This window comes from Musca autumnalis, unplaced genomic scaffold, assembly GCF_047663935.1.
Source record: "Musca autumnalis isolate F117 unplaced genomic scaffold, ASM4766393v1 scaffold_4, whole genome shotgun sequence".
NCBI lineage: Eukaryota > Metazoa > Arthropoda > Insecta > Diptera > Muscidae > Musca > Musca autumnalis.
In genome coordinates, this window is record NW_027411977.1 from 248,092,896 (window position 1) to 248,206,668 (window position 113,773).

General features: G+C 34.8%; 6 protein-coding genes across 18 annotated transcripts; 3 read left to right on the forward strand and 3 right to left on the reverse strand.

Moving 5' to 3' along the window:
• Positions 1-10,398: 10,398 nt before the first annotated feature.
• Hr78 (Hormone-receptor-like in 78) lies at positions 10,399-13,885 on the forward strand. Of its 2 annotated transcripts, none has more exons than XM_073980223.1 (4): positions 10,399-11,299; positions 11,435-11,749; positions 12,107-12,409; positions 12,478-13,885. In XM_073980223.1, the coding sequence occupies exons 1-4, from the start codon at positions 11,272-11,274 to the stop codon at positions 13,692-13,694; spliced, it is 1,863 nt and encodes a 620-aa protein (XP_073836324.1). In that variant the 5' UTR covers positions 10,399-11,271; the 3' UTR covers positions 13,695-13,885. The 2 variants fall into 2 exon arrangements, with proteins under 2 accessions (XP_073836324.1, XP_073836325.1); XM_073980224.1 differs by having other exon boundaries at positions 10,513-11,299; positions 11,435-11,743.
• A 6-nt stretch (positions 13,886-13,891) lies between these two features.
• AIMP2 (aaRS-interacting multifunctional protein 2) lies at positions 13,892-16,474 on the reverse strand. 2 transcript variants are annotated; one of them, XM_073980225.1, is made up of 5 exons: positions 16,251-16,474; positions 15,580-15,693; positions 14,742-14,909; positions 14,459-14,687; positions 13,892-14,388 (listed from the first exon to the last, which is right to left on the reverse strand). In XM_073980225.1, the coding sequence occupies exons 1-5, from the start codon at positions 16,374-16,376 to the stop codon at positions 14,012-14,014; spliced, it is 1,014 nt and encodes a 337-aa protein (XP_073836326.1). In that variant the 5' UTR covers positions 16,377-16,474; the 3' UTR covers positions 13,892-14,011. The 2 variants fall into 2 exon arrangements, with proteins under 2 accessions (XP_073836326.1, XP_073836327.1); XM_073980226.1 differs by lacking the exon at positions 15,580-15,693 and having other exon boundaries at positions 16,251-16,473.
• Positions 16,475-21,829: 5,355 nt separating this feature from the next.
• Positions 21,830-24,622, forward strand: LOC141402706 (U3 small nucleolar RNA-associated protein 14 homolog A). Its single transcript, XM_073984509.1, has 2 exons — positions 21,830-22,402; positions 22,460-24,622. The coding sequence occupies exons 1-2, from the start codon at positions 22,001-22,003 to the stop codon at positions 24,485-24,487; spliced, it is 2,430 nt and encodes an 809-aa protein (XP_073840610.1). The 5' UTR covers positions 21,830-22,000; the 3' UTR covers positions 24,488-24,622.
• LOC141402707 (uncharacterized) lies at positions 24,505-33,185 on the reverse strand. The gene is made up of 8 exons (XM_073984510.1): positions 31,962-33,185; positions 26,751-26,902; positions 26,522-26,672; positions 25,486-25,884; positions 25,294-25,422; positions 25,090-25,240; positions 24,933-25,039; positions 24,505-24,875 (listed from the first exon to the last, which is right to left on the reverse strand). The coding sequence occupies exons 1-8, from the start codon at positions 32,722-32,724 to the stop codon at positions 24,580-24,582; spliced, it is 2,148 nt and encodes a 715-aa protein (XP_073840611.1). The 5' UTR covers positions 32,725-33,185; the 3' UTR covers positions 24,505-24,579.
• Positions 33,186-36,510: 3,325 nt separating this feature from the next.
• On the forward strand, positions 36,511-38,662 carry LOC141402708 (phosducin-like protein). Its single transcript, XM_073984511.1, has 3 exons — positions 36,511-36,733; positions 37,476-38,316; positions 38,385-38,662. The coding sequence occupies exons 1-2, from the start codon at positions 36,670-36,672 to the stop codon at positions 38,255-38,257; spliced, it is 846 nt and encodes a 281-aa protein (XP_073840612.1). The 5' UTR covers positions 36,511-36,669; the 3' UTR covers positions 38,258-38,316; positions 38,385-38,662.
• Positions 38,663-42,652: 3,990 nt separating this feature from the next.
• RhoGAP71E (Rho GTPase activating protein at 71E) lies at positions 42,653-98,922 on the reverse strand. Of its 11 annotated transcripts, none has more exons than XM_073984517.1 (7): positions 97,112-98,922; positions 54,029-54,230; positions 53,768-53,951; positions 53,641-53,703; positions 51,899-52,791; positions 48,358-48,934; positions 45,106-45,650 (listed from the first exon to the last, which is right to left on the reverse strand). In XM_073984517.1, exons 1-7 carry the CDS (start codon positions 97,558-97,560, stop codon positions 45,286-45,288), a joined length of 2,733 nt encoding a protein of 910 aa, XP_073840618.1. In that variant the 5' UTR covers positions 97,561-98,922; the 3' UTR covers positions 45,106-45,285. The 11 variants fall into 11 exon arrangements, 10 of the variants coding, with proteins under 10 accessions (XP_073840622.1, XP_073840618.1, XP_073840616.1 ...); XM_073984515.1 differs by having other exon boundaries at positions 51,899-52,929; XM_073984513.1 differs by lacking the exon at positions 45,106-45,650 and adding an exon at positions 47,268-48,258 and having other exon boundaries at positions 51,899-52,929.
• Between the last annotated feature and the right edge of the window lie 14,851 nt (positions 98,923-113,773).

A 113,773-nucleotide genomic window follows, 5' to 3' on the forward strand; every position in this document is an offset into this window, starting at 1 on the left:
AACGCAGGAAATCACAACCAAAATTATAACGGACAAAATTACAATCAGCCTCAACAACTGGAACCAATGGAAGTAAATAATGTACAATATTTCCAACCAAACAATTATCAAAACCATGACCACAATCAACAAAATAATGGGAACAATGGACAAAACTGCAATCCACAAAGACAAGCAGAAGAAAACGGGACCAATATGAACAATGCCCAAAATTTTCAGCCGACAGCCTCAACGGAAACCTACCATATATAGTAATCAAAACCAAATTAGGACGTCTAAAATTTATTATTGACACTGGAGCAACACACTCTATAATTAATCCTGGGATTTGCAATCCTAAATGGAAAATACCTTGCGATGTAACGAACGTTAAGACTCTCCAGCATACTGTTACAATTTCTGAAAAAGTAGCAATTCCAGCTTTTAAGGAATTCGGCTTACTTACTGACACAAAATTAGAATTTTTAATTTGCCAATTTCACAATAAATATAATGGTATAATTGGTAATAATATATTAAGACAAATGAAAGCAATAGTAAACATGAAAGATAACTTGTTAAGAATTGAAGAAACTGACATCCCCATTCGATATACCAATGACGGTATTGAATACTATTTCGAAAAAAGAGGACTGCATCAAGTAATGTTACAAGTTGAACAAAAAGACGGACTAATATATAACCCACAATCCATACTAAACGATAAGAATATCGAAATAATGGAGGGAGTATATGAAGCGGAAAATTATAAAATTAGTGCTTTCGTTAAAGTAAATGGAAATTTACCACAACGAGTTATGTTAGAAACACAAGGAACAGATGAAGTTACATCTGAAAATTTTTATACATTTGATTTTGATGAAAAAACAGAAAAACCTATAATGGAACTAATTCGGTTAGATCATTTAAACGAAGAAGAACACAAGAAACTTATACCAATTATTAAAAAATATAAAGACATATTTTATACCGAAGAGAGTGATCTTACTTTTACCAATGCAATCAAACATGAGATAAGGACAGTTAATAATATACCTATTGCAGCAAAAACATACAGATATCCTTATATACATAAAGACGAAGTCAAAAAACAAATAAAAGAAATGTTAGACAAAAAAATAATAAGACCCAGTCATTCGCCTTATTCAGCACCAGTCTGGATAGTTCCAAAAAGGATGGATGCGAGTGGCAAAACTAAATGGAGACTTGTCGTAGATTATAGAAAACTCAATGAGGTAACAATAGACGACAAATACCCAATCCCAAACATTGATGAAATCCTGGAAAAACTAGGACGCTGTCAGTACTTTACAACACTCGATTTGGCGAAAGGATTCCACCAAATCGAAATCCACGAAAAGGATATTCCAAAGACAGCATTTAACGTGGAAGGTGGTCATTACGAATTTCTTCGTATGCCATTCGGACTGAAAACAGCTCCGGCCACTTTTCAGCATTTAATGAATAATGTTTTGGGCGATTTAATCAACAAAATTTGTTTAGTCTACTTAGATGACATAATCATATTCTCGACCTCTCTCCAAGAACACATAGAATCAATAATAAAAGTATTTCAGAGACTTAAAGAAGTCAATTTGAAAGTTCAGCTAGATAAAAGCGAATTCATGAAAAGGGAAACAAACTTCCTTGGACACGTAGTATCAGAGGAAGGTATTAGACCAAATCCCGATAAAATAATATGTGTACAAAAATTCCCTTTACCAAAGACTCAGAAAGAAATAAAACAATTTCTTGGATTATCCGGCTATTACCGTAAGTTCATGAAAGATTATTCTACCATAGCCAAACCAATGACAAGATATCTCAAGAAAGATTCCGTTATCGACGTTAATAATATAGAATATATCGAAGCATTTGAATCTCTTAAAAGACTCCTTACAAATTCTCCCGTTTTAGTATACCCAGATTTCAATCAAAAATTTGTTCTTCAAACCGATGCAAGTAATTTTGCTCTAGGAGCTGTTCTATCCCAGAATGGTCATCCTATTTGTTATGCTAGTCGAGGTCTAAATGGCTCAGAACAGAATTACACTGTGCAACACTGAAAATGCAAACAACTTCTAGTGGGCATTTTCTGAAAGTACATATTAAGACTACAATACCCCTAGTTGGGTTTCGTGTTTTTAGATCGGGCTTGGATTTTATGGCCTCATCTATACTGGGCTAAAATGACCCTTTTTTTAATTGATTCGTTCATTATCTCAGAAACTAATAAGAATTTTGCTTTGCGGTCTTCAGCAATATTGTAGTCCTAAATTAGTAGAACTATATGTCTGACATACGAACTACGAAAAACCGCATATAGGGTATCAAAATTGATAAAATATAGGAAAGATTACATAATTTCTGGAATTATAGTCAGTAACTGCCACACTATTGTGAGTTGAACCAAGTAGCCTGTCGCAAAAACTTTCCAAACAATGTCCTTAGCAATTCTTCAGAACATTCTGAAACTGTAAAACACTTATTTCATGTTGTTTAGGCGGTATTTCATATCATACTTTCTACAAAAAATATTTCAAACAACGTTCACACAGGCTGTTTGTTCTCATATCTGAAATTTCAATGTATTGTTGATATATTTATCAAATTGTCGTTGAATAATATGCTACAAACAACGCAATAGAGGCATTTTACAATAATAATATGTTCTGAAGAGTTGTGTATTACATTCCAGTGAATAATTTTCCCAAAGATAACATTAAGAAAAATTTTAATGTTTTGGAGATACGCTGCGAAATATATACAAATCACGGAAACTTTAGATATATTATAAACATTGAGGCAATAAATGAGGTTATTCGTGTTCATTATGTTTCCAAATACATTCTTCTTGTTCTTATCTACAAGTTTGCTGCGGATGTCATGGAAAGATTCGTATTGGTTTTAAAGATAGAGCCCCGATTTTCTTTAACAAGTCAATATTTAGGCATGTTTAGATAGGGCCATAAAATCCGAACCCGATCTAACAAAACAAAACCCAAAGAGGGCTTTTGTCTATTGCGTCTGTACTTTCATAAAAACCGCATATGAAATTGTTTGCACAAAATTACCTTGAAAATGTTGCACAGTGTTATAGTACGATAGAGAAAGAGCTTCTTGCTATAGTGTGGTCAACAAAATATTTTAGACCATATCTTTTTGGAAGACGATTTATAATTGAAACAGATCACAGACCTTTAGTTTGGTTATTTTCTATGAAGGAACCAAACTCAAGGCTAATTAGATGGAGACTTAGCCTACAAGAATATGATTTTGATATACAATATAAGAAAGGAATTATGAACGGTAATGCAGATGCACTATCTAGAGTAGAAATCAATTTCAATGAAGAAGAAGACTTACCTAATATTATTTCTGAAACAAATAATCCAATCAATTTTTATCGACGACAAATTGTAATACAAAAGACAGTGTCAGGATCACTGAAAATAAAAACTGAACAAATTTTCAAGAATAACAGGAAGACAATTTATGCTAAAAACTTTGATGAGAATACACTAATAACTCTTTTAAAAAATCATTTTAACCCTGATAAAACCAATGCAATTTTTATAAATGACGAGTCTGTTTTCATTGGACTGAAAAATGTTTTTGACAAATACTTTGCTGAGAACAAGGATTTCAAAATTATACGATGCAAATATCTTCTTAAAGATTTAACAGATGAAAATGAACTAACGGAAATAATAGAAAAAGAACATCTAAAAAATAATCATAGAGGAATTAACGAAAATTTCGCGCAACTTAAATTCGAATTTTACCACCCACAACTAAAACTACGTATAACGCAATTCATTAATAATTGTGATATATGTAATAAAGAAAAGTATGACAGAAAACCCATAAAACAACAATTCAAAATTACAGAAACACCCGATAAGCCCGGTGAGATTGTTCATGCTGACGTTTTTTATACTTTAGAAAAAACATTATTCTTAACATTTTTAGACAAATTTTCCAAACACGCTCAAGCTATAAGAATAAAAGATAGATCCTGGATCGAATTCAAAAAAGCACTTACCCAATACCTTTCAACAGTCGGAAATATAAAAAAGTTGATTATGGATAATGAACTAGGATTTAAAGCTTTACCCCTACGCGAATTTTTAAGAGAACAGGATATTGAAATACACTATACATCTAACAATAATCATACTTCAAATGCGGATGTCGAAAGACTCCACAATACAATCAATGAGCATATCCGAATTTTAAAACATGACCCTAACAAAGACACAGAAAGCGTCGAAGAGAAAATGTACCGAATAATAATGTATTATAATAATACAATACATTCGACAACTTCTAAGAAACCCATAGACTTTAAAAACGGAATAGTAAGCCAAGACGAGTATCCCTTGATTAAGGAAAAAATTGTTAAAGCAAAAGAAAAGATTATAAATAAATTAAATGAAACACGTGAGAACATAGATATTCAAACAGGGCCAATATATTTAACCCTCCGTTGGACACCAGAGTCTGGCCAGGCCTTTTTCATTTTATTTTGCATTTTAAACAGGGTTACGATAAAGCTATGAACCTGAGATTCCAGGTAGCTTCATGAAATTTTCTTACCTTTCAAATGAAGGAAACGTGAAGTCAAAAGGATCACCAGAAAAGGAGCTACAAGGATTTTTTGACATACATATCACATTCGTAACACATGAGTCTGGCCAGACCCTAACCATTTTTTATAGAAAATTTTCCGAAATTTTTCTTAAAATTTGATTTTTCCTACATTACTTGACAAAATGAATGCCCTTTTATGAAACTTGTAACATTTCACCCTACCATGTCTTCAAAATTGCACATAAAAAGGTCCCAAAGGCAGGATATGGGTTTGAAATCAGTGAATGTACCACAACCTAAAAAAATCCCTGGCAAATAGGGTTACACTTGTATTCTAGACAATTAAACACATAATGGACTAATAAAACCCATTACTTAGCTTGTCTGCTCTTTTTGTAGGGTGGATTGGTCCATATATAGGATTCTCCACATGAATTATAAGAAAATCCGTAGGATATATGCCTTTATTTACCTCTTGATGTCATAGTTATTTCACTGCAATAAGCTGTAAAGTTATAAAATAGACACTCTTCATTCTGAATAATAGGCCAAAACTAAAATATAGTGCTTCAAAATGAAATATACATAGGATTTTTGAGCATAGACACAAGAAAACTACGAATTTGTTACTTCGTAGGGATACGTCCTGTTTTACCAACTTGATAATATCATTTAAATTTATAGTTTTTCGGCATGTTTTTTGACAAATAAGGATTACTCATTAAAGATTAGGGTCCTTTAAACATATTTTACAAGTTTTAATATGAAAATGTTAATTAAGTTTACTAAAAAAATATAAATAATTGTATGGGTCTGGCCAGACTCATGTGTTACGAATATGACAAACAATATTGGTGTCCAACGAAGGGTTAAGAGATGAACGAGGAGGCAAAAACCATTCTAAATTTCGGAAAGTAGTAGTATCTCAATTAGACGATGATCATATAGTAACGGATCGGAATTTTAAGTACTATAAATCTCATATAAAAAGGAAAAAGAAATTTCAGAATACTGAGGAAAATCAAGCGTCAACATAACCTAACTAATATTATCCTTTTTAGATGCAACTTCAAATATGTATATTTCTGCTCATTTCAATGGTGAATATTGCTAAACCTCAATCGATGGAAATACAAGACTTAACAGATAATGAAGGCTACATCCCAATCAAGGATTGCGACATAAGGATCATAGATCACTACCGGAGACTTTATCACTTAATAAATTTGACACACTATCACAATACTATTGAAATTATTGACAACAATATTAACTTATTACATGGGTCTATATCAGACTTAATGCCATTACTTGACACAACTCTAAATAATTTTAATCTTTTAAAAATTAAATTAAATAATCTTTCACCGAATTTTAGAATTAAACGAGGATTAATAAATGGATTAGGTAAAGGAATCAAATTTATAACAGGAAATATGGACAGTGATGATGAACAAGAAATAAGATCGGTTATCAAGAATCTAACAACAATTACTAATACTAACTCAAACGATATTGGAAACATAGCTCGTATAAATAAAAGACTTTCGATACAAATTCAAAATATTACGACTCATATCAACAGACAACAACATATAGTAAAGACATATATTAATAAATTTCGCAGTGAGATTCAGAATAAAATATCTACATTAGAAGATGAAGTGTCCTTTCTAAGACATATTTACCAAATTAATAACGACATACATTTACTTAAAAACCATATTGACGATATTGCAGGAGTTATATTTACAAGCAAACTAGGTATAATACCAACAGACTTACTCGATGAACAAGAAATTGACATAATCAATGACTTTGAACAATATACTAAGACAAAAGTTTCCGTTTCCTTTGAAAAAGACCAAATTATCATTATCCTTTCCATTCCCCAATTCTCCAATATATCATTTGCACAAATAATTTTTGAGCCAATACCTAATAAACTTAATAAATCATTATTTTTAAAAGAAAACAAAATTTTAATGGATGAAAATCAAAACGTATATTTTCCAAATATATCTAGTCTATATAGAAATTTAAGACCATTTGTTGACCCATGCATAGTAAACATTGTTAAAAATCAGACAGCTAGTTGCACACTTAAACAATATAAAAACACTGAAGTTAAAGAAATAAAAGAAGGAATTATAATATTTAAAAACTTTTTTAATAACTTTACAAATAATTGTAATTATGAAGGAAACCTTACTAATATAAGCCACAATTTTATAATAAAATACGAAAATTGTGAAATCAATGTCGGAAATTTAACGTTTAAAAATGAGAAATTAATAATAAAAGAAAAAGTAATCCAAACCTCACTTTTAAAGGAAATAAAAGAAAACGGAACAATACCTGAAATTAATTTAGAAGACCTATATATCCAACAGATCAAATATGAAGACAATTTTACAACTTTGAATAGAAAACAAAAAATAAACAAAATAATTAATATTACTGCAAGTAGCACTACAATTTCTATAATAATTATTTTATTAATTCTGATTCCTATATTTTTTAAAAGAAAAGCAACTATTCTTCATATTTCGTCGGAGCCTCAATCTAACGGAGGGGGAGTTACGATATCACCCCACCGTGTACTAATTTAACATTACATTTCTCGATATTGATTTCTGCAAACATTGCACACACGTTTCCTGTTTCAACATTGCAACCTTATTTTTTATTTTACCATTTCCTGTTTTGCAGACAAAATTATGGAAAACATAATTTTTCTTAAACACACTTTTGCTAACCAATAATTCTATGAATTAAACCATAATGTTGCAAAGAAACAGAAAACGATTAATAAGCTATTTTAATTTTCAATTCTGTTATTTACTATTAATAAGCTATTTTATTGTATTCAATTTAGTTATAAGAACGGAATGTAATTATTTACCTCTCAGTCATATTTTTGATTCGCAATAATAAAGTTATAGGTAGCAGAAGCTACGAAAAACAAAAAATAATTTTTGTTTTTTTTAATAACTCGGAAGAGTAAAACTAAAACTGTTAACCTCGTATAGTGGTTATTCACGCTAAGAAAAGCAATAACAAACAACACATTTAAGCCTCTACAAAAATACAATTGTGTTCTTTTCTTTTTTATCTACCGTTAATGTTTTCATTTCCACAATCACGATTACAAGCGTTAACAATAGGTTATAGCAAGTATACGTCAGGATGTACACAAAACAAAAAGAGGATATAGAAAAAGCGAAAAAATTGAAATCGCCGTAACAACCACCTGAAATGAATGTCCGTCACAGTCAGCAGCTTTGTGGCAGTCAAAGTGAAGTTCAGTTAAGCAATGTGTTTTGCATATTAAATACTCTCTGGAATTTAGCCACAATAAACACGGCTACTGCTGCACCATTAAACACAATGCAATCAGTGTATACAAACTAGGAGTCATGTACCAACGCACCACATTTCTCTTACATCCGCTTCCTGGCCGGCCAACAGCAATAAAAAAAGCAACTGTTTGAAAATTGAAAAAAATGCTAACCAAATAAGTCACACTAGCGGAATTTAAAATGATGAATACATTCATCATTAAAATTGCGAAGTTGTAAAAAAATTCACAGATAAATTAATATAGAAATATATCGATGCCTAAATCCTGCTCCCTGAAAAAATCATTAGAATGTTAAAATTTTTAGAGAAAATCTATGATTCGAATCAAATAATCGAATTATTTTTCATGAGAACTCCTCGTCCTTCATAATTGCAGCAATAATTCCACCATAATACTATTCTCATTTTTAAGTGTACATATGTATAACATCCCCCATGTCAATCATATCATGTAATGATGTGTGCTACTTGTTTTTTTATTTCGAAGTACTTTCCGCATGTGACCAGAATATAAAAGTTTACACAATCACCTGTGCAGTACATGCATGTCACATGTGTTTTAAATAACCAACTCGTTTGCCAACACCCTCCACCTTTTAATGGACATGTAATGTAATTGTTCACTCCTTTTTTTTACGAATCCCTTTGGCATTCGATGGAAAATTGTTTTTATCAATTTGATGTCCTCTCTTAACCACTTACTACACTTTGCCAAATAAAAAAAAAGAAATATGTGTGTCCTGATGAATAATTAGAGTGACTGACATACTCTTTTAGTATTCCATGTACATCGTGAATATATTTTCCGCTATAAGTTGATTTCATTGATTTTGTAACGACTGTAGTCTGTTTTGCAGGCAAAAGAGTGGCTTATTACATACAAAGTTAAAAAATTATCATTTATCATAAATGACTAAACCAGAAAGAAATTTAAAAATTGTTATTCCTTTTTCGCCAATATTTTAAAATTGCATAATGTAGAGGTCACATTTAATTGTGAATCATTGACGCATAAAATTTTAATTGTATGTATTTTATTTTACGGTTGATTTGACTCCACCCATACATGAGGTTCATGTACATACATTGTTAATTGGTCCCAGAAAAGCACGCTTTGCATTGACTTGCAGCAATTATGTTGACACATTTACCTATGTTCCAATTTAATATTTGTTTAAGTTTTGTGAGAATGCATGTAATTCCAAGTGTTGCAAGATGTGAAAAGTGCATTGGATTAAAAATATGTATACTGTTAGCTTCAGAGCTCGCTAAACTTATTAGCAACCAACAATTTAATACATCCTATAAGGATAAATTACCTTGGTAATTTCAGGTCAAGTGTTAAACAAATCTGACAATAAGATAGACTGAGGAGACTGAGGACAACTATCGAGACAAAAATCGATTAGGGAGCTAGAATTATGATTAACATTGTAATGTGAACGTTTATTACTCGGAAGAACTGTAAGGTTGCATCTCGTAAGCATGTGCTGAAAACAATCATACGTACGAGGTGAGGAAATATCAAAATTTAAATCGCCAACAACAACAATATTTTCAAACCTTGTAACTATGACAAATAAACAATTTTCCAAAAAGTCAATATCGCCGCGCGGCAGATAAGAGACACCTACTACAAAATTGTGTCCAGGAGTATTTATTTGTAGAAATAATGCCTCGCAACTAGGCTCAGAAACAGACAATAAGGCTTTGGCTTTTATCTTCGCAGAAATATAAAAAGCAACTCCACCTCCGCGAGAAAAGCAACGGTCATTACGACACAGCTTGTAGCCAGGTATTTCAATACTTTTACTGGAAACATATGTTTTCAACCATGTTTCCGCAAAGCCAATTATATCAAGTTTGCCACTGAGCAAAATATTTCTAAGTTCATCAAACTTAGTAGATCTACAACTAGGCTTGATAGATTGAACATTACAGAAACCAATATTAGCTAATCCGAAGCTGTTGTGACAAAAAGAATTAATGAAAGAATCATCACCAACAATTTCTCTTATGCGGTTACCCGAAGTCATCAAATAATTTTAAAAGACAGCACGTTAAGAAAATAACTAAAGCTAAAATTAAATTCAAAATTTACAAAATAATCACTATCAAGATCAAATAAGCTCAAACTTTAAATTATAAAATTAAATACAGGTTAACAAAGTGAATAATATACCACAAGAGGCAGGAATGCACCATCATAGATGTATTATGATGGAACATCCCCCAATGCCCATCCAAATTTGTTCTATTTTAGAGGATTTTCAAAATGTATTTGTTTTTCCCGAGAACATTTGCTGAACGACCCTATATTATTCAACATTTTCTTTGACATTTAATTTTCAATGACAACAATGTTGTTTTTGTAATTTTTTTAGTTGTTGTAATTCATGCATCTACCTTATGTAAATGTGTCTTGTAAAAAAACGTTATTTTAGTATCTTAAAAAAATTAACCGACGCCATCTATGGGCAAATTTATTTCTACTAGTCCTAATGTAATAACGGCCGCAGAGTTGTATTTAATGAAAACTACAACGGCCTGACTATTGTAGACAACGCCGTCTTTTCAGTTTATTTCTCTCTGAGTATTACCGAGCCATTGCCACAAGAAAAATAAATTCTAATCAATCCATCTTATTAGACGAGGAGGAGATAAATTGTGCTAGCTAGAACTACAAAAATTCTACTCAAAATAGTCCAAACAATATCTACTTAACAAATATCAATATAACACCACAAATACTTAATAATTACCTATTGTGTCCCTAGTAAAGGTGCATCAGCATTTTTTACTTTTTTTAACAAGTGATTGACCTCGAGTTAAAATCAACAGCAGCAACTGAATTGGAAGCGTTAATAAAAAAGACACAAATAACATCAAAACCCAAGACCAAGTGAAGCAACAATTTTGTATTGTTTTTATGGACCTGTGTCAGTGTGTGAGTGGGGTATAGTTAGAAAAGAGGTAGTGCTTCGTGCTAGCTGACTGACTGTTCGAGCAGTGTGACTGTGAAATGTGATGTACTGAACTAGAAACAAGTGCTTCTGGCTTTACTTGAGACTGCATAGGATCTAACTTGATTGTGTGGGGTGTTCGGCGCTGTGTAGAGAGGGGTAACGAAAAAGGTCAAGAATTTTATAGAACAACAACAAAACAACGGCACAACAATCACAGTGTGGAGAGAGGAATACAGAAAATAAGAGTAAGAAGTGTCGTCTTACCCATAAACTGAACAAAGCAACAATAAAAAGAGTGAGGGGACAATACAAAAGGTGTGCGACGGAGCGACATTATAAAGCTCCGACAATGGGCACAAGTGGTTTTCAAGCTGAAGGTGAGGGCTCAAGGCTTTATTTGTAGTCACATTCATGTTGTTACTTTACACACATTCTTAGAAGTACTTAATTGAATGCTACCTGTTATCGTTGTTCTGACTGTTCATTTATTCTTGTTGGATTTTCATTTACAGAAAAGTATTTTGTGAATCATCCCACGTCAACGCATGGAGTTGGCACTGCTGGTTCTATGACTGGCGGTACATCATCAACTGTGCCCACCAACATGAATGTGGAATTGTGTTTGGTATGCGGTGATAGAGCCTCGGGACGACATTATGGAGCCATCAGTTGTGAAGGATGCAAGGGATTCTTTAAGCGATCGATACGCAAACAATTGGGCTACCAGTGTCGCGGAGCAATGAACTGCGAAGTCACCAAACATCATCGTAATCGTTGCCAGTTTTGCAGATTGCAGAAATGTTTGGCCAGCGGCATGAGAAGTGATTGTAATTTTCATTTAATAATGTCGACAAACATCCTAACACAATTTCTAAAAATGTATACTTTGGCTATGACTAACCCACCACCAGTACCCAACCTTTGGCAACACATCAAACCAATCATTATCATCACCCGCATCTGTGCATTTTTCAAAATCATTATACATAAACACATACTCGTACATACATACATACACATAAACGGGAACTAATAATTTATTGTTATTTTAATGTCAGCAAAACTTTGCAAAAATTCCAGTTTCTTTCTGCATGATCATTTCTTCATTAGGAAAATACCTGTTCTTATTGAGATTTTCTAAAGTCTATATTCTTTGTTTTGGACTTTTTGTATGAAACCTGCAGCTGTACAACATGAGCGAAAACCTATCATAGACAAAAAGGATCCTATGTCATCGGCCTCCAACAGCCAGGCTGTGCAAGGATTGACCGTGACAGCGGGTGGAAGTGGCTCAACCACCTCATCAATGAAGTCAAATGCTAGTCCCCAGTTCCATCAAAGATCTAAATTATCACCCCTATTCAATCATAATTTAAACGCAGCTGCGGCAGCCTCAAATGCAGCAGCAGCGGCAGCCTTTTCATCATCTGCAGCTGCTGGCATTTTCCCAATGGGCCTGAATTTTGCAGAACTTACACAGACGTTAAGTAAGTTGAATAATGTCGTCTTTAAAATATTAAGGATTTTATTTTCCTTTTTCTCCTCTCCCTCATAGTGCTAGCAACGCAACAACAACAGCAACAAGTTCAACAACATCAGCAGCAACAACAGCAACAACTATCCAGTCAATCATCAACAAGTTCCAACAAGCACCTGAGCTATTCACCAGAACCCAAACATCAATTGGAGGAAACCGAAGATGATGAAGATGATACCTTCGACAACACCACCTCAATGTGCTTACAAAATCTCTCAAACAACAACAATCAAAACATTAATTTCAATCTAGACGCCTTGACACCTAATCCTGCAACAGTTGGCTTTATACAAACAGCCCTTGATAAGAGGGTAATTGAAAAGGCCTTGCAGTTACTGCAACCCATAAAACAACAACTGGACAATATGCCAACAGGTGGAAATGGATTATCTATTAAAAACGAACTTAACGAAGATGATGATATGGGTGATCAAAGCAGCAATGAAGATGATTTCAATGATACCATGGATATGGATGATGGAGGAGCGGAATTTATGGTTAATGAGGCAGTATTTGAAAATGACTTAATAGCCCCCAACTATGCCAGCTTCAATTTGCAAACTCCGGCATTGGTATCGTCGTATTTCAACGTTCACTATGTTTGTGAATCAGGCTCACGTATTATATTCCTTACAATTGTGTGGCTTCGCAAAGTAACGGCATTCATGGAGCTATCACAGCGTGCACAAATAACTTTACTACGTTCCGCTTGGCCCTCATTGCTGGCAATTAGTGTGGCCCAGGTTCGCAATCTTTCACAGCGTACCATCATAAGTACATTAATTACCAATGTTCGTCAATTGTCCAATGAGAAAATTGAACCCCAAAAGATAAAAAAGCTTAGTGAGCACATAGCACGTCTCAATTCGTTTATCCAAAACATACAGTCATTAGAATGCAGCGATATGGAATATGCTCTATTGCGTGTAGCTTGCCTCTTTAATCCACATTGCTTTGTAAAGCGTAAAGATCAATGTTTGCGCTCCTTTGTACAACGCGTGCAACAGTATAGCCTCACTAGTCTTAGGAAAGTGATAATGTCACAACAAATACCCGCTTTTGAAGCGGATGAACGTTTTAACAACATTGTTCTGAACCTTATGCCGTTGAGTGCCTTAGAGTCGGATGCAATCGAAGAACTGTTCTTTTCAAATTTAGTGGGTCAAGTGCAAATTGACAATATGTTACCCTATATCTTAACTTTGAGTAACAGTATAGGAAGTCTGAATTGTTAAGCAAATAATTGTTTTGCCTTATTTTCTTTTAATTTTTTTACATTATTAGACTGAAAACATATATATGAATTATCGGCGATAATAAACGTGAGATGCTCACAACCGTAGACATAGGTACGTAGATGTAGATAAAGTTTTTTTTTTCAAATCAAAAATAAAGAATAAATATTTTTTGTATTATTACCAAAAATGCATACTTGTTTTCTTACCTTGTGGATACTTGGTAAGTTATGTTTGAATTTTATTTTCGTCAATTTGAATTTGCTTATTTCTCGGCTTCGTACTTGATATTCTTAAACTAATTTGTGCGAATTTTCTTAAATCAAAGTAACTTTAGCAGCACGTTTGCGCCATTCGAGCAATGCCGGTGTGAGATCTTTATCGGCAATTGCAGGCATACGACGCAAGGAACTGTGTACCCCAATATCAGCAATGGACATTTTGTCGCCACCAAAATATTGTTGTTTTTGCAGGCGATTGTTCAAAAGGCGTATGATGTTGGCTCTAGCTTTGGGGGTATTGCAACGCAACAATTGGTAACATATGTCCAGCACAGAATCAATGTCGTTGCAGAGGGGAGAATTTTCGTAACGATATTCGGCAGGGCCAACGCGCCCTAAATAGCGGATTATGTTTACTTCGCCATAAATAGGAACATACATGGTGGGAGAGCTTATCATTTCTGTGTGTTCACCTGCAATATAAGAGAGATGTAGGCAGGCTCTAGTTATTTGTATGATTTTATAAAGACAAGGAATACCTACAATTTTTCCATATAAGTGTAACATTGACTTTGGGCTTGTTGGGATTAACCTTTACATTCTTAAGGGCTTCTTCAAATGCTTTGGCCTCTTTGCCAATATCATTCATTGTGGAATGGGTAAAGGTTTTAACATCGATGGTAAACAAGTCCTTCCATGCATTTTTCATGGCAAGCAAAGCATAGGGAATGAAATTTGGATGGCCATTTATAACAACATCATGCAACGGTTCCTGTAAGTGATAATTAATGAATATTACACTCCTTTTCGTTCTTTCAGCACTTACCTCTCTTAGTCCACCGTTGTCATTGGATATATAGCTAGTTGTCTGACTGCCCTTTTGACACAAACCCAATGTCGAACGTATTCCGGCCAACTGTTTTTTCAATTCCTCTAATTGATGCATTACCTTCTCCTGGCGTTTAACCACCGTTTGAGCATCATCACCAGAGACCTTTAAGTTGGAAAAATATAAACAAAAGTTGAAATAAATTTAAGGCATAAAATAGAAAATGTTAACTTTTTAGGTTAGTTTTTAGTTCAGCGAATGAAATGAAAAAGCACCAATAGACCTCCGAACTCATTTCTCTCTAGCTATATTCTAAAAACGCCACACAGAAAAACTGCTAACAAAATCTATCGCCACACACACGGAACACTTGACAAAGACTATCGACAAGAAATGAACAGAGTCCGACAGGCACATAGTAAAGCATAATTATATGAATGGAAGAAAAAGAGAATTAGTGGTTGGAAATATTTAACATGGAATGATACGTAGAGAAAATAATGTTAATAACAGAGCAGATGATGCTGATATGGATGTTAAGGTATGTAAGTCATCCCCTTCTACTTTTGGTGTGAAAAACATATGGTTTGAATGGTGCATCAACTTGTTAGTATATTCAACTAACCACTTCCAAGGAGCCAGATTTTTGTTAAATGTTAGCCCAAAGGACGCAAACTTTTACTTAGAAGCTATTGTCTAATGCCACGCCTTCTAAGTGGACGACAAACTAGAGAATGTCATGAGTGCAAATATTAGGACATAGTATACAATTTTTGGTTTGTCAGTTGTTTTAGTTAGTGAGTGAGATCATATAATAAAAATTCCAAAATGTAACCTTGAGAATCTGTTGTATTTGAGCTCCCAGTTTATCCAAATCAAGGGGACAACACGTGCTAATAGAGCCTGCAGTCTGGGTCTGGGTGGTCGCACCAAAGAATTTCAAGAAGCCCTTCAAGAATGGACAAACGTGAGATGATTAAATTTTGTTATAATGTTGAAGTATGTATGAGCTAAAATGGTCGTGAAATTGGCTTATGGGAAAAATACGAAGGAGCAAGTTGAGTTTAAGCATTAAGGTCGGATAAAATTATAATTTTTTCTATATGGACAGGAGCCAATCTAGGGAACGGGAACAACATTTTCTTTCAAATTAAAAATTTTCTCTAAGTAACCGACATTTAACAAGGGAATTTTCGGAACTTCGGAGGCCCATATCTCGGGAAGTATGGACTTCCGCAATAAATGTTGTATATATTTGTGATCAGGGTGACGAGACCTACCTGTGACAAAAATTTGGTCCCGATCCGAGCTTAATGAAAACATTCAACTTATGCCAATACGAAAAACTCTAGATAATGATTAGTGTTGATTTGTGTATAAATGGAAATTATTTATTTTAATGCTATTTCACTTTCAGAATGACGAAAGAACTACTCATATTAGTGGTGCATAGGAATGCAAGTTTATGTTGTGGAATTGTCCAAAAGGAAAGGTTCTTACTCTTACCTCTGTGACTTTTTTGGGATTGGTTGTCTTTTCCCCTACAATTGCTGTATTCAAATTTTTCATTTCGTACATGCACTTGGGAACAGTTATATCAAATTGTGGGAGCAACGTTTTTAATTCATACATTTTTAACTATTAAACTAATAAATTGTTTTTTCTTTTAACAAAAAGACCGAGCAAAATCTGTCCTGCTTCACGTTTGCAATAGGGATACGTAAAATAGATTTCGGTCAATCGATTATTAGCCGTAAAATTTCTAAAAGTCGTAGTCGACTATTGACTGTGTGAAAACCGGATAATCGATTATTCTTAATCGACTTTCGAAAGACAGATGGCCGGTTCCCGTACTTTATGGCATGTTCACACGAGCGTTTGAAGTACGTTGTTCGAGAGTCGAAATACGTACACGAATTAACCCGTTTCCACGACACCATTCGTTGTTCACCGTAACATATTTCAATTCTTCTCACTTTTTGTTTCCTGGTTTTTAAGGAAATTTGAACAAAAAACACACATGATACACATTAAATGAACAGGAAATACAATAGCCATTCCTTTGAATGTATGTTTTATATTTAATTACACGTTTTTCATCATATTTTCCATAAATTCTGTAAATTTAGCCATTTTCAATATATTTTTATGTATTCCTATTTTAAAAATTAAGGAGAGAGAGACATGTCAAAACAATATTTGTGTATACAGACTTTCAGGGAGGTATTTGATTTTTGTTTCTAGATTTGTACGCGAAATTAAAACAATGGATCAAAAATGGAACTGCAATGAAAGAGAATAGCAAACTTGCTATGCTTTGAACGTATACTAATCGTTGAACCGTTTACTTTTAATTCATGTTTTTCAGTTTTTCTAAAAAAGGCCTACATTTTTAAATTTTATATTTTGTCTGTCATAATTAATTTATTTCGATAAATGCTCTCATTTGTTAGAGATGGGACTTATTTTATCGTTGTTCGGAGAGTATTTCTACACGAACAACGTAGTAAAATCGTCGTTCGTTCACAAAATTTTGTATGGGGAAATAAGTAATTTATTCGTAGTTATGGGTCGAACAACGAATAGAGAACGAACGACGTACCGTGGAAACGGCACATTATAAAGTGGTAAAAGTCGTAAACGATTTTCATATAAATTTTAGCTATGTTCCTTTACTTTTTTAATGGTAAGGGTGGTAAAAGAGAAAAGTGTCAAAATTGCTCAAAATTGCTCTCTCATGAACATTTTTACCAGAAAAGTAAAGGAACGGAAAAATGGTAGATCAGTAGTGGGATTCTGTAACTCATTTTTGCTGTTACCGACAAAAATCGGTAAAATTAAATCGCAAAATTATGACTAAAAACATAAAGAAAAATTGGTATCACTGTTTGTGTCGGTAGAGGCTAGCACCTACTTTTTATTCATCGTTAACTTACCGAAAAATTTCGTTAATTATCGAAATTATAAGCATTTTAATTTTACCGACAATTATCGATAACAGCAAAAATGAGTTACAGAATCCCACTACAGTAGTGGGATTCTGTAACTCATTTTTGCTGTTATCGATAATTGTCGGTAAAATTAAAATGCTTATAATTTCGATAATTAACGAAATTTTTCGGTAAGTTAACGATGAATAGAAAGTAGTCGCTAGCCTCTACCGACACAAACAGTGATGCCAACTTTTCTTTATGTTTTTAGTCATAATTTTGCGATTTAATTTTACCGATTATTGTCGGTAACAGCAAAAATGAGTTACAGAATCCCACTACTGTAGTGGGATTCTGTAACTCATTTTTGCTGTTATCGATATTTGTCGGTAAAATTAAAATGTTTATAATTTCGATAATTAACGAAATTTTTCGGTAAGTTAACGATGAATAAAAAGTAGTCGCTAGCCTCTACCGACACAAACAGTGATGCCAACTTTTCTATATGTATTTAGTCATAATTTTGCGATTTAATTTTACCGATTTTTGTCGGTAACAGCAAAAATGAGTTACAGAATCCCACTACTGGCAGCAATGTCAAAAAGAAACATAAAAAATCAATTTTCGTCTTTTATTTCACAGTTTTTAATTTAGTTTTGTCAGCGTTCGACTTTTTCTCCTTTTTTCGTTCATTTTCTTTTTTATTGTGAAATAATCGTCAAACAAAAGTCGAAAAATCAGTTCTGCCATTTTTTACCTGCAGAAATTTTGCTGGTAGCCTGTGGTAGAAGAGAAACCCATTTTCGCACTTTCTCCACTCTCACTCTCTTAAAAATTGCTTCCAGTTTTGCCACTTTTCGGGGTTAAGGAACGCTTTGCAGGTTAAAAATTGTAACAAATGGTAACCTCAGGTAAGTAAAGGAACACATCTTTTGTGTACGGGAACGCAAAATGTGTAAAACTGGTAAAAATTGTAAAAACTTTTAAGTTCTGGAACAGAGTCACCTATTATTCCCAGTCGACCATCAGCCGTAGTATATTATGACATGTTCGTATGAGAATTTGAATCACGTTGTTCGCTGGGTACACAATTCATAGCAACATGGTTCATATTTTCATACTTTTTTTTTGTCCAAAAGACGAGTAAAATTAATTGATTGCTCTGTTCCAGAACCTGCAAGAAGCTATTTTTTACTACGATAAAATTTTTTCCTTTATGTTATCGAAAAAAAATAGTAAAAATTAGTAGATTCTTGCAGTACTGGAACATGCTCTGTTCCAGAACCTGCAAGAAGCTACTATTTTTTACTACGATAACATTTGTTACTTTATGTTATCGGAAAAAATAGTAAAAATTAGTAGATTCTTGCAGTACTGGAACAGACCAACTGTGTGTAATTTTTTGAGTCATGTTTTATTAACCATATTCTGACTCCACAGTATGATAGAACACAAAAAACGAAAAGACACGTGTCTCGCCGTTTTTTCCTATCTCATCAACTTTCGCGGTTATAGGCCTCCAAAGGTTTGAGTCTTTGATGTAAAAAGGGTCATTTAGTCAGGGCTATTTTTTCCAAACCGTTAGGAAATTTGAATTTATCTCACAGGCAAAGTTGTAGCTCTTTTCTTAAAGAACAAAAATTGTGAACACATATAATCCATCAAACTTCACCTGCAAGGTCAAAATCGCCATGGTCAAATTTCTTTTAAAATGTTGTCTCATGTTTTTGCTCTGTTCCAGAACCTGCAAGAAGCTACTATTTTTTACTACGATAACGTTTTTTCCTTTATGTTATCGAAAAAAATAGTAAAAATTAGTAGATTCTTGCAGTTCTGGAACAGATTATTTGTTATACAGCTATCAAACCGATCACATTTGAAGCAAACAACCAGCTACAAAATGTACCTCAGATCTCAATAATCATCTTCCTAGAATATACGAACTCAGTAGAAACGGATCTTAATGGTCAAAATAGCAAAACAATTTCGAATTTTATCCTCTTTTCTCGGCTTCTGCTCCATAGATACTAAACCGTTCAAAATTCAAAAAAACAATCAACCACAAAAGTATAGCAAAGGCATCAATAAACAACTTTCTGGAAAACGAAATGTCTATGAAATGTCTTAATGGTAAAAATAGCAAAATAACAAACCTTTCAATTTCTATGACAATTAATTTTCAATAACAACCATGTTGTTTTTGTAAATTTGTTAGTTGTTGTAATTCATGCATATACCTTATATAAATTTGCCTTGCCCATTAAGGTGAGAACACAGCATGGTACAAATACAAAGGTAGCCGCATCGGCAATTGTTGGCAACAAAAATTTGACATCAATTCAATGCAATTGACACATTATGTTACAATCAGCTGGCATGATAATGCTACCTGTATTATTGTACCATGGAACACAGTCAGTCCCAATTTACATTGGGCCAAGGCAAATTTATAGAAGGTATGTGCATGAATTACAACAACTAAAATATTTACAAAAACAACATTGTTGTTATTGAAAATTACTTGTCAAAGAAAATATTGAATATTAGGGTCGTTCCAAAATTTTTTTCAGGAAACACATAAATACATTTTGAAAATCCTCTAAAATAGAACAAATTTGAATCAAAATGTAAATATAACGCATTCAGAAATCTCGTAGGTAATTTTTATTACACGTTTACGATGAGAATAAGTATTTTATGTTAGCAAATTTCGAAGTTTCAAATTTCATGAGCAGACCCTATTACATTTTGAAAACTAAATTTACAAAAAAAGTAAGAATACAGCTGGTTGTCACTTCTACCTTTAATAAATATGCCTTGCATTGGGCGAGTTTACTTGCGGCAATTGTCATTTTGTAGGAGAGAGAGGTGAGGTATATGGTAACCCTTTGCCTCTCAGCACCCTCTCTCACCTACAAACTGACAATTGCCGCAAGTAAACTCGCCCAATGTAAATTGGGACTCAGCTTTTAGCTTAATTTTCCTGCTTAGCTTATTTCTTAACTAGGCCGCTTATTTCTTGGTATCACACATCGAAGCGTAAAATTCATGGGCGCTATAAACATAGTTATTTCAATATATCAAATAAAATTCAATTTTTTTAATATGAATTGTTCGTAAATAATTAGTACCGAACATAAAAATTACAGTCAAATTCTAGTTTTCAGATTGAACACGTGTTTATATCAAATTGAATGTCGGAACGAAATGTCAAAAATAAAGCCAGGCGAAGAATTCAAAATTCAACAATTTTCAACTTTGTGGCCTGAAGCCTCGATTCGTTGTGGCCTTTCCTATCGAAAACAGTACAATTTCACTTTTGCGCTTTGAAGCGAGGCCGAAAAAATAAGCAACAAAAATCCATTGTGTTTTCACCTTTATTAGGCCTTGTACACACGCTGCGACTTTTGATGCATGCATCACCATTTTCGTACTTGTAGGGTTGCATTTTTTCGTAATATTGTAAGAAGTGTAATTTTTGTAACAAACATGTACGATTTTACATACATGTTATGATTGTTGAATGCATGTAGGTATAAATTGTTAAACCAAAATTATTGAAACAGGTAAAAATATTTGTTGAATACAAATGTAAATAACAACGTTTTTGGAAAAAAACATTGTTAGGTAAGAGTGTATTTTCCAACATTCGGGTTATTTCATTCTACGAGATACAGGTAATAAAACTCCGACAATTACTTTTCTTTAGAGTAAAATAGCCCATATTATAATACCTGTTGGGCAATTCAGTTTCAACTATGAAGGCAATAAAAAACTAACAACATATGCTGTGTTCCAGAACCTGCAAGAAGCTACTATTTTTTACTACGATAACATTTTTTCCTTTATGTTATCGGAAAAAATAGTAAAAATTAGTAGATTCTTGCAGTACTGGAACAGACCAAAACTTATCAAATAAAGGAGGAAGTTTAGTCCATTTATTTTTATTACATTCTTTTAAATCCATGATGTACATTAAATAATTTTAACAATCTAAATGGTATTAATAAATTAAATGATTAGTCATGAAATTTTACATTTCATACATTTTCATTCCCTCCATCACTACTATTTTTTGCAACACCGCTAAAAAAATGGTGATACATGCATCAAAAGTCGCAGCGTGTGTACGAGGCCTTACTGTTCTCAGCTGTCATTTACGTTACGCCAACGACTTTATTGTGTTTAATTAAACTTGACAGCCAGTATGACATTTTCTCTCACGAGACAATGTCAACAAACTGCTGTCAAAAAAATAAAAGTGTGGAACGTGGTGCAGTCTTTTGTTAAATACAATTCGATTTTTATTAATTTACCAACGGAAACATGAGTGACGATGAAGAACAAGTCAATCCCAAATCCCACAAACAATTGCTGCAGGCTATCAGCAGTTTGGGAAAGAGCCAACATATACGGAAATCAACACGTGATGAGCCAAAGTTGATGCAAGATGAATTCCAATTGGTCAAGGGAACGGCAGTTGTCTCCAAACCCAAGGCTCAACCAGTAGCTATTAATGACTTGGTGCAAGTGCTAAAGGGAAATAAGAAGCTATTGGAAACGGGTAAGGAACTCAAGAAAACTGTCACCACTAAAAAGGTGCTAGAGAAACCTTTGGAGAAGCCAGCAGCTGAACGTATCAAGAGAACTATTGGTTACGAAAACGTTAAGGCAAAGCTGGCCAAATGGGATGCAGTAGTGGCTTCAAATAGATCCGCGGAAACACAGGTAAGTCATGAGAAATAAACGATTATTCTATATTTAACCAACTTCCTTTTCGATTAGGTATTTCCTTTGAAATCGGAAACAGTCTATGTCAACACCTCTCTGAATCGCAAACCCTTGGAGCAAAGTGTTAAAACCGACCTTATGCTGCAAATGGAAGAATTGGAGAACAAATATGCCAAAATGAAACGTGAACATTTGGGCGATACTCAAGATCCTGCCGAGTTGGAGAAACAAGAACAGCAATTGTTACAAAAGAAATTAACCAAGGAGGAACTGATAGCCAAACGCAAAGAATTAGCTTACTTGAAAATGCGTGAAGCTCAAAAATCAGTAAAGGCTCGTTTGCAGAAGAAAATCAAATCAAAGAAATACCACAAATTGCTGAAGAAACAAAAAATGCAGGAACAAATCAAACAATTTGAGTTGCTACAGAAAACAAATCCCGAAGCTGCCATGGAAAAACTTAATGCTTTGGAAAAGTCAAGGGTATTGGAAAGAGCCAGTTTGAGGCATAAAAATACTGGCACATGGGCTAAGAATTTACAAATACGTGCCAAATATGACAAGGATGTGCGCAAAGACTTGTCGGAACAATTGCAAATTAGCCGTGAATTGACACAAAAAGTCAAGGATGAAGATTCAGATGAAGAAATGAAAGGGGAAAAGAAAGAGGAAGTAGATGAAGATGATCCTGACTATGATCCTTTCAATCCATGGACTACTGTGGGCAAAAAAGAAAATGCAGCCTCGAATGAAGAGGAACAACCAAATTGGCGTAAATATTGGCTAGAACGTAATGACAATGAAAAAATGCTTGAGGAGTATAAACGTTTGTTAAATGAGGAACAGGAAGAAGGGGAGGAGGAGGAAGAAAGTAAACCTGAAGAAGATGGTTCCGACAAGGAAGAAGAAACTTTGCAAGACAACGAAGAAAGGGAAGCTGATGTTCCATCAGAGGCGATTGTACAGAAGGAAAGTGCAAAGCAATCTTCCAAAGCACTTAAAAGAAAGAAACTCGATAAGAAAACAGAGAGTAAACCCAAAAAAACTCAAAAACTCGAAAATGGATGGTTGGTTGAAGAAATTGATCCTGTTGAAGTCAAATCTATTGATGACATATTTGATGCTCAAGAGGATATGATAAGAGAAAAACTACAAAAGAAATTAGACATAATCAGTGAAAAAGGGCAAAAGTTAAAGGAAAGTAAAAAAGATAAAAAGAAGTTTTCCAAAGGCCATGATCCATTGAAGAACTTAAAGGATCTGTCTTTTAAAAATAAAGCCACAAGACCAGAGATTGATGAAGAATTGAAAAATGAGTTGGATGGTGAGGAAGTAGATACGAATGCAATGGACAAAATAAACGAAACCTTGGATAAAGCAATGTCAACTAAAGTCAATGAAACAACAACAGAGTCCAAGGATAAGACTTCAGCTACTCTAACAGACACAATAGATCCCAATAAATTAGCAACTGTTAAACTGAAACAGCATGGCATTGGTTTCAATACAGTCAGCGAGGCAATGGGTGATATAGATATGGCAGATGAGGATGAAGATCCCAATGCCGATCAGCAAATGACCATTGCTCAGGCCTTTGAAGATGATGATATCGTTGCTGATTTTAGCCGGGACAAAACAAAAGATTCTGAACTTAAAGATGCTGAAATACAACTCTCTATGCCCGGTTGGGGTTCGTGGGCTGGAGCTGGTATTTCCAAAGAACAAATGGAGAGAAGAAATAAACGCCTCTTACTCAAATTGGCACCTGAAGAAAAGCGCAAAGATGAAAATAAAGACGGTGTCTATATCAACGAAAATGTCAATAAGAAACTAAGAAACCACTTGGTATCTGATGTTCCCTTCCCATTCACCTCCCTTAAAGATTACGAAGCCAGCATAAGAGCGCCTTTGGGTCGTAACTTTGTAACCGAAACTGCCTTCCGTCTACTAACACGCCCTTCGGTCATAACGCAAAAGGGTAAAATTATTGAACCCATGGATGAAAGTGAACTGGTTAAACCTGCACGTAAATTACGAAATCCTGTGGATATACGTATTGCTAAAATGGCTGAGGCCAAGTAGTTAAAACAATCTGGATGTACATTTTAAGTATGTAGTAAATAATTACAAAATTTATATTTTCATTTAAGTAAAGTGAAAAATATATACAAATTTTAATGTAAAATAAAACTGTAGTAATTTTTAAACATAAACGGAGCCTCATCGTCGGATATGAAATTTCTTTCGGGCTTAACAGAAGAAAACAAATTTTCTGAAGGTTTTTCCAAAATTGTCATTTCACGACCACCTTCTTCTAGGAAACGTTCCAAATCCAAGGGGGATTCATATTCGGTATAGGCTGTAACAACTATGGGTACGTGTAGATTGGCAGCAGCAAGGATTGTTTCGGGCCATGTATCCTCCATGTTGAAGCCGGTGGAACGATATAGACCGGCATTAAAGAAACAAACTAAAAGCAAAGAGGAAAGAAAATAAATAAGGAAACGTTTTAATGTTCTCTTCTTACTCAAGTTTGGCCTTAAGAATCGCTTGGAGCCACAATAATCATGATAAATATTTGCCTCAAAGAAATATTTCACTGTGCGTTGATTTTTCTGGCATACCTTGCAGCATCTGGAAAAGAGAATTTTAGGACAATTTTTGTTAGTGTGTTATGGGCTTACTTGGTTTTCTGTAATTGTTCAAAGGAAATATTGTTGGGGTTTAATTCGGGTCCCACAAACACTACATTTAACTTCTTAACCACGGGTGCAATGTGCAGGAAAAACAATTCCCATTTGTGTAAAATATCAACTTCGAACTCAATTTCGGCACCTGAAATTATTGCCACCTTTAATTAGGAACTGTATCGATGAGGTGATACCAACCGATTAAATGTATGGTAAGTTCTTCATGTTTGTTTAGTTGTTGAGTCAATTTCAAGGCATACCAAGCTGTCAAAGGGGCAGTGGAGATTTGTGTCAAGGCAGCATTTTCACAACTGTTTTCGGGCAAATCTATAAGGCACAATACAAAATAAAAACCATATAGAAAAATACAACTTGAGATAGACTCCTTACCCATATTCAGTTTTTTAAATAAATCCTTGGTGGTATTACACGTCAACGGTGTATCCTTTAAAATTTTACTTGGCAGTGATGGATCCAAACGTCCGAATTTCTCTTGATGCATTACCAGCTCTTTGAAAAGTTGATAGAATTTACACCATTTTTCATGTTCGCTGGGAAGATGTGGTGGTTCTTTACAATAAGCCACCATGCCACAGTTAGCACAATCAGTCAAACCCTCAAACTTACGGCATTTTAGATTTATACACAGTCGTGGAAATAGTAAAACTTCTTGTTCAGTAGCTGATAGAGGTCTTTGTAAAATTTCCGAGACTTTGCGTATCACAATAATGCGATAGGAACGAAATTGATCTGGAGACATATCAGAGCATTTGCTGAAAATATGGCCCCCTAGAGAGGAATATGTGAAATTATTATTTGTATGCAAATAAACAACAACCAGAATAGCTCTATAAAAAAGAGGGGCTATATAATGATTTTTTTTGTGTAATAAACTTTTTTTAATATGGTAGGTCAGAATTGAATATGGGTGAATATTGCGAAAAGACTTGTTTGGGGGTCGAAAACGGCAAAGTGCGAAAATGGGTTTAAATAAATATTCTTCGGCTGATACTACTTTATAAGAAAATTTTATGCATAATTTAGCAACTAAATTAGCTACTACTTTTAAGTATTTTTTTTTTCAACCCACGGTAATGACACAGACCCACGGAAATGTTATTTAAATATTAAATTTTGTAAGATTCATTTGCCCTTTCATTGTTTTAATAACCTACAGCCTTGACTTTGAAATCGGTCTTTTTGGATATAGCGCCCAAGTACATTTTTACATATCCACAGTGGTGTAGGGTATCATGTAGTCGGGCCCAGTCGAATAATAATGTTATAGAGAAATTCAAATTCGTTATAGGGATTAATTTTGCTGGAGATCTTACTTTTTTAAACAATTCGCTACAGAGAATTCATTATTCGTTATAGAGCAGTTCGACTGTATATTATTCACAACATAAATATTAACATTTCTTACCTGAAACATCCGCTGCCACTTGTTGTAATGCCGCACATAATTGTCGATGTTCCACATCATTTTGCATGTGATCGATGTTGCAATAATAAGTCATATGGCATTTTGAACATTCAATCACTTGTTCGATTTTACATAAATCACATTTACAAAGCTGCAAAGAAGCATAAAATGTTCACGTACTACTTCGACACACCGCTAGAGTGTTCTTTCCACCCTCCGCCACACTTACATTGCATAGACCGACAAGAAAATACTTTCTTGGTTTATAAATGTATTCAACATATTCCTCTTCATCATCACTTGATTCAATATCTGTCATTGGTTTTTGATCTAATAGTTTTTTCAGATTTTCCATTAGGGTATTTGGAAGATTTTCATCGCCTGAAAAGTTGAACAAGGTACGTATTTGTAATATATTCGTATTTTTTGCAATTCGCACTTCTTTTGACGGCAATGTAAGGAATCTTGATTCAATATTCACTAGAATTTTTAAAATATAAAAGAAAATATGTATTATGTATTATCCGAAGCAAAGGAGTGAACTAGGTAGAACTGGATCTAATTTTGAGAGTCATTACTTTCGATAGTTATCGTGTCGCCAGTCATGACTTATTAAGTCACTGTAGGACGGACAAAATCACAAGGACTAAGGACCTTCGATAAATAATATGTGTGTTCGTTTACTCAATATTTGTACAAATTGTTACTAGATGTTGTTCGTTTACTCTACAGTACAATGCAAAAGACCTTAGCCGATTACAAGAAGTTACTGAACTTGTACAAATTTGTATGAATTGTTGAGTAAACAAACACACCTAATGTCAATAGAATCCTCAAACAGCCCCTAAACTGCATTTATGCGGAAGTTGTGAACTTTTGCGAGAGAGGTGTTGCCCGATACAGACCTCCTGGGAACTTGATGCACTTTTGGAAGTTTTCTCCAAAGTTTTTATAGAGCTTTTGGGCCATTATCTCAGGAAGTATCTACTTGTCCCGAAAAAATGGTGCCGTTGAAATAGAAGCCGCGTAGACAACCTGTAAAAACTCCCATAGCCGCATATGTAAACCAAATTAACTGCTCCCACTACAATTTGTTTTACATATGCGGCTACGAGAGTTTTTAGGTGTTTCGGTTGAATTCGCATTTAAAGGAATTCATCAGTCACACTTATTCTTGAGATCGACTCGTCATAAAATTGGGGAAGGGTTCTTTGATTCAATACAATGAACTAAGAGAACTGATGAGTCCAAGTGGCGTTGGACGAAACTAGTCTTCTCTGCCATCCCCTAAAGTAATCAATTTTAACTACATACCACTTTAAACTTGTTATTTTTTAAATTTAAAAGCAACAAATATGAGATTAAGCTTGACTTACGTACAAATAGTAAACAGAACTTTTACCCGAGATGTACCCGCAGCAGTGGATCGATATAGTCCATATTTGTACCTGATATATTTCTGGAAAGAATGTTACATTGCGGAAAACTTCAAATCAGATCAGTTACTCCCTTTCGCGAATTATCGTGCGCATCATTTTAGCGACAATTTTGAAATTTATGGGCAGATTCCGTACAGCGAGGCGAGTCATGTCGCGTCGTCTATCGTCTCTGCGACAAAATTTAAAAAATGCACTACGTACAGCGATAGAAAATAATCGTCGATAACAAGTTATTTTTATTTCTTTTTTGGTCTGTTCCAGTACCGCAAGAATCTACTACTTTTTACTATTTTATATTATTACTATTTCGTAGTAAAAATTAGTAGCTTCTTGCAGGTTCTGGAACAGAGCATTTATTTTATTTTTTTTCGTTAGTAAAAATGAACGGCGACAGCTAATTTGTTGTCGCCGGAAAATGAACATTACGGCGACAAAATTTGACGTCGTCGTGCGACTTTTGCCATACGTAATGGAAAAATTGCAACTGGCAACGCGACACGACTCCCCTCGCTGGAATTAGTGTGGGGCTACCTTAAGGAGTGGACATCTTCGAACTTGATCTAAGTTCAGAAAAAACATTGCGAGGTTGAATGGTTGGATTCTTTAATCATTATTCCGAAGAGTCACTTTTCTAATCGAATGAGAGGCTGAGGGTAAACAAAATTAAAGCTACAATTTGCATTGTTAGATTTTCAATTCGGCTCGGAGTGAATTTTAGATAAGGGTCTGTTTTGGTTCCCGCCAATTCTTGAATTCAATTCAGATTGCAAATGTGGAAGCTTTCTTTTTAACCCTGCGTTTACACATGACAAGACAGTTGAGTACATGTATTGATTGTCAAAAACCTAAAACATGCCTGTGTGACGTCCAGAAAACTGCAAAACCAGTTGTAAAATTATAAATGAAAATCGTCGATTTCTTTTTGTTTTCCGTTCACATATTTTGTTTTTGTTTTATTGCATCCCAGTCCTGTTGTCTTTTTTGTTATTTGAAATAGATTTTTTTCATTTACTCAAAAATTTCCATGTTTACTGTCTACGAACATTACCAGACAGTGCCGAGGCAACTATCCAAATGTTTGTATGTATTATTAAATCAGAGTTGTTTTTGCAGACAGTCTGTCTTGTGTAAACGCCAAGTAATACTACTTCTCATGGTAGAACAATAAAAGGTAACAGCAATACACAGCTGACGGAACTGGGTTGTAACTTTAGTGTCAAATTCCATAGGACATTTTATATATTTATTTCTATTTAGATGTACATAAGGGATATATATTTTTTAAGAAAAATATACATTCATCAGAAAAAAACTATTTCCCATAAAGACTTCTTCATATCAATTAAATGTAACCTCTTCCAAGTCCGAACGACGTGTCGCACACTAAAACACCGCTTAAGGCCTGGGTACATAAGCTGCCTCACCTGCCTGCCTTGGTGCTGTTTTACATTTAAGCGACTTGTCTTACGATTTTTTGTCTCCTCTTTGCTCATCTTCGTAAATTTCACACACAGGGTTGCATTTTTTTGTAACATGGTACCAAGTGTACATTTTGTTAAAAATACTTAATGTAAAAAGAAGGTATTTTATAAAAATATGTTATACAAATTTTAAAATGCTTATAACAAATAATTATTTTATGCTTTAAATGATTTTTTATGCACAAAATTCATTGCAAAACTAAATTTTGTTTCAATTTCTCTTACTATGTTTTGCAACTCTGCCTAACAAGAATAACCACCACAAAGAGGAGACAAAAAATCGTAAGACAAGTCGCTTAAATGTAAAACAGCACTTGCTTGCTTCTGATAAACGAATAAAAAAGAAAAGGACAACCTAGTTAGAAATTGTTTCGGCCTTCTTTATTCTTTTATTTTTGTTATGTCAGAAATGAAGCAGGAACGCAAGGCAATCAGGCAAGGCAGCTTATGTACATAGGCCTTTGTAGAGGCGCTACAATATTTGTTAATATGTGTGGTACTTTGTTAAATTTAAAAAAACATAAAGCCTTAATAAATATGTACTTCTTTGATATCAAAAACAAAAGTTGGAGATAGCATCTCCTTTTTCAATGAATTTTCAGCGACCCCAAAAATGTTTGCAAAAATTCTACATTTCCTTGTTTTGTTTTCATGTACCGGTGACAGTAACGTTACAATTAAAAACAAATTCCTTTGTGGTTGTTGTTGAGTTGTATTTGTAGTAGTATTTACTTTTCCTTATATTTGTTCTACCATGACTACTTCTGTAGTGCGATTCTCTAAGGCCCATACCTATATACGGACGTATACCCAGGCCGTGTGTGGTGAAAAAAGTAGAACCCATGTATTCTTATGAGAACTGCCGAAATACGTCGAGCGTATACTTTTTGTAAGTTGAAAAAGTTTAACTTTGACAGAACGTTATTATTTGTATGTGTGTGTGTTTTGTATTTTACAAACAAAAGCCCAACAAAACATGAAATACAATTCATTGCAAAGGAAAATTATTTGTTTTACGAATAAAAACATTTAAGTAAGATTCAGTCGCGGATTTTGTGTTTTAAATGTGATTTTGGACTCAACGTATTTCGGTAATACAGACGCTCAGAGAGCGTTGTTTTGGTAGGTTGATGAAATATTTGTGTACGTTCCGTCGTTATTTAGCTTTAGCAGTAACAAATTTTTGGAGTTACCGACAAAAATCGGTAAAATTAAAATGCTTATAATTTCGGTAATTAACGATATTATTCGTTAAGGGGTAGTTTACACTATATGTAAATGTCATATGACATGAAATTTTCCATCATTATATAGTCGCTAATATGTGCAATATTGGGGATTTTCCTTACGCCATTTACTCTGTGCGTCCACACCAGCAAAAATGTATTAAAATGACGCGTCCACATTGCGTGCGTGGGTAGATATGGAATGTTTTTATTTCGTGTCATATGACATTGATAGATAGTGTAAACTACCTCTAAGTTAGCGACCAATAGAAAGTAGTCGCAAAGTTCTACCGATAGCAACAGTGTTGTCAACTTTTATTTTAACTTTTCATTTATAATTTTGCGTTTTAATGTTACCGATTCTTGTCGGTAACTCAAAAAATGAGTTAAGGTAGAAACACAATGAAATACGCCGCTTTTTCACGCTCAGTTCCTTGTAAAAGACTAAAGGCCAAGTACTACGTAATTCAAATGAATTAGGAAGCATTTGAATTAGATAGTACTTGGCCTTTAATCTTTTACATGAAACTGAGCGTGAAAAAAACGGCGTATTTCATTCTATTCACACCTTTAAGGTAGAAACACAATGAAATACGCCGCTTCATCACGCTCAGTTTCATGTAAAAGACCAAAGGCAAAGTACTACCTAATTCAAATGAACTAGGCAGCTTTTGAATTAGGTAGTACTTGGCCTTTATTCTTCTACATGAAATTGAGCGTGAAGCAAGCAACAAAGTAGAGTTGGGCAATTGAACGACCTAGTTCACAATCTAGTTCATTGGACACCCATTGTTTGTATGAACAAAATGCGTATACTTACTATCTCACGTTAGATTGTATGATGTTACTCATACGTTTTTGAACTAGGACAGTGAACTAGGTCGTTCAATTGCCCAACTCTACAACAAAGTTCAATGTATTTTAACCTTTAGAGAATCGCACTACTGGATCAAGTTAGGTTTTGAAATTGATTAGGTTTTTGAAGGCTACCTTATTAGGTTAATGTAAACTCTTGGTCATACGGACTTCTTTATATTACATCGAAGTAAACTTGTAATAAAGGCCTAAAATTTATAAATGTTAAAATTTTTTAAAAATGTCCCCAAAGTTGACAATATCATTGGCGGATTGAATCAAGTTTCCTTTTATACATTGGGAGTTATTCTGAACGTAAATTCCCGGTGAGTTTACTCACTTTATCCTTTAAGTTGATACGGTGGAAAGACAAAATTCACCGAGAATTTTCACAGAAAAACCTCTATTAACTTTCTCTCAGTTGTTATTTTATACTCACCGCCATCAGACATCATTGCCTCCATTTTCTTTTGTAAATTCTGTATAAATGCATTTTTCTCAGTTTTAGGTTCCGAAGCACTCTCTTTTTCTTTGTCATTTTCTTTAACCTTTTCCTTTGCTTTTGGATTAGCTTTTGATGGTTCCGATGCTTCCTGCACTTTTTCTTTTGCATTCTCTTTCTCTTTCTCCTTGGATTTTTGATTAAATTTTGGAATTTGGGAGTTTTCCGACTTATTATTGGATGTTGAATTTTTATTTTCTTTCTCTTTGAAAGGCTCTTTAATTTTATCTTTCGATTTTTGATTAACTTTGGGATAGTGAGTTGTTGCAGGGGCGTCAGATTTACCGCTAGATTTTGACTGTTTGTCAAAATTATTTTCAGTTAGTTGCTCTCTGACAACAACATTATTCTCTTTAATTTTTTCTTTGGAATTTTCAGTTGTTTCCTGTTCCGTAGTTTTGTCACTAGATTCTTTGTCTGGGATTTTCAATATTTTCTCATGGATTATACTTTGCATTTTTATTACAGGATCCAATTCTTCATTGGATTTAGTTTCATCCTCCAAGTCCGGCATATCGTCATCATCACTAACATTTTCTTCGTTTCTATTTACATTTTGTAACGGTTCTTCATGCACTTGCTCGTCAAAGGTGTTTTCATCCTGATATTTTTCTTGTACTTCGTCTTGTGAAGCCAATAATCGATTGGCTTTATTACGTGGCCTATTGCGTATTCTAGGTTTTTTCTTATTCGGTTTCATTTTCACTTTACACTTTCACTATATTATATAATTAAAGGATATCACATAATCCGCAAACCCAAATGAACAGCACTTCACTCAAGAGAGGTACACCAGCAAATGTCTTTAGTAAAATAATTGTACTTTTATTATTGTTTTAGCCCAACAGTTTTAGAATTGGCTAGTGGCCATAACATGCACAAAACAAGAATGAGATAGTTTTGAATTTGCTAATTATATGCCGCGCAAATATGTTATCCCAGCCACCAGCCACACAGCCTAACGATTACATTGCACTCTAAACGGTATCAGTAGTCGTCGTCAGTAGTCAAATAGAATAGAATCAAACTAAAATAAAATGTTTGTTTTTTATTTTTTATCTTTCTTTCATATTGTGTTTAGAACGAACATCTATGTGCGGCTATGACTGTGATCTTGAAAACACAAACAAAAAAGAAACTAAGTGATGGATTCCTTGAAGAAAAGAATGTTCATATGTATAAAAAATTATTAATTTTTTATGTCTTGCATAAACGACAATTAGTTAATGCCATAACGGTTTCGGTTTCCATGTGCCATTCCAAAAACATATGGCCTAAATCAATTTAGTTTGTTGTATGAGCTATTAAAAGCAACTATACACAGGAGCGTTTTCGTCAGACAGTTAATGTATTTGTTTACCAGCAGACTAGACAAACTATGATTTTTTAATAGTAATATAATCCAGCTAGGATTTTTAAATATGTATAAAGGCGCGTTATTGAAATAATATCCCACTATTATAATCATCTTTAAAACCCATTACCATCTCATTTGGTTCAGTGTTATATTTGACAATATAGGATTCAATTTCATCAATCTTTGCACAATCTTTGGGCCTCTGGAAGCAAAATTGTTAGGCGGCAAAATGCTTTGAGCCAATATTCAATAAGTTGTAGCGATTCTCTAAAATTTTCTTACAAAAGGGGTTTTACGCTTGTGTTTTCACATAACGGTATGGAACAAGTGGCATTTAAAAATCCAATTCATTTTAATAATAATAATTTTAAAAAAATCCTTAATCTCCTAATTTTTTGTAAAAGCCTTTATTAGACAAAAACATTAAATCAGAAAAAATGCAAGATAATTGACCGGATACACGGATAATTGAGGCGAATTTAATTAAAACGATATCAGACTAACCCCCTGTTTTTGTAAATTTTTTTTCTTCTCACACGAATTGTCAAATTTTGTAGATCGATTTACTCGCCTAAGCGCAAATGTAGAGCGCCGATTTTTATATGAGGAATTCTTTACTAAATATGGAACGCGTCTACGAAAAATTCGGTCTGTATATCATCTGGGGGCAGAGCTATGGATGCCTAAATTATTACGAATATAGACGAACGAACAAAAATTAGTTACAAAAACTGGGGGTAAGACGATAGAGGTAAATTTCAGAAAAACGAAAAAAAATTATTGGCTTATTTTAAAGGTCTTATCAAGGGCATCAGAAACTAGTCCTACATCGATCGATTTTATTTAAAAAAAATACCCGTTTTATAACAAAAAAAAAAACGGTGGTTTTTAAAGCCGAAAATTTAAATTTTGAATTTTTGGTTCCACCATTTCGGTAAAACCTAGTAATTTTTTTTTAAATTAATCGATGAAAGTCCCAATTTACATTAGGCGAGTTTACTTGCGGCAATTGTCATTTTGTAGGAGAGAGAGGTGAGGCATATGGTAACCCTTTGCCTCTCAGCACCCTCTCTCACCTATATATAATAATATAATATAATAATAATTGTTCCACAAACATCCCAGGCGGGACAGGGGAGACTTCTCTCATATCAATGAGTGCACCCCGATTCATATTAGCTCAATGATATGGGACCTACTGTTTATCGCCGAGTCCGAACGGCGTGTCTAAGACACCACTTGTAGAGAAGTTGTACAAGGCTGACATACTCAGAAAATGTCGCCAACATTACTGAGGGGTATTTTGCCACCGTTGAAAAGTGTTTGATGTTGACTGGCCGGGGAATCGAACCCACGACCTTCAGTGTGCAAGGCGGGTGTGCATGCCATTGCACCACGGTGGCACCCACACAAAAATCTCATACTTTCCTAAATCTCGAGTTTTAGATTCCAATGTATGTAATGCTTGGTTTACATTTACGAAATCCACTCGATTTTAACTGTCAATTCCATTGCTCAAACGTCAAATGAAATCTCATCTGAAATCAATTGGATTTCATTTGACATTTAACCAATGGAATTGGCAGTTGAAATCGAGTGGATTTCGTAAATGTAAACCAAGCATAAATTAGCTTTTTTGTTTCTTTTTTCCTGATTTACACTAGCATCTAAAACATGTATTTAACTGTTATTCATTCGAATTTATAAGATGTAAATGCGGCTCTTTGATCAGCTGATTTTTTATGTCTCTTTCGTAAACATTCAAGGTGCGAAGCCGTCGCTGAGATACTCATTCAGCGTCGTTGTCTATCGGTGTCGGCGTTCTTTTTTCGTCGTTTGCATACAATTTCAAATGAACGCTTCATTGAAATGAGCGTATGAACTAGAGGAGTCGATACATATAGTTCATCGACCTAAATATGAGTGATTAAAGAATGAAAAAGTATATACAGTCGGACCTCGATTATCCGTGATGGTCGGGACCGGAGGCATTACGGATAATCGATTTTCCCGGATAATGGAGGCAATGCTTTTACGCAGTTTTTGAACATATTTTTTAAGTAAAAATGACATATTATTATACAATAATAGCTTCGTTCCCGTACTTTTTAATAGTAAAACTCGTAAAAGAGAGAACTGCAAAAAATTTGTTGTCACACACAAGTTTTTTGAAATAGTTCGGGAACGGAAAAATGGAAAATACGTCAAAAAAACTGGAACAAATGTCAAAGTCGGCGTATCAGCCAATCAGACGCCGGCAACCATGTTACTATTTTTTTACTCGCCCAAATTTGTCGTGTAAAAAGTTTTTAAAGAGAGCGTCATTCAGCGCCATGTTTGTTTAAAGAGAAGTGAACATTTTACAACTTTTTTGTGTACGGGAACGGTTTTTGGAGTAAAATGTGTAAAAAACGTAAAAATTGTAAACACTTTTTAGTTCTGGAACACAGCTAATATGAAAATCTGCAATTTTTATTAAATTCGTTACGGTAATCCACCAAATTTTAGAAGGATACATAATATCATCATAATCAGATTCATCTGAATGGACTATGCCCCATGGTTTTTGTGATACCATAAATACACAAATTGTGTAATACGGGAGAATTTCCATTTTTCGTTTGTTTGCCTTCTGTTTGCTTAATCAGATTAATCGGAAAGTGTGTTTTTACTCCCGAGCAACGAAGTTTATAACCAAAAATAGATGAAATGGAAAAAAGTCCAACATTTCTTTTCTATCACGGATAATGGAGGTTCCCGGATAATCGATTCACGGATAATCGAGGTTCAACTGTATGTATATAATACGACGTACATACATATGTATGTACACATATGTGAGGGTAGGAATTGCTTTATGTCAATAAGAACACATATTCACGATTGAATGACCTATGGACAGTAAAGTGGGGTACACACGATCAGTTTTGACTGTCGATTTTTAGGAAATATCGATAAATGGCAAACTGTCCAGCAACCACAAAACATTTTGTTATATTTTTGCCTGATGACTGACAAAAATAAACGGCCACACTGGCAAGCAACCGATTATTTGAGCAAAACTGATCGTTTGTACCCCACTTAACGGTCAGAACATATTGATGAACTAGGGAACTACAAGAACGACCTAGTTCAGCTCCTTTCAGTGAATCGTTCAATTGTACTAGTGGAAATAATACATTGAAAGTGAAAAAAGTTATAATTCAATTAACTTAATTACAGGTTTACAATACAATCTCAGCACCAACAAATAAATACAAATAACTTCGTTTGCTTCATTCATTGAAAATGGCTACTTTGGAAGATAAATTAATGGGAGAGAAACTTGAATATTATTGTTCAAGCAGTGAAGGTGAGTGTCATTATAAATTTACTTCGGCTTATCCTTTCTTTACCGACCCACCTCAGAAAATTATGAAAAAAATTACCACAGATAGTGATTTTTATCCCGGTTCCAACCATGTATTACTTTTGTTTCGGAAATGTATACTTCCCGAGATATAGGCCTCAAAAGTTCCACAAAGGCCCTAGTCTAAATTTTGGCAAACCACCGCAGAAAATTATTAAAAAATTACCACAAAGTTATGTTTATACTGATTTCAACGATATATTATTTTGTTGAAGGGTATGTATACTTCCCGAGATATAGGCCTCCAAAAATATTAAATTTAAAAGAAAAATTTGTTCCCGTACCCGAGATTTGCACCTGTCCATAGGAGAAAATCTTAAATCCCGGCCGAAGGCCGGCTATTTAGAGAAAAATATCTAATTTAAAAGAAAATTTTGTTGTCATTCCCGAGATTTGCACCTGTCCATAGGAGAAAATCTTAAATCCCGGCCGAAGGCCGGCTATTTAGAGAAAAATATCTAATTTGCCAACATTTTACACTAGGGCCATTGTGGAACTTTGGAGGCCCATATCTCGGGAAGTATACATTTCCGCAACAAAAGCAATACATGGATGGAATCGGGGTAAAAAGCACTATCTGTGGTAATTTTTTCATAATTTTCTGCGGTGGGTCGGTAAAGGAAAGGAGTTCCTTTACTTCAATATTTGGATTCTATACATAGCATTTTCTTTGTTCCTTAAATAGGTGAATACGAACCGGACGATGATGATGGCGATGAAAAGGCTGGAGCCCGAGCTCGACAAGGACCCCAGGCATTTATTGATCCCGATGTATGTCCACCCCCTCCTTCGGCTGGATATCGTTCAATGGGATCCACAAACACTGGACCGAAAGGTGTGGTTGAAGATTGGCAACGTTTCAAGCAGTTGCAGGCCGAAAAACGCGAGGAAAGCGAAAGGCAGCGCATAGAATTGGCCAAGAAATTGACAATGACAACTGCCACAGCCCAGGAAGAAGAGGAACGTAAAAAACAAGAAGAATTGGAAGCAGAATTTGCCGAACTTATGTCTGAAGACTTTCTGCAACAGTATCAGAAACAACGTATGGCAGAAATGATGCGTCAATGCGGTCACAGTCAAAATTTTGGCAAAGTTATGAATTTAAATTCACACGAAGAGTTTCTCGACTGTGTGGAGAAGGAAAATAAGCACACCACCATTATTATACACATTTATGACAAATCTGTTTCTGCATGTGCCACTTTAAACAAGTGCCTGGATACCTTGGCCACAGAATATCCCACAGTTAAATTTGCCAAAATTTGTAGCTCAGTGGCTGGTATGAGTCGAGATTTTCGTCAAAAAGGACTACCAGCCTTATTGGTCTACAAAGCTCAAGCAGTAATTGGAAATTTTGTAAGGGTTACCGATGATTTGTCTGACGATTTCTTTCCCTCCGATGTGGAAAGTTTTCTAATAGAGAATGGCATACTGGTTGACAAGAATCTTTATAATTTACAAAAATAACAAGATGAAACAAATGGAAGAAAATGTGGACAAACTACTTAACTACTACACAAATATATGTTAGTACCCCTAAAAAGAAAAGCTTGAATTCAAGTTATTGATAAGTTAAACTATTTGTCTATTTCAGTATGCGTGTTCATATTTGATGTTGCTCTCCATCCCCTTAATACTGGCCATGGGAATCCCACTGATAATGTACCTATTGAGATTGCCAGAGCCAATATATATTATGTGTATCTCAAATGCCTAGTATTATAATAATGTAGCATTTTTATATTTAGAATTTAGGGAATTTTATGAATATTTATTTCAATCCTTCACTTTGTTTTTCTACAAATGAAACTATTTATTTAAATAAAGCTACTACTAACATTCTGATGTTTGTAAAATGTAACAACATAAGTCGTGTAAGTTTTCTCTCATTTCTTAAGGTGAATCATACTGATTTTATCGATTTTATAACAATGGTTTGATATTTATGGCATGCAATTGTGGTTTATGGGTCTATCTTGTATTGCCACTAAACTTGAGTTGCGTTGTCAGTTGTCTGCGCGACTGAGACGAAATGTTGTACCATTAATGTCAACTCAACTGGGTGGTCGATAAACATGTTATCGATCAGTGTTTTTTCAAACTTGTGACCTCTATTCACCAAAAAAAAAAAAACATTTTAAAAATAATTGCGCTTTAGATAACTCTTTTGTGTATTCTGGACAATATTTTAATATTTTGTCTGAGTTTTCGAGCAAATTTGGAAAACAACCCAAGATTGGAATATAACCTGCCCATTGAATCTTCGGATCGTCAAGTTTTATTTTCTGTCCCAAAAAATGATAATTTCGGTGGAATTATTTTTTGATGATGAAGAAAATGTACAGGACATTGCATATATTAGAAGAAATTTGAGGGACAAGTCGAATCCATTGGAATTGCCATCTGCACTGTAAGCTGATGATCATGTGGAAAGATCTGTATAATCAGTAAATTATTTCAGGTTTAAGGCGTGTTTTCGATTGCCAAAGGATCCTGTAGTTTACGTTGTGGAAACGTTAAAGGATGACTTCAAAGTAAGTTACAGATCAACAGCAATACCCCCACTTTTAAAAGTGTGCGCAGCGTTGCGATTCTTTGAGGACGGAAGTTTCCAAAAGTCCCATGGCAATGATTTCAACAATTGCATGGCTCAATCTACATTGTCGAGAGTATTGAAGGAAATTGTCCACTCGATAGAGGACAAATTTTGTGTTTCGAAGTTAACAGAGGAGGAAAAAAGGCAAAATAAAAACCATTTTTATTCAAAAACGAAATTCCCTGGTGTAGTTGGCTATATAGATGGAGCACATGTGCACATTATGGGTCCAAAGGAGGATGTTCGTCATTTGTACTTAAACTGAACCTACTGTATTTGTCACCAAATTCATTTGCAAAAGATTTGCTGCTGTCCGCTCCAAAGGCGATAGATTCACTTATTGTGATGGACCACCACCAGCGTCGTTGAAGTTTATTTTATTTTGAGGCATTTTCTTTTTCAACTTTGCTTTAAAGTGAATCCAGGCTCTGCCACTCTTCAGGTATTCGTGTTGGAAGTTCATGGCTGTTTAAACTGTCCGAAATGGACCTCCACGCTTCATCCGCTGTGGCTTTGGTTTCACCAAAACTCCCGAACTCCTCGGGCTAAGTTTGGATTTTCACTCAGTTTATCAATTAATATTTCGAACTGTTGCTTTGTCGTTATTTTCACCCTATTGATACACAAAATTAATTAATGATGCAAAGAATCAATAATTGTTAACAAAATGTTTATTTTTCCTTCTATTTTACTTCTTGTTTCTTCAAAAATGTTCACTGCAACTGAAAATTGGTGGTTGCTGAAAACCAGCCGCTTCGTCAACTGAGATTCGCAACTTCAGTTGAGAGTTGCCATACGTGGATCAATTTTGACAACTGACAACGCCACTCAACGATAATTGTTATCGATGATCGACCCCTTAATGCACTTCTCCATCATTAATAAATATGTATGTATATGAAACTATATACGGCTGTTTGCATTTGCTGCTTCGTATTCTTACCTCGAAAAAGATTTCCAAATATAGGCTTGTTAAGCAAAACAAAAAAATACCACTATGCATAGAGGGTATGTATGGTAACATGGGGCGGCTTTGCCACCGCAGATTTTCTAGAAAACTACAAGTGCTACAAAAACCCGTTAAAATCAAAATTGTGAGTTTAGCGAAGATCTATCATGTTCCAAAAGCTGGCATTTGTATCAAAGATATGATTGAGAATCCAAACAGTTTTGTATTTTTCAGGGTATTGCGAAAAAAGTTCATGGAAAGTATATTTTGTTATATCTTGTTTGCCTTTGGTGATATCCAAAATACATTTTATACCGTTAAAAGACAATTTCTAAAGAATAGAAATTCAAGTAATTTGTATTAAAAAATAATTATACTGGTATGTTCTGAGACACACTTCACCTCTCACTTCACACCTCAAGCATTTTCTTCACCCCGTTTATTTTTCGAGTATTTTATGAACGCACTAGGGTGTACTCTTTTTAAATACCCTAATGGATTTTAGCCCCAAGAAATTCGCAATAAATAGAAGTAAATGGGGTGAACCAAATGCTTGGGGCGTGAAATATGTCTCAGAACATACCCGATAAATGCCAAAATTATTCATATTATGAAATATGTGCGCCTATCCCATGATGGGGGTGGGAGGGTTAATGTGAGAAATTTGCCGGGTTTAACTTATATTGTTTATGTTATAGATATACCACACTATAACGTGAAGGCAAAATCAAATACTATGCTAAACGTATCGTATTGATGTAATATTTATTATATCTTTTGTATCTAAATTCAACATACGAACTTCAATTGAATGCTAGGATCTGTTACTTTTGTAAATTTTAGTATAATTTTTGATTATTCAGTAGATAAAATGTCCCTTTATTGTAAAATTTTGATATTTAAGGAAGAAGTATGGTAAATGAAGTTTTAGAGTCCCTTGGCGTAGGCATCCATGTCGGTGGCAAAACTGCCCCATGGGTGGGGCGGCAGTAAAGCACAGTAATCCTCTCTTAGCCCTTTATGCGACTGGTTGATTACGGGCGAAATTAGTTGATAGATATGTATTTAAATATTTCGTTTGCTAAGAAATCCGCTACTTCGAAAAATAAAAGACTTGTATTTCTTTTAATTTTGATATATTTTTTCTAACATTTATTATCTTTCTTTTTTTTTAATATATATAATTTCAAATATATATTTTTTACTTATATAATGATTCAGTTTCTTTTATTTTTCTTTAATTGTATTTATGAATAATTATAAAATAAATTTACGACATACATGTAATATGTAATTTATGTTGTTTAATGTATTAAGTATATTATTAAAAGTATATTACAAAAAATTCTGCTTATAGTATAAAAGAAAACTACATTAATAATTAATAACAACCCATTGTTATTTTAAGTTTATTCAAAGAAAAAGAAGCAATTATTAAAAACCTTTACTTCTTTCTTTGTGTTTGCGTTCCACGAGTAATGTGGAGGGGAGGTTTTCTTACGCGTTTCTATATGCATATGTACTTATTTATCATAGCTAAAAGAAAATAAATATTATTTAAAAAAATCTAAAAATATTTGCACTTTTTTAAATAATTTTGTTTTTAATTATTTTTTGTAACAACTAAATGTTATTGGTGTTTATTTTTGTTTTTGAAAATGTTTACATTGATTTTGGAAATATTACTCTTTAAACTCATTTAAGTTGTTTTTAAAATATGTACAAAAAATATTATAGTAAATTTAGTAACGATAAATAAAACATTTAGGCGGTCATCAGACCATCTGCTTTTTCACATGTATGTTGTCACTTTGGGTATACTAATATACGGAACAGCTGATGGCACACATGTGAAAAAGCAGATGGTCTGATGGCGGCCTTATCAATGCTTGATTATGAATGATGTAAGCTATGATGGCACAATTACGCTCTACAAGTGAAGTTTAAAAGAGAACAGAGAAGTACTTGCAAGTACTTTTTACTTGCCAAGTTTTCGAACAGGTCTATTATTTAATTGTCGACTTTGTTTTCACATAGTTCATTTGTAGAGTATAATCTGAGAGACATGTGTATTTATGTAATATTGTTCAACCAACTTGACGGCGGGTGTATGTATTTTGATCTTGCAAATTTCCATAAAAAGAGGGCATCTAAATTTTGTTTACATCCTTGCGAAATGCTTTATTTTTTCCTTTGAATTTTATATAACTTTTTTAGTTTTTTTTTTACATACAAGACAACATCGATTAGCATGTAGTTTATAATCCTAAATAGGATATTCGGTTTACTCTTTGGCTACAAATGTAAATTTTCAATATTTTTTCTTTTTTCGTTATTTTTAATTTTAAAGAAAACAACAAATCTTCTAATAAATGCGTATTTATTGGAATTGAAATAAAAACATTCATTTTTATATCGTTCAAAAATATATTCGGAATTCGTTTTTGATTTTTTTTTTTATAAATTACTAGGATTGTTTTAGAATTGATACCGTTGCTTTGCGCGGTGTATGCTTGTTAAGGATATGCTAAAAATTAGACAAAATAAAAAATAAATAAAAAATTAGCAAATAAAGTCTTTCGGTTTTCCTTTAAGTAGTTTAAGAACAATACATACACAGAATAACTTCTTCTAGTGGTAGTTGTTGTAGTAACAAACATTTAGTTTCACTTGTTATTTTTTCACAAATTGTTTATTTAATATATTTAGCTGCCTTGTTTCATAGTTTTTGTTTTTAATAACAGGTGTGAAATATGTATTTCATATGATAAGTCACAATAGCCAGCCACATAATTTTGGTTAGGGAGCTGGTGCAAACAAATGTTGCTGTTTCTTATTTTTAGGGAAATTTTCATCGTGAAAGAAACTATTTTCCCATAAAACACACCATGATACCCCAAGAAATAAACAAACTGCATAGTATCTTAATATTCCAGACTCGGCGTTCAAAAATGAGGTTATGGCAATGATTGCTTTTTGTTTAAGAATATGGCAATTATCAACAACAATAAACAAAACGGAAACATTCAACATTAAAATCATACAATATTGTTTAGATAGTGTGCCGACAGACAAAAATGAGAGAACAATTTACAATGTTTCCAAAACTCAGTAAAGAACAGCCAACCAGATTTTTCTTAATGAACAAAGATGAAGGACTGTCGGACTACCACTATACTATCCCTAAACCAGTCAGGAAAGGATCAAAGTCGGGCGGGGCCGACTATATGATACCCTACACCACTGTGAGTATGTAAAAAATAAATCGGAGCTATATCCTGATCTTAACCGATTTCGATATAATTTGGCACATTTATTTCCAGACCGAATTCAGTCACACATTCCAAATATCATTGAAATCGGACTTATATAGCGTGTTTGGTGCAGCAAATACGTGAAATCGGCCGAAAATATATATGGGAGCTATATCCAAATCTGAACCGTTTTCGATATAATTTGGCACATTTATTTCTAGACCGAATTCAGTCACACATTCCAAATTTCATCGAAATCGGAAATATATATAGCGTGTTTGGTACAGAAAATACGTGAAATCGGCCGAAAATATATATGGGAGCTATATCCAAATCTGAACCGATTTCGATATAATTTGGCAAATTTATTTCTAGACCGAATTAAGTAACACTTTCCAAATTTCATCGAAATTGGACATATATAGCATATGTGGTACAGAAAATACGTGAAATCGGCCGAAAATATATATGGGTGCTATATCCAAATCTGAACCGATTTCGATATATTTTGGCAAACACTTATTTCTAGACCGAATTCAGTCAAACATTCCAAATTTCTTCAAAATCGGACGTATATAGCGTGTTTGGTGCAGCAAATACGTGAAATCGGGCGAAAATATATATGGGAGCTATATCCAAATCTAAACCGATTTCGATATAATTTGGCACACTTATTTGTAGACCGAATTCAGTCACACATTCAAAATTTGATCAAAATCGGACGTATATAGCGTGTGTGGTGCAGCAAATACGTGAAATCGGGCGAAAATATGTATGGGAGCTATATCCAAATCTGAACCGATTTTCACCAAAAGCAATAGCGTTCTTCCTATGCCTAAAAAAATAGTTGTCCCCAATTTTCAGCTGAATCGGACAAAAAATGCGACCTGTACGTTGCGAACAAAAATACATGGACAGACGGACGGACATGCATAAATCGACTCAGAAAGTGATTATATGTATATCCCCAAAAGAAACTATGGGTCTATTTCGCTTCCTTTTGTATGTTACATACAAATGCGCAAAGACATAATACCCCTTTTACCACTGTGTGGTGTAGGGTATAAAAAGGGTTAAACTAGTGGTACACATTCTACTATGTATTGTATCCATTTCTCCTTATCTTCACACCTTACACCATTTCTTATGTTGCAATGTTCAGCAATGATCTCCACAGCAAGCTTTTTACTGGGAGATCAGTTTCGCTATGCTATAATTGGACTGGTTTATTGGGTTCGCTTTAAACTTCAAAGGATGGATCGATTGTAGAGAAATCTCTTTTCATTATATATTCCACATAACCTCATTTTTTTACAACATTTTAAACTTTAGTTCCATTCTGATTTATATTTACTATACTGCACAAGTTTGTATATCATTTTGGCGGCAGGACTTTATAATATTATTTCTTTTTTGTTGGCATCTTTATAATTTTATTTTATTCCTTAATCTTTCGAACAGAAAAATCTGGCTTACACTTCTATAAATCTTTATCATATTAGATAACATTATAGCGTTTTGTTTTGTTTTAAAAAATACATATATAACTTAAAATCAGACTTGTTTGTGGTTTTATTTTTTGTTTATACCATAAGTTAGAAGTTAATATAAGTATATAAGAATATATAAGAGTATGTTTGGTATGTACAAACTATTCGGGGGATTTGCTTTTTTTCTTTTTGATTTTTTTCTCGCATTAAACTCGTGGAGCCTTAAATGTAAGTGTCGCAGTGGTATTAGAATCCATTGAAGAGGTGCAGCATTCAGTATTGCCCGCCACAGCAAGAGCATCGGAATTAGTGCTGCTGCCCATCATAAAGCCTCCAGCTGTTGAAACAGGTCTCGTGCCTGGTGTTGTGGCGGTGGGGGCATTGTTATTAGAAGAAGATGAGGAGGATGTACAACTGTTATTGCCCACTTGTTTCTCTTTGTGACGTCGCAAAGAAGAACGTAGAGGATATTGTCGGGGTATATTGGCTCCTAAGAGTATGCGCCTGGTTGAGGGTCGTCGCACTGGATACTGCACCGATTCGGCACTGTTACTCAAACGGATGTTGCCAACTGTAGTTGGATTTTTTCGATTTGTGAGTGCAAATTGTTGTCATTGTGGACATCGTCATGGTAAGGTGGAGGGCATTTATTTACAAGGTGGTATTCGTTCGTGTTTCGAGTTATATTTTATTTTTGTTTGATTTTGGAATTCGGTACACAACACAAATCAACCAAAATTGAGTTGCACATAATATAAAGAACAACGAATAAGGATTAAAGAAAAGAAAACAAGAAAAGAAAGAAAATTACATTTAGGTTGGTTGTTTGGTTTTTAAGCTGCTTTCAAACATTTCTTCCAAAGAATGGAATGGTGGAGACATACGTGTTACCTACTAATGTTACTAATGTATGTATGTAATTGTAACATGTTTATGTGGGGATGTTTTGTGGGGTGGTAGGTTGGTCGATTGATTTAAATGTAGTATTAAAAGTTTGTTGATTCGGTCACCGTTTGCTATGCTGTCAGTCTACTATACATATTGCGGGTGGGTTTTGTGTGTGTGTGTGTGTGTTCGGGGACATGAGGATCATGAACAACAACTTGTCTTTTTTCAATTGCAGGAGTAGGAGGATTTGGGTTAATACACAACAATCACAGTATTTCTATTTACCAGAAAGAGGAGAAGAAGAAACACAAAAGACACAAAATGTTTGTTGTTTTTATACACAAAATAAAAAAAGAGCGTAAAAAGCAAAACAACTAAAGCTTGATCTATTTGGAATTAAAACGCACGCAACAAATTTTTTAAATGAAAACAAAAACTTTTTTTTTTAGTTTGAATGCCATGTATATTTATGTATATTTGAGCAATTTAATTTAATAAATTATTATAAATAATGTTAAATATGATTAATCAAAACTAAAGTTAATACTACAAACTATTTAGAATAAAAGATATATTTAAGTTAATAGGAAAAGTCGTTCTAGTTGAAAGAAAATGTCATGATAAGCTCGGTTAGCGTTAATAAAATACTTTTAGAAACATTGCGGTTGAATTCTGTTATGACTCAATATTTAAACAATGGAACATTCGACACGCAAGAAAATTTAAGTTAATTCAAAGAAAATCAGACGTATGTATATCCAGGTAATCCTTTCAGTATCTCGATAAAAGACAATAACGCCAATTTCTTATAATTAGTCAAACAAATAACGCAATTGTAAAAATATATCCAATACAAATTGTGTGATCAACTTCTTCTGGCTGTATTCGAATCAACAATCTAGAACAACTTTTAAACAAAAATTCAATTTTATATTTAAATAAAAAAACACAAAAAAAAAAAACATTAACCCCCAGTTTTTGTAACTTATTTTTGTTCGTTCGTCTATATTCGTAATAATTTAGGCATTCATAGCTCAGCCCCCAGATAACATACACATCTAATTTTTCGTATACCCGTTCCATATATCGTTAAGGATTCCTCATTTAAAAATCAGCGCTCTACATTTGCGCTAAAGCGAGTAAATCGATCTACAAAATTTGACAATTCGTGTGAGAAAAATAAAAATTTTTACAAAAACTGGGGGTAAATTTAAACATAAAAAATTAAGCCACAAATACACAAACAAAGTATATAAATATTAACACTAATTGAAATAAAAACAAAAGGTGAACACCTAAAACAGTGTTTGGGAAATTTATTTTTTAAAACAAAAAATCTAAAACATTAAATACAATACTAACAAAATTATTATTAGAACTACTGCTGGTAACGCCTGTACTGCTGGCATTGCCACCTGTAACACCACCACTTCCACCACCACCACCAGCACGACTTGAAGATAAGGAACGCGATTCATTGTGATAAGAATTCCGTGAATTAGAAAAATGACCACGATTGGCAGATGTCATGGGTGCCTGGAGGCTGGCATTAAATGATTGGTATAGTGATGAAGAATTGGAATTCACCCGTTGACGTCTAAGTGCCTGTGTTTGGCGTTGTAGACGTCGACGTTGTTGCATCATCGGTGTGGAGTGGCGATACGATGGACCTAACATATAGTCATGCTCATCTAGGGATGAAGGAGGGACATTGGAACTGGTAGTGTTATTGGTAGTGGTGCTAGTGCTAGTATTGGTCAGATTTGCATTGCTAGAAGTCATCAACGACAACTCGTCGTCATCAACATCATCATTACCATCATCCATGTCATGACGTTTTTCAACATCACGTAAACTATGATAGGATAATTTTGATGCCAGAGTTGATGTTGAGCAGCAAGGCAGTTCATCAATTTCATGATCTGGGCCACAATTGACATCTAGGTATGATTTATGATTGCTTAACAGGGATTCAGTAGAATAATATTGAGACATATGGCGCTGATGATGATTATTGTTATTATTACTGCTGTTATTGTTGTTGGTATTATTCTGGGGAAAAGCATGCAATTGTTGTTGTTGTTGCTGTGATAATGGTTTATTAAATGATGATGATGATACCGATGAAAGTGATGGCTGAGACTTTAAAGTTATATCCCTGTTGTAATCGGTTTTGTTGTTGTTGTTGTTGCCTATGATTTTTGACATTAAATGTTGGCGATGTTTTAGTGTATAGTCATTATTGTTTTCTTTGTTGTTGTTGTTATTGTTGTTATGATAATAAGAATTATCTGAAGTAGTAGTTGGAGTAGTATTGGTGGTGTTGGATGTAGTTGTGGTAGTAGAATTAGCAGAAATTAAAATGTCAGTATCATCAAAATCATATATACCATAATTTGTATCCAAATACAGGCCAGCTCCACCTCCTGTCACCGCCAATGTGTGAGGTTTTAGTTGCTGATGATGACCTGCCGCTGTCAAGGCATGTTGTTGTATTGGTTGTTGCATGCTGCTGGAATGTGTTGTTGCCTGTTGTGTTGTGGTAGCCTGGCTGCCACCACCATGGTAGTAACCATCATCTGTGTCCATCATAAAATCTGGAGACAAATGGAAACTTTGCCTTTGGCCAGCTTGTAATTGATGATGACGTTGTTGATGTTGGTGTTGTTGCTGCTGTTGTTGTTTATAATATAAATATAATGAGGTGTTGACAGCCTCAGCATGACCTGAGCCGGCAGTATTTATTGCCGCACGATGATCCGCCAGATCAACACGCCGCATATCTCTGGTGCTGCCACCGCCCAAATAACTGCCAGATGCTGTCATTTCATTTTCACCTCCATGTACCGTTAAATAGCAGTTGCTACATGTATTGTTGGCCATGCACAAAACATCATCGTCGTCATCTTTTGGACCCAAAAACCACTCAGAACGTGTGCGCATGCGGGCCGTTTGTCGTTCATGGACCTGTTCAAAATTCAACACATTGTTTTGTCGTTGTTTTGCGTCATTCATTCAGAGTGTGTTTTATTATTTGGAAAGGTGTATTGTGGTTGTTGTCGTAGTTTTCGGTTGATGTCAGAGATGCAGAGAAAAGAAGTGATTCGTTTTTAGTTTATAATTTTTGGAAAGGGTTGGTTATGTTTATAATTTCCAAGCACATCACGTTTTACAGAAGAGGTAGGAAGAAAACATATCCGTTATCATAGCATGGAGGAGAGTAGTGTAGTTTGTTTTTAGAGTTTTGTTGTTGGTTTTTGATTTATTTTTGTTTGTTTCAAAAAAGACATACAAAAAGTTCGGGAATATATTTTTTTGTTTTGTCAACGGAAAAAAGAAAAACATAAAATAAAAAAGAAATATGAAAAAATTGTTAAGATTTATTATTGTACAACTTAATGTTTTTATAAAAAAAAACTGTTAGTTTGTTTAATAGGCGCAAACGAAAAAGGTGCAAGAAAACAGGGCTAATAAAGCAAATGCACAACATCTGAAAGATGAAATTAAAAAAAGTGGTGAGAGTGGGTGGTGGTAGTGCCTTAAATTGTTTTTACAAAAAATAAAAAAAAAAATCAACGAAGAAGATGAAGAAAATTAGCTGTTGGACAATGAAAAAACTGGACACGAAAACAATAAACGGCAAATAAATGAATACAAATCAAAATGTTTCCGAATATTCCGAATGTTGAATGACAAAGAAATTGAAGTGATAAAATAGAAAAAAATGATATTTGAAATGTGGAATACATGACTCATGAATGATTTTATGTCGATCGTTTACAATTGCTTCTTATAGCAGTTATAATATTAGCTTACCAAAGGTTCAAATTAAATAAAACCGTTTAAAATTAAAAAGTGGAAACTGTGTTCATAATACTAAATATTAATACTTTATTCTACAATATAATAAAACCGAAATAATTGGTCGAAGAAGGTAAAACAGAACTAATTTGAAAAAATATCCACATATTAAAATGTCTATTTAACAAAAAAGTAGATTATAATTTTGAATTAAAAAAATAAAATAAGATTATGAATCGATGTATCAAATTCTCTTATGAATACATATTCTAGCATGTACATATTACATCCGTGATCTCACATTTTGCGGCAATATTCCAGAAATGACCATCGTTTTATGGCGAAAGTAGACATTTGCAATCAGTTGGCCGTATTTGGTTGATAGTATTAATAAAAGAAGCCGAGAAAAACATTTTGAAGCATTTATGGATCCAAAAAGTGTTTAAGGAGTGAACTTTAAAATTGTGTTTAAATCAGAAGGGTTTTGAAAACAATAATTGAGTTATATAAACAAAAATATATTAAAAATATACTCTCAATGTCCCAAACTTTAAACAATAAAATAAGAATAGCTTGCCAACTCCAGTATGCCTATTCTGTAACTTTTTAACAACTTTACTCATTGTTTATTTTACAACAATTTCATTTGTTTGTTTTGTAGTTGTTACAAAAACAAAAGAAATTTTAACAACTTTTCAATCGATAAAAGTTACAGAATACGGCTACTGGTCTGCTAAATATTTCAACATTATACCTTTCTCTATTGGTGATATTCTTCAAACAGCTAACTTCATTGATTGATTAGTTGAAAATAAAAGTTGGGATAATTTAGAGATAGTGTAGTTGGAAAGAAGGTGATTTTTTTCAAATTAAACAACGAATTAGAAGCCAAATAAAAACATTAAACTAAAACAAATAAAAAAGTAAATAAATTAAAACATATTTTTTGGGGGTAAAAAGGAAAAAGAACAATTTTATTTAAAATTAAAAAAAAGTAATTCTTAAAAATATAAAAATTGGAATTTTTATTTATTGTATTTAATATATTAAATAAGTTTCATATCTAAAGCTAAGAAATTAGTAGAATCAATTTGCAATAAATAAAGAATTCTATGTTTTAAGTATATACACAGTTTTTTACATAAAGGTGAGCTTTTGATTTTGAAGAGTATCAAAATATTATTTCAACACATTGATTTCAAATATATACCTATATGATGAAATTTAGCAGAGTTTGTTACTGCTTTCAAGTCTGATAATTTCTCTTCTTTAAATAATAATATTTACTAATTATTATTTACATTAAACTGCAAATAATATTAGGATTGTTTGTTAATCGTTTTTTTGTTTTGTTTATAATTTGTTCGATGTCAACAAAAAGGCATTATAAATTCTTATAACACAACAACGTTTGGAATCAAAACAAACAAAAGCAAATAAAATTCTTTAAAATAAACTAAAAACGAATTGAACGCATAATGAAAATCATATTCGAGAATGACAAAAACACTCATTTAAGAATACAATTGATGAAGGAATGAATGTAATGGTCGTGAGAAGTGTTTGTTGGTTGGTGCACATTATGTTTGTTATATTGGCCAGGCCAAGGCAGGGAATGTTTTGTTTTTGGAATTCAAATATTTGTTGTATATGGTTGGCTTTTTTTAATTTGTTATTTTGCCTATAAGCAGCAAATGGAACTTGTTTTAAATTCTTTCAAGAATTGGTTTAGTGTATTGTTATGTATGTAAGAGCTTTTTTCTAACGTTAGCTAGTAGTTTGATGCTAGTAATTATTTAGCTAGTAGGGAACTGCAGTTTAAACATGCTTTTGCTAGTTCCACCTATAAAGTTGGTAACATTTACAGACAGACAACAATAAGACATGCGCAAGTTACTTCTAACAACAAAACATTGCATTTGTAATGTTGTTTTGGTTTTTGGACAAAAGCTCTCACTATTTGCATTTTGTTTTATTATTATATAAATAAAAAATATTAAATTCTAAGGGAACTAAATCTATTCAAGGAAAAAATAATAATTAAATAATGAAAGTTAATAAAAAAAAAACAAAAAAAGGAAATGAGCTTTATACCGAAATCCTTGAAGCAAGCAAGTATTCATCCCTCACCTGTGGCAAGTAGGATAAACTTTTTGTACTTTCAGCATAACGATTGAAGGCCTTCAACTCGTCCATAGTCATGCCACTGCCGCCAACAGTACCATTGGCAGCGGCCCCACCACCACCTGAGGCCGTGGACGAAGAACACGAGGAGGAGTGGCGTATACCTCGCTTGCATCGAGAACAAACTCTTGACTTTTGTTGCATGTTTTGTGTCAGTAGTGATGGATCGGTGGTGGTTAGGGCTTTCAGCGTGGAGGTTGATGTCGAAGATTTACCCATAAATTCATAGTCATTCAAATAATCGTTATGATGTTGCGTAGTCGTTGTTGTCGTTGCCGAAGACGTTGTCGTCGTCGTAGAATGGGTGGTGTCTATACTTTTGTTGATGCTTGTCCTTAGTCGTCTTTGCTGTTGGACACCACGTATTTGGGCTGTATTCGAGGTGCTAGGAGATTTCTTTTTGTTCTGTTTGTAACGCCGTTTAACCACACAACGCATCATTTCATCGCCATCTACATCATCTTGGCTATCGGTAAATGTATAATCTCCTGAGGCTGGGCCTCCAGCATCATTCGAGGATGATCGTGATTTCAGAGTACGGCGCGATTTACCCGCTGATGTTGAGGTGGACGATGATGTTAAATGGAAGTTGGCATTTTTCGATTGATTTTCAATGTTTTCATCATCATTGTGTGAAGAAAGATCTAAATCGTTGGCGATATCATGTTCTGCATTGTCACCGCCACCGTTAGCATTGTCGCCATTGTTATCGTCGTCATCATCATCGTCGTCGTTATACTCGTTCTCATCTAAGTCGTCATCTTCATCGTCTGGTTGAAACTCGTGTTTATTGCGGCTTGGCAATGGTGAAGATGTCATAGCGAATAGACCAGGACCCTCTAAAGAAACAGAGAGTCGAGCACAAGATTCCATAAATGAATGTTCTGGTGTAACACCAAGTGAAACAACACTGTTATCCAAAGCAGAGCTAGAACTGGTTAGCAAGGCAGGTGTTGAACGAGATTCCTCTTGAGCAACTGTGGGGATGAGGCGTAGGTTTTTGGTATGTAAGTGAGTATACAACGATCATCAGCAATTATTATAAGATAACATAGAGAGATAGATAGAGGAGAGCAGCATATATTTTTGGTTTTGTTTTTGTGAAAAGAATTTGTTTGAGAAGAAGAAAGAAAGACACAAACATTTTAGGTAGTTGTTAAGATTTAAGATTATGCAAAAAATAAACTATAAACTAAAAGTTAAGATCCCTTTAAAGAAGAAGTTTCAATTTTTCAAAAATTTAATTTCTAATCAAGATTGGAATGATGCTAATATAATTGGGCAAATGATATGATTAATGAGTGAGTGATGAGCAATAATGAAAACAGACAATGTTTTAATTTTGGTTCGTTTGTATTCAAACACATACATACAAACTAATGGAGATTAATTGGTGGAAAGTCTTCAAGCTAACAATGTTAATAATTATTTTTTCAATTAATCACAGACTACCGTTTGGTTTTGATATTTTATATAGAAAGTTAGTTTGCAATTTACTTAAGGTTTGAGGTTTATTTCTATATACAAATATAGAAACAGAAGACCACAAAAAACATATGCATGAATGTTACAGAAAAAAGAATACAGAAGATAGGTATATAGAGAAAAGACAATCTGGTTGGTAGAACCGCAACAAACAAAAAACGAAAACAGGCAATGCATATATGTAGAAATATTGTTATACTCACGTAAACCCCAACGTTCACATTGACATTGTAACCATGTTTTTTCCGCCTCCAGTGAGTGTTGTACTGAAAATGGAACAGAATACAATCATAAAGGGAACTTTTGTTTGTTTTTTTTTATACCACTTACAAGCATATTTCTGTTGGGCCAATTTGCCACGAGGCGGCGGAGGATATTGAAAACTGCATATCCATTCGTCTTGCACTTTCAATATGCGTCCCGTAACACGAGCATAATATTCATAATTCTCTCGACCAAACAAATCATGTGTTGCAAACTTATCGATGATGTATTTCATAATTTTTGTGGCTACCTGTCGTGCGGCGGAGAAAGATCGTATAAAATCCATGATATCATTTTGGAATTTCGTTTTGTTTTCAGTTTAATTACCTTAAATTTTAAAACATCTTCCATACGTGCGGTCTTACCATCACTAACACATGACTGAAAGAAACTGGGTGCAACAGAGACACCCAATGCTTCACTGGTCATGCCGGTGCCAGCGTGAGCAGCATTGCTGGCTATTACACGGAATGTACCAAATAATAAAACTAATAAATGTTGTGTATATTTTGGCAGTGATGTAAATAATCTGCAAAGAAAGAAACAAAAACAAAATTAATTAGGAATCTATTGTACGAAACAAAGAAAGAAAGGCATTGAAAGCTTAACTTTTAACAATAAATTTCAAATGAATTTCTGAGAAACCCCCCTAAAGGTACGGTGAGTCACTTGCTTGCAGTGATCTTGTAGTGCTGATATAAGGGCATGATTCACACACACTCGGCCCTCCCTTCCCCCCTTTAAAATCTATCAATACCTGCTACTGTTAAATATGATTTTGCAAAATTTCATTGTTTATTTATTTCTTTCTTCAAACTATAACTTATGAAATTACCATTACGTTGATAGTTTGGCCCATATAAATGCAAAAAACCTGACAACGAATGGCGAAGCTAATAAAAAACCGGTAGCTTATTGCTAGCATGTAAAAGCAGTAGAAAAAATAAACACTTAAAATCAGTGTGTTATTGTAGTACTGTCATGTAAAGCTCTGCTGAACCATCCGTCGTGGTATCAACAAAAGAAGACTCAGACATGGAGCGTTTGTTGTTCGTCGCCCCGTAACACACATGTCCGATTATATTCTGTTACACAATATTTCACTACCGCCTCTGCTGATGTCTGTCTTATTTTTTGTTCATAGCGGTGGCCGACGACGCGACCATTGTTTATCTTTGTTTTGTTTCACATTTCGCAAGAAGAAAGAAGAGGAGTCAAATAAATATATGTATGGATAAAAATGAAAGTGAAAATTGTTGAACAGAAACAAATCAAATTAATTTATGGGGTGCTTATTTGTTAATAAAAACAAACAAACGGGGGACTTCTTTTCAACTTCCAAATTTAATTTATGCAGCACCTAGTATATGCTCAAAAGTGTGGTGGACTTTTAGGCGCAACAGAAGTGAATTGTTTTTGTATTGAGGATAATGACCTAAAGTTAAATACACCGTAAGTTGTTGTTATCTACGGCATTTATCATTAATTTTAACAAATATTTGTTCTATATTTTCATTGATGTTTCTTCGCCTTCACTTCATGGTTGTCAATATCTTATTCATAACAAAGTTTACTATAATTTTTAAACCATGTATACTCGAAACAAGAGCAGAATTAATGATTCATTTTTAACCATTAACGCGTGAATAGTTTTAATGGTATTTTTAAATTGTTGATGGTTAAACACAATGAATGTCGTTTTCTTCATACTCTCGTTCCGCATACACATAATACAGTTAGCCATATGTATGTAAGTTATGCATTATTATTAAACTCTTCACTCTTTCCCCTTTCTAATACGAGGTTGGTTTAGATAGAAAAGTAAATTTCGAAAATTATTATATATAATAAAAGCCATTCCCATTGAATACAAATAAGCAGATCTCCAATAAGTATTTTACGGATTAATACATCCTAATGAACTTTTATAAAGAAAATTCCATTTTAAAGATATTTTACTGCGAAACATGGCAGGAAAATATTCAGAAAATGTATGCGAACTTTAAGGTAATGGTTTTTTGCCACTATTGAAACTTGTTGTTGTTGTAAATTATTTATATGAGTGGTTTCTAATGATAGATAAACTATATATCTTCTATATATAGAAAAGAACATTATTCAACGGACTGATGATATCCTGAAGTTTTTTTTTTATGGATAGAGTAGCTCCTAAAAGTATGCTATACACTGAACTCCTTTCTTTCATAACGCTTCCTTTGTATGAAAGACTTCCGTAAGGAGTTATGTAAGATAGATACAAGATGTTTTAGGGATACACTTCATATAGAAACCACCTATTCCATCAGATGGTCTCTCATGTATAGAAGACATCATTAAAGCGTTCTACTGATAAAAGGGCTCCTCCTTGAGATCTTCAATACATACTCGTAGATTCTTAAGCAGGTATTGTCCATTTCTCATGAAGTCTTATATTGCTATGGGGGAATGTACTCTGGGTTGTAAACTATTTGTATTCACCTATTTTCTTTTATATTTTACTATCTTTATATGACCACAATTGAACTCTGGAACCAGGAATTTAATATTTAATTTAGATATTAATCTAACATTGCCACATATTTGTGTGCATATCCCACAACAACAATGGAGATGATGACAATAACAATGATGATGATTTTGATGAGTATTTAACCCAACATTATTTATATTCATTGTTGATTTGTCTTGACAGACAGACAGCTAGCTAGCTCATCATCACCCAGACCTATTATATCCACAGTCAAAACGGTCATACACCCAACCAACCAAACTACAGACAGCGGTTAAGTCATATGAATAACAAAGATAAAACATTTTACTAAGCGAGATCGAAACAAGACAGAGAAACAAAACGCAGACAAAAGACACAAAGTAGTGCAAAAACTATGCTGGCTGGTTATGATGATGATAAATGACAATTGACAGACGAGAAATGTCTTTGTGTGTTACATTTGTGGGCACACTCTGCCTAAGTGAATTGAAGGAGGTTGGGCGTGAGCAGTAGTGGGTGTTTATACATTCATTCGCACTTCAGCATCCTTGTCAGATGGTATAAAAGAATAGGAAAAAATATGTATACACATATTTATTTGTTTATTTTTATGTATTTGTTTATATTTAAGTATTGCAAACTCTAAAGAACGAATAACTCAAGAATAATCTAGTGGAGTTATACACAAAATATAAACAAAAAAAGCGACAATGTAAATTGATTCCCCCAACACCAGCGCATAATCTCAGTGCACGCAACAACATCCAAGCCATTGATTGCTTTTGTTTTTGTGGTGTTCATCGCGACCACCCACAATTCGAATCACATAAAAATCTGCTGAATGCAGTAATTGCTTACACATCCGATCCATATATACAATAATATCTATATTAAGTTGCATTTTTATATTTATTTATTTTCATATAAAGTAAACATAAACACCGTTTTCTTGGGGGGACCCTCGGCTGGTTTGATGGTTTTTTGTTGTTGTGTGGTTGATAAACTGATAAACAAAAATACTATGTAGTATCAATACGGAACACAGTGACCGCCTTTGGAAGTGTTAAATTGGTATTACTTGGCAGAAAATAGGGGGAACCAAAAATAATCCTTAACTGTCAAATACATTAAGAAAGTTAAATGAAGAATTTTGTTTTTAAGGCTTTGAGGAGGCTTCTGTAGAGTAGAAAGCCTTCAAAGAACGCTTCTAAAAAATATAAGGCATCTAATGGATGCTTCTATAGAAGAGAACGCCTCCTTAGGAGGCTTCTATGTAATACAAGGCTTCCAAAGGAGCCACTTATGAAAAAGAATGCCTCCAAAGGAGGCTTCTACATAATATAAGACCTCCAAAGGAAGCTTATTTAGAATATAACGTCAACAAAGGCGGATTCTATAGAATAGAAAGTCTCCAAAGGATGATTCTATAGAAGAGAATGCCCCAAAGGAGGATTCTATAGAATAGAAGGCCTCTAAAGGAGGTTTATGTAGAATAGAAGGCCTCCAAAGGAGGCTTCTGTAGAATAGAAGGCTTCCAAAGGAGGCTTTTTAGAATAAAAGGCCTCCTAAGGACACTTCCAAAGAATAAAAGTCCTCCAAAGGAGGCTTCTGTAGAATAAAAGGTCTCCAAACGCGGCTTCTATAGTATAGAAGGCTTCTAAAGGAGACTTTTATAGTATAGAAGGCCTCCAAAGGATGATTCTATAGAAGGCCTCCAAAGGAATATTCTATAGAATAGAAGACGTCCAAAGGAGGCATCTATATAATAGAAGGCATCCAAAGGAGGCTTTTAAATACCAGAAGGCCTTCAAAGGAGGCTTCTATGTAATAGAAGGCCTCCAAAGTAGGTTTAGGTAGAAAAGAAGGCATCTGTAGAATAGAAGGCCTCCAAAGGAGGCTTCTATACTATATAAGGCCTACAAATGAGGATTCTATAGAATAGAAGGTCTCCAAAGAGGTTTCTATACAATAGAAGGCCCCCAAGGGGGCTTCTATAAAATAGAAGGCCTCCAAAGAAGATTCTATAGAATAGAAGGCCTCCAAAGGAGGATTCTATAGAATAGAAGGCCTCTAAAGGAGGTTTATGTAGAATAGAGGCCTTCTGTAGAATAGAAGGCTTCCAAAGGAGGCTTTTTTAGAGTAGAATGCCTCCCAAGGAGTCTTTTGTAGAATAGAAGGCTTCTGTAGCATAGAAGGCCTCCAAATATAAGTCTTCAAAGGAGGCTTCTATAGAACAGAAGGCGTACAAAGAAGGCTTGTGGAGAATAGAAGGTCACCAGAGAAGGCTTCTGTAGAATATTAGGCCTCTAAAGGAGGTTTCTGTAGAATAGAAGGCCACCGAACGCGGCTTCTACAGTATAGAAAACCTCCAAAGGAGACTTTTACTCAAAAATATACTTTTATAGTATGGAAGGCCTCCAAAGGAGACTTCTGAAGTATAGAAGACCTCCAAAGGTGACTACTATAGTATAGAAAGCCTCCAAAGGTGACTTGCAAAGGAAACTTCTATAGTATAGAAGGCCTCCAAAGGAGACTTCTTTAGTATAGAAGGCCTCCAAAGGAGACTTCTTTAGTATAGAAGGCCTCCAAAGGAGACTTCTTTAGAATAGAAGGCCTCCAAAGGGCACTTCTAAAGAACAAAAGGCCTCCAAAGGAGGCTTCTAAAGAATAAAAGGCCTCCAAAGGAGCCTTCTATAGAATATAAGACCTTCAAAGGATGCTTCTTTAGGATAGAAGGACTCCCAAGGAGGCTCCTATAGAATGAAAGGGACTATTAACTTTCATTTAATGATTGTCATAGGCGCTGTCTGTCGACAAAGCCTAGGCTTGGAAATAAAGTATTTTTGTGATCAGTTTTACGATTCTCTAAAATTAAAATGCATATAAATTCGGTAATTAACCATATTTTTCGAAAAGTTAGCGACCAAAAGAAAGTAGTCGTAAAGTTCTACCGATAGCAAGAGTGTTGTCAAATTTTATATGAACTTTTCATTCATAATTTTGACATTTGTCGTTAACTCAAAAAATGAGTTAGAGAATCACACTACATATGTGAGCTTCCATTCATCAAACTCCATTCTCTCTCTCCCTCTCCCACCCCCCTCTTACATGAAACATTTTCTTTTTTCCCCGTTTCTGTTTGTTTTTTGTTCTTTATTTTTTCTTAACTTTACGCTTCAATTCATTGAAAAGTAACAATAGCCGAGGTTGTTGGTGTTGTTGTTGTTGTTTCTTTTCGTGGCAGTTGAAATTAATTATATTGCAATAAAATGTTTATTAATTGCATTATTTATTGCTCAATGGCTGCTGGCTGGATGTTTGACTGGCTACCACCATACATACTCCGTTTTTGGTTGGATGATGCGAGATGGATTTTTGTTTTAAGAGATCCACTTGTTGAATTATCATCATTATTTTATTTTTCCAATATGTTGTGGTCGTATTGTTGTTGCTGTTGTTGTTAATATTATTTGTGGTTGTTGAAATGTATTTTTATATTATTTATTATTTCAATATTTGTTTAACATTGGGCGATTGGTTGGGTTGGTTGGTGGTGTTCTGCATATTTGTATGAGAGCGTGTATGTGTTTATGAATGTGTAAAATATTTATTTATTGTTTATTCCTTATGTTTAAATGTGTATATTTTTTCACACATTTTTTTATCATTATTTTTAATGTTTGCATAAAATCCAATTGATTTTTATGGTTCTTTTCCAATCAGAGCATGAGAATATTCCAACCTGTGGCTCATACAAAAGAGAGTGCCTTAGTGTACTCACATAGGTTTGTAGTATGTCGAGAAATGTTATTGTGCGAGAGTTGTGAGAAAAAGAATGTGAGAAAAATAAATAAACAAACCATAAATAAATTCATTTTCTAAAATGAACGAAGGTTAACACTTTTCCATAGCATAATTCTCATTTTTTTTTTTTTTTTTTTTAATAATTTAAGAAAAATCAACAACGTTGTTGGCATTTATCATCAAAAAAATGAAAAATCACACCTTTTGCTGTACTCCAGAAGCCAGATAGCACTAATGTGTGGAAGTTGGCTGGTAATCGTAATTATGACGTTTATTGACCGCACACACACACTTCATACCACCACATTGTAAGTGTTAATCAGAGAATGATATTTGTTAACAACTTTTAACCTGTCTAAGTGGTATTTTTTTTCGTAATAGTTGATTTTTATGTGTCAATGCCATATTCTAAAGGCTTTCGATTTCCATGTCAATGGTGGTATTAAGTGGCTTACAATATTACAACTGAAAATAGTAATCAATATTGTAAAACTAATGAAATCAAAGTTTATTTTGTTCCACATACCCTACTCCCCCTTTTCTGTAAAGCTTTATTCTTTTTAAATTAATGACAATCTATTTCCTCAAAAAAATTATTAGCATATTTTTGGGCTAGTTGATTTCCTTCCGACACGGAACTGGCCCATTAATTCCCCATAACCAAAAACAACAACAAAATTGTCATTTTCGTACAAAAGATAAACATAATGACCTACAAACAAGAAACCGCCCCAAATGTGCCACCCTCACCAAAGCCACCACCCACCCACCTTCCTTCGTTCTGTTCCATCATTATTATCACTATTTACAAATAGTATATGGATGGATGGATAATATGCAACATACATAAAATTTACAACCATTATTTTAAAATGAATAAATTCCATGAGTGATGTCATTTGGAACCAACCATGTAATCAAAAGCAAAGGAAGAGAAAACAACGGACTTGACTATCTTGAATAAGCGCGAGGGAATGACAAAGCAAATGAGTTTGACCATAACCCTTAGGTCATCATCATCATCATAGCCAGCCAGTAGAGCGGGCGAAGTGTAGCATACACACATATGTTTATTTTTTAATATGTACAACGTTCCGCTTGTAAATGCGTTTATTTAGCAATGATGAATACTTCCATTTACAGCAGACGACTAAAAATTATTATAATTATTTATGCATGTGTGTACGTGAATGTGCGTGCGTATAACAGTGCATAATTGCATTAACAATGAATGGTGTTATTGTTGCAAAAGCTACAATTTTATAACATACACACAACAAAACCATCCATATCTTGTTTGTTTATCATGGTTTATCTAAGCATTGCTGCTAATAAACATTATGAAAGTCCCAGCCGAGAACAACAGCCTGGTCGAGGGGTTGGCAGTTGTCGGCGGCGGCTGGCATGCATAATTCCTATCCACATTCCAAAGCAGATGTCAGTCGGCAGTCTAGCGACAAAAACAACAACAGCAAAGTTCATTGTTTGGTGAAAACCCGTAATTCATAGTGTATCATGAAAAACCTAGAACTCAATAATTTTATTTTATAGAAGACCCACGACGAAGGACCCTCTTTGGAATGAAAGTGCTCTGTAAGGTCATATGTAGCACCGGAGAATAGACAACTTCCATAACGGTGTTGAATGGGTTTCGAAGGACCCTCTTTGGAATGAAAGTGCTCTGTAAGGTCATATGTAGCACCGGAGAATAGACAACTTCCATAACGGTGTTGAATTGGATATAGAGTAACGAGGAGGGTTCTTTAAGGAATATAACAGCTCTGTAAGTGTATCCTATAGAATAGAAGCCGTTCAGATTAAACTTACACTGAATAACAGAATGTCGGAAGAGTGCTCAATTGAAAGTCATTCCATTCCACGAAAGCAAACCATTTTGGCCTCCCGTTCAATATAAGATCCTTCTTCTTGATGTCCCTGCTCTATAGAAGCCTGACTTGCATTCAATAAGTGACTTTAAATTCTCTGGAAGACCTTTCCTGAGATATTGAATTACATTTATTTTTTTATAGAAAGACTCTTCCGTATATATTTTTATACGTATATATTTTTTAAAGAGGGCATATACACTTTGATGCGACCAAAATTGTGCCTCATCATTATAATGTTTTGAGACCACAAGTATGTTTGGACCAAATCCGTTTTCGACAATTTGGAGTTGATTTAGTCATGTCCGTTCGTCCGTCTGGCTGGCTGGTACGCACGACACCTTTGAACGGATCCACCGATTTGGTTCAAATTTTGTGTATCGTAATTGTCCAGACTTAGTTAAGTTCGATTATAGGGCATATCCGTCCCCCACTCCTTCCGGTACGTCCCCCACAAAAGTTCAAAATTGTGCGCACGATAACTCTTGAAGGGAGTAACAGAATTGGTCATAACTTTGCATATTGTAAAATTACCTACAAGCATAGATCAGGTTCGAATATGGACTAAATCGGTGCACTCTTTGGTGTACCTACCACACAAAATTTGGAAGAAAACAAGTAAAAAAGTGTCAGTCGACTTTGCCGACAGATATATACCCTCAGCCAATGTGAAGCGAAATGCATTTAAGGTCTCTTCAGAATTTTGTGGCCCTTTTTGGACATTTGAACTTGCCGACAAAATGTGGATTAGGAATTAACTGCACTAATACACAAATGTTGAACTTTTGTAGGGCAGGTACCCTTAGGTAGGACCGATATGGGCCATTTTAGAATTTAAACTAAAATATTAGGAGATCCAAAGTTTGAACAAAATTGTTTGCCCCATTCAAGTGATATCGTCCTTGCATTTTAGTGACATTTTTTAAACATTGGGGAGAAGTACCGAAAGTTGTGGACCGGTATTGCCCATGAAACTAAGTTTGGATATAATATGACGAAGACCAAATGTTGGACCAAATCGGTTGAACAGTTCGAAAGTTATTGTGCTCTCCGACCGCCACATATGGTGACAAAGGGGTTTTTTTTACAACTTTCGGGCTGTTTTCCCAAGAAATATGGACTTGCCCCTGAAAAAACTTTTACCGTTGAATGGAGGTAGCGAATGCAAATCGCTTCAACAAAAATCAAACTGATTCGAGAAATTTTGTGTGAGAGGTACCAGAAGGAGTAGACAAATATAGTCCATATTCGAACCTGGTCTATATCAGGTAGATATATTAGGATGTGCAAAGTATGGATTACATCGGTAACTCCCTTCAAGAGTTATCGTGCGCAAAATTTTTCCGAACATTTTTGAACTTTTGTGGGGGAGGTACCTGAAGGAGTGGGCCGATAGAGTCCATATTGGAACCTTATCTAAGTCTGGTAGAAATTTCACGATGTGCAAAGTATGGACCAAATCGGTTACTCCCTTCAAGAGTTATCATGCCCACAAATTTTCCGAACATTTTGGAACTTTTGTGGGGGAGGTACCGGAAGGAGTGGACCGATATAGCTCATCTTCGAACTTAAACTAAGTTTGGACAAAATATTACGAAAGCCATCTATGGTTTCATGTTCTCAAGAAACTTTCCATCCAAAGACTGTGGACATTGGTCCAGCTTTCGGTATATCCTCCATACTACGGTACGACCCGATTTCAGGTATATTATAGATTTTATTTAAATTGTTTGGCCAAATAGGTTTTAATTTGGCATTTAGGGTTCCCAGTGGTGAAAAAACTTCTCGACCACGAATTGTGGCAGCACCGATTTTCAGGTATTTTGAAGTTTTTTTGTAACATTTGCGATCCAAATTTTCTGGAAATTGCATTTGATGTTCTCAGTGGCATTTAGGGTTCTCCGCCAAGAATTGTGGAAATAGAACCACCTTTTGGTAAAGACTTCACATAACGGCACCACCCATTTCAGTTATTTTGTATTTGTTTTAGGTTTAAAATTGTGACCAAAATATTCTGTAATTTGACATAAAGGGTTCCCGGTGGTGAAATAAAACTTCTCCACCGAGAATTGTAGACACCTTTTGGTATAGCCCCTATATAACAATATCATCCAATGTCAGGTATTTTGATGCTTAGCTACAGTTTTAAACCGAATTAGCTTTAATTTTGCATGTTGGGTTCACAGTGATACGAAAACTTCTCGACAAAAAATTATTGACATAGGTCCACGTTTTGTTATAGCCCCCATATAACGGTACCGATCGATTTCACGTATTTTGAGATACTTTTTTGGATATATTTTCTGGCCTAATTAGTTATAATTTGGCATTTAGGGTTCGAGGTGGTCAAGAAATTTCTTTATCAAACATTATGGACATACATAGGTCCATTTTACGATGCCGCTCATTTATGGTATTTTGAAATTTTTAGCTACACTTTCAGACCGATTTAGATTAAATTTGAAGTTTACAGTTCCTCGTTGTCAAAAAAACTTATTTCTAGCAAAAATTTTGTGTATAGGTCCATTTTTTTGCATAGTCCCCATTTTACGATACCGCTCGATTTACGTTATTTTGAAGTTTTTGTTTACATTTTTACCCAAATTGGCTGTAATATGTCATTCATGTTTCCCAACAATGGTGAAAAATTCTGCAGCAAAAATTGTTTTCTTAATAGGCCCCATATACATATAACAGGTATTTTGAAGTTTTCATCTACATTTTCTATCTATGCTATAATTACTAATGGGGGTTCCCAGTAGTCATCAAACATCCCGTCAACACTTTGTGGACATAGGGACAGGCCATATATCCCGATTTCAGATATTTTTAGGTTTTATCTACATTTTTAACAATTTGGCACTTTCCAGTGGTCAGAAAACTTTTTCAATTAAAATGGTGGGATCTATCGGGCGGTTCCCACCAAATATTTTGAAATTTGTATCTACATTTTCGGCCCAAGATTGCTGTAATTCCAAAGAATATCGTCTCCGTTCTTCTGGCTGTTTTCCACTTTCCATTATATATAAACACCCTGACCTACATTAATTTTGGAAAATAAACATGTTAGTTATTTTTGCTCCAAGCTCAATACCTGGCAACCCTAGCCTTCTTTCATTATTATCTTTCCAATAATGATAATTCCAAAAAAATAAGGGCATAAATTAATGTAGACCAACGACGACGACGAAAATGACTGAAAATTGTGTCGCAAATGAGGGCTGGTGGGGGACACACCGCCACTCAATTTAGTATGAATATGTATGTATGTATGGGTGAGTGTGTGTGTGTGTGGTGTTCGATGAGATTGGACAGTATGACAGCTACGGAAAATAAAACCAAGTGTTTTTGGGTGTTGGTGGTGTTGCTGGTGTTGCTGCTGCCTCTGTTGCAACATTTCAAAAAAAAAAAAAAAAGTGTGATAACTTCCTAAGATAGTGCGGTTAATATATCTACATATGGATGTATATATGTACGGTTGTGTGTCGTGTGTGGTATATAAATATATTTTCCATTCACAACATAAGTAGAATACATACGGGTGGTGGTGTTATATAGCCGCCAGCAGAACAACATAATAAACACCAAAAATACTTATAAATTATAAAAGAAATATAAAAATATGATTGATGGTTGTAAACAAATGAACTACGGCAACAAAGAAAATGCGAAAAATAGTTTCTTTTTGTTTTAATATTTTATGAAATTAAGCAGGAGAAAACAGAGCTAATAATAGGAGAGACTTTTCAACTCACTTTAATGGCCAACCGCTAGCAATGAAAATTCCAATTGTCACAATTTAACACAATTTAATTAGATCGGAACTAGTTCTAAGCCGTACTGGTAAAAAATCGCGAATGGAACCAATTGACACATTTTTTTCTCCATTGCGAATATTAACTCTCATATAAAAACCATCACTTTATTAAACAAAAACGGAAGAGAGGAATGTCGTGGCTATCAATATAAATAATTTAGAGGAACGATACATAATTCTGGTATATGACTTTTAACCTGGAACTATTATAATACCATCACGGGTAATACAGAAAAAAGTCAATTGGTTACGCCCTATTATATGACATGTTTACAGTTGATTGCAATGTGAGGGGTCTAAAGTGGATTTAGTTACTCCACTCAAACAATCAACTGGAATTAGTTACTATAAAGGCCTGGGTATGTAAGCTGCTTCGCCTGGTTGCCTTGCTTTCCTGCTTCATGTCTGACATAACATAAAATAAAAGAATAAAGAAGGCCGAGACAATTTCATACTAGGTTGCCCTTTTCTTCTTTATTCTTTTATTTTTCATATGTCAGAAATGAAGCAGGAAAGCAAAGCAACCAGGTGAGGCCGCTTATGTACCCAGGCCTTTACCCTGAGTGTCGGCGAGATTCCGATAACGAACTACATAGTTCTTCTTGCAAAAAAAAAAAAATATTTCCGAAATCAAATAATTGAAATTATTCCCCGGGAAAGCTGGACCCGACCCCGCACATCGTGGAAACCCTGGACCAAAATTGGATCGGGGTAGTTCCTTTAAATAAATTAACTAAAATGGGTAGAAAGAACAAGAGAAATAAAGTTACGGTGCAGGGAGTTAATAACCCAGTACCGGCGGCAAGCGTTGGTGTGACCACAAGCCATGTGTGGATGCCTTGGCACCTACAGCTGAACCTGTTACAAGTGCATCAACTCCAACACCCAAAATAGCTGATGATCCGGCAATTCAAACGAAACATGATTTTGCCAGGGCTGGTGAAAGCCAGTCTACGGCAGACAGGACCGCAGTTGTGGGCGGGGACGACCTTCACGGGACCTTCAGAACTACTCATGACAGTTTAGAGAGGCAGAGTAGGGAACTCCTCGACCAGCTGGATAGGCTTGTACCAGATGAACACTGTGAGGACATACTCCCGGAGGAATTGTTACACAATCTGACCCTGACTGATGATGAGCTGGACACCACGGTGATCCCGGCCAAGTCTACACAGGAAGATTGCTGTGGATCTAGCAAAGGGAGTACGAGCCCTGATACCCAACCGGATGCAAGTCTGATTCCGACTGGTCCTGTGTCGGCACATGCCGACAATAGGCTTACCCCCAGTTTATGTATTTCGAAACAAAAATGTGTGCGCATGAAAGGCACCCAAACTTTAGTTTTTGAAATATTATTTCATTTGCTTTTGCTTCAAAACAAAAAACAAATTTGAAATACACGCTCAAATTTGGTAGTTTTTCTTCCGCAATAGTTTTCTTATCGACATACATAAACAGGCCCTTAAAAGGCAGACGGCAACGGAAACGATGTCCGACGAGGGGAATCTAACGAGACCCCGACAACGGGCAGCGACTCAAAGGTTGCATCTGCACGAGAAGTATCTGATGCGAACCACTAAAAACGTGCCGTATCCTATCTCCGCAAGTTCTAACACCGTGGTTAGACCCATCTTATCCAATGGTTCTCTTGTTTGGTGGCACTCACTGCGCCAAAAATCGACATCCAGTAGGCTTGACAAGGTGCAAAGAGCTGCCGCGATTCTCATAACTGGCTGCTCTGAACGCAATGCTGAACTTAAAACCACTGAGTCTCAGCATTAAGTGTTAGGCAACTCGCAGTGCCCTACGGCTGCATGAACAGGATCTCTGACGCGGTTGTGCCTATGGGCATGGACGTATCCTGATCAAATCAGGTATAAATGTGAACCAACGCGGGAAACTGAGCGACTATATATCACCAGTCCTGAGATTTGACGATATAGACGTCGTTATACCTAGTAGAGACGACTGGAACCGCAGTAACCCCCCTCTGGACGGTCTGGCTTTTTATACAGACGGTTCCAAGATGGAGGAAGGGACCGGGGCTGGCGTCTACTGTGAAAGGCTATTTCTTGAGTACACCTACAGGCTAGGCAGCAACTGTAGTGTCTTCCAGGCTGAAATCTTCGCGATTTGGAAGGCAGCGGAAGATAAAAAGTTTGGATGCAGTAATATTTGAACCGGTGACTATCTTTGTGGCCATTAAATCCTACAACATCAAATCCGATGTCGTCCTTAAGTGTAGATCAGCCTTGGGAAAGCTAAGTAACGGCTTTCGGCTATGCTGGGTAAAAGGACACCGCGACTATCTGGATAATGGAAGAGCAGATGAATTAGCTAGACGAGGATCACAGTCTACAGATCTAGCTATCGCTGACTCCATCAAATCACCCATTTTCATTTCTTCCAAAAAATTGAAGCGTTCTTTGATGCATTGTGGCAAGATCCATATGGCCGTCACGGTCAGTCAAAAGAACGAACTCTCTGTTGAACCTGAGTAAAGCTGAAGTTAGAGTAACGACGGGAGTCATTACTGGACACTGCTATATCTGGGCCCATACCATCAAATGGGATGAGGATGTTACTGACTACTGCAGACTCTGTGAGGACGAGGAGGAGTTAGAGACGATCGAGCACATCTTGTGTCGTTGTCCAGCAATGGCTGGTAGACGGCATAGGTTAGTAGGTGTTCACTTTCCACCGTGTCTAACTTTCTACTCAACTGTGGAACCTGCTGTGATCTACAACATCATCAATAATCTAAAGTGGCTGGGACAGCGCAACCGGAACGCGTAAATGATGTTTCAAATATTCTGCCTATCATCAAAATAAACTTTTTTCCTTCTCTAAAACTATTCCTCCCCTCTTAAACTTTCTTGATATTGATTTGTTCTTTACTTTTTAATAACTTCCTCTTTTTATTTCTTCTCCTCTCTTTTCCATCTCCTCTTTTCATCACAGCATTTTCCTCTTTTTTTCTACTGGATGGTCACAATGGACCGTAAGGTCACCGAGTGACGCAGTCACAAGTTAGTGGCTGCACATCCCCAAACCTAACCTAACCTAACCTATAATATTGTGAAATTTAGGTTCTCCACAACAGTTAAAAGTGAGTAGTAATAAAATTCCCTTTGAAGAGAACCTAAAAAATAAGAGAATTTTTTATTAAGAAAAAAACTCTTTTTTTGTTGCTGATTAGAATTGCCTTGTGACAGATATCATCAACATAATTTATATTGCATATGTTTTTTTCTAATCGTATTTGTTTTCCAATTTTTTTAGTTGACTGAAAAGAACAATAATAGTAACAAAACAACAGCGACACTATCTTATCATCTTTAAATGGGTTCATATTTGTTTGTTGTTGTTACTTTTTCACCTAGTTTTCAAATAGTTATACAGTAATCTGATTTGTGTAAAGGTAGGTATTACAAATTTGTAAAAAAATATAGACGGACTTGTGTTAAAACCTTATCACCGTGGGGTGGTAGTATTTGTTTCTTTAGAGAACTTGACAAAAATTAATTTTCGTTTAGGAAGGAAATAAATACGCATTTTTTGCCATGAATCACAATAGAGGACACACAATAATTGTAAATACATAGCTGTAATCTAAAAAACAAAATAGTATTAACATTTGTCATCCATAATTTTGAGATTCTAGATATGTAGCGCGCAGATGGCAGTTGAATCAAAACAAAGGTTGTTTGTTTTAATTTTTATGACCCACTGATAAAAACAAAGAAATTGTCGTAGCCATTTATGACATTTGTGTGAAGTTTTAGTCAGTCAGCATTTTGAGGAGGTTAAATAGTTGGTTTATGTCCATATCATAACTGCAAAAATAATAAAACTTGACGAATGACTGACTGCTTCACATTTGAGGTTTTTATTTTCTAAAGTTCAAAAAACTTTGTTGACTTTTAAACTAAAAATCATAAAAAAAAAACTATTTGGTTAAATTATAAAAATCAAAATAAAAATTAGAAGAGATGTTTGCATTTTCACTTAAAATGGTCGTAAAAACAACAAATAGAAATGGTATTGTAATGAAAAAATAATACTAATAACCAAGAGGACATATTTCAGATCAAAAAAAAAAAAAAAATAATGAATCAATAATGTAAAATTTATTTCAAAGATGTTGCCAGGAAGAACTTTACATAACCACAAACATATTTTTTTGGAGACATTCTTATATGAAAATGTTGCATGTTAGGACGAAAATTATTTTAATATTAATTTAAATTAATAATAATTTTAATTAAGCAATCAAATGAGATTGAATCTTCAACAATAAACAAAACAAACAAAAAACAGCGGAGGCACGCGCAGGGGAACTTTGTTAAAAACAAAATTCCAACAACAACCTCACAAGTAACTGTTTTGATGTTCTTTTCAACTCACCGAATTCGATGAATTCTTAGTTGATACGTGCTGACATGTTGCAGAATATTTTGATTTTGGTGTTTCTTTGGAAAAGCCGAAAAGTGAGTGTGATTCTCATTCATATGAGAATACTAGATACTTAAAGAGTTCGGGTTTTCGCTAAAAAGGCATCATTTCAAAAACTGAGAAGTCAATTGATAATTCCCATCGCCGGGATGAAATCATGATATTGGTAGCGATCAGTAAAATTTTGCAACACCGTCAGTTCGTTTTGAAAAAACATTACTCTCTGTAATAGAGGATAATAAATGAAATGCAATATTATGCTCGCAAATCTCTCTCAGATGCCATTTAGTTAACCACAAATGTTATTCACGACAAACCATCAACAGGTTTCCAACACGTTTATACAAGAAATTTCGTAAAACATTCTTGTGTTGCCAAAAGAAAATAAAAGACTGTCAATAAGCGGCGAGTCGTTTGCTTTTACTTTCGATTTGTTGTCCATTGAAGAAGCTCAACAGAAAATTCAGTGGCCTTACATGTAAAATGTGAATGAAATGAAATGTGTGGTGCTAGCCAACACAGACCATATTTTAGCTAATCTCTAGCAGAAAAATGTAGGGAAAACAAAGAAGAAAAAAACAGCATCATTGCTACCTTTGCCGTCACTAATTTTTTGTTGGCCCATTCAACAGGAAAAACAACCATAAAAGCCACAAAAAAAAGAAATATGAAGCGAAAATAGAAGAAGCGATGACGTCGTTGGCTGGCTGGCTGTGTGAGCTGGCAAACGCGCATGTAATCTAAACAAATGAAGACGACAGGCAGACAGCCAACCAACCAACCCAACTAACCAGCTAGCCACCAGTGAGCCTCTAAAACGGATGATCCACGTATTGGCTAGCAAAAATAAACAATTTAGCCCCAAATAGCTGCTGCCACAGGAACAAGAAGAAGATGGAAAAGAAACAGTAACAGCAGCATAATCTACAAACTGAGGCTAAATTGTAAAGTTTTTGTTTTTTGAAAAATTGTTCCATTCTATTTTCAATTAATTGATATGCCAACGAAATGAGAATGATATCTTTTAGTTTTTGTTACGTGCGTATTCTGTTCTAGCAGCATCATCAGCAACAGTCAGCCGCCGCAGTATTTGTTCAATGGTCATTAGTGACGTAGTTTTCACATTTTCCTCACTTTTTTTGTTTAAACAATAGTTTTTGTTTATTTTTTCTTAAACATTTTATGTATATTGTTTATAATTACAACAAATAACCAAATGTGAGCGAACGAGCGTTGGAGACCTGGGCCACTAGATAGGTGTTAAAATGTTTTTGGAGGGAAGAAAGTGAAGAGAGAGGTTGATATGATATCAGAACGAAATCTCGGAGGAAAAATCATTCGGAACGAAATCTCTAGTAAAACCTAAGAAAATTTGGCAAACCAACAAAAAGATAAAGCGGAAGAGAAAAATATGTAGGAAAACAACAATTAAAAAAGCGCCAAGTTCGGACTGGCCGAACTTTTTCTCAGAAAACTTAGTTAAAAATGTTAACCTAGCAAAAAACCCATTAGAAATAAATGTCCTTACTAAATCATGGACACTAAAATAAGTAGTTACGACTTGTTGTAGCCAAATATTCCTTATTTTAATGCCAAAAAATAATTATTTATTTACAGCGACAGTCTCTTGTTAAAACAATGGTTTAGTAAAGATATTTGTAAATTTTTTTTCTTTTTTTTTTTTTTTGCTAGGAAAATAGTTAATATCGTCCCGGTTGAACATAAATCGAGCTCTACCGTTATAAAGGGAATAGAATACATCGTGGACCAATGCCACCAATTTTATACGGAAAAGTTTTTTAACAACAGGGATGATTATTATAACCCTAAAAATGTAAAAAGCCTAAATCGGCAGGTACCGTATGTGGGGGATGTACCAAAACCTCGACCAATATAACCCATCTTCGAACTTGACCTGCCTGCAAACAAAAAACGAACATGTGAAAAATTGTATCGTCTATTTCAATTTAGGTGTTGTTACAACAAATGATCGTAAGGTCAGGTTTATATGGACTTAGAATTTAACCCTGGTCATGAATATACCTAATATGTATGTGTGTAGCTTATGGTGGGGCGATTTGAACACCTTATTGGTCCCTTCGCGTTTCTGATTCCTGATATTGTACAGATCTATGGCGAAAATCGATCCTTCCGATTTTGACATGAAATTTTTTATCCACAAGGCCAAGAAGGAGCGTTTCAATGCTTTTGCGATGTACTAGAGAGTTCGGGAGGCTCGATTTTCACCGTTGACCTCTTTTAATAATAAGTACGCTGAAGGGAGATCTCTTTAAAAACTCTTTACACGATAACATGTTAAGTTGGGAGCCAAGTTGCCGGGCGATATACGTTTTTTGCTGAAGTTTTTACTTTTTATAACCTTAGCATTTATGCTAACGAGGGTATATACAATTTCATACGGGCAAAATGTGCCTCATCGAAATAATGGTTTTAGACCCCAAGTATGTTTGGACGAAATGTGTTTCAGACAATTTGGAGTTGATTTAGCCATGTCCGTCCGTATGTCTGTCTGGCTGGCTGGTGCGCACGATAACTCTCGAACGGATGAACCGATTTGGTCCAAAAGTTAGCTATCGCAATATTTTGCCCAAACTTAGTTTAAGTTCGAAGATGGGTTATATCGGTCCACTCCTTCCGGTACCTCCCCCACAAAAGTTCGAAAATGTTCGGAAAATTTGTGCGTACGATAACTCTTGAAGGGAATAACCGACTTGGTCCATACTTTGTACATCGTGATATTTCTACCAAAATTATATGAGGTTCCAATATGGACTCAATCGGTCCACGCCTTCGGGTACCTCCCACACAAATTTTCGGATAAGTTCACTTGAAGACCTGCTCTCGAATAATTTTGATTTTTGTTGCAACAACTTGTATTCACAGCCCCCCATACGACGGTACAAGTTTCATCAAGGGCAAGCCATACTTCCTGAGTAAATAGCCTAAAAGTTGCAAAGAGCCCATATGACACCGTGTGTAGTGGATGGAGCGCAAGATAACTCTCGAACGGATCTGCCGATTCGGTCCATAATGTGGCCTTAGTAATATTTTGTGCAAACTTAGTTTAAGTTCGAAGATAAACCATATCGGTCCACTCCTTCAGGTACCTCCCTCACAAAAGTTCAAAAATGTTCGGAAAAATTATGCTCACGATAACTCTTGAAGGGAGTGACCGATGTAATCCATATTCTGCACATCCTAATATATCTACCAGATATAGATCAGGTTCGAATATGGACTATATTTGTCTACTCCTTCTGGTACCTCCCACACAAAATTTCGGATAAGGTCACTTTAAGAACTGCTCTGGAATCACCTTGATTTTTGTTGACGCGATTTGCATTCGCTACCTCCATTAGACGGTAAACGTTTTTTCAGGGGCAAGTCCATATTCCTTAGGAAAACATCCCGAAAGTTGTTAAAACCCCCTATGTCACCATATGTGGCGGTCGGAGAGAACGATAACTCTCGAACTGTTCAACCGATTTGGTCCAAAATTTGGTCTGCGTCATATTATATTCAAACTTAGTTTCATGGGACAAAACCCATCCACAATTTCCGGTACTTCTCCCCAATATTTAAAAAAATGTCACTAAAATGCTAGGATGATATCACTAGAATGGGGCAACCAATTTGGTCCAAACTTTGGATCTCCTAATATTTTGTCAAAAGTTTAACTTCTAAAATGGCCCATATCGCTCCTACCCAAGGGTACATCCCCCACAAAAGTTCAACATTTGTGTCTTAGTGCAGTTAATTCCTAATCCACATTTTTGACAGCAAGTTCAAATGTCCAAGAAGGGCCACTAAATTCAGAAGAGACCTTAAATACATTCGATCTTTCCGTAGGTGAAAGTTTCAGTTCACATTGGCTGAGGGTATATATCTGTCGGCAAAGCCGACTGACACTTTTTTACTTGTTTAAATATGTATTTAACAAGTAAGAAAGTATCAGTCAGCTGTGCCAACCGAGATATACCCTCAGCCCCGGACCTAAATAGAAGAAGAAAACACAATTCTTCTGACGTGCATGGGGTTTATTGAGCGTTTGAGCCAATTTCTCAGGAAGTATGGACCTTCCCCGAAAAACCCGTAACGTCGTAACTAGGGCCGCATACATAACACGTTCCAAAAATTTAAAAATAATCCCAGTTGAGAGCTTAAACTGCACTCTTTCCAAACTTTGTGTGGGAGGTACCCGAAAGAGAGGTGCGATGTAGTCAATATTTGGACATAATCCTAGCCTGTAAGAAATATGACGATGTACAAAGCGGTTTCTCCTTTCGAGAGCTGTCCTATAAACTACCCAGTTTAGTTGGTGCCGGCATGCTTTTTCTGGAACTTTTGAGCCATTATTTCAGAAAGTATGCACTTTCCCCCGGAGGAAATTGCGCCGTCGTGACACAGAAGAAGAGAAGAACTTGTTGCAAACAATTTTAAAACGATCCGAGATTAGCTGTTTAACTGGTATACGAAAGAGTGGAATTCTGTAACTCATTTTTTGAGTTACCGGCAAAAATCGGTTAAATTAAAACGTAAAATTACGAATGAAAAACTATCAATAAAAGTTGACAACACTGTTGCTATCGGTTTGACTTTGCGACAGCTTTATTAATGAAAATTTTAGTTAATTACCGAAATTTGAAGCATTTTAATTTTACCGATTTTTGTCGTTAACTCGTTAGAGTTACAGAATTCCACTACTGGTATATGCCTGGAAGTAATACTATCATATTCCAAGTTATGTCCAATTCTGTTAATCCTTTCGGGAGTTATTGTGCGCACAATTTTAGCGAAAATTTTGGGCTTTAATGTCCCATTATCGAACATGAAATAAGTTTGATTGATCAGTTCGGCAGTTTATTCAACTCTAAATTGCTTAAAACGGATTTCGTGCAAAAATACTCGGTGTCTAAAACCATTATTTCGATGAGGCACAATAAGTCTGTCTGGTTACTTTCCCAGCAAGAATTGTCCAGCAAAAACTTTCTCAGAGAGTAAGGGGTTTTTATTCTCTTTTGCTAGAAAATTGTAAAAAGTAAACAGACACCTTCCCAGCAAAAACCAGCAAGCAATCAGCTGGCTTGCCCAAACAAAACAATTTGTCCGCCAACAAACATAAATCAACAAAAAACTAAAAACAGATGATTGACTGTTTTCAGGAAGAAGAAGAATTGCTAGTGCTTGCTAGTGTTGGGCAATCTCGTTCATTGAGCGGATCGATCTTTTTCATTCCGTTCACCAAAAAGATCCGGGTCGTTTAATTCGTTCGTTGGCTCTTTTTCGTTCAACAATACATTTGACTTTATTATTTTCTTTTGAAGTCGTTCGTTCTCTGCTGCATATGACTCTGTCGTTCTTTTCACCGAATCGTTCTTTTGAAAATGTTCGTTCACGAATGACACATTGTTGGCTAATGGGGGTGGTTTTGTTTCTGAACGTAGTGGTGGTGGTTTTGACATGAAAGAAACAGATGAACGAATGATGCAAAAGAAAGATATGACCGAGATGGCTACTGAACGAGGTGAGTTACTGAGCGAGAGTAGCTCTCTGAATCATTGTTTGTTTTGTGTGGAAATTTGTGCTGTTTGCGCTAACACAGCGTTTGTTTAGAGTTTGACTGCAAAACCAATGCTGCAAATTTTGTAAGCAGCATTGACTCGTCCATCGGGGATCTAAATGAACGATATAAAAGAATGGGGTGGATACGGATCCGTTCGTTCTTTTCACGGAATCGTTCCTTTGAGCCGGTTCGTTCATGAACGACGCAACTCTAGTGCTTGCTAGAAAAAATATGTTTAGCACAGAATGCGGCACCTCTTTACTCGCGAGCAAGCAAAGAGAGCATCTCTCTCCACTCACTAATTGAAAAACCATGCACTGACAACAGTGTTTGCTCAAATTGTTGTTGTTGTGTGCCGAATGCTGGTCCAGCAAGAATTTGCAAACTCTCAGTAAAAGAACTGTCAAAATGTCTCTTTCGAATCGCTCTCTGTTAACAGACGACTTCCAGCAACAATTGGTACAAGTTGTTACAAATTTTAGGGTAACCAGACAGACCTAATCTTGGTCCTATCAAAGTGTATATACCCTCTTTAGTCAAATGGTTGAGGGTATAAAAAAATTAATCTAAACGCAAATTGTCTCTACAATATATTCTTAATAATAATAATACAAAGGAAACACTTGGCCACAATCTTGAACTTTTACGTTACGTTTTTGATAGGTAATTCATTGACAATAAGAACATAACAACAAAAAAACTTGTTTTATAAAGTGGCAGCATATGTTTACAAAACAGGGCAATGAAACACTGCAAAAAAAGAAAACATTGGTGTTTGTGTGTAGGTAGGTATGTATTGTATGTACACATGTAATGATTTAATGAATTCATACGGAAGTTAAAAAAAAAAAACATTGACTGTTAACAGATTCTTAACGGCAGCAGCCAGAGTTCAAAAATCCAATTTTACATTTTTTGAGTCTTACAGAGCAAACAGATGTAATTACAACACAACAACAACATTAACATTTAACGCAACTCTTTGCATAATTGTCATTTTATACTTAGCGAGCGAGCGAGTGAGTGAATGAATGAGCACTAATTAATGACTTTTGATTGTTGATTGAACTGCAATGACGTAGTTACCTCATAACGGTAAATAAGTATTATTAATACCACAGGGAGTAAGGAAGTAGTGAGTGGTTGGGGTAGAGTGAGAGTATGTAATCCCCGTTAAAATTAGATTGTCTCCCTTTGACGTTTTTTTGATAATGAGCATTACTAAAAACGCAATTAATAGGCTTATAAAATAAACCACCATTTCGACATTTCTAACATTTGTCACACTGTGACGACTGACAAAAGCGCCTAAAATGTTTTCTCTTTTGTTGTGCCATTGTGTGTGTGCGTTTTTTATCAATTAATTGTAACAATTAAAAAAATTTATGTCAATAAATCATTTCATCATCGCTGCAGTCAGTAGTCGTGTCGCTCGCTGGGTTCGCATATTGTATCCGCCGTAATCGTCATAACACATTCGTCATAAGTGCGTTCGTCTGTAGCCAGCCATCGAACGTCGTTGTTGTTTTGTGTGGAAATATTATTTTCCACACATGCACAGATTATAATCGTCAATTAATACCCTCCAAACATTTTATATCGCCTGCTTGACGCAAAAGTCACTGAAAGACGATAGTTGTGTCTACTGCGACAGTCGCATTTGTATCCGAAAAGACAAAAATGACTAAAGAAACTGTTCCACTTATGCGGCCCAAACTCTATTATCGCTTCCGTCACTGTTGTATGTTTCTTATGCGATTCACTTTGAGTGTGCATTAGGTACTCATGCAGGTACCGCTTACGAAACTTTAAGTAGTGACGGAAGTGACAGTATCTGTAAAAGGCTATTTAGTTTCTTTTATTGTTTATTCATTTGAATTTAATATTACTGCGGTTATAAAAGGTGCATTTTATTATAAAATTGATCAAAAAGAAACAATTATTATAATAAAATGCACCTTTTATAACCGCATTTACATTGAGTTCAAATGAATAATAACACGTTTGATTTACTTTTTTATAAAAGTTGTAAATAAACAATAAATAAACTAAACAGCTTTATTTTCATTTAAATTTTTGTATAAAGTTTGTACCGATAGCTAACAGAACTTCACAAGAAATGATGAAATCACGTCAATCAAATTGTTTTTGTAATGCTGCCACTATTGTTTTGAAAACAATACTCTCTATAACAGAGAGTAGTATTAATGCTCCAGACTTGAAGCATTTGTTTTTGTACAACATAAAGTGTCGCTTTTTACAATCCTGTAAGTCACGCAGTTGTGACCACATACGGATAAAAAAGCGATAACAACATATTTGTTCTTGTAAAAAGACAACAGTCGCATTTTTAACTGAATGCAGGCACTTTACAGAGACGCATTTACTGAGAGAAGATATATTTAACTTCCAAATGTTTGGAGGGTAAAAACACATAAAGGTTATATACAACTTAATATAGATATATAAGCACACATACATACAAAGTTTTTAAACAAAAAACGTGAATGCACATAAAATACAATACAAAAAAAAAAAAAAAAACAATAACAACGACGTCAAAAAACACTTTTAATGTCAAATTTACACCACATTTTTTTTGGCTCAATGCAATAGTTCGAGAGACGACAATAGATGCCGTTAAAAAAGTACCCTTCAATCGGATATAAAAAAGACACATGTGTAAAATGGAATAAAAACTAATGTGTAATTACACTCAGACAAATGTCTCTATTAGGTGATGTAAAATAGCACCCGGCCGGACAAAGGGATTGTTAGGAAAGTAAAAGCGACATTAAATTTTATTTAGGCCAAGCTATTCATAACATTCACCCATAAGGACACACCATAAACACTTTTAAAAGTGCATGTCAACTTTAGAAGTACATACAATGAATTTCAATAGTGAAATTGAAACATAAATTGTCGTATTAGCATACATTAGACTGGTTTTAACTCAATGTTAGATTTTTTATGCGGCACCCTCCAAAATGTTTAATTTGGTTAAAAATTAAGATTGCTAAAGTTTGAGCTCAACCGGAATATGTTAACACGTGCCACTGGGGCCTCAAAATTTCCATGGGCCCTATATATAGCTAATATTAAAATCGGAGCCGATTTTCACAATTTTTTTATTTTTTATTTTTGTCTTATTATGGCGAAGGTCATTTATAACGATATTTATTTAATTAATTCCCTTTCGAGTTGACCTGTTTAGATCTAAGAGATGCATTGAAAAATTAGGAGTCTACCGAAGTCCCACACATCCAACCATTATGCTACGTTTCACGGGTGGTTAGGCCGATCTTCATGCATATTAGGATGTTGTGTTTTTTGTGGCAGACGAAGGCAAAGCTTAGTAACTAGTATATATACGCAATTTATTAGATAAATGTATATGCGAAATTATGTCAGTTAATTGAAACTCCAAACTTTTCCTATAGTCCTGCTTTTTTTAGCCACTACCAAGAACTGGTAAACTGTTGTCATCGATTGGACAATAAATGTGATCTGTAGAGCGATTTTGTGAAAATTCGCCATTGGCCCCATACAAATTACTATGGAAACGTCAATGCCCCCGTGGCACGTGTTAACATATTCCGATTGTGCTTAAACTTTGGCAATCTTAATTTTTAACAAAACTAAACATTTTAGGATGGTGCCGCATAAAAAAATCCGACATCGATTTTTTAAAACTACTCTAGTATACATAAAAGGGCTTAAATGTCGTTTAGGGGCACCTCTCGATTCGGGCTGACATTTTTACAGTAGATAGTCCTTGGCATCTTGAATACAACGATATATAATTTTCCGGGGGAAAGTCCATACTTCCCGAGATATGGGTTTTGACATTTCGGAAATTTCGTACTTTTACACCTTTAGGTTGTTTATGGCACATCTCGGATCGGGCTGAAATTTTTACAGTCGATGGCCTATGGCATCCTGAATACAACGATATATAATTTTTTTTACAATTCTAACGTGGGCAATATGGGCATCGTTTTAAAGCTTTTGGAGAGTTATTTTATGCACGCGGAAACTTTAAATTTACAAGAAAGTTTTGTTTGCGTAGCCCACTTTTGTCATTGTCCATAGGAGAAAGTCTTAAATCCCCGGCCGAAGGATAAGAACACATTCAATTTAAAAGAGAGTTTTGATCGCGTTGCCCACTTTTGTCCCTGTCCATAGGAGAAAGTCTTAAATTCCTGGCCGAAGTTCGGCTACTTAAGAACACTTTCAATTTAAAAGAGAGTTTTGATCGCGTAGCCCAGTAATAACTTAATAAATTATTATTAGAAAATCTAATTACCATTATTAATTATTGGCGGCATTGGAAAGTACTCTTCGTGAGCTTTAAAACGAGTCCCATATTGCATAGGTTTTAAAAATAATGGTGATAAAAGTAAAAAAGTCAAGATCCATATCTCGGGAAGTATGGACTTCCCCCCGGGAAAATTATATACCGTTGGAATCAGGGTCCCAAGGGCTACCTATGGCAAAAATTTCAGACCGATCCGAGAGGTGCCCCTAAACGATACTTGTTCCCATAAATGTCCGGAACCTCTGTGTGAAGAAGTAATGAATGATCTCCGTTGCACCAAAAAAATGACGAGTTTAAAATGGACTTTTAGTCGCCACAGTGTCTGTAATCGATACAATGAACCACATTTTCAGCCGATAGCTAAGTATTCTCAGCCTTCTAATATTGCAAGAATACCACTTGGGATGGTTTTTTGGAACAATGGTGTCATTATCGCGAGAAGTATGGGGAAGCAAAAATTCATTATAGCTCTTTTCCTTTACGTGCAAGAATCTTCAAGTTTTACCACTTTTTACTCTGAAAGTGTTCCCTTACTTCAAAAAGCATACAATTGATATGAGAGCGGTTCACAACTTTAACTAATTTTGCCACATTTTAACCCATTAAACCCCGAGACATAAATGGAAAAAATCACAAATTCTTACAAAAATAGAACAAAATTCAGAACAACGGTACATTTTTTTAATTTTTTTTTTCTTCATTTGTCTGTTAAACGTACTTTTGTTGCTGTTCCTACAAATTTGTGTCTGTACTCAAGCGAGTACAGTGGGCGGTAATGGGTTAAGAAGTAAAGTTATAAACCATATCGTGGCGACTACCCTCAATTTCAACATGATCCGATGCCGAGATAGAGGCCTTAAACTGGATTAAAGCGTAAAAATTATGTATTTTGAGCTTTGGGTCGTTAAGTCCGAAAATAGAGGTGATTTCTAAAAAATAACAATCAAATAAGATCAGAATCAAAGAAAACCAGTAAGGAAAGGATCAAAGTCAAACAGGGCCGACTATATGATACCCTACACCACTGTGAATATGTAAAATATAAATCGGAGCTATATCCAGATCTTAGCCGATTTCGATACAATTTGGCACAATCCAAATATCATTGAAATCGGACTTATATAGCGTGTTTGGTGCAGCAAATACGCGAAATCGGCCGAAAATATATATGGGGCTATATCCAAATCTGAACCGATTTCGATATAATTTGGCACATTTATTTCTAGACCGAATTCAGTCACATATTCCAAATCGGAAATATATAGGGTGTTTGGTACAGAAAATACGTGAAATCGGCCGAAAATATATATGGGAGCTATATCCAAATCTGAACCCATTTCGATATAATTTGTGACACTTATTTATAGACCGAATTTAGTCAAACATTCTAAATTTCATCACAATCGGACGTATATAGCGTGAAGTCGGGCGAAAATATATATGGGAGCTATATCCAAATCTGAACCGATTTCGATATAATTCGGCGCATTTATTTCTAGACCGAATTCAGTCACACATTCCAAATTTCATCGAAATCGGACATACATAACGTGTGTGGTACAGAAAATACGTGAAGTCGGCCGAAAATATATATGGGAGCTATATCCAAATCTGAACCGATTTCGAAATAATTTGGCAAACTTATTTGTAGACCGAATTCAGTCACACATTCAAAATTTCATCAAAATTGGACGTATATAGCGTGTTTGGTGAAGCAAATCGTGAAATCGGGCAAAAATATATATGGGAGCTATATCCAAATCTAAACCGATTTTCACCAAAAGCAATAGCGTTCTTCCTATGGCTAAAAAATTGTAGTCCCAATTTTCAACTGAATCGGACAAAAAATGCGACCTGTACGTTGCGAACAAATAGCAAACTTTAGCACCTTTTACAGAAAAAATTCTGAAAATGTCCATAATTCAACTTATGATGTTTTCTGTGATAACCAGGGACTTATCTATTCTCTCCATTCTCCCTTCAGAGCTGTATCTAAAACATTACAAACTACCGACATAGAGATAATAATGCTTTTCAATGAATGTGTAAACCATTGGCACCCAATTAGAATTGTAGCTGTTTATTTCGAACTGAACTGTTTTTGCAATCTAAGTTTGAATATGTTTCATAGAATGACTGTAGACTTAGTTTTCAACATTTCTTAATAACAAACAACTGTGTGGTATAGTAATCCAGCGAGTGAGACATTAGTTTTATTGTAAAATCCTACAAACATATGTACAAATGTTCTTAATTGACACTTTTACACATAGCTGAACGATGACAAATGTTTGGTGGATGCCTTGCTGTGATGATGATGAAGCAACAAAATAAAACAGTTGAGTAGTAGCAGCAGTAATCAAATGGAATTTTAAAGGCAAAACAACAAAAATAATAAGAAACAGCTTTAGTTAAAGATTCGTAAAAGTAATTTCCACAATTGTTCATTGCTCAATAAGATGACAGCATAAATAAAGAAAAAATTGTAGCACAAATCATACGTATCTTATGGACTACTCTCTGAACTCATCATCACAAACTATTATTTTTTTAGACAATTTTTCACTATTAAACATCTTCAAATATAATTTATTTTATTATTATTTTTTTAATATTAGGCCATGTTTATATTATAGCCTTTTGCAGGGTTAACCTTCTATTTGAGGATTTGTTTGACGTATATGTAATGGAATTGACATTTAAAACCCAGTGGGTTTGTTAAATCCGGTTATATATAAACGTACTATTAGGAGAAAATAATATTGACATTTTAAAGATGAGTGTCATGTATAAAATCAACCAAATATGTAACTCCAATTATGCTGCACAACCTAATCAGCGAGATGGTACATTAATCTTTATCTGTATATCTTTCATATGAATAAATAAATGTACTCTTGGACAGAAATTGAGACTTTTGTGATGTTTACAATGGTGGCACGACTACTCTCTATATAGGTCATGAGGCCAAATACATACAATTATTTCTTCTTTTTTTATTACTACTAACAACCAAACAAACGATTTTAGAAGAAGAACAACAACAAACATTTTGTCAAACGATATTTAGCTACAAACATAAAACGTGCAACAAATAAATACAAAATAAAAATGCTTTAATACTTTTTATGCTAATCTTTTAGATTATAAATAATGTAAATATTAGAATATTAGAGTGTGCACTGTGTGCTGCTGCCTTATTTTATCATCCATCCCATACCACTGTCTGTGTCTTACTTTCTTTTATGCCCATTACATTTTTTAATGTTTTTTAAATGCTTCGTTGGGCATAACGTACCATATGTACGTACTGCTGGTTGGGTAGTCTCGTCGCTCGTAATAGTCATCGTCTCCATGTTTTTAATGAAAACAGCAACGTAGCACGACCATGCTCTGCGCCTGCCATTATAATTTTAGGTAAATCGCATAAATGCGTGTCATCATCTTCAGCATAACACCACAATATATTAGTATAGTAGTAGGGTAAAAAATAAGTGAATGATAGAGTGGAAAAAGTGAAAAAATTAAAAACAATAACAAAATATGCGTGATGTTAAAATTTTTTCCAAATTTTCTTGCTCTGTCTCTACTAGTTGGCATAATAGTGGTTAATTGCATTACATTTCAAATCCAGTGGCATGTTATGTGTTGACATGCTGAAAAATTCCTATATAGGGTTTCATTTAAATATAACAAATAATAAAAGGTGTAATGAGGGGTGGAATATTTGGAAAGTACCCAGCAAAAAGTTTGTACCCAAATATGCGTGTATGTACATTAGGGTGACCCAAAGTTAATCCGTGCCAACTTAGCGATCTTTGTTTCCGTAGTAATTTGTATGGGGCCAAAGGCACATTTTCACCATAATTCTCTAAATGCCTCAATTATGGTCCGATCGATGAAAAAACTTTACCAGTTCATTGTTGTAGCTAAGTCCATATTTACATTAGGCAATTTTCCTTTAGGCAATTGTCAGTTTGTTGGTGAGCGAGGGTGTTGAGAGGCAAAGGCTTACCTTATGCCTCTCCTCCCTCTCCTTCAAACTGACAATTGCCGCAAGGTAAATTGCCTAATATAAATATGGACTAAAAACAATTTCTACAAAAAATTTTGAAAATCGGATCGGATTTTGGGGTACAAACTACAATGGAAACAAAGATTGATAATCGATCGCCATAAAATTTCCTATATAAGGTTTCAAATGGAGAAAATTTAGGAGCTAGGAAATAAAAAAAAATTTGTTTTCTTGGGTCACCCTAATGTACATATGGAGAGGAATCGCCGTTTCAACTGTCTCTACAGGTCAAATTCGAATATGTGCTCTTTACGTGTTGGTATAGCCCTCGTATAATTTGTGTTTGGTGCATCCAATACCTAAATTCGCTGAATTCGGGGGGACGTATATATGGGAGCTATATTCAAATCTGAAACGATTTCAACATAATTTGGCAAACTTATTTCTAGTTTGAATTCGGTGACATTTTCCAAATTTCATCGAAATTGAGCGGTATTTAGGTGTAAAGGTACCACCCAATTTAAGTTTTTGTTTAGATTTTCGACCCAAATTGGCTGTAATTTGAAATATAGGGTTCCCAGTGGTAAAAATAGTATATACCAAATTTTTGGACATATGGACATATGCCTGTGTTTTGGTATAATTTGAAGTTTTAGCTAGATCTTCCGACCAAATTAGCTGTTATATTGCATTTCAGCATCAGTCAATTATGCCGGCAGAGATATACCTCAGCATCGGTCCTAAAGAAAAGAAGTTAGCTGAATACTTCTGAAGTCTATAAGGGTTTTTTGAATTTTTGGGCCAATACACAACATGTTGTCAAACATTTAACAAGTAAAAAAGTGTCAGTCGGCTTTGCCGACAGATATATACCCTCAGCCAATGTGAAGTGAAACTTTCCCCTATGGACAGATCGAATGTATTTAAGGTTTCTTCTGAATTTTGTGGCCCTTTTTGGACATCTGAACTTGCCAACAAAAATGTGGATTAGGAATTAACTGCACTAAGACACAAATGTTGTCTTGTGGGGGAGGTACCCTTAGGGAGGACCGATATGGGCCATTTTAGAAGTTAAACTAAATTTTGACAAAATATTAGGAGGTCCAAAGTTTGGACCAAATTGGTTACCCCATTCAAGTGATATCGTTCTAGCATTTTTATGAAATTTTGTAAATATTGGGGAGAAGTACCGGAAGTTGTGGGCCGGTATTGCCCCATGAAACTAAGTTTGGATATAATATGACGAAGACCAAATGTTGGACCAAACCGGTTGAACTGTTCGAGAGTTATCGTTCTCTCCGACAGCCACATATGGTGACATAGGGAATTTTTACACCTTTCGGGCTGTTTTACCGTCTAATGGAGGTAGCGAATGCAAATCGCTTCAACACAAATCAAAGTGATTCGAAAGCAGGTCTTAAAGTGAACTTATCCGAAATTTTGTGTGGAAGGTACCAGAAGGAGGAGACAAATATAGTCCATATTCGAACCTGATCTATATCTGGGGGATGCGATGTATGGACTACATCGGTCACTCCCTTCAAAAGTTATCGTGCGCACAATTTTTCCGAACATTTTTCAACTTTTGTGGGGGAGGTACCTGAAGGAGTGGACCGATATGGCTTATCTTCGAATTTAAACTATGTTTGGACAAAATATTACGAAGGCCAAATTTTGGACCGAATCTGCAGATCCTTTCGAGAGTTATCTTGATCTCCAACCACTACACTCGGTGTCATAGGGGCTCTTTGCAACTTCAAGGCTATTTTCTCAGGAAGTATGGGCTTGCCCCTGATGAAACTTGTACCGTCGTATGGGGGGCAGTAAATAAATGTTGTTGCAACAAAAATTAAAGCGATTCGAGAGCAGGTCCTAAACTGAACTTTTCCCAAATTTTGTGTGGGAGGTACCCGAACGCGTGGACCGATTGGGTCCGTATTGGAACCTCATCTAAGTTTGGTAGAAATATAACGATGTGCTAAGTATGGACCAAGTCGGTTATTCCCTTCAAGAGTTATCGTGCGCACAAATTTTCCAAACATTTTCGAACTTCTGTGGGGGAGGTACCGGAAGGAGTGGACCGATAATCCATCTTCGAACTTAAATTAAGTTTGGACAAAATATTGCGATAGCCAACTTTTGGACCAAATCGGTTCATCCGTTCGAGAGTTATCGTGCGCACCAGCCAGACAGACAGACGGACGGACATTGCTAAATCGACTCCAAATGGTCTGAAACACATTTCGTCCAAACATACTTGGAATCTAAAACCATTATTTCGATGAGGCACATTTTACCCGTATGAAAGTGTATATACCCGTTAGCATAATATACTCGTATATACTCGTTAGCATAAATGCTGAGGGTATAAAAACAATCCCAAATGAGTCCTCAAATTGCACTCTTTCTAAGGTAGGTAAGAAATAATATAATGTACAATATTTGGGGCAAATCGGTTTCTACCTTCCAGGTTATCTTACGAACTGCACAGCTTTTTGGGTCATTATCCCAAAAAGTATGGACTTGCTCCTGAAAAAAAATTTACGTAGTCGTAGCCCACAAGAAGAAATTGTTGCAAAAAAATCCGAGACGAGTTGTTAAATTGTATTTTTTCCAAATTTTGTGTGGGAAGTACACAAAAGGGTGTACCGATTTAGTCCATAATCACAAATTGCCTGAAACGTTTTTCCTCCAAACATACTTGTATATAAATATTTCATGGTGAAGGATACAAAAATTCTTCCAGCCGAACTTAACGCTTTTTACTGAGCTAATTTCGGTATTTTTCTTGTTGACAAAATATTGCAAATGGCCGCTTACAATGTCTCTTTTTTGTAAAAGAATTTTGGGGTGCCATCTCATGGACAAAAATGGATGCACCATGCCCATCTGAAATATTTACTCTGAAACGTTTTCCTATCAGCAGAGAATCAGTTTTCAATTTTCAATGCTTTCGAATTTTGGCATTGTACAATGAACTTTCCATTTAATACCCTACTTTTAATTCGAATCCCCTTAACGTTTCATATATACAATATGCTTTATTTTTTTTTTTGTCAAATAAACTATCAGCAATTAAGTCGCTAATTCCTAATAGCTAGCAAGCAATTAATAACATGTAATTACTAATATTCTCTTATCAAAAAAAAAAAATATATATTTTTTGTTGATAGTTTAATTATAATGTCGTCGTCACACTATTTTTATGATAGACGTCAACAAATAAATAGCTTAATGGTGATAATATTGATTTTTAATATTAATAACAATAAAACAAAACATATTATGGCAATTAAAAATGTCCCAAGAGGAGAAGTAGGTAGGTAGCCACCATTAGTTTGGAAACATTTGAAGAATGCTATACAACAGTCCCACCACCACCACCATTCCCAATAGAATATCTGTGTGTGGTAGTATGTACTGCAATGTGTTGTTTCCTAAAAAGAAAACAATTTGGTATCTCTTTAATGAAATGAAATCCACTTGAATGCCCCTTAGAGAATTTTATTTATAATTTCGCAATATAAATTTTATATCATTGCCTCATCATGTTGTTGCGCTGCGCTAAATGAAGATAGAAGAATGCACTTTTTAGTTGCTGATTTGTTCTCCTTTAAGAATGATTGGTATTTTTTTTTTTGTTAGTTCTCCACACTTATGTTGGTTGCCACATACAACATTTTTGTTGTTGAAAACTCATTTAGCCCTTTTGTTCCAGTTGATTTCGTCGAAAAAGCACACACATTTTCCTCTATATGTAAAACACACACATTCACATGTGAAAAAAGTTCAACCACTTTGCTTGTGGTTGGTTCATTCATGCACTACATTAGGGCGTCGTCATCATCAGCGCCGTCATTCATTGCTTTTGCCACAAGCTTTGTAATCATCGCTTGAATGAGACGACAGACCTAAATTTTGTGGCGACCGTTAAACAAAATAAGAAAAATGTGGAAAAACACATAAAACTCATAAACTTTTATAGTCTCATTTCAATAAAATAGAGAAACGAAACATTTTATCAAAATGTATTTTAATAAATCCAAAAGGAAAGAAAAGAAAGAGCAAAAACGTGGAAGAACTAACAAACAAATTTCCTTTCCACAACAGACATCATCATAATTTCAAGTGTTTAGAGCTTGTTGCTAAGAAATTAAAATACACATCAAAAAATAACAATAATAATTAGACATGTGTACCTACTTATATACAAATAAACATATGTATGTATGTACTATGCAAATCAGATCCAAAAATCAAAATTTCTTTAGTTTTTTTTTTTTTTGAAAATAATGACCCCAAGGAAAATTGAATAATGATAAACAAATAATTCATTTTAGATTAAGAACCAAACACAATTTTTTTGAATTATTATTCCTTTCCATTTCAACATTAATTTGTTTTCATTTCAAAGCCCACGTTGCATTTTCATTGATCTTTGTTTATTCTCAACAGATAAACTACAATTAGCTAAATACGTTTAATAACAGCATAATTACGTTAAGCAGCTACCTGTCATAACAGAGCTGTCATTGCATTTTAATGAGTTATAAATATTCTCTGAGAATTTAATTCTCATAACACCTTTCTTTCACTCTGAGAATTTCGTATTACTGTCGGCCTACGGGTGGGGAGAGGCATGTGTGTGGTGTTGTTTATTCGGCCGTTTGTCCATTTTATGCCATTCCATTCATACAATATTAGATAATAATCGACAAAACCACTTTCGCAAATGATGGCAATAAAATATTTGTTAATTACAAACGGTTCTGCTCTAATTGAGATTAACATTTACGAAATCGAGAAACTCAACACTGACACACACAATATAACAAAATGCTAGATAACAAAAAAAAAACACAACATTTCGAATGCAAAACAGCAAAATGCATCGGCGGCAACCAGTCCAACAAATAAAACGCAAGCCAGACATATCGAATATTGAATCGAATAAATCTTGTACGCGTGAATAAACGAATATATTTTTCGATTTCATTTTTTTTTTTGTTTTTACCTTGCGTTTTTTGACGTTGTTGTGCAAAACAAAAAGCATTACCCAGAATAATAAATGCAATGTAATTGTGTGATTGTTGTGAGTGAGGTGAGGGCAACAACATTACCTACACTGAGAAATGAGAATTACAACAGTTAAATTACTCATTGGGCATCGTGTAAACAAATGCCAACAAAATACCTATGGTATCCAAATGACGTTTAATTACACAGCAAGCAGTGAATTATAGTACGTTTACATTGTACTGTATTTAGAAAATCTTGTGGATTTGGAACAAGTCTCGTTTAGGGACACCTCTTCGATTGGGCTGAAATTTTTACCATAGGTAGTCCTTGGGACCCTGATCACGACTATATATATTTTTCCCGGGGGAAGTCCATACTTCACGAGATATGGGTCTTGACATTTTGGGAAAGTCCTAATTTAACACCATTACTTTGTTTATGGGCAATTTTCACCATAGGAAGTCCTTGGGACCCTGATCACAACTATATACATATATCTTTACAGGGGGGAAGTCCATACTTCCCAAGATTTAAGTAGTCGGCCTTCGGCCGGGATTTAAGACTTTCTCCTATGGACAGGAGCAAAAGTCGTAAACGCAATCAAAAGTACTCACCACGAGCTTTAAAATGATACCCAAGTAAAAATAGTAAAATGTCAAGACCCATATCTCGGGAAGTATGTACTTCCCCCGAAAAAGTTATATTTCGTTGCGATCAAGGTCCCAAGGACTACCTATGGTGAAAATTTCAGCCTGATCCGAGAGGTGCCCATAATAAAGTAATGGTGTTAAAGTAGGAATTTCCCGAAATGTCAAGACCCATATCTCGGGAAGTATGGACTTCCCCGGGAAATATATAGATAGTTGTGATCAGGGTCCCACGGACTACCTATGGTGAAAAATTCAGTCCGATCCGAGAGTTGCCCCTAAACGAGACTTAAGCCGAACGCTTTTCCGAGATAACTTCTTTATGAGGTTTTATTATATCCGATTACGTGTAAACGTACTATAACACAGGTATTTAATTCAACAGTGTAACATCCCAGCAAACTAAATTGGAAGTAGTGCAATGTGGACTAGTTCTGTCACGGCATGTTTTGATGCAGTTCAACTGGAGTCGTGAAAAAGGCACTCCAGTCCTCACATTTTAACCGCATTTGGATGCAATCCAAAGAATCACATCCACTTGTCACATTTTAACAACATCCGGATGCAGTTCAACGGAGTCGTGAAAAAGGCACTCCAATTCCTCACAATTTAACAGCATCCGGATGCAGTCCAAACGGAGTCGTGAAAAAGGCACTCCGTTCGCTACATTTTATTAGCAGTTGTTAGAGATCCCTATATGTACATAAATCAGATTGTACATCTCTACAGGCAGCGGCTTTCATTTTCCAAAAAGAGATAAGCGTGTTAACATGTCCAAACATTTGTTAATACAAACTAAATAATATTTAAATAATATTTAATTTGTGAACATTTTTCCGGCAACTCACCAGAAGAAAATTTCCGAATGGAGTGCTGTTGGAGTACGTGTCGAAATCTTAACTGGTGATGGGAAGACAACCCATTTAGCAAATGAAGCAAACACAGTTCAGCTTGGAACAAATGCAAGCGGAGGAAACACGCATGTTTGCGATTGAATTCAATGAAGAATGTTCATAATTTGTGTTAATGTAATAAAGTTGTTAATATTTTTGTTTTGCACAAATAATAAATGCATTTTATTTGTTCTGGCATATTTTGTAATGGCTTGCACAATTTCCGCAGAATGCCTGTACCAAACACGTGCTTTGGACTGCCTCCTATTCTACCCCAAAGGGTTAGTTAAAATGCAATGCCAAAGGGTCAGTTAAAATGCAGTGCCAGAGGGTCAGTTAAAATGCAGTGCAAAAGGGTTAGTTAAAATGCAATGCCAAAGGGTCAGTTAAAATGCAGTACCAAAGGGTCAGTTAAAATGCAGTGCCAAAGGGTTAGTTAAAATGCAGTGCTTTGGAGTGCATCTTTCAGTAGTCACGCTCTTGTAAAAATCATCAGTGAAAATGCATAATTTGATGCACATCCAGATCACTTGTACATATCATTTAACTGCATCTTTGGAGGCAAACATTTTGCTGGGATATGATAAATAAATAATAACAAGTAAAAAAGCGTTCATTTCGGCTGCACTCAACTTTTTATACCCTCCACCATGAGTTGTATTGAAGCAAAATGTAATAGTTTCCTCTATTTTATAAAAGTACTAAGCTCTTCTTCCCTACCAAAACATTGACCTGACAATTTCCAGAACAAAACCTTTGTATCCACATTTCAGTCCCAAAATGTGACAAAGAACCCATGAAATAAACAAGTAAAAAAGTGTCATTCGGCTTTGCCGACAGATAATGTGCCAGCCAATGTGAAGCGAAACTTTCACCTCCGGACAGATCGAATGTATTTAAGGTCTCTTCAGTAGTGGGATTCTCTAACTAATTTTTTGAGTTACCGACAAAAATCGGTAAAATTAAAACGCAAATTTATGAATGAAAAGTGAAAATAAAAGTTGACAGCACTCTTGCTATGGGTAGAACTTTACGACGACTTTTTATTCGTGGCTAACTTACCGACAGAACATCGTTAATTACCGAAATTATAAGCATTTTAATTTTACCGATTTTTGTCGGTAACTCAAACAATGAGTTAGAGAATCCCACTACAGAATTTTGTGGCCGTTTTTGGACATTTGAACTTGCCGACAAAAATGTGGATTAGGAATTAACTGCACTAAGACACAAATGTTGAACATTTGTAGGGCAGGTACCCTTAGGGAGGACCGATATGGGCCATTATAGAATTTAAAATAAATTTTGATAAAATATTAGGAGATCCAAAGTTTGTACCAAATTAGTTGCCCCATTCAAGTGATAGCGTCCTAGCATTTTAGTGAGATGTACCGAAAATTGTGGACCGGTATTGCCCATGAAACTAAGTTTGGATACAATATGACGAAGACCCAATGTTGGACCAAATCGGTTGAACAGTTCGAGAGTTATCGTGCTCTTCGACCGCCACATATGCCCAGCAAAATGTTTGCCTCCAAAGATGCAGTTAAATGATATGTACAAGTGATCTGGATGTGCATCAAATTATGCATTTTCACTGATGATTTTTACAAGAGCGTGACTACTGAAAGATGCACTCCAAAGCACTGCATTTTAACTAACCCTTTGGCACTGCATTTTAACTAACCCTTTTGCACTGCATTTTAACTGACCCTCTGGCACTGCATTTTAACTGACCCTTTGGCATTGCATTTTAACTAACCCTTTGGGGTAGAATAGGAGGCAGTCCAAAGCACGTGTTTGGTACAGGCATTCTGCGGAAATTGTGCAAGCCATTACAAAATATGCCAGAACAAATAAAATGCATTTATTATTTGTGCAAAACAAAAATATTAACAACTTTATTACATTAACACAAATTATGAAAATTCTCCATTGAATTCAATCGCAAACATGCGTGTTTCCTCCGCTTGCATTTGTTCCAAGCTGAACTGTTTTTGCTTCATTTGCTAAATGGGTTGTCTTCCCATCACCAGTTAAGATTTCGACATGTACTCCAACAGCACTCCATTCGGAAATTTTCTTCTGGTGAGTTGCCGGAAAAATGTTCACAAATTAAATATTATTTAAATATTATTTAGTTTGTATTAACAAATGTTTGGACATGTTAACACGCTTATCTCTTTTTGGAAAATAAAAGCCGCTGCCTGTAGAGATGTACAATCTGATTTATGTACATATAGGGATCTCTAACAACTGCTAATAAAATGTAGCGAACGGAGTGCCTTTTTCACGACTCCGTTTGGACTGCATCCGGATGCTGTTAAATTGTGACGAATTGGAGTGCCTTTTTCACGACTCCGTTGAACTGCATCCGGATGTTGTTAAAATGTGACAAGTGGATGTGATTCTTTGGATTGCATCCAAATGCTGTTAAAATGTGAGGATTGGAGTGCCTTTTTCACGACTCCGTTTGAACGGCATCAAAACATGCCGTGATAGAAGCAGTCTACATTGCACTACTTCCAATTTATTTTGCTGGGTGGTAACATATGGGTTTTTACACCTGTTTTCCCAAGAAATATGGACTTGCCCCTGAAAAAACTTTTACCGTCGTAATGGAGGTAGCGAATGCAAATCAAAGTGATTCGAGAGCAGGTCTTAACTGAACTTATCCGAAATTTTGTGTGAGAGGTACCAGAAGGAGTAGACAAATATAGTCCATATTCGAACATGATCTATATCTGGTAGATATTTTAGGATGTATAGAGTACAGATTACATCGGTCAATCCCTTCAAGAGTTATCGTGCGCAAAATTTTTCCGACCATTTTTGAAGTTTTGTAGGGGAGGTAGGTACCTGAAGGAATGGACCGATATAGATCATCTTCGAATTTAAACTATGTTTTGATAAAATATTATGAAGGCCAAATTTTGGACCAAATCGACAGATCCGTTCGAGAGTTATCTTGCGCTTCAACCACTACACCAAGGTGTCATAGGGGCTGTTTGCACCTTTCCGGCCATTTTCTCAGGAAGTATGGACTTGCCCCTGATGAAACTTGTACCGTCGTATGGGGGGAAGTGAATACAAGCTGTTGCAACAAAAATCAAAGCGATTCGAGATCAGTTCCTAAACTGAACTTATCCGAAATTTTGTGTGGGAGCTACCCGAAGGAGTGGGCCAATTGAGTCCATATTGGAACCTCATCTAAATCTGGTAGATGTTTCACGATGTGCAAAGTATGGACCAAATCGGTTACACCCTTCAAGAGTTATCATGCCCACAAATTTTCCGAACATTTTGGAACTTTTGTGGGGGAGGTACCGGATGGAGTGGACCGATATAGCTCATCTTCGAACTTAAGCTAAGTTTGGACAAAATATTACGAAAGCCAAAATCGGTTCATCCGTTCGAGAGTTATCATGCGCACCAGCCAGACAGACAGACGGACGGACATGGCTAAATCGACTCCAAATTGCCTGAAACACATTTCGTCCAAACATACTTGGGGTCTAAAACCATTATTTCGATGAGGCACATTTTGCCCGTATGAAAGTGCATATACCCTTTCTAGCCTAAAGGCTGAGGGTATAAAAATTGTCAGTACCGTTACATGGGGGCTATATTAAATTTTTGGTATATTATGAGAAAGGAGAGAATTGTTATTTATTTATTTTACTAGTAACTCCCTTAATACTCTCTTGAAAGTAAGCAAGTAAATTGTATTAAAACAACGGGGATGGTTGCTCTCATTAATATATATTGTAAAATATTGTCATTTTAAGCCTTTACCTAATCAACTGCGTGTTCCGTGTGCGTTCAAAAAAACAAAAACAAAATACATGTATTTGTTTTTGTTGTCAATTTGAAATACATGTATTTTGTTTTTGTATTTTTGAACGCACACGCAACACGCATTTAATTAGGTAAAGGCTTTACATTCATAAATGGTAAAAATGACATAAGAATCGATCTGTCAAAATCATTATCTTATAAATTGATTTTAGTTGGAGCAAACAATTGCATGCGGAAAAACTTGTACGTTAAGGAACAGACCTAATATGTTTCATTGACGTCTCTTATTTTGTTTTGCACAACGTTTTCTTCTTGTTTTTAGGTATATTTTCAAGAATTTGCAATTAATTTGGGAAAGAAAATCATGACAATGCATGCAATTTGTCTTTCAAATAAATAGTCAAAGAGAAACACGCTTTAATTCGAGCGAGACGAACAAGGAGAAAGTAATATTATGTCAAAAGGATGTGATTTTCCTGTTTTAAACTTAAATAAATGACTGCAGGCTCCACGTGCGACCTAAATTCACAATCTTCATTTGGACTTTCCTAATTCATAATGTTTTATAGTAAAGGCCAAAAAATAACCCACTGTTAGGGAAATGCACTCACAGTGAGATGTTAAACAATATAGAGCGTTAATAATATCATAGATGCTCTCTTTTTCTATTGTATTCCTAGTTTTGTTCTAAATGGTGTCTATGGCAATGTGCAAATAATACTATTCCTGCTGCTAGACTATTCGCAAGAATATCACTTATAACAACAACAACATGAACAAAAACATTAAATAAAAACAAATACAACTTTGCACTAGACACATAAAACAACCCAACAAGCCAAGAAAAACTGGAAAATTGTAATGGTTGTTTTGTCGTTGCTTCTAGTTTTATGCCTTTTCTTTTCCTTTTCGGTTTTTGCTTTTCGAGGACAACATCTGCAACATAGATACAGCAAGCAGTACATTGACGAATGCGCGCTCTCTCAAAACAAAAACAAACAAGGCGCGCTTAAGGCTTATGTATATGCTACTACCACTGACTGTTTTTGTTACTTCTACCAACTCTGGTATATGTCGCCATGGTACATATGGTTTGGTTTTGGGTTTGTTGGAAAATTAAAATTGGCATATGGTGACTGCTGCTCTCAAGCAAGTAAGTATGAAATCGACAGACGTCTGTATGCTTGTATGTTTATAATAGTTTAAAGTCATTGGTAATACTTTCAAAAGCATTTAATGATGAACAAGAAAATCAATCGTCAACTTTCACATTTGAAATAATAGGTAGTTGGTTGGTCGGTCGACTGGTTGGTGTTGTATTTGTTATCCTACTATAAACAACTTTCCACTTGTAGAAAAGTTTAGGAGATATTTATTTCTTGGCCTTTGCTGAAATGCGGATTGTTGAAATACATGTGCTGGGAATACGTATTGTTGTTGATGCACAGCCAACAGAGTAAAGCGTGGACTATGTGCTTGTCCTTCTCGTTCTTGATCATAGACACAATTGCCATAAGAATTAAAGTGAGATTAAAATTCATTTAGCCGAAGATTGTAGATATTAATGTTAGCCTTTCTTTGAAACACACTAAAATTACACATTTTCTCTAAATAATTAATGTAATGTGTTTCCAATTTTCTTGTCAAGGGTTCCCTTGGCCTAATTAGAAACTAATATGACAAATGTTTCCAAAAATTCATGAAATCCCAAAGTTGTCTTTGCAAGTCAAAGATGACGATTGCAGTAGGTAGGTATTTATGGGAAATTGAATTTATGTTTGGCCTGTAGTCGGTATTTCTTGTCATTGTGGGTAGTAGTAAATACTGAAGATAATTACATTCAAAGCAGGTAAATGTCATAAAGGGTTATTCCCACTCTAATTGAGCACTTCATAATGTTAAGCAATTTCCAATAGAAATATTAGAATTCTTCAAATAACAGTGAATCAGATTTAGAACGAGATTATATGGCAATGTAATACCAAAACAGAATAAACGTTTGCATTGTTTTTGTAATTTATGATGACTAGACATCGGATTTTTGCATATTTTTGAAATTTCACCCAATTGTAACTACGTTACTATATACAATTATACCGTTTTAATAATATAAATTGGATGTCATATTGAAAATAATCAATAATATGTACAAAGCTCCATCTTCTATTGTTTAATAAACGAATTATTTTCATTATGATTTTCAAAAATATGCAAAAATCTGATGTCTAATGATGACGCTCAACATTTATTTTATTTCGGGTTTCATCCTTAGCAAAATTTGTCCAAGGCTTAATGTTGTTGTCATAAGTCGCAATTGTTTACTCGATATGTTATAATTGTAACAAAATGTGCCAAGAAGTGCTAAAGACAATTTGTCCAGCCACATTTGTCAATTAAAAAAAGGACTCATATGTTGATTCTGTCTTGGGCTGAATTTAAACAACAAAAGCTTCACTTGAAAGTCCCTGGGAAGTCCAGTTTACGTTTCATTATTCTTCCCTTGTCTGTATCGCAATTAGGATGTAAATTGTTACCGGAATGCTATGAAAATAACCTCTTCAACTCCTACAACTTTTCCTTCCTTCATGTCTTACCTTTTTTAATGGAAAATAAAAATATTTTATATTATTAATCTAGAACAATAAAAATATAGATAACATGGCTCAGCAGCCAAACTTACTTGTGTAAACGTTCGTTTTGTTCTGCCTCATTGCTTAACTCAATAATCGCAAATAGTTCGTTTTCACCCGAACGACCAAATATTCCATTTGGTATTTTTCGCAGGAATTTCTTCAAAACACTGGCTATGGTGTACACGGAATAATTATCCACATTGACCAGACGTCCAGACTGTAGGAAATGTATTAGTTTTTTCATTGCACCCTGATGACCGGGTGCCCGAAAAACATCACGACGATTTGGTGATTCCTTATTTAGCTTGAGTATTAGAACCAATAGTGGTCCTGGAATGTTATCATTTTTACACACCTCATCGAGGGATACACCAAATTTGACTTTTTCCAAACGATATGGATATGTGGGAGCTGATGAGCCTGGATGGCCACATGAAGTGACAACATTGCTAAAATCGGCAGCACGACGATGAACCCGTTCGGCCCAGCTGGACATGATGATGTGTGTTGTTGTTGCTTTTGTTTATATGGTGGGGGGCTGTGGCTGTTACTATTATGATGACTCCTCTTTGTCGTTATCGTCGTCTCGTCGTTGTTGGTTGCAAAAACAATGTGGCACGTAGTTATCGTTGTCTTCTTTCCGTCTGCTTCTCAAATGCCTTAAACTGTTAATAATAACTTTTCTTTATTGATTATGCAAATTGTTCTTCCCATTTGCTTAGAATTGTAAGACATATGAAAACATCGATTATTTGTATTCCCGGTAAGAAAATTACTATTTTATGTATTTTTTTGAGAAATTTCTTGTTAAAAAAAGAACTTTTGTTCGATTTGTTTCTTGAAACCCCTTATTCTTGGAATGCTATTTTCTCTTTCACTTGGGCTTGCTATTTTTTGTTTCTTCTTTATAAATATACACACAAAAGCACATTTCTTTTTTCACACCACATTTTCTTTCATTTCCACCAAAAAGCAAAATCAACAGCAGCCAGTCAGTTTGAATGAATGATGGTGTCTTTTCTTCGTGGAGTATGTATTTACTTTTGATTCTGCTCCGGCGCTGCTCCGTATGTCTGATTCTTCCTCTTCTTGCATTGAGTTCCTTGTGCTGCTGCTCCTGTTATTGTTGTTGCTGGTGTTGTTAAAAGTCATCAACGTTATTAATTAGAATATAAACACACACATTCAGTAATTCGCATCAATTTCAATTAATTATGAAGCAATGGACTCGGACTGACTACAACTGGCTATACTGGAGAACGACGAAACGGGCTGGGCTGACTCTCACTAAAAAACTGTATTGCTTGCTTTCGCATCTTTTTTTCTTTTTAAACGCCTCTACTTTATTTTGCTGTTTTGTTGTTGCTACACCACTATTAATTTACTTATTCTTTTCACAAACAACAAAAAATTTAAAAAATTGTGTGTTTGCAACTTTTTCCCGTCGTTTTTTTTATTTTTTCTTTTCTTCTATTCTCTTATACACAGGAATATTATGCAGGATTTTTTGTTTTTGATTTCATTTCACTTTCATCGCAGCATTGTACATATTTGTTTTAATTAATTATTTTATGTACATATGTGGGTATATACAAAATTTTCTCACTCCACATCAATTAAATTCAATATTAAGAAATTTGTTTCTTTTTTCCGAGGCAAGTTCACAAAAAAATCACACATCACATTGGCTGGCTAGGCTGATTTTTTTGATTTTTCTTTTTTTTAGATCCGTAAATCCGTAAGAAAATCAAAAATATACCCCGTACGAACAACTGACGACTTATTATAATAGACGACTAAAACACAAATTCCGATTTTTATTTACTCTCACTCTCCCACCGATTTCACGACAATCACTGAAAATAATAACAGTCTGCTATCCAAAGCAAGGCAGCACTTATTGTTGATCCGCTTTGAATCATCTTTCGCATTGGCAGCACTTATTGTATCGGGTTTGTATGGAATGATATGGACTAAACTAGATAGTTGGCAGCTCATTTAACATTTTCACGCCATGTTTACATTAGTCTTTTATCGAGTTAATATTATGGCCCGGCACATACGGTACGTTGTGGGTCGCGTTACAACAACCACATGAAAACTTCAAGAACAAACTTGGCATTACTTACATATTTTTCATGTGGTTGTTGGTTTTAACGCGTGACGCAACGCACAACGTACTGTATGTGCCGGGGCCATTATGCTTTGGTTTAAAGCATGTGTCATTAAAATCGGCAATTCTTTTGAATATCTGTTAAATAAATGACGTATGTACATATTTGCCAAGTGTAAATTAGATTAAAGTGGTGTTTACACTAGCCATCAATGTCATATGACACGAAATAAAAACATTCCATAGTCGTGTTCTTTTACGTGCCTGAGGTTACCAGTTTTTACCCGCAAAGGTTCCTTTACTTTAAAGTAAAGAAACAGACCACATATCTACCCACACAATGTGCAGACGTAAATGGTGTAAGGAAAATCCCCAATATTGCATACATTAGCGACTGTATAACGATGGAAAATGTCATGTCATGACATTGTTCCTTTACGTTAAAGTTTTACCATTTTTAACTCGGAAAGCGTTCCTTAATCCGAAAAAGTAGTAAAACTTGAAGCAAAATTTAAGAGAGAGCATGCAAAATGGCTTTCTCTTTTACTACATTCTGCTCGACCAATTTGGTGATGTAAAAAGTGGAAAATCTGTCAAATTGCTGATTTGCATTTATTTGATAATTAAGACAAAAGAGAAAAAGAGAACAACGAACAACGAGAACAAAATAATAAAAAATTTAAACCAGTGAAATAAAAAGCAGTGAAATTTATTTTGTTTGTTGTTATTTTTTTAAACAGCCATGTTTGTTTTTTGACATTGCTGTCAGATCTACTATTTTTCCGTTCTTTTAATTTTGTGCAAAACTGGTTACGTGATGGCAATTTTGACAGTTTTCTCTTTTGCTACTTTCACTATTAAAAAAGTAAAGGAACAAAGCTAGTGTAAACTACCTCTTACTAGACGTTTACACCAGACAGATTGTCTTCAAATACAACTCTGATTTACTAACACATACATACATTTGTCGGCTGTCTTCCAGCTGTCCATCATTTTTTCAGAGACAGTCGGGTTAACAAATTTTTGACATTTTTTTTTTAAATAAATGAGATAATAATTGAAATGTGTTGAAAACAAAAGAACTTGAACAAAAACAAAATATGTGAACAGAAAACAAAAAAGAAATCGATGATTTTCATTAATAATTTCACAACTGTTTTTGCAACTGTCGGGACGCCTACGTTTTGGGATTTTGACAATTAATAAATGAAGTCAACTGTTCTGTCATGTGTAAACGCAGGGTTAGAACGATTGATTTTTTTTTTTGCAAAACAACCCAGCAAAAAAGTTTGGAAGTAGTGCAATGCAGAGTTAGGATTTCAATACATCTTTCGATGCAGTCCACACGGAGTTATGAAAAATGCACTCCCCTCGATACATTTTAGAAGCACTCGCTTAAAGATCCCTAGCCAAGCAAACCAATTTTTTGATCCCTACATTCGCAGTCTTTTTTTCTGAACACAAGAAAGAGTTTATAAAATTATAAGAATTTGTTTAAAAAAATAAAGAAATACAAACTTATGTTTGGTTTACATTTACGAAATCCACTCGATTTCAACTCTCAATTCCTTTGCGTATACGTCAAATGAAAACTCATCTGAAATCCATTTGATTTCATTTGACGTTTAATCAATGGAATTGACAGTTCAAATCGAGTGGATTTCGTAAATGTAAACCAAGCATAAAGATACGAACATTGCTGTAATTCACGAAACGCAAATTATTTTTGAAGTGGAGTAAGAGTTTTTTGGAAATCTGAACTGGAGTTGGAGGAAAAATGAGAAACCATTTGGATGATGAAACAATATCAGTTGCGGTGTCACAAAAAGCAGAGCAGAGGAAGTAAACTCAGTTATGATCAAATTTAATGGAGAGTTTTTATAATTTGTATTAGTGTAATAAAGTTAATATTCTTGTTTACACGAATAAGCAATGTATTTTACTTATTTTGGGATATTTGCAATGGCTTGCATTTTATAGCATCTTTAGACTGCATTTAAATTCAATCCAAAACACTACATCAAAGGCTGTGATTTGGATCGAAAATGGAGTGCATCCTAGCTGTGTGCCGTGGAAGCAAAATGGAGTGCATCCTAGCTGCGCGCTCTCTTGTAAAATTCATAGGTGAATTCATAGGAAAAGATGTACTCCAGCGGCAATTGTTCTAGTGATTTAACTGCATCGGCGGATCCAAACTTTTTGCTGGGTATATTTCCCAGAACCATTAATTTTTTGCATAACAGGAAGGGGTGGGGAGGAAAACAGTAATTCATGTCGAAGTGATACCACCGTCCGGTCTGATAATAACTAGGAATAATAACAGGTCTGTTATACAAATCAAGGCAGCACTTATTGCTGATCTGCTTTGAACTTCATTTTCATTGGCAGCATCTATTGTAGCAGGTTCATATGGAATGAACTTGTTGTCTGGCACATTTAATATTTTAATGTCATGTTTACATTTAAGATTTTTTCCATCTTATAATAATGATTGGTTTACATTTATGAAATCCACTCGATTTCAACTGTCAATTCCGATTTCAACTGTCAATTCCTTTGCGTATACGTCAAATGAAAACTCATCTGAAAACCATTGGATTTCATTTGACGTTTTAGCAATGGAATTTACAGTTGAAATCCACTTGGATTTAAATCCAATGGATTTAAGATGAGTTTTCATTTGACGTATACGCAAAGGAATTGACAGTTGATATCGAGTGGATTTCCTAAATGTAAACCAAGCATTAACCTCCTTTACTTGGATTTATTTCACAAATACGCAATATACAATTTAAATCAACTGCAGTTGCTAAAGTGGTGTTTATACTAGCTATCAGTGTCGTATGTTTGTCAAAATTTGCGTCATCCATACAACTTTCGATTTGTGCAGTCACACCTGTAAATGTCATTTTTATTAATTTCATTTAATTTTCTTTATCTATTTTCTTGTTTAAATGATTTTGTTTTTCAATTATTCATTTACGCATTTTGTTCAAAGAAACGACCGGTGTCCATTGAACTAGATAGTGAACTAGGTAGTTCAATATAATTTTTCATAGTGGACACACTATAGTCGTTCCTTTACCAGTTTTTACCACTTTTTACCAGCAATGTGTTGTTCCCTTATTTTTAAAAGCATACAATTTAGCAGTTCACCACTTTTACCATTTTTTGCCCCTGACATTGATAGATAATGTAAACTACCTCTAAGGAACAGATCATATGTGTAGAACCATGGTACAATAAAGTGGAGGTAGGCCAGGTATGAAAATCACTGAGAAATGTCACCCTGCAGCCATGGCTTAAAACGTCAAATGGCATGGTACAATAATAATGGTAGATGTACCTGCATAGCTATCCCGTATTACAAAAACATATGGAACTTAAGGCCTGCGTACATAAGCCGCTCGGCTTTCTTGCTTAATTCATTTCTGGTAAAAGACCAAAGACCAAGTTCGACCTAATTGAAATGTGGTTCTGACATTTCTTTATTGTTTTACCAGAAATGAATTAAGTAAGAAAGCCGAGCGGCTTATGTACGCAGGCCTTTAGAGCTTCACTTTTTATACCCTCAGCATTTATGCTAACGAGGGTATATACACTTTTATACGGGCAAAATGTGCTTCATCGAAATAATGGTTTTAGACCCCAAGTATGTTTGGACGAAATGTGTTACAGACAATTTGGAGTCGATTGAACAATGTCCGTCCGTCTGTCTGTCTGTCTGGCTGGCTGGAGCGCACGATAACTCTCGAACGGATGAACCGATTCGGTTCAAATTTTGGCTTTCGTAATATTTTGCCCAAACTTAGTTTAAGTTCGAAGATGAGCTATATCGGTCCACTCCTTCCGGTACCTCCCCCACAAAAGTTCGAAAATGTTCGGAAAATTTGTGCGCGCGATAACTCTTGAAGGGAGTAACCGATTTGGTCCATACTTTGCCCATCGTGGAGCGCGTACCAGACTTAGATCAGGTTTTAATATGGACTCAATCGGTCCACTCCGTCGGGTACCTCCCACACAAAAATTTGGAAAAGTTCACTTTAGGACCATCCCGCGAATCGCTTTGATTTTTGCTTTAGGAACTTGTATTCACTGCCCTCCATACGACAGTATAAGTTTCATCAGGGGCAAGTCCATACTTCCTGAGAAAATAGCCTGAAAGTTGCAAAAAAACCCCTATGACACCGTGTGAGGAGGTTGGAGGACAAAATAACTCTCGAACAGGTCTGCCGATTTGGTCCAAAGTTTGGCCTTAGTAATATTCTGTCCAAACATAGTTTAAGTTCGAAGATAAGCCATATCGGTCCACTCCTTCAGGTACCTCCCCCACAAAAGTTCAAAAATGTTCGGAAAAATTGTGCGTACGATAACTCTTGAAGAGAGTAGCCGAATTGGACCATACTTTACACATCCTAATATATCTACCAGATAAGGATCAGGTTCAAATATGGACTATATTTGTCCACTCCATCCGGTACATCCCACACAAAATTTCGGATACATGTTCACTTTAAGACCTGCTTTCGAATCACTTTGATTTTTGTTGGAGCAACTTACATTCGCTGCCTCAATTGCGATGGTAAAATTTGTTTCAGGGGCAAGTCCATACTTCTTGAGCAAACATCCCTGAAGTTGTAAAAAACCCCTATTGTACCATACAGTATCGGCCAAAACTAAAGCACCCCCTCAGTAAATTTTTTTGAAATGATAATTTTTTTATTAAAACTAAATTATAAATTTATTTTTTATTTTTCTTTTTATATATTTATATCTTTATAATTGAAAAATACAAAAATAAGGAGATCAGAATTTAATAAACAAAAGTTAAAATTCAAAAAACATTTTAGGTCGCAAATATAAGCGGACAAAACTAAAGCACCCCCCCATTTGAGGTACAGCAAAAACTATTGAAATCAATATTTCGTTGCTTATCCTCTATTCTGGATGACACAATCAAATCTTTTAGGCATAAAGGATACTAAATTATTAATTATTGCAGGCGAAATAATCGGTTTTTCGAAAATTTAGCTTAAATCCTCAAAATACTGAAAATCGGAAGTTACCGTTATATGGGGGCTATACCCAAACGTGGACCCAGGTCCACGATTTTTGGTGGATATGTTTTGTGACCACTAAGAACCCTAAGTACCAAATTACAGCTAATTTAGTAGGAAAATGTGGCTTAAATATTTGAAATACCGAAGATCGGAAGGTACCGCTATAAGGGGGCTATACCAAAACATTAGCCGATATTGTTCATATTCATCCAAAAACGATGCTACAGCATCCACTAGTCAAATACAATACGCTAACGTTTAAAAATTAGCAAACGAACGAATTGCAGAAGAACGACAGACGCCGGCTTATTCAGTCGACGACCAGCAAAAAAAAACCTTTCATATCGTCTAAAAATGAAAGAGCCAGACTGGCATTCGCCAAGACCCATTTGAACTGTTTTCCGAGAAATCTATGTTTAATTTATAGTATTCAGATGGTAAAAGGCTTGGACCAAATGGGCAACCGTTAAATCCTAAATATTGCAAAGGCGCTGTAAAACATGGAGGCGGAAGGTTTTTTGCTGGTCGTCGACTGAATATGCCGGCGTCTACCGTTCTTTTGCAATTCGTTCTTTTGCTAATTTTTAAACCTAAGGGATTTAGTATTTTGGATGAATATGAACAATATCGGCTAATGTTTTGGTATAGCCCCCTTATAGCGGTACCTTCCGATCTTCGGTATTTCGTATATTTAAGCCACATTTTCCTACTAAATTAGCTGTAATTTATTACTTAGTGTTCTTAGTGGTCACAAAACATATCCACCAAAAATCGTGGACCTGGGTCCACGTTTGGGTATAGCCCCCATATAACGGTAACTTCCGATTTTCAGTATTTTGAGGATTTAAGCTAAATTTTCCGAAAACCGATTATTTCGACTGCAATAATTAATAATTTAGTATCCTTTATGCCTAAAAGATTTGATTGTGTCATCCAGAATAGAGGATAAGCAACGAAATATTGATTTCAATAGTTTTTGCTGTACCTCAAATGGGGGGGTGCTTTAGTTTTGTCCGCTTATATTTGCGACCTAAAATGTTTTTTGAATTTTAACTTTTGTTTATTAAATTCTGATCTCCTTATTTTTGTATTTTTCAATTATAAAGATATAAATATAAAAAAAGAAAAATAAAAAATAAATTTATAATTTAGTTTTCATAAAAAAATTATCATTTCAAAAAAATTTACTGAGGGGGTGCTTTAGTTTTGGCCGATACTGTATGTAGTGGCTGGAGATGCATCCTTTTTAGTATCTCCTCCGCAAAACTTTTGATCTTTTATCCTAATCAACATTTTTGTCAGTTCAAACGCCCAAAAATTTTAAACTCCCTAAATACATGCGTTTTTTGGGAAGAAATTGTTTCAATATACACAGGCTGAGGGTATATCTCTGTCGGCAAAGCCGACTGATACTTTTTTACTTGTTATATGTTAAAAGTGCCATATAGTGTAAAAACATTTCTTTAGCTAGGCTACAGAATATTCTCGTTGGAAAAGTGTTCCAATAGCAAAAGTTCTTCCCAAACTTATGACAGTGAAAAAATGTCATTCACTTTTTTTCTACTTGACAAGTTTGGCTAATCTGACATCGTGATTGCTGGCATCCGATTTGTAGGTAAATGTCAGCAGAATTTTTACAAAAATTGTAATTTTTACATTCCCGTACTTTTGGAACAAATTTAAATTAATATCAATATTTGATAAATCGTTCATTCGTAAGTTTTGCTAAAAAAAATCAACAATTTTATTTTGCCACGCGAATACACATTTTTTGTCCTTGTTTTCAATTTTAAGATATAGTGTTACAGCAGAAGTTTTTTGTTGGAACAATTCAGCGATACATCTACCTTTATGATTGCATAATGTCAAAAACAGTACAAAATGTCAACCCTGCTTTTGACAGATTAGGCCATAAAAAGAAAAAAATTGTAAACAGCTGTTAGCTGTGGCCTACCTTTACTTTATTCTACCATGGTTCAACTCATGGTACAATAATTCATAGGTAGGCCAGGTATGAGAATCGCCAAAAAAATACAACCCTGTCGCTATGGCGTAAAACGTCAAAATTGTTTTGATGAATGATAACGGATGAGTAAACAAAGAAGAACGAACGAAATGTTGAAATGAAAACAAAACAGAGTTGAATTTTTTGATCAATAATAAATATCAACTCTGCATGTCAACACGGTTTTGACAGATTAAGCCATAACAAAAAAAAAAAAAATTGTAATCAGCTGTTAGCTGTGGCCTACCTAAGAATTATTGTACCATGTGTAGAACATTCACAGGGTAGCAAATTTGACATGTCATACGACATTGATGGATAGTATAAAATCTAGTTATATGTATTTCGAAGGGTTAATGCAGTTGTTGTTTCAAAACGTAACACGATTGTCAAAGAACCTATTCCGCTTGGCACTTTTATTACGTTTTCATATAACCGGATTTAAAAAATCCACTGGTTGTCAAGTGTCAATTCCATTGCGTATACGTCAAATAAATCATCATAAAGAAGATTAAGCCGGCAAAAGGCTCTAATGTAATCATGGCGTTAAAGAATATATTTACAATGGAACCTAAAGACATTTTGGAAAAAAAACCTATATTTTACTTAAATTAAATGGAATTTACATAAATTAAAAATTTTCTAAAAAATAAATTTAACCCTTAATATAAATGAGCTATAGCGTTTATAATTGTGATTATAGCTGCATGATTTATTTAGCACATATTTTTATAAATTTTCTGTCAAATAAATTAGATAATCATAAAAATTCTGTTACTTTTCATGTCAGAGTATTTCTCGAAAAGTGTTTCAGTACTTCAAAAGCCGTAAAATTTATATAAAATCAGGCCCTGAGGCTGTATTCTTGTTCTATGAAAATTTGAAATGAAAAGTATTTCCTTTATTTTTTCATTTGACAGCTTTTTCCTATAATAAAGTTTTTATTTCTCATTTTCATAGAAACAGAATTGAGCCCCAGTTCACAACTTCGCCATTCGTTACCCCGTTTGTAATTAACTGAATTTAATAAACCCAGTGGGTTTCTAATATTAATTCCATAGCGCAAACGTAGAATAAATCATTATAAAGAAAGTTGACCCAGGCAAAAAGTTTTAATGCAAACGATAACCTTCTCAGCGATAAACAGTAGGTTTCATATAATTGAATTAATATTAAACGGGGTGCATTTATGATATGAGCGTAGTCTTAGTAGTCTTCCTTGTCCCTTCTGGGATGTTTGTGGAACAATTATTACCAATCACACTACACGTTACAAAAGTAATAATGAAAATATTTATTCTCATAAATATTCCTTATAATACGCATAAATGTCATGGTACAAAAGAAACTCAATTAGGTAGAAAATCATTTAAATACTCCAAAAATATGAATGAAAATAAAACAACGTATACAAAATAATAAAACCATATCTGTCATAAGTTATTTCATATAACCGATCATAATGCATTTCCAACCATAAATGAAGCAGAATTTAAGCCTACATAATGAATGAAGAAAGAGAGTAGAGTAATGACATATTAGGAAAAATGCTTAATATGGTACCAAAACAAAATTTTTGGGCAAAACCTACGCAGAGCGACAATAAAACTGTAGACAACTATAGTGAACGAGCTCAATGGACAGAAAATATTTTGGTGACAATACATATACAATTTTTTAGAGTTTTTAGAGTTCTTTTTGCGGTTTCTGAAATGTTTGTTTATATAGAAAAGAAAGAGATTTATTTTCCGATAAATTGGCTTACAAAAATAAAACCTAACAATTAATCGCATTACATTTCCCATATTTTGTCTAAAGAGGGAGAGAGTTAAGAGAACAACGGTAACGGAAGTAAATAATTACACTATACAAATTAATTAAACTGCAAACGTCATATCCGCCAACAAAGATTGGTTATACGTTCATGTAACTCGTTATGCACAGTGATGCCAACATGGCGATTTTTTTTATTACTTTACGTGCAAGAGCAGTTCACAACTTTAGCCACTTTTATCATTGTTAAAAGCAAAGGAACGGAGCATGGCACAATAACCATATGCCTCACCACTCTCTTATTTAAACTGACAATTGCCGCAAGGAAAATTGCTTAATGCAAGTCTTATGTCAGACAATGAAAATTTGCATTAACATGAAAATGAGTTTATAGGTAAGAGGCGTGAAGGGGGCGAAACTCTGTACACAAGGTTCTGTAATCTGAAATTATTCTTTGTGTTTAAATTCGTAACTCTCAAACCAATGCAAAGCAATGAAAATATCAAAATTTTCATATGATTTAATATACATACATATGTGTGTGGACGTCAATGAAAATTTAAAAGAGAATAACAAAGAATTTTCTAATGAAATGGCATGACATAAGACTTATGGACTAACCCCCTGTTTTGTAACTAAGTTTTGTTCGTTCGTCTATATTCATAATAATTTAGGCATCCATAGCTCAGCCACCAGAAGACACACATACCTATTTTTTCGTATAACCGTTCCATACATCATTAAGAATTTCTCATTTGGAAATCAGCGCGCTACATTTGCGCTAAAGCGAGTAAATCGATCTACAAAATTTGACAATTCGTGTGAAAAGAATAAAAGTTTTTACAAAATCAGGGGGTATGGTAACAGCAATACCCAGCTGTCGAACTGGGCTGTAATGTTAGTGTCAAGTTCCGTATGACATTTTATATTTTTTATTGGTCTGTTCCAGACTGCAATAATTTACTAATTTTTACTATTTTTTTCGATATAATAAAGGAAAAATTTTAATCGTAATAAAAAATAGTATCTTCTTGCAGGTTTTGGAGCAAGCCCTATATTTTCGATGTACATTAGGGATATATATTTTTGATGAAAAATATAAAATTAAAAACAAAAAACTATTTTCCATAAAGACTTCTTCATATCAGTGATATGTAACCTCCTGCCGAATGACGTTCCCCACACTATATCAACGCTTATAGTGGCGGTACCACATTTGTTAATATGTGTGGTATTAAAAAAAATAATAAAAAAAAATAACAAGAACGTTTAAAACAGATTCTCATTTCCCCCAAACATTTTTGCAAGAATTCCAGTTTCTGCGAGAAATGATCCATTTAGTGAAATTATATGGAAACTTTGAAATTGAAAATGTGACGAATTTTCATTCATGTTTTTCAAAATATTCAATCACAAGTGAAAAAGTAATTTCCTTGTTTAGTTTACATATACCGGTGACACTAACATTACAACTAAAACAAATTTCTATGTGGTTGTTATTGAATTGTGTTTGTTCTAGTCCATGTCCAGGTACAAGAACATAAGGTAAAGTAAATACCTTATGTTCTTGTACCTGGACATGGTGTCGAAAAAATTATGATTCTGAATCGATGCAAGATAAATATAAATTGCTCATTACAACCTCAGCATTACGAGGGTATATGGTAATATTCAAAAATGTTTTACAATCGTTGAAGTTGAGGTTCACCATTTAATAAGTCGCGAACTGTCAATATAATTTATATAATATGAATATATTTATATTAATTGAAGTGTTTTAGCCGGGCTCGCATAAAATGAACCATAACAAATAATTTATGTGGAAGCTGTGTTGGTGGTAATATTAAAAAATGGGTAAAAATGTGTTGAAGTTTACAAGTTTTCTTGTGTTCTTTCTTGATTTCTGGTAAAACCACGGAAAATTCAGACCTGAGCTCAAAGAAAGAATTGAAGAATATCCCTTGGGCAACATGGTTCTAATGTATGACTTTTCGATATATACACTGCATCCCCCTAAAATCGATGCTGACATTATGAAGTTTTGAAATCTGGGTTTTTTGAATTTTTCTTATAATTGGAGGGCGCAACCAGATAATTTCCCAAACTATTTATTGGATTGTTGAACTCGTGATTCCACGTCGTTTGATGTATATCTCATGAGTGTGCTTCATACAGCTCCCTAGTAATAAGAGTCCAAAGTCGAAATTTTGGTGCGTAAATTTTCTTTAAAAACCTATTTTTTGGCTTCAACATTTACAACTGTGACTCAGGTACCCTTGAACCCCGCGTGATTTTAGTTTTTTTACGCGCCGGATCTAATGAACCCTTCCTTCAAATCCATCCACTAAAACGGCGGTTATAGATACCTTGAAAGTAGGAAATTCTACAAAATTATATTTTGATGATTCCGCGCATTGAACCGCGATTTTCTTTGGTTATTTTTACATAAATGGAATCCTTCATACGCGATTATATTATTTTCCAAAACCGTGCGGCATAAATTACCGAGATTCTGGAGTAATATTCGTCTTTCATATGAAATAGAATTTGGTAGCACATCCGCGGTTCTTGACGAATTTGTTTAAAATTTGTTATAATGACGTATTTTTTATAGGCGGTCACTGAAATCGGATGCGCCTTATAATCTTATGTACATCGCGCAATTTTTACCCACATAAAGGTTTTTTGAACAGTAAGATGCAGCTGACAGCACACTTTGGCCGCTGAATGAAAAGTGGAAAAATCGATACATATTGATAGAGATGCACTCGCTGTATCTGAAAAGCGCATGCGCCTTAACTGATTTTAACGAACGTTTATGTTTTTTCTTTGGTTGTAATTTCAATATTACTTTCTATTTCATAATCCTATTGTTTATCAAAGTAAGCAAATACACTTTCGGGGTTGTCATCGCATTTTCCTTGAAGAACTTTCAGCGAAGTCCGTCAGTCCTTGCATCGAAATTTAGCGAAATAGTAGAATAACTCCCAAAAATGTTTTTTCTATTTTTCGTATTGAACAAAAAATATATTTTTGAAATAATATTCCAACAATAAGTTTTCGTCTTTTGTTTTTGCTGTAATATGGCAGTTATTAATCCTATCGTTAACATTTTGGTCTCATATTTTTCTACGCGTTGTCTAGAATCTGTACGTATTTTTAATTTATTTTTTCGAGTTTTATTTGGACTCTAAATTAGAAAAAATTAAATTTACTCCAAGATTTTTTCAGTATTTCTTGATTTTCCGCGAAAATAGAAATACATTTAGTAAATATTTAGGCATCTACGGATAGATTTTAAATGCTGTTAACGCTTTATATATACATTTTCTTATTACAGCAAAAATGGAATTTTTAAATATTTGTTCTTTATAAGGGAATAAAACCCCCCATAACTTTGGAGCGCAGCATCCAATTTTGTGAACGCGAACAGATTTGAAACCATGACTTTTTTCGTATACTATGTTCCAAAAATTGCGGATGTGCTCGCAAAAAAATTTTTAAAATTTCTTCCAATGGAATTGCAAAAGAAATTTGAAAATTACCATATACACTTTCATACGGGCAAAACGTGCTCATCGAAATAATGGTTTTAGACCCCAAGTATGTTTGGACGAAATGTGTTTCAGACAATTTGGAATCGATTGAGCAATGTCCGTCCGTCTGACTGGCTGGCTGGAGCGCACGATAACTGTCGAACGGATAAACCGTTTCGGTTCAAATTTTGGCTTTCGTATTATTTTACCCAAACTTAGTTTAAGTTCGAAGATGGGCTATATTGGTCCACTCCTTCCGGTACCTCCCCCACAAAGGTTAAAAAATGTTCGGAAAATTTGTGCGCACGATAACTCTTAAAAGGAGTAACAGATTTGGACCATACTTTGTCCATCGTGAAATGTGTACCACACTTAAATAAGGTTTCAATGTGGACCCAATCGGTCCACTCCTTCGGGTACTTCCCACACAAAATTTCGATAAAGTTCAGTTTAGGGCCATCTCTCGAATCGCTTTGATTTTTGTTGTAGCAACTTGTATTCACTGCCCTCCATACGACGGTACAAGTTTCATCAGGGGCAAGTCCATACTTCCTGAGATAATAGCCTGAAAGTTGCAAAAAAACCTATGACACCGCGTGAGGTGGTTGGAGCGCAAGATAACTCTCGAGCTGATACGGCGATTCGGTCCCAAATTTGGCCTTATTAATATTTTGTCTAAACATAGTTTAAGTTTGAAGATAACCCATATCGGTCCACTCTTTCAGGTACCTCCCCCACAAAAGCTCAAAAATTTTCGGAAAAATTGTTCGTACGGTAACTCCTGAAGGAAGTGGCCGAATTGGTCTATACTTTACACATCCTAATATATCTACCAGATATAGATCAGGTTCAAATATGGACTATATTTGTCCACTCCATCCGGTACCTCCCACACAAAATTTCGGATAAGTTGACTTTAAGACCTGATATCGAATCACTTTGATTTTTGTTGAAGCAACTTGCATTCGCTGCCTCAATTACGATGGTAAAAGTTTTTTAGGGGCAAGTCTATACTTCTAGAGCAAACAGCCCGAAAGTTGTAAAACCCCCCTATGGCACCATATGGAGATTCACTTCCATAACGGTCAATGTCGATCCATTCCTTTTAGAATCTCCTCCGCAAAACTTCTGATCTTTACTCCTAATCAACATTTTTGTCGGATCAAACGCCCAAAAATTTTAAAACCCCCTAAATACATACGTATTTTGGGAAGAAATTATTTCATTATACACAGGCTGAGGGTATATCTCTGTCGGCAAAGCCGACTGATACTTTTTTACTTGTTTTGCTTAATCATCGTATAAGTGCATAGTCTAAACCAAGTTTTAACCTTCGATATGAGAACGTATACGCAATGGAATTGACATTTGAAACACAGTGGGTTTATTAAGTCCCGGTCCACACTAGAGTGATTTCATTGAAACATTTACATGAAATTATGCGTCTCTAGATCGACTTCCATAGTAGAGTAAAATCATAAAATTGCTGTAGTGGGGAATTCGATTTAAGAATGCCTAATTTCATGAAATTTTTTAGTGAAATTCACGCTAGTGTGGACCGGGACTAAATCCGGTTATAGGTAAACGTACTATAAAACGACGTACACATTACTAGGCGTTTACACCAGAAATTTTGTCTTCAAAAACAACTCTGATTTTCATAACACACACATACATACATTTGTCGGCAGTCTTCCCGCTGTCCATCATTTTTTCACAGACAGTCGGGTTAACAAATTTTTGACATTTTTGTAAAAAAGAAGTGAGATGATAATTCAAATGTGCTGAAAACAAAAGAATATGTACAAAAAGAAAATATGTGAATGGAAAACGAAAAGAAATCGATGATTTTCATTAATAATGTTACAACTGTTTTTGCAGTTGTCTGGACGCCTACGTCACACAGGCAAGTTTTGGGTTTTTGACAATCAATACATGAACTCAACTGTACGGTCATGTGTAAACGCAGGGTTAGAGCTTTTTTGCCGGGTAAACCTTCCGTGTCCATGGTCACACTAGTGCTGTTTCAACATGGCGAGATTATAGGCGTGAGGTGGTGAAACCGCTATGTTTGCGATGTTTCAAGAAACTCGCTAGTGTGACCAAGGACTTTGTGAGAATTTATTTGACATTTAACAAATAGAATTGACATTTGAAACCCAGTGGGTTTGTTAAATCCGGTAATAATATCGATACAGAGTCGGCGGAAAAGGGAACTGATG

Excerpts from the sequence above, each read along its gene's own strand:
- Hr78 (XM_073980223.1), top strand. The coding sequence starts at position 11,272 with ATGGGCACAAGTGGTTTTCAAGCTGAAG. Across the intron at positions 11,300-11,434 it reads AAGTGGTTTTCAAGCTGAAG|AAAAGTATTTTGTGAATCAT; the intron begins GTGAGGGCTCAA and ends TTTCATTTACAG. Across the intron at positions 12,410-12,477 it reads AGAACTTACACAGACGTTAA|TGCTAGCAACGCAACAACAA; the intron begins GTAAGTTGAATA and ends TCTCCCTCATAG.
- AIMP2 (XM_073980225.1), bottom strand. The coding sequence starts at position 16,376 with ATGTATGAATTAAAAACGTTGCTCCCACAATTTGATATAACTGTTCCC. Across the intron at positions 15,694-16,250 it reads ATCCCAAAAAAGTCACAGAG|GGCTTCTTGAAATTCTTTGG; the intron begins GTAAGAGTAAGA and ends CCATTCTTGAAG. Across the intron at positions 14,389-14,458 it reads TACACTTATATGGAAAAATT|GTGAACACACAGAAATGATA; the intron begins GTAGGTATTCCT and ends CTTATATTGCAG.
- LOC141402706 (XM_073984509.1), top strand. The coding sequence starts at position 22,001 with ATGAGTGACGATGAAGAACAAGTCAATCCCAAATCCCACAAACAATTG. Across the intron at positions 22,403-22,459 it reads ATAGATCCGCGGAAACACAG|GTATTTCCTTTGAAATCGGA; the intron begins GTAAGTCATGAG and ends CTTTTCGATTAG.
- LOC141402707 (XM_073984510.1), bottom strand. The coding sequence starts at position 32,724 with ATGAAACCGAATAAGAAAAAACCTAGAATACGCAATAGGCCACGTAAT. Across the intron at positions 25,241-25,293 it reads ACTTACCATACATTTAATCG|GTGCCGAAATTGAGTTCGAA; the intron begins GTTGGTATCACC and ends CAATAATTTCAG. Across the intron at positions 24,876-24,932 it reads ATTCTTAAGGCCAAACTTGA|TTTGTTTCTTTAATGCCGGT; the intron begins GTAAGAAGAGAA and ends CTTTGCTTTTAG.
- LOC141402708 (XM_073984511.1), top strand. The coding sequence starts at position 36,670 with ATGGCTACTTTGGAAGATAAATTAATGGGAGAGAAACTTGAATATTAT. Across the intron at positions 36,734-37,475 it reads TTATTGTTCAAGCAGTGAAG|GTGAATACGAACCGGACGAT; the intron begins GTGAGTGTCATT and ends TTCCTTAAATAG.
- RhoGAP71E (XM_073984512.1), bottom strand. The coding sequence starts at position 97,560 with ATGTCCAGCTGGGCCGAACGGGTTCATCGTCGTGCTGCCGATTTTAGC. Across the intron at positions 52,930-53,640 it reads ATGTGAACGTTGGGGTTTAC|TTGCTCAAGAGGAATCTCGT; the intron begins GTGAGTATAACA and ends TCATCCCCACAG. Across the intron at positions 48,935-51,898 it reads GTTTATCCTACTTGCCACAG|GTCCATGAACGACAAACGGC; the intron begins GTGAGGGATGAA and ends AATTTTGAACAG.